Source organism: Anastrepha obliqua, chromosome 1, assembly GCF_027943255.1.
Source record: "Anastrepha obliqua isolate idAnaObli1 chromosome 1, idAnaObli1_1.0, whole genome shotgun sequence".
Taxonomy (NCBI): Eukaryota; Metazoa; Arthropoda; class Insecta; order Diptera; family Tephritidae; genus Anastrepha; species Anastrepha obliqua.
Genome location: NC_072892.1, coordinates 179,883,475 through 180,027,653, shown reverse-complemented (window position 1 = coordinate 180,027,653; position 144,179 = coordinate 179,883,475). Strand labels below are relative to the sequence as shown.

The 144,179-nt window shown below is 37.7% G+C and overlaps 7 protein-coding genes across 13 annotated transcripts; 2 read left to right on the top strand and 5 right to left on the bottom strand.

The window, feature by feature from the left end:
• Positions 1-51,784: 51,784 nt before the first annotated feature.
• On the bottom strand, positions 51,785-54,644 carry LOC129242543 (putative aminopeptidase W07G4.4). Its single transcript, XM_054879240.1, has 7 exons — positions 54,509-54,644; positions 53,669-53,942; positions 53,453-53,551; positions 53,249-53,390; positions 52,716-53,056; positions 52,178-52,660; positions 51,785-52,122 (listed from the first exon to the last, which is right to left on the bottom strand). Exons 1-7 carry the CDS (start codon positions 54,520-54,522, stop codon positions 51,952-51,954), a joined length of 1,524 nt encoding a protein of 507 aa, XP_054735215.1. The 5' UTR covers positions 54,523-54,644; the 3' UTR covers positions 51,785-51,951.
• Positions 54,645-63,748: 9,104 nt separating this feature from the next.
• On the bottom strand, positions 63,749-75,339 carry LOC129242528 (putative aminopeptidase W07G4.4). 2 transcript variants are annotated; one of them, XM_054879227.1, is made up of 8 exons: positions 75,322-75,339; positions 74,825-75,039; positions 66,171-66,444; positions 65,987-66,085; positions 65,783-65,924; positions 64,697-65,037; positions 64,162-64,644; positions 63,749-64,086 (listed from the first exon to the last, which is right to left on the bottom strand). In XM_054879227.1, exons 2-8 carry the CDS (start codon positions 74,836-74,838, stop codon positions 63,916-63,918), a joined length of 1,524 nt encoding a protein of 507 aa, XP_054735202.1. In that variant the 5' UTR covers positions 74,839-75,039; positions 75,322-75,339; the 3' UTR covers positions 63,749-63,915. The 2 variants fall into 2 exon arrangements, with proteins under 2 accessions (XP_054735202.1, XP_054735193.1); XM_054879218.1 differs by lacking the exons at positions 74,825-75,039; positions 75,322-75,339 and adding an exon at positions 74,448-74,579.
• A 917-nt stretch (positions 75,340-76,256) lies between these two features.
• LOC129242551 (protein BCCIP homolog) lies at positions 76,257-77,472 on the bottom strand. The gene is made up of 3 exons (XM_054879251.1): positions 77,221-77,472; positions 77,027-77,153; positions 76,257-76,962 (listed from the first exon to the last, which is right to left on the bottom strand). Exons 1-3 carry the CDS (start codon positions 77,341-77,343, stop codon positions 76,322-76,324), a joined length of 891 nt encoding a protein of 296 aa, XP_054735226.1. The 5' UTR covers positions 77,344-77,472; the 3' UTR covers positions 76,257-76,321.
• A 2,355-nt stretch (positions 77,473-79,827) lies between these two features.
• On the top strand, positions 79,828-80,263 carry LOC129242564 (COX assembly mitochondrial protein 2 homolog). The gene is made up of 2 exons (XM_054879278.1): positions 79,828-80,047; positions 80,111-80,263. Exons 1-2 carry the CDS (start codon positions 79,967-79,969, stop codon positions 80,261-80,263), a joined length of 234 nt encoding a protein of 77 aa, XP_054735253.1. The 5' UTR covers positions 79,828-79,966.
• Positions 80,264-80,291: 28 nt separating this feature from the next.
• Positions 80,292-81,068, top strand: LOC129242558 (protein Abitram). Its single transcript, XM_054879264.1, has one exon. It carries the CDS (start codon positions 80,292-80,294, stop codon positions 80,916-80,918), a length of 627 nt encoding a protein of 208 aa, XP_054735239.1. The 3' UTR covers positions 80,919-81,068.
• Positions 81,069-88,319: 7,251 nt separating this feature from the next.
• On the bottom strand, positions 88,320-116,254 carry LOC129242495 (serine-aspartate repeat-containing protein F). 6 transcript variants are annotated; one of them, XM_054879208.1, is made up of 8 exons: positions 116,189-116,254; positions 115,427-115,678; positions 106,239-106,352; positions 98,327-100,020; positions 97,879-98,200; positions 96,120-96,292; positions 90,348-90,803; positions 88,320-90,109 (listed from the first exon to the last, which is right to left on the bottom strand). In XM_054879208.1, the coding sequence occupies exons 2-8, from the start codon at positions 115,485-115,487 to the stop codon at positions 89,684-89,686; spliced, it is 3,246 nt and encodes a 1,081-aa protein (XP_054735183.1). In that variant the 5' UTR covers positions 115,488-115,678; positions 116,189-116,254; the 3' UTR covers positions 88,320-89,683. The 6 variants fall into 6 exon arrangements, with proteins under 6 accessions (XP_054735183.1, XP_054735166.1, XP_054735174.1 ...); XM_054879191.1 differs by having other exon boundaries at positions 116,183-116,247; XM_054879199.1 differs by having other exon boundaries at positions 115,427-115,705; positions 116,189-116,233.
• Positions 116,255-123,406: 7,152 nt separating this feature from the next.
• LOC129235523 (endochitinase-like) lies at positions 123,407-143,299 on the bottom strand. The gene is made up of 7 exons (XM_054869410.1): positions 143,282-143,299; positions 132,378-133,002; positions 132,193-132,316; positions 131,636-132,127; positions 131,295-131,441; positions 124,019-124,237; positions 123,407-123,656 (listed from the first exon to the last, which is right to left on the bottom strand). The coding sequence occupies exons 1-7, from the start codon at positions 143,283-143,285 to the stop codon at positions 123,501-123,503; spliced, it is 1,767 nt and encodes a 588-aa protein (XP_054725385.1). The 5' UTR covers positions 143,286-143,299; the 3' UTR covers positions 123,407-123,500.
• Positions 143,300-144,179: the final 880 nt, after the last annotated feature.

The window sequence follows — 144,179 nt, the reverse complement described above, 5'->3', positions numbered from 1 at the left end:
CCGAAAATTGAAGAAGCAGCGAAAAAGTAGCGATGGCTTAACTCCTCCTACCCAACCACCCCGTCGTTGGTCCAATCTGCAGTGAGCGCGGCTTGAGCATTCTATGTACATTCATGCGTAGCTACGCATGCGCTTCGACGTTGTAACGCGCATGAAATTTCGGTATTCTTTTGTCTGTTCTTTACCGCAATGTTTGCCGTTGTTTGTTGCTCTTAGCAGCCTTAGTCACATAATCGTATACGATTCGTATTCATGAATTTATATACTTGGATGTTATCAGCGAAAACCTGGTGATGATAGCTCTTATGGCCCTTCGACGATTTATATTTTCGAATTTTTATTTTTAATTTTTTTCAATGCTTCTGCACCAAAGTGAGTCGCAGGTATTCTGAAGCGCCCGTTATTATTTCAAATGCGTGCATACATAAAATACAAACATAAATAAGTGTCATGAATTATTAAAATTTCTTCAAAGTTCTGTTTTAAATGAAGCTTTTGATCGGTGCTCATTCGATTAGCCATTACCTCAAATGTTTGGCTATCGAACTTATCATCTTAAATTAATGGGCATACGTGAGCTACTTCTTTTCTCATTTTCTTAGAGTGAGCACTTCCATCTTCACCTACTTCACTTCTATCTGCACCTAACTTGAGGGAATAGAATATTTCGAAAAAAATGAGGTATGACTAACATCGTCACACCGACGCACGCACGCGAACAAAAATGCAAGAATAAAAAGGTGACACACTAACAACACACGAATAAATTGCATAATAGTGACGTCGCACGCAAAGCGATTCTGTCAAATTAACTGAGCGCGGAATAGTATTACCTCTAATCGATAAGTTTCTGTAACCATAAAATTAATAAATGAAATTAAATTTTTAATGGCAATCGTACTCGACCTATTTTGCCAAACGAGCGCTATTTGTGTTATCTACAGCCACTCGAGGCATTTATTTTAGGGGTTAGGTAGTCAGAGGCCCAAAAAAATTATGATTTTCAATAATTTTTCTTGCTAGCCAATTGCTTTATTTTACAAAAATAAAAACATAGCATTAATGTTTCGACTTGACTTTAGCAAAATTTCAACAAAAAAAATTTATAATTGTAAAAGTTATCCCGTTTCTCTAGAAGTCTCTTGGTGATCATCACAAGTCCTAAAATCAAGCAGACAAGAGAAATTAGTTTTATTAATAGATAATCTTGTGCCTGATCGAAGACTTTTTTCAAATTTAATAATATGGTGACCTCAGGAAATATTTTTAAGATTTTCAAGAAAAAAACCGACAATTAATTGCTAAAAAAATCAAAATTTTTGAAAGAAAGGCACACGTTTTTTATGCTTTTCAAAAGCAGTATAAATTTTATTGAAATCTACCAAGCGGTTTTTAAGTTACAGTGATCACGAGTTCAAAAAACATAGTTTTGAGAAAAACGCATTGTAAGTTTTGCTAAACATTTTTAATTTTTTTTTTTCATTTTTTTATTTTTATTTATTGAATTGGTAGTCTAAAAAATACAGTATTTCTTACAAACTATGAAAACAGATTAATGCTAAATAAATTAATCAAAGTAAAATTAAACTTATAATTAACTACTTTCAATTGTAATGAGTGAAAGAAAAAGATAACATTACTTATAATTTACAGAGGAAAATTATTAGATAATACTAAGAATTTAGTGCAACAATTCATTTAGTGCCAATTTGAAGTGGTTCTTTGTTGGAGAAAAATCCAGGCCAAAATGATATGAAAGCGAATTAAAATCTCCCAGATACTTAGTTCTTACCATCCCTAACGAGGAAAAATCATGATTCCGTGAACTTCGCTGAGGAATATTGAAATTGACTTTCTCGAGTGGCGATGGGGAGTCAATAACCCCATTTATTAAATCGAAAAGGAAAGCAATGGAGAGAATAGTCCTTCTAATATCTAGTGATTTTTAGAGATACGAGCAAGCACCGACTTTTATAGGATGGAATTGGGTCAGTGACTATCATTCAGAATTCAGAGAGAACATAGGTTCGAATCTCGGGGAAAGACCAAAATGAAGAAAAAGCAGCAGGCAATGGCAAACCTCCGAGTGTATTTCTGCCTCATAAAAAAATATCTGACGTTCGGAGTCGGCTTGAAACTGTAGTTCCCTCAAGACACAAGCCACGAATAGGAGGAGGAGCTCAACCAAACACCCAAAACGCGCCAATTATATATGTATTGTAAATATATAAATAACCATTTCTCCTACTAATTCCCTACAAATCTAAGACCGATTATAAAATGTGTCGAGCTCATTTCTCCATGTAAAGATTAAGGGGGGGAGGGGGTCACAAAATCGAAATTTTTTTTCTTCACTCATCTTATAGTAAATCATTTCAAGAATGTTGTGTCAAAATTTTAAGTGGATCGGAGCAGAACTCTCAAAGTTGAGTTCGGAGTTGTGATTGGCACCGACTTTTAAGAAGTCGTTTCGGGAAAAACGCGTTTGAAAAAATGACTCTGAAAAATTATCGATGCTCCGCATTCGAGGTAGAGTGCCTACAAAGGCTATAACTTTGAGAGTTCTGCTCCGATCCACTTAAAATTTTGACACAACATTCTTGAAATGATTTACTATAAGATGAGTGAAGAAAAAAATTTCGATTTTGTGACCCTACCCCCCCCCCCACCCCCCCTTAAGCAAAATAAGATAGACATTTTATGTAAATATGTATGAATGTATACGCCTGCCAGTTGAGCTACACATGTGCACTTGTGTGTGTATGAATAGTTTTGCACTCTACACCAACAAATGTTGTTGGAAGAAAGATTGCTGGAAATGCTTGTAGTTTGGCACTATAGTCAAGAAGAAAGAAGGGAAACGAAACAAAGTAGAAGAGTTAAGAAGAAAAATTGCATAATTCATTAACGAAAGGTATTTTGGTGTGACGAAGCGCTAACACAAACGAATACTTTTTTTGTTGTATCTCTGATTCTAATTATATTCCACGCCTTTTTGTTGCTTTTTTGCAACATAACCTAATACGAATTCGTTAATAAGCTGAAATGAGTGTGGATAAGTCGAGGGCGAGCGGTTGTGTGTATATGCATGCATACATACATATGTATTTATGCTCTCTAGCAGCACATAAAGTGTTCTTGTATGGCACTCATGGAGAAGCGACACATTTACTAACGCCATACAAATGGACGCATACACACAACTACACACATATCTAGTGGTTTGGAGGCACGTACACGCGATCGAGTGCTTAATCGGTTAAAATCTCATTCATCACACCGCTGCTGTCATTCCTATCTCATGGCACGGTAACAATACTCATCAAAGAGTGAATTGGTGTAAGCTGCACAATCGGTTATGCACTGCAGCAAAAATGTGGGTTGCCTAAAGTAATGAGTACTTTCATATTAAATATTTTGTGTAAGCATTCGAAGTGGTGTAAAAGGTTTCAGAACAGACTAGTTGTGTTTCGACTACTGTGGCATATTGAGATTTTAAGTAGAGAATGACTGAACTTTGGTTTCGGCTCCAGCCATGTTCGACCACAAAAGTTTTTGTTCGGTATTGGTTTGGCATTGACAAAAAAAAAAAGACGAACATTTTTTTTAGATTGTTAACCTTTACTCAAAAATTTTATAAACTTTTAGTTTTTGTGGCATTTTTTAAGTACTTCTCCTGTTGAAATAAATTGCTTTCAAATATCTGTCTGCTCCTTCTTGGAAGATGGCAGGTTAGCAGCTACATTCCAATATAAAATTATTCAATAAAGAATATTAAATGAATAATAAAATAAGTTTTGTCATGATATTTTTACAAAGTAAGTATAGATTAAGAGCTGAAATAAAAGTGAAGATTTTTTATTAATAAATTTTAAAAGTCATTGCTTGTTTATTACTTGGGTCACTGCAACTGGGATTGGAAAATAGCAACCCTACATACAAGCTGCAATATTCTGAATAAATACCGCTTTTGTTTTGAACATTTCAATAGTAATAAGAAATAATTGATACATTTTCAAAATGCTGAAGGATAGTAAAAATTTCAAAGTTTTGTAAAAAAAAAAACAGTACCCCAATCGATTGTGTAATTTTTTAGATATTTGGGGTCTGACTCTAGAGAAAAACCTTACTGGGGAGGTTAGCTTCAAAATTCATAAAACCTTGTGTAGACCAGAGCATTCTGTGGATTCTTATTGGGGTACATACCTACATACATATTTTGTTACTTTCTTTCTTAGTACTTAGAGGTAGATATCATTTGAATTTAGTCGCTTTATATATGTATTGATTATTATTGGGTGGGTTTTAAGAGTTTGTGATCTTCAAATAATAATACAAAACAATAATAATAAAACAAAATATTGTTGGAATGCAACTTTTTTTTAAGGGGTTATATACCTTGTGAGCCCGAAAAAATGGACGACTGTCATAAGTTTTTTTAAATATGTTTTAGAATTTTTATTCAAATGAGGCGTATATCATACTAAAGGATAACTCTCGAAGAATACATTTTGGTGTTTTTATTTTAAAAAATTGTATTATTTATTGTTGGGCGATATCCCCCGAAACGTCGTTTTTTAGAACAGGCTTGCGGTGATTACGGTAGCGCATGAGCATGATTATTGTAGAAAAAAAGATTTTTAGTGAATCTGAACGGTTTATTAACCCGAAATTAAAACCGCTTTGCGCCAAAAAAAAATTAATTCCAGCGAACTATGCAAATATTTATCATATAAAAAGTGAACCGTTCAGATTCACGAGGATGTAACTTCGAACAATTAAAAAAAAAAGTTTATGCAAATCGGTCAAATAGTTTTTGATAAATAATGATCACCGCGATGGTAATTTTCAAAAAACACGACTTCGAGATAACCGCGTGCACTTCATTTATGGATAAGGTCGCGCGCTTCCGCGGTCTGTAACTTTCGTTCTAGTGCTCCGATCTTTATGATTTTTCAAAATTTTAATTTTTTTATTTCTTTTATTTATACTTTTAGAATATGCCATAAAAAAATTTTCGATTTTTAGTCCAACACGGCATATGTTGCATGATTCATTCAATCAGTTCAGTGTTTGACTACTTTATCCAAAAATCTGGACGTATGTATGGCGTCAATGGTGCCTTGAATATTGTAATAAATCGATTCTTAAGCATATTTAAGATTCTTCCTCATTGTAAGAAATAAGGACCGATGATGCCGCCAGTGCTCTATGAACATCTATAATTTTATTTTATTTTTTCAAAGTAAATTTTAAGCGTTGTTCCAGCGTTAAACGATTCATGATGACTTGCCAAGCCTTACTGAGAAGAGACGTCAAAATAGTTTGTCATTCCCAGCTGTCAAACCGTATTTATCGATATCGATAGTTCTCGTGCAGCTAAAAAAAGAATTTTTTTTTCTTGTTCACTCCTCTCGGGAGCATAGGACCTCGACAAGACTTGTCTTGCGTTGGTTTCGTTAATCTATTTGATTTTTGGCAGGGTAGGTGATTAGCCTGCCGCTACCAGCGAAATAATTATGATAGAATTTGTAGATTTTCTACGGCTACCATTGATTCCCCTTCGGAACCAAGAACCAGAAAATTGTCTGATTAACTGAAGTTCTAACCCTACAAAATACAAATATTTTTTAACACACTTTTATTAGCTCGGGTTGTATGTATGTATGTAACGGAATCTTTGAGCTTAATTTTCACTGGCTTCTAAAACTCTGATCGACTTGGAATTTTGCACACCTATCAAGGACCGATGACAATGCAATAATTTGATAAAAGTTATACTTTTAACTCTAATTTGAATTATTCTATTTGTATCTTACTTTTTGTTATAATTCTGTTCTGAGGTAGTTGACTATGACTGATCGTTCGATTTGCTATTACTTCATTATAGGTCTCTTTGTCATTAAAATTTATTTTCTACTTTTTAGTTTGATTAGCAATAATTAGTTTTTTTAAACTATTTTTTATTTAACAATATTCTTAACAAAAAAATTCTAATAATTGAAAAATTTTAAACTGATTTATTAAAGACATTTTTAATCAAAAAAAAAAAAACACGAAAACAGTTTTGTTATCATCAAATTTCAAACACTGGACCAACTTTGGTATTAATAAATAAATTTGCGCAAGAACCAGAAATCTTATAACTCATACATACACACATAAGCGCATAGACGAGTATGCACACGAATGTGCCTACAGCTTTAGTGTACCAACAAAATTTCTTCCAACGCCAGTCCCAAAATAAAAGCACGTGCATACACACATACATACATACGTGTGTCAATTTGGATAAACTTTTGGTTAGCAACCAAATGGTGATAATTTCTCCAAATTTCTCTCAATCTGCTTTTCGATCTATTTCCGCATGAAAATTCACATAAACGCTACCATTTCTTTATATAGGACTGCTTCTGATGTGTGCGTCTGTGTGGGTTTGTGACTTGTTGTTTTTTTTTTGGCTATTCATGCGATGTTCGTGTCAAATACAGCGCTTAATGCATTCTTAAGTAGCAATGGCAACTACTACAACTACAACAACGCCAAAAACACCGAAAACAATGCGAACATTAGAAATAGCAGCAACGACAGCAAATGTCAATGATCTCTGGTTGGTGTACATGTGTATGTACATATGTATGCGTGTATGTTTGTATGTATGTATTCTATGTAACCATATGGACATTGTAGAGCGATAGCGACAAAGCAGGCAACATTGCCAGCAACACTACGGCGGTAAAGTTCAGTGCCCTGCTCTAATAGATCTCTAAAAATGCGCGCATTAAAGCCAAATCACGCTTAAAATTGCAAAAAGAAGATAAATTAATATGGTCAGCATGTCATGGATCTGCTTTCTATTCTATGTATTCGACAATTTATTCTTCTAATTTCTCTCTCGCTGTTATATTTGTGTTGTAGGTATTGTTGGTGTTGTTGCTGTTGTAGTTGGTTGTTACTGCATTTGGACAATCAGCTGCGCTGTGATTTTCTTCACAATCACTTTCAAACAATGCGTACATTCAACCCAAGTGAATGAATTGTTGCTAAGCTTCTATTCTACATACAGGTAAAGCTCATTCAGCCCGCGCAGCCAACCGCCCGGCCGAACCCCACCCCCCAACTAACCCAACCACTGGTTTCACTGCGAATAGTCAACCGACGCTGTTAGGAATATAGGAATAATTTCACATGCAGATACACACCACATGATTCTATGGATATACAGATGTATGTATGTGTGGATATATGTATGTATGGATGTATGAATGTGTGTATGTACTTGTAGGTATGTAGGTAAAATTTGTATAAATCAGCTGTGTTTAAAGGGTCATATACCTTGGCAAAACAGCGTAGGGAAGCAGAGACGCCAAAGAACTATTTTTAGAAGTAAATTTTAAAAATCTTACATTTGTTAGTATGCACATACATACATACATACGTACATACATACATACATATATACATACATATGTATCATTTGCATTGGTTGTATCTCTCAAAATTAATAAATTTCCGATTTAAAGGTAATTTAGAGGTTAATTAATTAAAGCAGCAATGGACGTTGAAGCTCTTATTGGTTAGCTAGTAGACGCTCATTGAAAACAGTGGCTATGGAACTAAATAAATGGGCCGTATTTTTGGCCAAAACTTTGACAAGCAACGAATGTAGTGAAAGAAATGATTTTGGTTTTCCTTGTTCACTCCTCTCGGAAGCATAGCGTCTCGACAAGACTCAGTCTTGCGTTGGTTGCTTTAATCTGTTTTTTTTTTTCTGACAGGATAGGTGATCAGCCTGTCCTAGCCTGAAACGAATTATCGTAAAATAAAAACTAAGAGCTCTTTCTCAAATCTGACCTTCTTTTACGAAGTTGAATACCAAAAATAATTGTCAAAATACCCTCGCAAATTGGGTGCTTAGATATCGGGTGTTTTTTTAGCTGCATGAGAACTAACGATATCGATAACTATGGTTTGATAGCGGAGAATGGGAAACTGTGTTGACATTTCTATTCAGTAATATTTGAAAAGTCAAGCCAGAATAACGTTTTCAAATCTTGTCGTCGTCACCGTCCTTATTCCTTTCGCAATGAGGTAGGAGCTACTGATATGGTGATTGGTGAGCGCTACCGAGCCATACTGATTGAATATATGTTTCAAAAATAAATTAGCTGAACATCGACGAAATTCGATTCCAACAAGCAGCCTACATAATATTCAATCCACTATTGACGCCATACGGCCAGATATATTGGATAAAATAGTAAAAATTGGACTGATTGAGTGCAACTGTAACTCATAGCGGCAGATACATATATGCGGGATATCAAATTCAAAAAATAAATGCCACGAAATTAGCTACCCGATTACAGCAAAAAAATGCATTCTAACAAAATTTATTTTTCGTATTATCATTTTAAGTTCTTAAGCTCTTAAAAAACACCCCATAGATATAGACATTTATGTATCAAAATATCTAGAATGATAAGAGAAATAAGTCTACAATGTCTTTTCCTCCATGTGTCTGTCCGTATGCACGCTAGCTCAAGCAAAAGTTAGTATACACCGCGTTAATTTACCATAGCACAAGATTTTCCAAAAAGTTGTAACAATTTATTTGGTTCTTATTTAATTTTAACTATTTTCGTATGAAAATATAGTTCATTTTCCTACAAAACTTTCTACTTTCAAACTGTATACCAATTACAAAAAAAATTCAGCAAATGTTCAACAAAATTTCACATATTTTAATCAAAATCCTGGTACAACGGATTTCTGTAAGACCAAGGATATCAATTTAGATAAATCCCTCGTCACAGCATTTCCTTCCAAAGAGGAATGGGATAATGGGATTATTGTTAGGGAAAATGATATAAACATCTATACAGATGGCTCAAAACTAGATGACAGAGTAGGTGGAGGGGTTTACTCCGATAAACTTGGAGTTAGCCAATCATTTCGCCTACCTGATCACTGCAGTGTATTTCAGGCGAAAGGCACTGCCATAAAAGAGGGACTTACTGTAATAAAAACGAGAGTATTATCCACAAATGAAGTCTTCATATACTCAGACAGTCAAGCAATAACAAAAGCGCTAGAATCTAAAACACACTCGTCAAAAACGGTCATAGAATGATTTCAATTTCTAAAGGACGTATCAAAATATGATACTACAAAATACGCGACCTCCAAGCGAATAAGACGCTGATACCCATGCCTTTAGCCCTCCTACTGATAGATACGGAAACCATCAATACGGTAAATACAAGTTGGCAAAACCTCTTAGCATGCGAACTAAGCACACAGACATGGCCGAAATGGAACAGCGGTCGATCAAAAACCTTGTTACGATTTAACAGAGAAACTATAAGAAAAGTGATAGGGGTATTAGCTAGTCATTGTCTGATGGGCAGCCACGCTAGAAGGACTCCCGTACTTTGATTTCTGTAGAAGCTGTCTAAATACAGAAGAAGAGGAAACAGTCAGGCACCTTTTATATGAGTGTGAAAGCCTAGCGTCAAAAAGGCTCCGCACTCTTGACATGGCATTTTTAATTGATGTAGCGGACATAGCCCATCTAGAACTAACGAAGCTTTCCTCGTTTATTAAAGCTACAGGATGGTTTGAAAAGGAACCCATAGGGTAAGAATAAGTTCCAATGGGTATCACAATGGACCTATGAAAGGTTTAAGTGCGTCATTGAGACAGCCACCCCACCTTCCTAATCAAAATTTTTACAAAAATTTGAAGTACAGTCCAATCGTGATAGTCCGACACATACGGGACCGACTCGTTGTCGGATTATCAAATATTCCGGACTACCGAGGGTTCCACTCCGTAGATCCCACTTAGGTAAAGAGGTGTTTCACCACGCTCGTATCGCTGAATTATGGCCCATTCAGCGTAGGTGTTGTATGTTTACGTTTATTTGACGTCGATGCCATCACTAAGTAAAACCAAATCAGAAAATAACGACACGAAAAGACAGAAAAAAATCACATCAACACCGTCAGAAACCGCGAGAGAACTGGCGTCGTTCAAATTTAATGACACATACGTTGTGACCGGGAAACATAACACAATCCCCCTCTGCTGCTCTGCTACGACTGATCAAAATAAAATAATGCCAATTGCATCCATAGACGTTATGAGGTTGTCGGATTACCGAACGTGTCGGATTAAGAAATGTCGGACTATCACGATTGTACTGTATGTAGTTTTATAGCTAACTAAATTTTGGGTGCAATAAAGTGCAAGCTTTAAGCTGTTCCAAAATCGTGTTGATTTTTTAGATTTTTTTTTACTGACGTCGAACATTGACCACGCCCACCTCCTATATAAAGGTAATTTTCAAAGAAACCTCATAAAAGAAGCAAAATTGCTGAAATTTGCTACAAATGATGAATCTAAGAAAAGAAGTAAATTTTGAAAAATCGGCGGTGCCTCGTGTATCTCGAGAACGCTTGAATAAACTCGTCCAAGCTTTATATACTTATTGCTCCCCACTTCATTTAGATTTGACCCTAAAATATTATTGACCCAAAAATTTAAACGAACATATTTTGTTAAACTTATTTTGTGTAATCACTCCATATCTCCCCTAATGCCACGTCAAATTTAATGATTAATTGTGTTAAAGCCCAGCTTCACCGCTTTGGGTAAAGAGTTTAAATTTTTGGATAGGGTTGACAACTGTCTAAAAATTTGGTAATTCACTATTCACTACAATGAGAAATCAATAGATAACACAGACTATTCTCTGGAAGCCTTCCTAGATATAGAAGGCGCTTTCAACAACATCCTACCGGAGGCCATAACAAGCGCGATAACTGATTTGGGTGTCGCCGAGGGCATTGTGAAATTTACGGAACAGTTGCTACTGGGCAGGTTCTTAATTTCGACTTTGGGCCCCTCGACGATACGCAGATCCGTCATGAGGGGCACTCCTCAGTGCGGTGTACTTTCTCCTCTGCTGTGGATTTTGGCAATGAATCAATTGTTGAAGAATCTAGAGGAAAGGATGATACACGTAGTGGCCTACGCAGATTAATAAGAGGCAAATTCCCAGATACCCTCTGTAACATAATGCAAAATGCCTTAAACGATGTAAGCCGGTGGGCTGTATCGAGTGGTCTTGGCGTAAATTCCAACAAAACAGAACTAATCATGTTCACCAGAAAATACAGGATACCTGTTCTAAACCCTCCTACCCTTGAGGGAGTCACACTGTCAATTGGTGAGGAAGCGAGGTACCTAGGACTAGTATTAGATAGGAAGCTCTCGTGGAAACAAACGATTAATGATAGAGTAAAAAAAGCAGTCACAGCACTCTATATATGCAAAAGAATTGTGAGGGCAAAATGGGGCCCAACCCCAAAAATAGTACATAGGCTATTTACAGCAGTGGTAAGGCCTTTCATGACATTCGGTGTCTTAGTCTGGTGACCAACACTTGAGAAAAGAACAACAGTAAAATGCCTAGAAAGTATTCAAAGGGGTGCTGAATAACTTGACAGAATAGCCAATATAAAAAAAACAAGGCTTGTTAGATATATTAAAGCCACAGGTTGGTTCAATGAGGACAATGTAGAGTGAGGAGAGGGGACAGCCCTACATTCACTACAATTCATTGGGGTAAAATAAAGTATTGCAGTACGTTTAGCGAATGAAAGGCGTTGAAATGCACTTTTATCCACACATAATAATTTTGAGGAGGGTTGCTACCGACTTAAAAATATTAAACTAAGTATTTGAGTAAATTTTCTCTTAACGAGTATCCGATTACGGGTATTTGGGAAAACAGCCAGACAAATTTTTGAACCCCTTTTCTACCTACCTATAAAATTTAACTGACTTAACCCTTTGCGGCCGTATTAAATTTGGACATGGGTGTCGTACTGGTCGGAATTAACTTCCGCTAAAGGAACTGTGTTATTTAACATGTAAGATTATAAAGGATAAACAGAATTTATTGATTCGATAAATAAATAGAGTAAAAAATAAGGATCGTTCGAAGATGTGGTAGCTGAGATTAGACATACGACCACAAAGGGTTAAATATCGTAGTTACGATAACCACTGAAAGTTCGTTTCCAAGATGTCTGAGTAATATTACTAAATCATATATTATTTTTTAGAAAAAATTTCTTCTGATTCAATTCTAAAAAAACAATTCTTTTTTTTTAGAAAAAATTTGTAAAAAAAATATTTTTTTTTTTTTTTAATTTTTCTAAAGAATTTTTAGAAAAAATATTATTTTTTAGAAAAAAAATCTTCTGATTCAATTCTAAAGCAACAATTCTTTTTTATTAAATAGTTGAGAGTTTTAAGTTTTAATCTATTTTATTTGTATCTATTATTATTAATATTATCCTAGATCTCAAAATGTAGGGGCAGATGATGATCACATTTTCGCCGAATGGTTACTTAAATTGGCAACACTGATCTAGAAGCACAGACACACTACTCTAATGAAGCGTTCAAATTTCCAAGCATTACTCATGTAATTGCGATAGGTCTATTATTTCAGTATTAAACGTCACTCTAAAATAAATAATACAAATATTTCAAATATTCTATTCAACGGCGATTTGAAAAATTACAACCATTGACTGTTGAATGCACATTTGGGCTTAAATTTGTTCGCTAAATTTTGGTACCTCCGTTCCTATGCCACCCAACAAGAAAAGAGCAAGCAATTCTATCCTACCGAAGAAAAACAATTATTATGTTAATAAAAAATTCACCTGCTAATCAGTGGGTAATTAATTAATGGTGCTGGCTTCTCTGTAACCCACTTAGATCATTAGGTCAGATTAGGTTGAAGCGGTTGTTCTGTGGGACACACTCAGGCTCATAGCCCATTGTGATTCCGCGTGGGGAGCTTGTCCCTATCTCTCCTAAAACCAGTGTGTGTTTTTCAAAAATTTTAGAATATATCTGATTTCTGCAGAACTGTGATCTTCCAATTCATTACAAAATTTTTTGCCTAGAGTAGTAAACCAACGTCTGGATAGAGCAGGACAGTGGCACAGTAGGTGCGAGATTGTCTCTTCCTCGTCCTCATCTAGGCAACTTCTACAGAAGTCATGTGTTTGCATATCCATCCTTTGGGCGTGTCTACTTATTAGGTGGTGCCCCGTTATGACTGAAATCAGTGTTTATTTTGACTTAGCAGAGAATCTGTGCGTTTAGCATTGAGAGTCGGCCACCGTTCGGCCATCTTTCGTTTACTTTCCCTACGATTTCTTCAAGGATGGATAGCTTACATGTTTGTAAGGGTATCCCTATGTCATTGTCTATGTATTCATTGGTCAATTTGGTGCCGAGTCTCGCTAGTTCAACATCTATACAGTTACCCTCAATGACGCGGTGGCCAGGAACCCATGTTAGCTTTAGGCGAAATAACTCAGCCATATCGTTAAGAGATGTGCGGCATTTCATGGCTACCTTGGAGGTTGATGATTGCTTCATCACAAACAGTCACCTCATCACCATCCACTCATGGGTCCACTCATGCCCTTTAAAGTAAAATCCGGTAATTTTTTCCTTTGTTATGACTATAAAGCGCAAGGCCAGACGGTGCAGAGGGTGGGGCTGTACGAATTTTAATTAAGCCTGGAGTTTCAGCAAGAACAGCGATATTTATGGCAATTATAACCAAAAAGAAAACGATGAGTCCCTTGATTACGTCAACAATTATTTTAAATACATTTAATTAAATTTAAAAATTTATTTTAATTAAATTTAAAATAATGTATAATGAAACATTTTTGAATTCGACTTATCTATTATTTCTTCAAAAAAAAATTTTTGTTACTTCTGTTGATACAATCAGCAAAACTAAATAAAGGGATTTTCAATAAGGGCGGGTGGATGTTGAAATGGAATAAAATGGCGTTTGCTGTGTGGCACGTAGCGCCGTCCTGCTATAACCACATGTCGTCTAGGTACATATGGTTCAATATGGGCCATAAGAAATTGGAAGGGCCACCACGTCTACCGAAAAATGGGCGCAATGCCTCGCAACGTTTGCGTTAATGAACACTCATTTTGATAATAAAGTTTTATCATTTGAACGTGCTGTTCAATCGTGTAAATTGCCATGATGATTTGGCATAAACAACTGAATAATAAACAAAAGATTTGACAGATGTCACCAAAACAAAATGGCTGCCACAGGGCGCCACAATCGACCCGCGCAAATTGAAAAACCCTTTACATGGTTGTTAGCAGAAGACATACGTACAACAACAACACTCATTTAACAATCAACGATGCTCCTGTAGAAAGAGTAAATAAACGAAAACTGGGATGCCTCAACAGAAATAAGATGCCTCACGAAATGGCAAGATCCGCATTTCTTCAATATGGCAAAACCTTCAAATAAAATGTCGCGCCTTCAATTTTCAACTAAAAATGCGCTTCATAAAATGCTATGTATGGTCTGTTCTGCTATACAGGTATGGCATGGAAATATAGACCATAAAACTCTCCGACATGAATAGACTCTGCAAGCATTTGGAACGTTTCTAATGAATAAGTGTTGCGAAGAGTTCCCGGTGATAGACAACTACTCAAGAGCATTAAACGAAGAAAAACTTCATATTTGAGGCATATTCTGCAGAACCCGGCTATGAATATGAACTGTTGCAACTCATATTGCAGGGCGTGATTGAAGGAAGAAGAGGTATCGGGCGTAAGCAGTTTTCTTGGTAGAGGAACAAAAGGCAGTGGGCCGGTATATAACGTGTGAGTCCCCTCTTGGAAGCAGAAAGACATCCCGATTTATTTTCAAATAGTTCAAAATTTGCATTAAAAAAACAGCAAACAAATTTTTTTTTTTAAATTGTAAAAAAATTGTATTACTTTCAAATTATATAATTGCTTACATTCGATTACGAATAGCAAATAAAGAAGAAGAATTATTTATTTATTACAAATTTGGTAATTGCGAATAATTCCCATGGGTCAGTTGGTATTGTTTATTATGTCAGGTTCATTTATATCATATCTTCAACAGCCTTAATTTTTTTCGAGTAGTATAGGCACCTTTTTTTAAACCTAACGAAATGAAAATAGAACTAAAAAATTGTATGAAAAGTGTTTTAAAGTGTCGTCTTTTTCAAAAATGTATTTATTTTTGTTTATGTTTAAAAGTTGGCTCAATACCGCAAAACAATCAAAGAACTTAAGTAGAAAAATTTTTAAGTACTAATACGGACTAAGCGGACACCTAAGGAACTGAAAAATGTGTCCACTTATGGGAGGTGTCCGCTTATGAAAAATATGTAAAAAAAAGCTAATAATATGTTATGGGAGGTATGTCCGCTCAAAAGAAAAAAATTTAAAAAAATGCTTAAGGATTTGTGTATTGAAAGAGTGCCGCTTATGGAAGGTGTCCGCTTAAGAGAGATGACCGTTAGGAGAGAGTACAGTGATTTCATCCTTTAACGGCCGAAAGGCCCCGCTACGGGGCATAGTATTTATGTGATAGAAAACGAAAGGTCCCAATATGAAGACATGAATAGAATTCAGTTTACATTTCATTTATTTATCATCGCTATAGTTTTCTTTGACAAATATTACAACTTTTTACATCCCTGGTTTGTTGATAATATAAAATTATAAATGAAGTAAATATATTGAATTCATATCTAAATAAATCAGTTTAAATGTTTAGTTTAAGTTTTCATCCTTACAAACGTTTTAGAATTTCACCTAATTTTCCCTCGCCTTATGGGCGAGTATTACAAAACAAGCTCTCGGCCGTTAAGAGTTAAATTCTTAGTGCAAATCTAATTTGTAATGAAAACTAGAAACACGTTTTCCTGAAAAATACATTTTTGAAGTCGGCCAGGAAAAATATTTTTCATTCATATTTTGATCAATTATATTCCTAGTAGAAGTACAAATGGATTCACTGCATTGCGGACAATTATATTTTTTTCGACAAATTTTCGGGCAATTACACTGTGGTACAAAAAAAAAAGTTGCAAAAAAACTTTGGATCGGACATGGTGAGGGTTGTAGCTTATGAAAAACTGAAAATAATGGTATAGTTGAAATTTCCAATACACCCCCAAAATCTCATTTTATGGCCATAAAACCGTTTTTCAGTAGGTTGATATGAACAATCACTCCTAACTTCGCCAATTTCCATCCGATTTCGAATTTGCTTTTTTAGTTCGAAAGAACAAAAACAAGCCTTTTTGACAGTGTGTTAACATTTTTTCTGAAATGACAACTGACGAGACTGTAGACGGAAGTATTTGGAATTTTTTTATTTTTTCTCTATTTTTTCGACTTTGACATAATTTTTACGATATTATCCGATATTGAGGATTTTTTTTAGTACACTACTGTTATAGTAAATTTAATTTTGCGTCGAATGAGCTATATTTGACTGTAATTGAATTAAAATTAATAGAGTTGTGTGGGTTTTAAGATTTTTTCTTTTTTTACTACGAGATTTGGTATGCGTTTCGAAGCATGAAAATAATAACAAGTGTCATTATAAACGCATAATATTTATTGGAGTATTGTGCAGTGCAGCACTGTACGGTATGGTACGGTGCAGTACACAACGGCACTGGTTCCAAACTTAAAAATGCATTGGAAACGGCCCTTTGGAGTTTAGTATGGTACGGTACATTTGTCATTTCTTCATCAGTTTTGAATACTTCTCTGTAAGAAATTCGATCATCATCATTCATCTGAAGTCGTCATCAACTAAATTCCATTGTTTAAATCGAGAAGCGAGCGTTTCAGATTGTCTTCCCGATAGAAGTATGTAAATCACGAGAAAGATCCTGAAAATCTGAATTTGATACAATGTCTCGTTCTGAAAACTTAGAACCAGACGGAAAGTACTCTTCATCATCAGGTTTATTGTTATCAGTTTGATCATCATCAGCAATGAGTTGAACTTTCTTCAGTTCATGACCTGCAGTTGAGTCAATCATATCGTCCAAGACTACGGGGTTCTTAACAGTTGCAACATCAGCATACTTTATGTGCTTTCGAGTTTTATAATGATGACCGTTTACGTCCGTTTTACAAAAATAACAATCATCTGGTTTATGATAAGGCTGATGATGCCATATCATCGGAGAATATTGAGAAATTTGACTTTTCTGGCAACGTTTTGATTTATATCTTTTGAATTTCAATGAAACAAACAATAAAACTTTGACATTTTAATAAGGTTAAATTATAATAACAAACTTCTTTTGTTAATCAATGTACAGTGTGAACTAAGGTACAGCTTTTTCATATTTCCATTGAAAAAAAAGTGCTATAATATGTCAGATATTTTCGTAAGTTCTAACCAGTTCTGTTATATGCAGTACAGTGTACTCTTATGTATACATATATACTCCAATAAATATTACGTATCTATAATAACGCATCAAAACACGTCCTTATTCCCATTTAGCGTAAGCTATACCAACATTCCAAATTAGTAAAAAAAAAAAACAAAAAATCTTAAAACTCGCACAACTCTACTAATTTTAATTCAATTACAGTCAAATATAGCTCATTCGACGCAAAATTAAATTTACTAAAACAGTAGTGTACTAAAAAAAATCCTCAATATCGGATAATATCGTAAAAATTATGTCAAAGTCGAAAAAATAGAGAAAAAATAAAAAAATTCCAAATACTTCCGTCTACAGTCTCGTCAGTTGTCATTTCAGAAAAAATGTTAACACACTGTCAAAAAGGCTTGTTTTTGTTCTTTCGAACTAAAAAAGCAAATTCGAAATCGGATGGAAATTGGCGAAGTGGGGAGTGATTCTTCATATCAACCTACTGAAAAACGGTTTTATGGCCATAAAATGAGATTTTGGGGGTGTATTGGAAATTTCAACTATACCATTATTTTCAGTTTTTCATAAGCTACAACCCTCACCATGTCCGATCCAAAGTTTTTTTGCAACTTTTTTTTTTGTACCACAGTGTTATTTGTTTTTTGTAATGAAATATTGAATAATTTTTAACGCGCATTTTTTGCGAAAATCGATATTTTAGAAACGTATGCTATACTTCTGGCCGCCGGCGGAATTTGTTGCTGTGTGACTACCCTTCGCTATTCCATTCAGGTTCGAATCTGCATGCATGAAGCATCAAATGGTAGAAAAAGTTTTTTCTCATTGCGGTCGCCCCTCCGCAGTCAATGGCAAACCTCCAAAATTTATAAAAGCTCGGCGATTTTTGAACGAAATTTAAAAATTTGAACCCGAATTTCTGGAAAAAATTCGAGTATTTAATATAGTTTTATAATTGAATTTTGTTACAAAGTGCAAGTTTCAAGTGGCTCAAAAAATCCGTAGATTTTTGGCTATTTTTTATGCTGACGGTGTTTGGTGGTAACTCCTTATAAAAAAAGATATTGAGGGCTTCGCCGATTTTTTATAAATTTTGTGCAAAATATTTATTTTAAAACTGCGGAAAATTTATGAAATTTGAATAGAATTTTTTTCCCTTTTTTAAAGCATCTCTGCTATTTGCTGCCGAAGGCAAACCATAGTTAACTTAAATTTTTTGCGGTGTGATGTGACAGACTATAAGGACGCCTTAACTGGGAAACTCGTTCTTAGAAGCAATTAGAAGTCAAATTCGTGCTACTAATATAAATCTTATGGCCAAATGTGTTAAAAACTCAACTATTTTTTGTAATAATGAACTCTTCAATTCAAAATTTTGATATTTTTGTAAATGTTCGAATGATTAAAGTTGAGCATCCACTTTAGTTACTCGCACTATTCCCCTCAAAATATATGAAAAGAGTTCATTGTGAGCAATAATAAGTATGTTTCTATGTATGTAAGTTTTGTCTATACTCTATACAAACAGAAGTCCAAAATTTGTTTAAATATCGCACATGAGAACAATTAGCATCTTTGTTCTCTCACTAAAAAGATGATCATATAACCGTACATGTGCATACTCATCATACCCATGTTACCTCTACGCAAGTCAGCCCCCTCCTTCAGCCGTAAATACGCTTAATGATCGCACATAAATTCTGAAATTTGTATATCAGTGACACATAACGATAATTACATAATATCGCGTAATATAACTACTTACTTGGATTTCAATAAACGACACTCAAAAAATTCACGACAAAATAAGTCAACAACAACCCATTAAGACTGGTATTTAAGCATGTGTGTGTATATGTGTGTGACGAGCATATGCATGAATGTGCAGCAATTTATGTGGTAGCAACAGGAAAAGCTTAACAAAAATAGACACAAATATGTATGTGAAATAGACCAAAGTGCTCAGTAAATATGCACACAAGCACATGCATACATGCATACATACATACATACATATGAACATATACGAGTACGTATAGGTACATAAATTTAAGCTAAATGCAACGCCACCAAATGAAAAACCGAAACTCACAGTCGCACTCAAAGTCAAAGCAGACACAAATGCAAGCGCATACATGCGCACACACATACATATAAACAAGCATACATAGTTACTAATGCTTAAATGCTTTACGAGTAAAAAATGCGGAAATAGATTTTCAAAGCTGGCAATGCAATTCAACAGCGGTGGCGGCCGTCTGTTGCTGTTTTCAGCAAAAGGCAACACTGCGCATGCGTGATCACCTCGGCAACACCATGGCACCGACCGCCACGAATGGAGGCGAATGAAAAATGTAGAAGTTAAATTGTTTTCTCAGCGATGGATCATGCAGCTTGGCGTATGCACTGCCGCCGAAACATTGTGTACGATGGACAAGTGCAAGTCAATTGGAGGCACAAATTACCACCAGTCGATCTGAGCTCCCCGTTCGAGGAATTCCAGGGAAAGAGCTCAATAGCCGGCCTCCATGCTGTGCGACCTGCACGTCGGATGGGTAAACATTTGCTGGAAGGAATCAAAGTCTGATTTGGATATTACTTTATATAAGCAAGTACAAATATATTCACTGGTATTGTAGCTATTATAGCTTCCGATAATAGTTAAAATATATATATATATGTACATATATATATACATACATGCACATATATGTATATGTGCGTGTATGTGTGTATATCTAATAGTTAGAAATGTAATTAAAGTTCATTTTCCATGACATCTTTTGCAATAATTGAGTGCGAAAACTGAATATGTGATATATAATAAGGCTAACTTAGCTATAGGTGTATGTGTGCATATGTGTGCGCATCCATTTACATATACATATATCCATATTATATTAAAGTTCGCCGCCTTGCTTGCAACTTTCGGTAGGGTCAGTGAAAACAAAGTGCATACATTTTTATTCATAGCCTCACACATACATACATACATACATTCGTACATTCATACATACAATGCATACATATGTAAATGTTTATTCAAAGCTGAAGATCATCAACGATCACTGTCATAAGATCAACTCGTTCCCGATATTCCTCATTCCCGGTGAACACAACATTGGCGTGCAATGTTTCTTCATGCGGCCCAGCGTGGTGCTGCATGCCTTGCCAGTTGGTTGGATTTCGTATTGGCAGTTGCACACCCACCCACCCGCCAGCCCTTCTGCGTCGAGCACGTCGACCACGTTGGTCACACGAGCCCATTCGCTGCAGTAAGTCAACTTTACACTTACAGCGTTAAAGCGCCAAAGCGCCAAAGCGAAGTAAGCAGTGGAAGACATTTTTTTACAGATGCATGAAAGCTACGAGTACCACAACAAAAACAACAATACACCAGCAACAGCAGCAGCAGCAGCAGCTAATAAAGAAGCAATACGTACACTACCAACAGTCCAATAGCAACAGTCGAAGCATTGGCACTAGCAACAGCACTCACCAAAGTAGCAGAAATCAAGGAAAATAAAATATCAGAAAGTAGCCAAAGCATGGATGAGATGGCGACAGCAGCGGTATGCAGCGTGCGGTTCGGGCACACTGAGTACGACCGATTCGTCGCATTTCGTGTATTTACAAACGGCCAAAGGTTCGTTGACCGTACAAATAGTGACCCACTAACATCCGCGAGTGCGTTCACCTCATGTGACGTATTACTCGACACAGCAAACGAAAAGCACCAAGGCTACCACAACCACAATGGCAGCTACGAGAACATCGACGGACTCCCCAATCGAGTCGATACGTACGACTCGACACGGCGCAGCAACAACACAACATTATTCTCAGAGTAGATGTGTGATATTAGCACGGTGGCTGGAAACGAGTCGCAGCTACCACTCAGTTAGCAAGCGAACCAGCCGGCTAGTAGTGAGCTTACTCACTCACCAACATGCTAACAGCCCCATTGTGAGCAGCCCTAAGAGCCAACCAAAGCCCCAACAACCAGCCAAGCAACCAGTTAACACAACAGCCAAACCAACCAACACCAATGACAGCCAACATCGAACCAAAAATACGATGTGATCTTTTATGATGCGGAAGTGTTTCTCTGCTCTGATATTCTGTTGGTTTTTTGCAGATAGCAGCTTTAGCCCGCTGAGACACAGCAGTGCCTACTTATTCGCCATAATGAGCTGGGGCAGTGTATTGGTTATCGAATGCGAGAGCAATGGAAGGGCAAGCTCGATTGGCTGCTCTTCAAGATCGACACCAACATTTTTGAAGATACGAAAAAGCCGAGGTAAATAAAGCGTACGAAGAGCGCAAAACAGAGATTTGCTGATTGTAAGAGAGTTGCGCCAGATGCGCTGATTTACGGGTGTGAGCTTTTGTAGACACGATAGTGAGAAGAAGGAGGAAAATTGCTTTTTGTGGTTTTCAATATGATTGAATGTTAAAACTTAGTTATTAAGTCATTTCTTTTGGACGATGGGACTAACATAGGATGATCGGATTTTTATTAAATATGCGTCGTTTGGTTCGATATCTTTTTTCTATTTTAAAGGGTATTTAATAATGCCCCGATTGAAGAAGTTGAGGTTCCTGTTAGTAAAATAAAGGCTCCTTCAACATTGGCGCCAAGGTGTCAGTAGTAAATAATTCCTAGACGGTACCCGCAAAATTCGCATTTTTTGGTATTTCCACCAATGAGTCCGAAAGAGTCGACAACTCAAAGGTTGGAGAAAAAATGTCAAGAAACTGATTCTTTCGAGCATAGAAAAGGGATTGGCAGGCTAAAAACTGGATGTTCTGTTAAGAATATTGTTGCTGTAGCGCAAAGTGTTGCTGAACAAACTTCAATACGATATCTCGACCTTCTCAATATATAGGCATTCATGACTCGATTGTTTGGCCGATTTTACCTGTAGACGTGCGCATGGTGGACATTTAAATTTAATTTTTCTCATATAATTTTTAAGAGCCGTGTTTTGAATAAAAATAGCGATTTCTGAAAAAATAAAAATTTCGATGTGCTTTATTTGAAGGTATTTTTGCAAGACCCTTTACTTTACAAGCAGTTTTTTAAATGCCTAAAGAGTTCAGGTATCGCATGTTATCTGATCTGAATGAATCCATATTGTAAATAGTGGAAGTCATATCCAAAAGAGGGTTCGAGAAAGTAGAAATCAAAATACTTTCGGACAGCCAATCGGTTCTCAAAGCCTTGAATAGCTTCACATTCAATTCAAAAGTCTTAATGGAGTGTAACAATGCACTCAACAAACTGTCCACTCATAATCAGGTCTCACTGATTTGGGTACTAGGACATCAGGGGCACGAAGGAAACGAGAAGGCAGACTTTTATGCCAAAATAGGGTTGCCTAGTACAAGTTCATGGAGGATCTGCTGTGATGATGAGGAGTCTATGGAACACTTAATCACCAGCTGTGAGGCATTAGGCCACAGGAGACATAGAATCCTGGGCTCGTACCTTCTAGAGTAGGAAGACCTACAATTGCTCACTCCTAAGGAGTTGGTTCGATTCCTCGGTATACTAAATAATTATACTTAAGTAATTAGGAGCGCGCAATAGATCAATCTGGTCGCAGTGCATAAAAGCCTCAGCCTAACCCGTACAACCATTACCATTAGCATTACCAAGACTTAAAAGAATTTTGCTACCAGGTTAGAAAAAATACAGATCTATTTGTATTTTATTCTATTAATTTTATTACGACAAAATAATTTGATATAACAATTTTAACATGTAACGGAAATGGAAAATGCAATATCCTTCGGGAAATATTAAGGTTTTATTAATGAGATCCCTCCGGAAATACAAAACCAAATAATAAAGGGTGGTTAAGTTTCAAATGCCGGTGTTGATTTTGAATAAAGATCAACTTTTTTATTAAATTATTATCATTTCTCTTTATTATGATAATATTGATAAAGCTCAATTACGTATGAAACAAAATATTAACCAAATGACCGCCACGGCCTCGGCGGTACACCTCCATCCGATGGTCCAAATTTTCGATGACGCTGAGGCATAATTGAGGTTCTATGCCGTTAATGTGCAGAAATATCTCATCCTTTAGCTCTTGAATTGTTGCTCGCTTATCAACGTATACCTTTTCTTTCAAATAACCCCAAAGAAAGAAGTCCAACGGTCTTGGCGGCCAATTGGCATCGCCGCGAAGTGAGATTATTCGGCCATTAAATTTTTCGCGCAAAAGAGCCATTGTTTCGTTAGCTGTGCGACAAGTGGCACCGTCCTGTTGAAACCACATATCGTCCACATCCATATCTTCCAATTCGGGCCATAAAAAGTTCATTATCATCTCACGATAGCGTACACAATTCACAGTAACTGCCTGATCGGCCTCATTTTGGAAAAAAATACGGCCCAATGATGCCGCCGGCCCATAAACCGCACCAAAGAGTCACTCTTTGTGGGTGCATTGGATTTTCGGCAATCACTCTTGGATTATTATTCGCCCAAATGCGACGAATCCACTGAGGTGAAAATGTACCTCATCACTGAAGATGAAGTGCGCGATATGCATTTTTATTTGAACGCCCGTTTTCATAATAAGCCTGAATAATTTTAACGCGTTGCTCGATTGTGTGTGTTTCCATGGTTCAAATTGAGTTAGGTTGAAATTGAAAAATGTTATATGAAATGTAGAAAAAAACTTGACGTTTAGGTGGTATTTACATTCAACATCGGCCCTTAAAATTTAACCACCCTTTAGAAGAAATTACAAAACTAAAGATAAAAAATTGCCAGGTTACGACCTTACTACTGCTGATATACGGAAGCAGCTCCCGAACAAAATAATTTCCTTATTGGAGGAGGTCATCAATACCACATTTAACTAAAATATTTTTCAATATTTCGGAAAACAGCGGAAGTCATTATGCTGAATAACCCAGGCAAAGCCGCTCACGACGTAACATCATGCAGACCTATCTCCAATACTATCGAAAATGGTGGAAAAATTGTTGATCAAAAGGATCCACACGAAACATTCGACTATTGATTAAGTACATAGGACAGTTCGAATAATTGAAAACACTTTTTAAGAAAGCAAATCTTGCTCTGCGGAATTCCTTGATGTCTACTTGATGGGCTACTACCTAAGCAGTACTTCATTATCCTACGTTCGTATTTATCCAACCACATAACAGCTACTTTTGCTGACGATCCAGCTATTCTTTCTATAGGGACCACGGTAAACGCATCGACATCTCAATCATAATTAGCCATAAATGAAATATACGACTAGACCAATAAATGGCATATTAAATTAAACGAAAGCAAGCCTGTGCATATAAACTTCACCCGGAACAAAACCATTTGGTTCCAATGTATATACTCGGTACACAAGTTCCCTTCTCAAATACTGCAAAATACCTGGTTATGACTCTAGACTCCAGGCTGAGATGGCACGCACCTGTAAAGAAAAAGAAGGAAGAAATGTAATTAAAGTCTAGAAATATGTATTGGCATATGGGAAAGAATCAATATCAGGAATCAATGACAAAATATGATCCTACGGCGCTCAATTAAGGGGCCAGCCAAAGTAGCATTCAATGTATACAAAGGTTCCCCGAAGAAAATTATTAAATGTTCAGTCGATGCTCCTTGGTTTATCCGTAGCTCCGATCTCGAGCGCGACCTAAATATTGACTCAATAGCAGACACAATAAAAAACGCAGCAAAGCCCACTTCAACACCAAAGTCTCTATTCTTGTTAATCCAACTAATTGCAGAAGAAGACTTAATGGACTAAATAGAATCACACACCTTAAGTGTTGTATGCACATCGCACACCGCAGCGAACACTTTCATAACCGGAGGGTTTGTATCCATTCGGACGACATGACCCAGCCAGCGTAGCCGCTGGATCTTTATTCGCTGCGCTATGTCTATGTCGTCGTGAAGCTCTTACAGCTCATCGTTCCATCGTCTTTCTCTCAAACACTCCAAGCGTCGCTTCATCGGATGTTGTCATCGCCCACGCTTCTGTGTCATACGTTAGGACGGACATGATGAGAGTCTCGTAGAGTGTTAGTTTTGTTCGTCGAGAGACGACTTTACTACTCAATTAGCTACTTAGTCTAAGTAGCACGTGTTAGTAAGACAGATTTTTCGTTGGATATCAAGACTGACTTCATTATTGGTGTTAATGCTGGTTCCTAAATAAACGAACCCTTTCACAACCTCGAAATATGTGAGGGCGCCGACTGTTTGTTTGATGACAGGAGATACTTCGTGTTGTCCTCAATCACCACCAGACCCATTCGCTTTGCTTCTTTGTCCAGTTTAGAAAAGGCAGAACTAACAGTGAGGTTGTTAAGGCGGTGGTTTGTATCTGGTCGCAAAAAATATACAACGTGAAGTCCAAAATAAACAAGACTGGCGTCATAAAAATGTTTTTGATGGTGCCATATTTTTAACGAGTTAGTGCGTTGGAAGCTACATCTCTAGCTGATTTCCAATGAAAGCTTGGTGACATTCGGTTCAGGGGAAGCGAAGTTATTGCGTCTAAAGTGTCAGTATGTTTGTGTCATCGGTACAAAAATGAGTTTCGAACAAAAAGCTGATATCAAATTTTGTTTTAAAATCGGTAAAACGTTTATCAAAACATTTGAATTGAATCGAAAAAAGTGTATAGTGCTGATTATCCCTCTCGTGCCAGAGTTCATGAGTGGTTTACGCGATTCAGGGATGGTGGTGAGGATATAAATGACAATGAATGTACGGGCCGCCCAAAATCAGCCACCGAAAACTCCATCGAAATTTTTCGTAAATTTATCAAAAATGAACCGAAATCATAGTTGAAATTCATAGAATCCGAGTTGAATATCTCAAAAACATCGATTTATTGCATTTTAACTGATTATTTGGGCTTACGAAAGGTCTGTGCACGTTTCGTTTCGCACAAGTTAACTGAGGTCCAGAAATTGCTCAGAATTCAACATCCGAAAGTACTCATTAAAGAGGCGAGAAAAGACGAAAACCTCCTCTACAACATTGTAACTGGTGATGAAACGTGGTGTTTCCAACATGAACGTGAACCTGAAACTAAGCGTCAAAGTGCCGAATGGAAGGCCCCAGACGAGCCACCACACAAAAAATTGCGTTGGAGAAGTCAAAATCAAGTCGATGCTCATTTGTTTTTATAATTCCAAGGGAATCGTCCACAATAAGTTCGTGTCAATGGGCCAAACCGTCAATGCAATTTTCTATCTTGGCATTTTGAAGCGTTTGTTGCATGGCATTCGTCGAATTCGCCCTGATGACCTGAAACACTCTTTTGAAAACCTTTTAGATCGCGCAAAAATCCAAAAAATATGACTGTCTAGTTAAGTTTTTACATAACAACTACATTTTGAATTATGAAATCAATGCAAAGCCTAATCCGAAAGCTTTTTGGAGTTTCATAAAATCTGAAAAAAAAATGCTCTAGCACGCCATCTGCCGTATTTTTCAACTAGAAAGGTGTGAATTCTTTTTAAATCTTGTTATCTTCGGATGCTGTTGTCAAGGACAGAAGTGACCACAATCTCTTCTTTCCTGCTAAGTAAAAAATTCTTGGCGATACCAGTAAACAGTACCCCAATAAATGGAAATTTTTTTTACTTCTACTTAGAGAGGAATGTTTTTTTCTTCTTTTTTTTCTGTTGGGTTATGACACTCTTACAGCAAATGCACGCAATGTAGGTATGTAGGTGTCATAATATTTATTCATGACAATTTTCCAAAAACAAATAACCATTTATTTATCAACAGATCGAAAAGGCACTTCAGCTATTGTAGGAAAGAAAGAAAGTAAATGGCAAATAAATAGACCACCTTTGAGTGCGCTCGCGGGGGGTGAATTCAAAAGAGATTATTTTAGTGCAAAGGTAGTCATGAAATTACAGGAGGCAATGTCATAAAAATCAATTTTCGCGGAACAAAACAAGAAAAATTGCGAAAGTAATAAATATTTATGAGACCAACAAATGTCGAAAAGTCGTAGGCAAAGAAACAACACACAGGCTCACCGCTCGCATGCCGGTTGTCAAACCTTAAGAGCCCCGTAGCATGTGAGGTAAACCACCAACATAACACGCACACATATACACACTCCTCCCTGCTATACGCATACGTACATAAATAGCGTAAAATGCAAGCCCACAACGCCGGCGGTGAAAGTAAAAAGTCCATAATTTTCAGATTTTAAGATTTTCATTTTGGCAAAACGCCACATAAAAATACCCGAACAGCGTGTGGCGGCACCCAGCAACGACTCGAGCACGACCACAGCCAGCAACACACAGCAGAGAAACGAGGCGGGAAGTGGCAAGGTCAGATGCGCCTAATCGTGCAGCAAACGACTCGGAAAATGCAGTGGTGGCGCGTAAAGGCCAGGGCAAAAATTTTCATTTGCGCTAAAACCTTGACATTTCCACTTAAACCCGCTTTTTATCGCTTCATTAGCAGAAACATTTCTACCAGTACAATACTCGTAAATAACCTAAGGTGTGCTGTACAACAACTAATTGAAACAAAAGCAGAAACAAAAGACTGTCTATGCCACCAACTCCAGAAAAGTCAGGCTGTTGTGTGTTTGCGCGTAAGGGTGTGTGGGTGTGGGTGTGAGCGAAGCATGGTCGTGAGAATGAATAACACAAGTAACAACAAAAATAACAACAACAACATTTACATTAGCAATAACAGATATGTACAGATGTATGCAGTCATAAAGGTGTAAAAAGAATAAAATTTATGAAAATGAAAAAAAAATGAAGTTCATAATTTTAAGTGAATTTATGATGTGTCAAATATTGTGGCATCGCACCACACGTTGCTGGACGTGAGCGGCATGCAACGCTTGTCCGTCACGACGGGATGGTGCAGGACATTCCCGCGCGCCACCTTTACCAATCGCAATTGGCTGATAACTGTCGTCTGATAACTGTATTCGGTGCGATTTTGCTAGTCGTCGTTGCTAGTCGAGTGCGCGCAGCACAAAAGTGAAAGTAGTTTTACTGCCTCTTACGACCACCATTGTTGCAACACAATGCCGCAACATTGTCGCATTGACCGTGCCGCCAATTGTCATGGACGGCGCCTAGCACCGGTGCGGCTGTCATTTTTCTATGAAAATCTGGGTGAGTAAGCGAGTTGGGAATTTGTATTATATTTGAAAGGTGTGAGCGGGGCGCCAGTAAGATTTTTGATATTTATTAGTTTATGCAGAAAATCATCGCACACTCATTTTTATATAAATGTTTTATTGATTCAAGACAATAAGCGGCTGGCGAAAAAAAGTCGTGTGAAACATTTTCATTTTCGTGCAACATCTTTTCTCCTGTTGTTCGCTCCCATGATTTTGTGTGGCCCGGTTTTTGGACGCGCTGGCGTAGGCGTTGGCGATTTGAACGTAGCGTGAAAATGTGAATGAATATCGTCTGTCGTGTAAAACGATATCCTTTTTAAGCGCTATGCGCCTTTCTGTGGGTTTACTAAGCGCGTGAGACATTCGGGGATTTTTATTTACTTCAAGTTTTCTTAAAGGGATCTGGAAGAGGAAAAAACAAAAATTTATTTATTTATTGACTTAGCCTTTTGCGCTAGAAATTAGTTTCCAAAAGCCGGGGACAGTGTCGTGTAAACCAATTTTTAACGAGCTCTTGCTTGGAATAATTCCTTTAAGCTTTTAGATACCTGTAGACGGCCATACCTATTTTCCCTGATTTTCATTAAAATTAATTAAAATGAAGAAGACAATATATATTTTTTTCGAAATTGCTTTCGTCGGGCCAATATTCAGTTATCTGGGCTCTCACTTTTGCGCTACACCTGCGGATATATGTATATGCAATAATGAAATTTAGTTCCGCCATAATTGGACCGAAAAGAACTTCTACTGGTTCGGTTTCGGCCGCGAGCTTAAAAAGAATTCTACCCTAAGAAACTCGGCCATTTTCTCGTTATCCTTGATGCTCCTATGGCCTGGAACGCCTACTAGAGTGCTTTTGACTGATTGACTAAGTCGAGTAGAGTTCCTCTATACACTGCACAACCAGTTTGGAAGTTATATTGTTTGAGTTTACCTTCTTTATAGCACCCTCAATATCTGTGAAGATAACTTTTTTCCAGCGTGTGGCATGTTAACGATGCATTTGCAGACTACCTTAATTGCTAGCAATTCTGCCTGGAATACGAAAGCAAAGCTTTGTCTGGAAGGCATATTGATTTAAGTTGTTGTAGGTACTCAGAGTAGAAACCTTTTCCGACGCTTCAGTACATCTTAGGCCCGTTGGTGTAAATGTGTACATTAAAATCTCTAAAGTCGCTCCACCTCCTCCAATATGCTTTGGATGGAAATACTACAGAGAAATCTTTAATGAAGTGAAGGCTTGGTGAAAGACAGTCGGTGATGATATAAGCAAATGATAGTATTTGCAGAAGGATCGCTAAGGGTTATTGATGAGCTAAGGGCTTAGCCGCGGAATCCAATGTCCTGCTTATCAAGAAATATCACTCAAAAGAATACGCCCCGATTTTCTGACCTTATTGAAATCGCTGGTACTTCTGGATGAAATAAAGGATTCCTGAGAGTGACAGAGAACAAAAAGTACTATATATATGTATATATAATTGGGCGTACACCCGTTTTGAGTGTTTGACCGAGCCCCTCGTCGTATTTGTGGTGTGCGTCTTGATGTTGTTCCACAAATGGGGGACCTACAGTTTCAAGCCGACTCCGAACGGCAGATATTTTTATGAGGAGCTTTTTTCATGGCAGAAATAAACGCGGAGGTTAGCCATTGCCTGCCGAGGGGCGATCGCTATTAGAAAAATGTTTTTCTTAATTTTGGCCTTTCACCGAGATTCGAACCTACGTTCTCTCTGTGAATTCCGAATGGTAGTCACGGACCAACCCATTCGGCTACGGCGGCCGCCCAAAAAGTAATAGTGCCAACCAAATCGGGGTAGAGTGTCGCTAACCTGAGTCTGGAGAATACGAAACAACCGCAGATGAGGTGTAGGCAGTGTATTCATCCTCCAGGCTTGAGGGGCAGACGTTGTAAACTGAAAAACCAAATGTATACCTGCGCCTAGCAAATATTTAATAGCCGGTTAAGATATTCAAAAGTAAGCACTTGCACAATGAATAACCTATCAAGTGGAAATGCTAAATATTTAGGTATTGTCTTTGGCTTTTCTGAGAACCCTCCACCATCGCCATCAATTGCAACCATCCATCACGGGTTAGTTCAATTAATCGATGCTGGCGTGCCAACAGTGATAATGAAATTTTGGCTGAAATTGTCAATACCGGGATTTCGAGTTATTTTAGATTAACCCCGAAATCGCGGGACTAGTCCCGAAATTTAATTATCTTAATTTCAGGAAAAATTCAATATATATACATATTAGGTGTGCAACTAAGTGCTCGCTGTTTTTTTTTTTTGATGAAAATACAACTTTATTCTGAAAAAATGGTTACAAGTGAATCATTCAAAGTATTGCCCATCTCTGGCTACTACTTTCTTCCATCTTTCAGGTAGATCTCGTATACCGTCGCGGTAAAACTGTTCATCTTTTGAGGCTATCCACGGATCAAGCCATTTTTTGATGTGTTCATATGAACGGAACTGCTAGTCAGCTCGACCAAGTAACATCGATTAGAACAGGTGATAATCGGACGCCGCAATATCTGGAGAATATGGCGGGTGGGGTAGGATTTCCCATTGCAGTGTTTCCAGGTAGGTTTTAATGGGTTTGGTAACGTGAGGCCGAGCGTTGTCATGCTGTAGAATCACTTTTTCATGGCTCTCCGCGTATTGCGGCCGCTTCTCGCGCAGTGCTCGGCTCAATCGCATCAATTGAAGTCGATACCGATCCTCAGTGATGGTTTCGCTTGGTTTTAACAGTTCATAACAAATAACACCAACTTGGTCCCATCAAATGCATTCCATAACCTTCGCAGCGTGAATATTCGGCCGAGGCGACGACGTAGAAGCACGACCGGGCAGTCCCCATGACTTCCTTTTCTTTGTATTACTGTATCAAACCATTTTTCATCACCCGTCGTTCAACATCCCTTGATTTTAACTCATAAGGAACCCAAGTCCCCTGTTTCTGAATCAGTCCCAAAGCATGCAATCGCTTGGAAATGGATTGGCGGGTAACTCCTAATACTGAAGCAAGCTCTTCTTGCGTTTGACACGCATCGTCATTGAGCAATGCCTCCAATTCAGCGTCTTCGAAGGTTTTCGGCCTTCCTTCACGCGGACGGTCGTCAACATTAAAATCACCGTCTTTGAAGCGACGGAACCAATCTCGGTACGTTGTTTCACTTAAAGCAGCATCTCCATAAACTTGCTCTCGATGCGTTTCAGCCGAAAATCAGAGGAAAATCAACGCTTCACGCAAATGACGATTATACGGCACAAAATCAGACATTTTCACAAAACCAAAAATATATGATTCCAATATAAAATAACTAATGTGTCGAAGCAGTTTGTTTACCAGATGTCTAAGCTTGGTTTGTGGCGTTTAGGTTATGTTAGCATCGACTAGCACACACTCCCGGCGGCATCTACTGACAAACAGCGGGAACTTAGTTGCGCACATAATATATTTTCCCGTGGTTCCTATGTGTAACATAGGGCCTAATTTCAATAAGTTAAATAATTTTTTTAAGAAACTATGAAAACTATGTTTTGATGTTTAATAAACTTTTCCGCAAATTAAAGGTAAATAGATTTATTTATTCAGTTCAGAGCGACGCAAATAAAAAATTTGTTAAGTAGAAACTATTTTATGGTATTTATTTTTTTATATCGTAGTATTTATTTCAATTTGGGTTTATGAACACAGGTGGGGCATACTTGCAGCGCAAATGTGTCAACACAACGGTACTTCTGAAAGTAATGAAAAACGTTACGTAAGCGTAAGCAAAAGCCTGCAAAAACTAAGCATCAATACAAGCATTTTATGAATAAGCCAATAAATATGTCCATAAAGTCGACTTGCGTGAAAAAATATTAATTTTTTAAATGCCTCTTTTGACTGAAAATACTACTATGAGATACAATTGAAATTAGTTCATAAAAATAGCAAAGCATTTCAAGTTGAGCGTTCTATCCCGCTGACGAAAAACATTGCCTTACTGATCCAAAATAAATTCCGTGTTAATAGACCCCGAAGTTTTCGGTATCTCGGGATTGGCTTCCATATAGCGTAATTTTTTGCTGTGATTAATCAAAAAATAATCAATAATGTTAAAGTTTGGGCACATCACCCATAACAGTTGGTTAGAAACATTCGGCAAAGTGAGACTATCATATAACGGAGTTTTCAATAGGAGCTTTCAATACAGTCGATGTTGTCACACTTGACGGAATATTTAGTTTTGACGTTAACCGTGGAACTCTACACGATTCAAGCAAACGTCGTAGTTGCAAAAATTACCGGAAGAGTCAGCAGGCGTCTCTGCACACGAAAAAGTCACCGCTTGGTATAAATTTTGTTGCGGCAATCCTTATTTCTTTGAAAATGTGCGCGCTTACTATCAGTGGCTGCCATCCAAATGTGAGCCTACAGCGGAGTTGCGGCAGCTATTGGCTTAAAATCATAGTCCACTCCTAATGTCATCGAATGCATTAAACTGTTCTTTACAGTTACTCGTGACAGTTACATAAGAGCTTGGCATGCCAAAATCAAGATCCACATTTCTATAGATTTTATTAAACTCATTAACTACCCCAGTGATGCCCTTAATGCCATTCTGAACTTGCAACCTCTAGATCTTCAAATTTGAAAGAAAGCAATGAAGGCGGCGTACAGGCTCAAGTTAAACGGAGTCTGGAGAAATGAAGTAAGCACTGGCCGCTGTCAGATATACCACCAGTTGTCAGAGCGGGGCACACTGTTTCGATGCCAGTGAACAATCGGGTGCCTGTCGTTAGCTTCGGTAGGAAGTATGATGTTTGGATCCCAGACAGAGATCAATGGTTAAGACCAGAGAACCTATTAACGGGATTTCAGCTCACTTTCTATACCGACGGATCCAGAACTAGTGATGGAAGCGGATCTGGATGGTACTTAGACGAAAAAGCTAAGTACTCCTATGCCACAGGACAGATGGCCACGGTATTCCTTACGGAAGTCTATGCCATCTTGAATGTGGCGTACTGGCTAATTGAGAAAAAGTGGCGGAGCAACAGTATTGGAATTTGTAGTGACAGTCAAGCTGCACTAACAGCCCTTGGGTTAGCCACGTTCCTATTCGAAATTAGTCGGTGAATGTAAGACAAAACTGAACAGTGTTGCAAAACACAACAAAGTTAGTCTTATTTGGGTGTCTGCAAGTATGCCACTAGACCCTGAACCCTTTCTAGGTGTCAATTCCGCATCGATTCAACTATGGATTGACGACTTCATGAGGTCTACCCATAGAGGACGTTGGTCTGGGTTGAACTCGTGCAGAGTAGCCAAGTGTTTTGTAAAAGAACCAAACAGGAAAATAGCGACCTTTCTTCTAAAACTCAGCAAAGAGTACTGGTGAGTGTAATCAAAGGGCACAACGTCTGTGGTGAACATATGGCTTCCATGGGGGTCGTAGACAGCCCGATATCCTGTCGTGAGAATAACGACACTGCAGAGCATTTTCTCAGTAGCTGTCCTGCATTTTCCAGAATCAGACTTAGGATATTGGGTTGCGATACACTGAGTATGGACAAAGTTCATACTCTTCCTCTTCCGGATCTCTTAAAATGCATCAATGAATCCAAGAGATTTGTGGAAGAGTGACCTCAAAATAATTTATGCGTCTTACCACCCACTCTTTACCTCTCCTATCTCTATTATTTGTACTGAAATCTATCCGGATGTAGTACAATGGTCTACAGACTGAGCGCTCGGAGTTATCCAACCACAACCCCACAAATCCAATCTAACTACCCTAGTAATAGGGCTAAATAACAATAATTAGTTATAACTGAGGCCACATGAAAAGGGTAATGGAAACGTAATGTTCTGTATGGTACATGGAAAGGTAGCTGCCCAAGTAATGGTGCGTAAAGAATGAAGCTTTGTCTACTCGCAAGAGATTTCTGGTTTACAGCTATTTCTGGCAACAGAGAAATATCGCACTTCCCCACAGCTTTTCAGAAATCTATTTTTTTATTTCAGTATTATCAAAAAACGCAAAATTAACACCAATAAAATATCTAAAATTATAACAAGCTCGAAAAATCCGAACTCGAGAAATTATAACAAGTCCTCTATAAAGTTTCAAGTCATGAGTAAAGTACGAATTTGAATAAGAAACAAACAACAGTTAGAAAGGAAATTTCATGATACTTAGTTTTTCTTTAACTTTTTTAAACACATTAACAAATTATTGAATACTCGTATATAGGGTTTTCCAAACAGAGGAGTTATTTTGATATTCAAAGAAAAATGCTATTTTAATATAAGGTAGTAGCCCGGTGTGACGGTTTCAAAAAATCGAATTTTTTTTTACATTTTTCGGATGAAAAACATCTTAAAAATATACTATAAAAATTTCAGACAGAAATTTTAATTATTTTTAAAGTTATAGCTAAAATAAGAGAGCGCGCCGTATCGTGTATGAAAGCGTGTGACACGCCAGCAGCAGCTGTTGTCGAAACTCTAATTGCGTTTTTCTCAAAACCATGTTTTCGAAATTCCGGGGAATCACTGACTCAAAACAATTCAACCGATTTGGCTAAAAATTTAACCCGTTATTCTAGACACACATATCTAGTTCCCGGACCTTTAAAAACTTTATTTTTTTAATAATAAACTATTTAATTTAAACAATTTATGAAGAAACCAAATTAGATTTTGAGAACTTTTTTCACAAGTCCACCATTTTCTTTTTGTTTTTTATTTGAATGTATATTTTAGGTTAGCGACCTAAAATAAAATCTACAGAATAATATTCTCTTTGAATTTTTTATTTCAGATGACTTTGGAAGGCTGTGTGTTTCCCCGAACCGGACTACCATAAATGATCGGATGTTTCTTTCATTATAAAGAGGAAGGTATGCCGTTAATAGTGGAAAATAATATCAGGCAAATGACCACCATGACCACGCTTACAGAACAATATCCATTTCATGAAGTGTCCGCAATCGTAAAGTGTCCGCCCTATGTCCTCGATAGCCTCACGAATTCCATCTTTGAGGTCTTCAATCGAAGCAAAACACGATTGTTGTTTGTCGAATCGACTGCATTTATAAGTACTTTGATAGTAAATCACCTCTCAAGTAGCCCATCCTCACCACTGTAGCGCACTTATTCGCATCTTCACACCATCTACGAAAAACACTGAATGGTAGGCGGTAAGTGTAAATTAAATCCTGGTGGCAACAAAAAGCAAAAGACTCGCAAGAGGCCAACAACAGAGTCACCACGTCAACGTCAAGTCCAATGATGACGAAGTCAGCCAACACCTGTTGCAGCTTCCAAAATTTCAACTCCTACGTATCCTAAGCGCCTGTTTCAAGTCGCACCGAGCAACGAGAACGAATTATACATAGGTTAACAAAAATTTTACACTCGATTAGGCACTCGAAAGCTGTGCAGCAGCAGCTTTCGCACCAGCGAATTTATCCTCTTCAAAGCGAGAGTTATGAGAAAATTTTTTAGTTGCACGCAGCAAAAAAATTATTGCCAAAAATCGATGACAACGATATCAAATGTCTGAGGCAGTTAGTACGAATACAAGGCACAGAGCGAGGCCGGCAATAGCAGGTGCATTTTTGGTATTCTAGACAGCGAGCAGCCACCCAGGCATCAGCATCAAACTGTGTTTTGTTATACCCACGGGTATGTATTCAGTTCGCATGTACTCGTATGTGTGTGTGTATGCTTGCATTTTAATTGTAAATGCTTTAATTTAATCTCCTCCGTCGGCTCAAGCCAAGTGGCAAACATTGATTCAGCAAATTCACACGCTCATCACGTTAGCCTCTAAAAGTGGCGCATATCTGGCGGCTGGAGTGCATAAGTGTGCGTGCATACGTGCATATTTGAGCCTGAGGTTGGTCATTAATGGTAGCAAAGTATTTTTTTTTTGTTATTGGATAACATGTCCGAACGCCCTAAGACTCTGGTTTAAAGCACCAGTATAAATGGAAGCGGGAGGATGGTTCCATGTGTAGAAGTCCACGCAAGTGGGGAAAGGAGGATGGTTCCATGTGTAGAAGTCCACGCAAGTGGGGAAAGTTACTGATCGCCATTCACTTGGGAATGGCCAGGACGATTCTTCTGCATATGGTTCAAGCAGCTCACAACGGCCGGGATTAGCCCACGTATCCTCTGGGTAGCTTCCGAACATCCGTTCGGGAGTGAGCTAACGTGAGAAGGCGAAACATTCCAGGATAGCTGGTTGTGCGTTGGGTTTGGGACCCGCCACTTAAAAATCGCCCCCAATGAAAAGTTTTAAAAAGCCTCGGATGAGACCTCCCTATACTGATGACGACCCCTGCAAACGAACTAAGGATTATGATTTGAGGGCATGCACCTGGAATGTCCGGTCCCTTAATGGGGAAGGTGCCTCTGCCCGGCTGGTTGATGTCCTCGTGAGAGTAAAGGCTGACATCACTGCCATCCAAGAGATGCGATGGACGGGGCAAGGAAAGAAAACCATGGGACCTTGCGACGTCTACTACAGCTGCCATGTAAAGGAGCGCAAATTCGGTGTCGGATTTGTTGTGGGAGAGAGACTTCGTCGCCAAGTACTGTCGTTCACTCCGGTGGACGAGCGTCTCGCAACAATCCGCATCAAAGCCCGTTTCTTCAACATATCGCTAATTTGCGCCCACGCCCCGACGGAAGAGAAGGACGATGCGACCAAAGATTCCTTCTATGAGCGCCTGGAACGTTCCTATGAGCGCTGCCCCCGCCACGACATAAAAATCGTGCTTGGCGACTTCAACGCCAGGGTGGGCAAGGAGGGAATTTTTGGTCCCACAGTCGGAAAATTCAGCCTGCACAACGAAACATCCGGTAACGGACAGAGGCTGATCGACTTCGCCGGGGCCCGAAACATGGTAGTCTGCAGCACCAGATTCCAGCATAAGAAGATTCACCAAGCCACCTGGCTGTCTCCTGATCGAAAAACGCGAAACCAGATCGATCATGTTGTGATAGATGGAAGACACGCTTCTAGTGTATTAGATGTACGTACGATCCGAGGACCCAACATCGACTCGGATCATTACCTTGTTGCAGCCAAACTGCGCACCCGCCTCTGTGCAGCAAAAAACGTACATCTACCTACGCAAAGAATGTTCGACATCGAAAAGCTGCAATCACAACAGACAGCCAGAAGATTCGCCACTCGACTCTCACTCCTGCTCTCGGAGAGCACTGCCCAACAACCCGGCATGCGCGAGCAATGGAGCAACATTTCTCGTTCCCTACGTACCGCCGCCGAAGAAGAAATCGGATTCCGGCGAGCCCGAAAAAACAATTGGTACGACGAGGAATGTCATGCTGCCGCAGAAAGAAAGGATGCCGCCTATAGAGCCACGCTGCGATCGGGCGCAACGCGAGCCATGTGGGATCGCTACAGAGAGCTGAAAAAGGAAGAGAGACGTATTATCCGAAAGAAGAAACGAGAGGCCGAAATACGTGAGTGCGAAGAGCTTGAGATGCTGGCCAACAGGAACAACGCCCGAAAATTCTACCAGAAAGTTCGGCGGCTTACAGAAGGTTTCAAGACCGGGGCGTTTTCCTGTAAGAACAAAGACGGCGAACTGGTGACTGACGTACAGAGCAATCTTAGATTATGGAGGGAACACTTATCGAACCTATTAAACAGTGACAGCTGCGCATGTCACCGAGAAAGTGAAGATCCCGATACCCCAATCGTTGACGACGGAATTGTCGTTCCGCTACCCGATCATGACGAGGTGAGAATAGCGATAACGCGGCTAAAGAACAACAAAGCCGCGGGCGCCGACGGACTGCCGGCTGAGCTATTCAAACATGGCGGCGAGGAGCTGGAAAGGTGCATGCATCAGCTCCTATGCAAAATATGGTCGGATGAAAGCATGCCTGCCGATTGGAATTTAAGTGTGCTCTGCCCAATCCATAAGAAGGGCGATCCTGCAATTTGTGCCAATTACCGCGGGATTAGTCTTCTAAATATCGCCTATAAGGTTCTAGCGAGCGTATTGTGTGAAAGGCTGAAGCCCACCGTCAACCAACTGATTGGACCTTATCAGTGTGGCTTCAGACCTGGAAAGTCTACCATCGACCAAATATTCACAATACGCCAAATCTTGGAAAAGACCCATGAAAGAAGAATCGACACGCACCATCTTTTCGTCGACTTCAAAGCTGCATTCGACAGTACGGAAAGGAGTTACCTGTATGCCGCGATGTCTGAATTTGGTATCCCCGCAAAACTAATACGGCTATGTAGGATGACGTTGCTCAACACCAGCAGCGCCGTCAGAATTGGGAAGGACCTCTCCGAGCCGTTTGATACCAAACGAGGTTTCAGACAGGGTGACTCGCTGTCGTGTGACTTCTTTAACCTGATGTTGGAGAGCATCGTACGAGCCGCAGAACTTAATCGCTCAGGCACAATTTTTTATAAGAGCGTACAATTGTTGGCGTATGCCGATGATATTGACATCATCGGCCTTAACAACCGCGCTGTTAGTTCTGCCTTCTCCAAACTGGATAAAGAGGCAAAGCGAATGGGTTTGGTGGTGAACGAGGACAAAACGAAGTACCTCCTGTCTTCAAACAAACAGTCGGCACACTCGCGTATCGGCACCCACGTCACTGTAGACAGTTATAATTTCGAGGTTGTAAAAGACTTCGTCTATTTAGGAACCAGCATTAACACCGATAACAATGTCAGCCTTGAAATCCAACGTAGAATCTCTCTTGCCAACAAGTGCTACTTTGGACTAAGTAGGCAACTGAGCAGTAAAGTCCTCTCTCGTCGAACAAAACTAACACTCTACAAGACTCTCATCATGCCCGTCCTTACGTATGGCGCAGAAGCTTGGACGATGACAACATCCGATGAAGCGACGCTTGGAGTGTTTGAGAGAAAGATTCTGCGCAAGATTTTTGGACCTTTGCACGTTGGCAACGGCGAATATCGCAGACGATGGAACGATGAGCTGTATGAGCTTTACGACGACATAGACATAGCACAGCGAATAAAGATCCAGCGGCTACGTTGGCTGGGTCATGTCGTCCGAATGGATACAAACGCTCCGGCACTGAAAGTATTCGATGCGGTACCAGCTGGTGGTAGTAGAGGAAGAGGAAGGCCTCCTCTGCGTTGGAAAGATCAGGTGGAGAAGGACTTGGCTTCACTTGGTGTGTCCAATTGGCGCCGGTTAGCACGAGAAAGAAACGACTGGCGCGCTTTGTTAAACTCGGCCAAAATCGCGTAAGCGGTTATAGCGCCAATTAAGAAGAAGAGATAAATGGAAGCGTAGGTTCGAATCCCACCGCTACCAATCTACCCCTAAAAATTTATGAATATTTTCTTTGGCCTCCAATTTTTAATTAATTTTTTTTTTAATCTATTATCCCATTATCGTCTGCTCAGCGCGTTTTAGCACAAAGCGTTTTAGCACAATTCCATCGTCATAACGATCGCTGCGTGCTATCTTTCACATCTGAGTAAATAGGCAAGCAATTGATTTGTTTTGATGTAATGACAACCAAAGTTTTATTTAAATTATCAGTGACCGAAGTCGAGTTGAAGTGATTTACCACCGTACGATTGTCTCGAGTTCGAAACCCACACAAACATGAAGCATTAAGTGGTAAAAAAATTATTTGTGAAAGCGAACGAATCGAATCTGAATATATTTGGTAGTCGAAAAAGTCTTTTCGTATTTCTAATCAAACTTCAACTCATTTTTTTATATTTATAATGAACTTTATTAAACCAAATATGTACCATTTGGTCGACCATTTTTCTTCTAGACACATTATTCCATCAGTGTAAAACTTTTGTGGTTTCTCGGCGAAAAACTGCGACAAGTAATTTTCACAGGCTTCTCTTGAAGCAGACTTTGCTCCATTAAGGGAGTTCTGCATTGACCGAAACAAATGGTAGTCCCATGGTGCAAGGTCAGGGCTATATGGTGGATGCATCAAAACTTCCCAACCAAGCTCTCCCAGTTTTTGCCGAGTCATCAAAGATGTGTGTGGCCTAGCGTTGTCCTGATGGAAGAAGACGCCCTTTCTGCTGATCAGTTCTGGCCGTTTTTTTTCGATTGCTTGCTTCAATCTCATCAGTTGTTGACAGTAAAGAGTAGAATGAATCGTTCGAGCAGGCTGGAGCAGCTCATAGTGGATAATTCCTTTCCAATTCCACCAAACACACTGCATAACCTTTCGAGGCGTCAATCCTGGCTTTGCGACCATTTGTTGAGCTTCACCACCCTTGGACCATGATCTTTTTCGCACATTATTGTCGTATTTGATCCACTGTTCGTCTCCTGTTACTATTCGCTTCAGAAATGGTTCGATTTCATTTCGTTTCAGCAAAGAATCGCAGATGTTAATTTGGTCCATTTAATTTTTCACAGACAATTCATGTGGTACCCAAACATCGAGCTTCTTTTTGTAACCAGCCTTTTTTAAATGGTTCAAAACCGTTTGATGATGAATGCTTAGTGCCTTGGCGATGTCATGGCAGCTTATGTGATCTTTCAATCAATCTGCCAATCTTTTCCATAATTTCATCGACTTTTTCAACGATAGGTCGACCGGAGCGAGGAGCATCTTTCACATCGAAATTTCCAGAACAGAAGCGAGCGAACCATTGTTGTGTTGAACCATTCATGACCTTTATTTTTTAAAGATTTCCCTTTCAAATATTGGCCGCAACTGCGCCGTAATTCGACCAACCGTAACCACCAATTTTGAACGACTCGCTGGAGGGCTTCGGTCTGTCTCTCGTGAATACCTTTAGAAATGTTAGCTTTCAATGGCTCAATCGAAGCTGGTTCATCCACAAAGCATTCAGACTTTACATACCCCCACGAATAGAAGCCCAAAGGTGTGATATCACACGATCTTGGTGGCCTAATCCGCTGGGCCGAGACAAGAGATAAATTGTTCATCGAAATGACGATGCAGTAAATCCATTATTTCACGGGCTGTATGACAAGTAGCGCCATCTTGTTGAAAGCAAATGTTATGGAGTCGTATAACACCGCGCGATAGCGTTCACTATTCACTGCTGCATAGGCGCCAGTCTCGTCTTGGCCGATGATTTCTCCAGCCCGTAGACCGCACCAAACGGTTGTTTTAATGGATGTAATGGCTGTTCTTGAATAGCTTCGGGTCGAATCACCTCGTGAAGCGCTGTCTCCGTAGATTTGCCTTTAAGGTATGCAGTTGATATACCAGAGCCCTCCAAAGAGCTTCTCAGGTGTATATCCAAAAGTCTTTCAAAGGTTTTTAACAGGAAAGACGAATGACTGATTGGACTGAAGCCCTTCGCTGATTCATGACACTTCCTACCTACTTGTGGTATGAAGACGACCTTGACTACTTTCCAACTGTCTGGAATATGGCCTAAGTACGAGTATGAACACGCTTAAAAATTTCCTCTAGTCATGGTAAGATACAGTCCAGGGTTTCCTGTAACATCTCTGGAATGTTCCCATCTGGCCTCGGAGATTTAAAAGGTGAAAAAGATTTGGTTGCCCATGCAACTTTCTCTTTGGTAATTATTTCATTTGCAAGATGCTGTGGGTTATATTAAGCCCAAAAGGGGCCTCATCGCCGTGCACCACATGTTGGCCTGAGCGAGCGATGAACACTTTTCATAGAACCTCGATTCTCGTAATACAATTGGACGAGTTCTAAACTGTGTTGAGGCGTAAGTTTTTCCATGATAAAATGTCAGTGAATACTGAAAAAAATTATGTATTTAGTTTGACAGAAGTCACGCATGATCTGTCAAAAAAACCTGTTAGAAAAAGTATGAGACCTCCAATCTGATCACCCTTTACAAGGAAAAGCTGGGATTATTTAGGAGTTTAGCGCCTTCAGCAATACAGGGTGTTTCGATATAACCACTTTTGTACCAACTTTTGATATTAACGAAACTCATTTTTTATCCAGCTCTTTCACCACTTTTCGCTGGCAGGGTATGCGTGTCTGCATGGACACACACACACACACACATATTGTAAATGTGATTGCGCATGCATGTTGCACGTTGCAATCAAATGATTGCTGTTGTATTGCGTTCGGCCGCTGAAATCTCATGCTTCGCCGCTTGCACTCGCCCACCCCCTCTACCCACTCTACACCCCCGCCATCGGCATACTGTCAGCGCTGCCGCCGGTGTCACATCACCAACTCGCTGTGACAGCATTTTAAACATCGCATCGTCTGCCTACTCTCTCCACTAAATCGCCCTACTCCCCCAAAGCCGCTCCATCGTCCATCGTCGATTGTTGTGCGTTTATCATACATAGCTACGTTGCATGTGTGTGAGTGTGTGTGTGTCTGTTTCACATTAGATTTAGTTTAATATTTGTCTCTTGTTTATTTACCACTGCTTTTAAGTGGTCGACGTTGTTGTTGCTGTTGGTGTTGCCGTTGCTGCCGCATATTGCTGCAATCACTGCTGCCTGCACTAGTTGCTGCGCTGCATTGCAACAATTGTAGCAGTTTCGTATGCGGCGGCTGGTTACGAAACTCAAGAAAAACTTCCGCATTCATTTAAGATCTTTCTGTCGTTGCTGTTGTTATTTTTTATTTCACGCTGTTGCACTCAGCTGCTGCTGTTGCCGCTGCGCTACGTTGCTACTCGTATTATTAATGCCGGCTCCGGCTCCGGCTCTGGCTCCAGCTCCGGTTGTTGTTGATTTTCTTTTACTTGCAGTCGTTTTTCTTACTCTTTATGGAGCGCATAGACAGACAGGCAAACAGCATTGACAACTCGACGCCACTGTAAGCAGCAACAACAGCAATCAAGCGCTACTGTAACATAATTTTGAGCCACGACTTCGGTGACACCAGTTGAGGTACCGGCTATGGCTGTGGCTGTGGTAATGGCTCAGACTCATCTGCCACAATCATTAGCAGTTAAACGATTTGAACTAATTGGAGGTACTCGTGGAGGTATTTGCATGATACTCGGATTATTGATATCTTTATTTATTTATTTATTTTTACAATGTTTAGCCTTAAAACTGGATTTGATATGTTGAACTTAAAGCAACAATTGACCCTTAAATTATTAAATAGCAACTATTTGTAGAAGTGGTACAATTAGTATTAGAAAAGAGTGATAAAAGTAGCGGTAGTAGTAGGGGATAAGGAAAAGAAAGATTAGTTATAGATAGAATATACATTAATTTGAAAGAATTAGCGACGAAGCGGCAGCAGGAACAAACAATATTAGACATAACTGGCCGCCTAACCAACCAGCAGAATATTAGTAAACAGCCAATCAGAGATCTGAATGGTGCTTTACTGACTTCCAATGATGACCAGATCCGAAGATGGAAAAACACAATTTGAAGCAATTAGCAACATTGCGCTTAGCAGTGAATGTAGTTTTGAATTTGACAGCATAACAACAACATCTTCCCCTAATCTAGCGGAGATCGGGAATACAATTAAGAAGCTGTAGCTCACCAAAGCCGCGGGCAAAGATGGCATACAACCAGAAGTACTGATCGCCGATCCGCAATTTTCCGCAAAAATTCTTCACCACCATATCACCGCCGTCTGGGACAATGAAAAGCTGCCTCCGTCATGGCAAATGGCAACATCGGGAGGCTGCCCACGAAAGGCGATTTGCGTGACTGCGGCAACTGGCGAGGAGCAACCCTGCTCAACGTCATCTACAAATAATTCCAGCCACGATCATACAAAGCAGACTCCAATGTATCGAGATTTCCTTAAGGGACGAACTAGCTGAATTGACCAAGCCAACATTCTTCGCATCATAGTAGAACAATCAGTTCAGTGGTGTTTCCCTCGCTTTCCATGCTGTTCGTTGACTTTAGCAAGGGAGTTCCCGATAACATAATTCGCCTCCTCAGAGCCTTTTACGAGAACTCCGAACTGGCAGTGCTTCATAATGGAAGCATCAGCGACCCATTATCCACCAACGCAGGCGTAAGGCAAGGTTGTCCCCTGTCGCCCCTTCTCTTCCCCATCGTCCTACGAAAAAGAGGCATCGAATGGAGTTTCGCCAGGCATTTTGTGGACCTGGAATTCGCCGATATCATCTACCTCGCAAACTCACTGGCATGCAAGCGAAGGCGGATAGACTAGTAACGCTGGCACGCACTGTCGATTTGGAGTCAACATCGACAAAACCAAACCTATGCGAATCAACCACAATAAAGCAGGGCATATAACGGTTGATGGGTGCCCAGTGAAATTTGTCGAAAGCTTCTGCTACCTCGGCTGCACTATGACAACAGACGGCGGAGCAGATGAAGGTATTAACTGGAGAAAAAAGAAATTCGTTGAGTACGTCCAGCACTAATCGGCAAAGTAACGAAACAATTTGCACAAAGATACAAAGAAGTCCCTTCTAGGCTTCTGCTTTATAGGAATATAAAGGTTAAGGCTGCAAATAGTTATGCCGTAACACACAGCATGTGTCGATTCATCATGTCTTAACAAAAAATAGCTGAAAAGGCAGTAGAATTAATAACAGCATTTGCATTTTGTCATAAAAATACGGATAATTTTCAACTAAGCCAATTAATTTTTCGTCGTTAATTTCTAATATCCAAATTTGTATCGCAAAAATCAAAACAAATGTCAAGTATTTCACAGCTGCTTAGGGTGGCAACTGCTCAATAGATGCATATGGCTAGGGTTATCGCTATGGCGCTTGGTGCGACACCTATAATCGTTTTCAGTGATGGCCATAAGTATTGCACAGCCTCATTTCTCCACATATCCCAAGCTTTGATCGCATTTGGTATGACGGATTGCTATGAAAAATAAAAGACATTCTAACCCTAAATTATTACACTTTTATCGGGCCCTACCTCAAAGAGCGACATTTCTTTGTTAAACAAAACGAATAACACTCTGAACTCTGTGAAAGTTTAGCTGGTGTACACCAAGGCAGTATAATGGGCCCAGCCCTATAGCGGCTCTACACCCACGATTTACCAGTAACTGAGGAAACTGTTGGAACTTCTGCAGATGACACCGCTGCACTCGCAACTGATGCTTTTTACAGTAGCGTATCTCGTAGCACAAGGTGGCTCAAAATGTATCAATTAATGGATAGTTTTTTTAATAAAAAATAAAAAACAAAAAAAATTACTGATCAAAATCTTTATTTGGGCCTTTACAATGTTAAGTAGAAAAAATAATATCCGTGAAATAGCTGCCGCCAATGTTGATACCCATTCGAGCCCGTTTTATCGCAGTTTCCTTGACTTCTTGCAAGATTTAGGGTGATAACTGTTCGCATTCCTACCGCATATTCTCCTTAAAAGCTGCAATTGTCTATGGCTTGTTGACATAACCCGTGGCTTCAAGTAGCCCCAAAGATAAGAATCTGGCATGGTTAAATCGGGTGATCTAAGAGTTGCTTAAGTATTTCATTTAATAGTAATTTAGAACAAAGTTTGGAAGTTGAAAAATCAAAAGCCAAGGAATTTTAGAATGAGTTAGCTTGCCTTAAAACGCTCTCTGACTTTTTCATAAATAACGTTATTCTAAAACGCACTGTTCAAATTAAGGATCTTGGAGTGATCTTTAACAAAAAACTAACTTTCATAAAACCTGTCGGCTTTATTGTTGCTAAAGTTTTTTCTACGCTGAGATTCATTAGAAGAAATTCTAATGTATTTAAGGATCGGAGAACTTACTTGACATTAATGTTTGTCTACAACTTAATGACTCATCAAAGAATTGACTGCGAAGAATTATGCAGTTTTTGAATTTGACTACTTCATTGTGTGAATTGAGACATGGTCATTTGCTTGTCGAAACGCTGTATAGAACCAATTATGGCTAGAATGGGCCGATTGCTTGAACTGTACGTACATTGTCTAGAGACGTTTGAAAAGTTCGCGCAAAGTCAGAGATATTCAGATTCAGATTCAGATTCCAAGATTCAGCCAGATCGGTATATTTCTTTGTGTTTGGCATTCGTTTGGATCGATGAAGTCAAGTGCTTTTCCTTTTCCCATCACAACAACACACCTGTTCACGCCTCAACAGTTGTGGTCCCCTAATTAATGGAAATAGGGTTCCAACTCGTTTCACATCTCCTCTATTCTCCAGACTTGGCTCCGATGGATCACTCGGACTACTATTTGCTCTCTAATTTGTCTAAATAAATGACTTGGTACTTGTCTTGGGAATTTTGGGAAAAAGATGTTATTCAAACGAGCAGATGATTTCCGAAACGAATGGCTATTTTTCATTTCATTTCATTTACTGGGGCAAATCCTATTATTCGAAAGGGATTATCCAAGTAGAACAGCATTGGACGAACTGCACGGAGACTTTGTCGAAAAATAAAAAAAAGGCACCATATAAATTTTCATTCAACTTCGGCTAGATTTAAATTAAGTTAATCCTCCCTTACGTAGTATGTAAAGATGGCCTCGGTAGTCTAACGTAAGTGCACTAGCCTGCCATCCCAGATGGTTTGGGTGCGAATCCCACGTAAAGCACGGTCCTCGCACTTTTTCCAAATATACCTACTTTCCCTGTTTCTAAAAAAAAAAAAATACTCCAATCCCATTCCCACAAAAATTCACTCCCACACAACAGTCTGCGCATTATTCGCATTGTGGCTGCTAAAACAAGCAAAAAAAAAACAAAGAAAATCACACAGTCACACATTGCATCAGTGGCGCCAGCAAAGAGGAAGCGGGCATTCGCGATAATAGTGCAGACACATCAAATTTTGCAAAGACCTCAACCATCTGTGCGATCCTTCTGCCATAAAAATGTGAGACACAGATGCCGCTCCAAGCAGTAAGAACTACTTAGGACTGGTAGCGGCAGGCTAGTCACCTACCCCGTCAGAAAAAACAAAAACAGATTAAAGAAACCAACGCAAGGTTGAGTCTTGTCGAGGCCCTATGCTCCCGAGTGGATTGAACAAGTTCATGGACTTATTCATCTCAGTTTCGTAAGCCACTAACAACTAACAAAATCGGTTCTGATTCTCAAACAAAGATTGTCGATTTTGGTAGCCATTAGCTGTTTTGAAAGGTCAGGTTGTTAATATTAATCCCTGAGTAACATTATGGGGTTTGTGAGTTTTTACCCCACGCCTCAAAAATCTAAATACAGTTTTTTCTCTGATCAATAGCTGCATCTTGTTGAACCCTTTCGTCTCGAGCTTTACAGAGTTTTATCAGCACTGTATGTAACACCTAGAAAACTTTAAATGAATGAGTGTAAATTTATACCTACATGGTAACCCTTAATGTATGTGTTTCAGGACACTCCGGTGTTCAAATTGCCGATGAATCGGCCAACCGTGTATCAGCGGTTCCCAACAAGGGGCAGAGCCAATAGTCGGAATCAGTTCCGCAGGATTCATGAATTGGATCAGCGATTATGTAGGCAATCTACATGAAGGGCGATGGTCCGGTCTAGAACGCTGCAGAACTGCAAAGTGTTTTGTGACAAGTCCGAACAGGAAACTGTCAAACTTTCTACTAAAACTTGGAAGAAAAGACGTTCGGTTGATGGTCGATATTATTTCAGGACACAACCCATGGGGTCAGCATATGACCACCATTGGAATCATTGAGGACCCAATGTGCCTGTCCTGCTTGGAGGAGGCAAATAGCACAGAGCATTTCTCTGTGAGTGTTCTGCCTTTGCTAGAGCAAGGCTACGAGTTTTGGGTTCCGATGTCGTGAGAATTAGCAATATTCGTTCTCTAAAACTGGAGGATATTTACAGATTTGCCAAAGAATCTGGAAAACTCTCACAGGACTAACTATCTCTATCTCTGTCTCTATTGTTTTATATCTCTTTCTCTGATACTTTTCTCCTTTCCTCCTTGACTATCTACCCTCTTTCCAGAGCATTGAATACAATGGGCTTTTTAGCCGGAGTGTTTTAGGATCCACCAAATCTCCTGGTGCTCCTTGGCTCGACATTTTCAATTTTCAACCCTTAATGTAGTTGAAAGCTTATACACCTACACACAGTTGAGCTTTATCCTCTTTCGAAGAAAATAAAGCTCCTTCGTTCAGCATCTTACATCTTACCGTAGAAGGTACTATAAAAAGACGATGTACTCGTTGAGCGTAAGTGGAATTTCAAATAAAAACAAAAACCATTTTCGAAATTATAAAAAATAGTTGCCCAAAATTTATAAATATCAACAATAAACATTTTAGTAAGCTTTAGCTGCTTTTAATTGTGAGTTCACCATGTCCCCCAAAACTCATTTCCTCAATTCTTTCATCGGAAATAAAAGTGACGCCTGGATGTCAGTAGTCAATAATTCCTGTACTTTTTTAAGTCATATTTCACAATTGTCAAGTAGACAGATATACAATTTTACACGATCAAACAACGGATTAAAGTTGTTGAAACTTATTATGAAGTATCGCGAAATTAGTGATTTTTTTGGTGGAAATAATCGTCCGAATGAGTCGACAACTCAAAGATTGGTGAAAAAATTTCAACAAACTGATTCTTTCGAGTATAGAAAAGGGGCTGGCAGACCAAAAACTGGACGTTCTGTTGAGAATATTACTGCTGTTGCCCAAAGTGTTGCTGAACAACCTTCAACATCGATACCTCGACGTTCTCAACAATTAGGCATTCGTGAATCAACTGTTGGACGAATTTACCTATAGATGTGGGCATGGCAGACATTTAAATTGTGTCATTTTTCGCAAATAATTCTTAAGAGCCGTATTTTGAATAGAAATAGTGATATCTGAAAGAATCTAAGTTTTTACATGTTTTATTTTAAAACAACATTTAGGTGCGTCTGTTGAAGGACCCTTTATTGTATATGCATAACCTGAAAATAGTTATCCTTAAGAGAGCCAAGTTCTCATTCACTTGCATTTCTACTGCGCATAAAAATAATCTGCAGTTCGATAACGCCACCAGCGGTACATGTCAGAACAAACCGTTACCTGAGAGTAATGCTACGTGCACTGGCCGTTGTGAATCGGAACGAATAACACAATTCGTTGTCATTGTCACAAAGTTGCGCCGACAAGCGCATCACCACCATAACTCCACGTTACTCCCCTCGCCATGATGGGCTCATAAAGCATGCAATGACTCGCATATTGGCTCAATGTAAATGCAATGGAGCAGATCGGCACTCTACCGAAAGATGGCTTGAGAGGTGACGAAAATAAGCAAAGAGAACTAAAAACACATAAAAAACGAAGTCAATACAAGAATTACAACAAAAATCACTTTACAAGTGCAAGACACCAATGCCAGAGCCAACTTCTGGTTGAGCACAACAACCAGATAGCAAGGCAATGAGGTGGAGCGAAAGAAAGCCGAAAGAAAACTGGGGAAAACGATCAAAAGAAAGGAAGGTTGGCGACCATTTCAAAAAGTCAGCGGTGAATAACACCCAAGAGGCTGCAGGGATTTAAGCAGAGAAAGCAACGGAGCGCCGCGCAACGGTAGTTTGAGTGTGCAGGCTGGTTAGGTGCAGCGAAAAGTGGACAATGAACAACGGACAACGGAATATTATGCAATCACAGCATGAACAAGACACTCTTGACCGACTTTTCAAAAGCCGGATTAACGGTATATGGACAAGAATGAGTGCTGTGCGTTCGCTTGCGCGTCTAATGGGTGCAAGAATAATGACATCGGCAGTAAAGATAAAAAATATGAAACGAATGTAGATATGTAGAAATGTAAACATAATACAACAACAAAAGAACAACATTAAAAGCTTGCGGACAATGCAATAAATTTAAGGAAAGCAAAGTAAGAAAAAATAACGTAAAGTTAAGTGATAAATTTCTTCAACAGATAAAATTGAATAAAATGAATTGAAATGAAATGAAATGAAATTAGGGAAAAGGTAAGGAGTGAAGCGAAACAAATTTAAATACCATTAAAAATATTTTAAATTAAATAAAGTAAAATAAATTAAAACTAAAAGAAATAATTACACTAAAATAATATTAAACTAAAAAGAAGTATTAGAATAAGTAAAATTAAAATAAATAAACTTAAATTAAATCAAATTAATATATTTTAAATAAATTAAAATTAAATTCAAAAGGATAAATAAATATAATGTAAAAAATTGTGAAAATTAAAATTGAAAAATTTAAATAAAATTTAAAAATTATAAATTAAAATCACGACATTTCAATAAAATTTAATTATATCGAATTAAATAAACTAAAATAAATTAAAACTATAATAAAACAAAATTAATAGAATTAAGAAAAATTAAATTGAATTAAAATAAGCAAAATTAAATTCAAAAAGTTAAATAAATATAAAAACAAAGAAAAAATATGTAAGAATTAAAACTGAAAAATTAAAAAAAACTAAAGAATCATAAATAAAAATCCCTACATTTCAATATAATTTAATTAAATAAATAAAATAAATTAAAACTGAAAAAAAATTATTAGAATTAAGTCAAACTCAATTCAAAGAAATGAATATATTTTACATAAAATTAAATTCCAAACCTTAAATAAATGAAATTAATTAATTAGAATTAAGTAAAATTCAATTAAAACAAATGAATTTATTTTACATAAAATTAAATTCCAAACCTTAAATAAATGAAATTAAAGAAAGAAACATAAAAATTAAAGAAACTTAAATTAAATTATATTAACTTAAATCAAATTGAATAAAATAAAATAATTTAAATGAAAAGGAAAAGAAAAAGAAAAACAACAAATAAATAAAAAATAAGTCTAGCCCAATGGCAAAGATTCTTGGTATGAGTCTTAACGTTTTACAAAAAATCGGTGTATTTTGACCATTTTTTCAGAGCTAGTTTAATTTTTATGAATTTCTGAACTGAGTTAAGTCTGGGTTGGGCGTTTAAACGTAATTTTACTAAGCAGAAACGCTGAAATGGAACTGAAAAACAGACTCTTACGGTTTTGTCGTTTCCGAACAGATGAATGGTTAAGTGAAAACCTTTACCATGACAGAAATACACGCGAGAGGTTAGCAGTGCTTGCCGCAGGCGGAAATATTGGAAACTGTAAAAAGTTCTAGTGTCAGAATAAACGGGCACAGTTCATAGTTAGCTGCGGATATGTCGTACACTTCCTCTGCAGACGTTTACAGCAGGCGAATTTGGTCTGGCGGAGTATGAAGCGCATCTACAACACTGTTCCCTTCGTTTCTTGTTTCCAGCGAGCTTGAAGTGTGGCATTTAATGTATTAGTATTTCAAAAGATCCATATTTTAATAAAACTCAAAATTTGGTAGTACTTGACTTTTAGAATGTGACTGTATTTCGTAGTGGTAAAGTAGAGTAACAAAGTTACATATCTACATATTTGCGGTTATAAGTACAATTTAATATAAAATAAAAAATTAAATATAGAGACATTCAACGCACTATGGATTCAAATGCAAGGCGGACGATTAAGTATCCAAATGGGTTTTTGCCAGTGCTACAATCGGTGCACCAGTTGGCATCTCTGGAAATACACAAGCACTACCAGCGATGTCAATGTGAGTATATTTGATTGGAAACTTCGACCCCAACCCATGTTTATCCAAACCAGTGGCTTGAATGAGAAAAGCTGCTGGACTCTAAGAAATAAAAATGTTTATAAAAAAATTCCTTACAACATAATTCAGTGTTTACCTGATGACCTCTTTTTGTTTGTTTCGAAGGTGTTTTATTGGATTGTACGATGTCTTCGCCAATCGCTTTGCCTTTGTTAAAGTCGAAATCATCTGGACGCAACATGGATACCTCGAATGGTTCACCGAAAGATTGACCGGTCGCTTGCAGCAAACGTGCATGCCCAGCCTTGTGTGCCACACTATTATCGATGGCAATGGAGTAACCATCACCAGCTGAAAGACGAGCGTGGCCAGTCATAGTTGCAATTGTAATGAGATGTGGGTCGGGTAGTTTGCCCTCGACAGCCTTCTCCTTGAAACGGCATAAAGCATCCGCTATACACATGGGTCCTTCGGTATCAGTGCTGCCCACGCGCACGCGTACACCAGCGCGTGAAGTAATAATCTCATCGCAGACATATGATTCCTCACCCAACGAATTTCGTACCATGCATAGAGCGGCCATAACGTGCACATCGGCAGGCTTTTTCTCATTGACAATCTGTGCAGCAGAAGCTTAAGATTCCAACAAAAATGCTCGCAATTTGTAACATTACCTGCATAAATCCAGCGACAGCAGCTGCACCACACTTATCACGTGACTTGCCAGCCATTACACGGCCAACTTGGATATCGGTACCGCCAGTATCGTAGGTGACTCCCTTACCCACCAGCATGAGCGTCTTGCGTGCCGGCTTTGGTGGCACATACTCCAACAATATGATGCAACCGCGATGGCGAGGAACTTGACGTGCAGCGCGATTGATGGCATAAAAAAGTGGAAACCCACGTGCCAGCGCATTCTCATCTTCAATTGGTTTCATATTCATTGAGCAGAGTGCATTGTTAACGTAGCTTTCAACGCGCGGTGGCGACATACGCTCCGGGTCACCAACACCTGCAAGTGCAGACAGCAGTTAATATTTCGCTGCATACTTTTAGGCATGCGCATATAAGTAGCTCTACTTTAAGAAGCAGCATAGCCACTCGATTTGGCATCATCTACTCATTTAGTAAAGCCGAACAATGTTCAATCAGCATAGAAAACCCCCATCAATTTTCTAAAAGATTCTAATTTCTATGCACTCACCAATATCACGCGCTATTCTTCGACCTGATTCCAATAACAAAGCCTCCTTTAAAATATCCTCAGCTTTGGGCGAAGTCATTAAAAGAGATAACTTTTTAACTCGTCTTGCCTCCGCCGGTTTATCCTCGCGCAGTTGAATTGGCTAGAAATTAAATTGTTTATAGATTCAAAATGAGGGAATATTGAAATAAGATCGCCACTCACGACATATAACTGATGCAAAGCACCGAGTACGGTACAAAGTTCGGTATTGGCGAAGCTTTGGCTCGCTGGCACGACCAGCATGGGCGATTCAAAACCAGCCTGTTGAAGTGAAGTAAAGAGGTGACCGATTTTTATTTATACACTCATTAAAGTAAAAGTTAAACTTTAGCAGAAAAGTATGAGATACCGTTACATCGGTTTTGAAAATGGGGTCACCTTAATGGCGCGCTCCAACGCCTTAGCCGCTGCTTGTTGATATGTGCGCACATCGTGGTAATCAGTTAATTCTGGTACGCGCGAATAAACTATAGGCAAGTCCAGTATGAGCGATTTAAAGCATGAGACGGCACTGTCAAACTCCTTATCAAATTTGCTGAGTTGTTCAAATTCATCCACCAATTCAGAGGGCACTTCACTGTCGATAATGCAGACTGCATCGCAGTTGGACTTTTGAATCCGCTTGACGAGCTTGACACTGCAAGGCAGCAGTCTAAGAACAGAAGAAAGAAATACAAGTGGAATTAAATTAGATATACATATGTACATACATGTACACTTAAATTTGTTTTTGGTATTTTTAAAGTTCATTTTGCGTTTGCACGTCCATATGCAAGTATGCACCCTGCCAGCTTTTATTTCAAACCTATCAGCACTTTATTGTGGGAAATATTCTATTTGCGCTATATAGCAATTGAAATTAATTTACTTCTCATGGGGAAGAAAACAAAAAAAAAAACATTTACTGTTCGAACGTATTTTCCTCATCGTGCCGCTATAAATTACAAGAATTGGTTTGCTGCTGACTGCTGTATCGACTCCAAAGCAGATTAATCCTTGAGTTAATGTTTCTAATAATTTCTTGAATATTAGAAAACCGTGTTTGCAAAAATACCTTTTGTTAGAATAAAGAATATTTTACATTTAGTCCTCTTAGCGTTCCATTACATTTACGCTTCTACACAAATAAGCTTTTTCCATACGTTGCACCTTTTACACTCTATTTTAATCTGAATTTTCTAACAATAATTGTGAAATAAACTTAGGGAAAGCACTCACTCATCAATACGCATGTTAATATTTTTAGTAACAAACACAAAAAGAAATATATGCAATATTTAAACAACCGACAACGTCAACGATTCCTGCCGAACTGAACATCCTAATACAACTTTTGCAACAAATTATCACTTATCGGCTGGCATGTACACTATTTTGTTATTGCTATATTTTGCTAATGACAGTTTATCTCCCGCTTAAACCGTTGACTTTTTTGTAAGCACCTCATAAAATGTCAACTTTAGGAGTTCAAAAATGTGGGTGATAACTGCCGTTTCGACTACGGTTATTACTAAGGAAACAACAACACAAATTTTTACATTGCATATTTCACTTACTTTTCGACTCGAATGACACAAACAAGTCACATTGTCACCGATGAACAGGTCCGATGCTTGTCCCAACTTCGGTTTCCTTTCACAGTTTTTCTAATGGTTTTTATGATAGTCGTCGTGGTGCTTTTGATCGGCCAAAATCTGAGTATGATGCAGTTATGGGAATAAAATTATGCTAGCTGGCTGCTGTAATATAACTGTAGATTCAATTGCATTAGAAGAGCTCTGCAATATAAATAATGAACTGTTGAGCGTAAAAGCAAGAGCTTCGCATTTTTAGAACTCAAACTGTGGGCACAACACGAAGCTCTCACGTCAAGATAAAATTATATAAAACAAATAAAAACAAATAATTAAACTAAGTAAAATTAATTAAAATAATATTAAATTAAAATAACGGAAATAAATAATAATAATAAAGTGAAATAAATAATAAAGTTAAATAAATAGAGTTAAAGAAAAAATATAAAGAATTAAAACCAAAAAAATTAAGTGGAACAAAAATATTTAAATAAAACTAAAGTAACCTGAATGAAATTATATTAATTTAAATAAAATTGATTTAATTGAAAAAAATTTAACTGAAAAAAAAATAAAAAATAATAATATTAATAAAAATAAATTAAAATAAAACTAGGAAGTTAATTATTAAAAATAAACTAAATTAAATCAAATAAATATATTTTATATACAATTAAATTCAAAAAGTTAAATAAAAACAATTAAAGAAATTAATGTAAAAATTTTAACTAAAAATTTAAATAAAACTAAAGAAACTCAAATTAAACCAGATTAATTTAAATAAAAATGAACTAAAAATAATTTAAATGGAAAAAATAAAAATTAATAACTGTAGTAAAAATAAAAATGCATTAATAAACAAAAAAATAAGGACACAATGACTTTTCGTGGGAGTCTGACAACAACTCGATACACAATTTATGACCTTTTTGCAGTGCTAGTTGAGTTTTGGTGAATTTCTGAACTGAGTTAAGGGTTTATGGTATTTTTAGGAATTTTTTTTTTACGATAAAAAAATTAAAAACGATATTTAAAATTTTTAGTCTTTTTATTTAACTTATATACAAACATTTAAAAAAAAATTTGATATAAAAGAAGTTAAACAAAGGGCTTAAAAAATTTAAATATCATTTTTCATTTTTTTATTGTAAAAAAAAATTCCTAAAAATACCAATTTTTTTTAATTTGTAAAATTTTTTTTTTTAATTTTAATAATTTAAATAAAGACACTTTTCTATTTATCTAAAACACAAAAACCAAAACAATTATTAATCAGTATGACTGTAGCTAAGTCCCGTACTAGAATAAAAAAAAATTTAACAAAATGCCTGTTTTGAATTTGACACTCTAAAAATCGATTTTTTGAGTTTTTTTAATCAAAAAAATACGAAACAATAGAAATAATAATATGATTCTTGTTCGGGCGATACCCTTTGATGTTGTAAACAACATATACAAATTTCAGACGATTCGGTTGCATAGTTTTTTTTTTATTTTTGACAACACCAGGCCGAAAAAAGTCGTTTCGAGATAAATGAGTTTAAAGTTTGAGACACAGGAGCGCGCGAACCACTACCTAGCTACTTAGTTAATGGGCTGTAGAAGCTATAATATTGGGAATTTTCACATGGAAATTTCACAGTATATTCATAAGATACTATACTTTCCAAATATCGAAAAAACAAAAAATCAATTTTTTTTAATTTCTAGATCATCGGGTCCCCTTAAGCCTATAGTATGTTGGGTGTTTGAACTAAGTTTAATTGGCAGAAAAACTCAAATTGTACTGACAACTGATCCTTGTAGTTTTGTCGCCTCCGAACGATTGGACGGTTTTGTGAAAACCTTTTCCATGACAGAAATACAATAGGACGGTTAACAATGCCTTCCGAACAGACATTAAACAGACGTAATAAAAGATACAAAAGCAAAACATTGTCATATTGAATTCTAGTCGACAATATTTTAATTAAAGTTAACCCTTTACTGCATGAATTAATAAAGCGCTGAAAAAAGGTGTTTCACGATGGAAATGGCTTTACTTAATTATCAATAAAACATATTAAAAGAAAAATAATGAAAAAGTTTTTTTTTTTTTTTCTTTCTTACTGAACCTTATATAAAAACTAAATGTAAAGTATAGAAAATAGTTTAAAAGCGGCAAAATTAGTATCCAACGAGAAATATGAATATATCGACGCCATGATTTTTGTTTTTTTTTTTGTCAAAAAGTATTTATATTTTACTTTGTTATCGTTTTTGGAAAATAAATCACTAGCACTTTTACTCTGATTTTCCACCCACTTCCACAAATGTGAGGTTATTTCGAAATGTCATGAAATCATGGACATATTTGTATTTAATTATTGCTTAGTACATATAATTTGATGGCTTAAAATAGTTTGAATTATTTTATAATACTTAATGTGGAAAGAAAATTTAATCTAAACTGTAATACCATGTATGGGTCCATATGCGATAAAGGGTTAAACCGATAAATAAAGAGTATAGAAAACAGTTGAAGCGGCATTTCATTTGGTTTAAAAAAGAAGCTCGAAAATGAAGAAGGTTATTCTGACTAAAACGATAAAGTAGAACTAAAATGCAAAAAACCCTAAAATAAAATTAAATTTACGGATTTTGAAATCACATTCTTGGGCAAAGAAAAATCAAGCAATATAGAATTCGAAATCTCGTTGAGTTTTCGAAGTGAACCCACCAATTAGCTTTCCGAATGCTGCTAATCATTCCAATTGCTTAAGGGGTAACACCACTGTAGAAATTTCAAAAAATTGATTTTTTTTTTATAAGCTTAAAAAATTCTTTGAACCTTTTAAAATACAGAACAAAAAGTTTTATACGTTACCGAAGTTTATTTCATAAATATTTTAAGCTTTTAACCAAGCGTTAGTGACTGCTACCTAACGATTTCTCCAAATTTCCAAACTTTAAACGCGTTTTTCTCAAAACACGTTTTCTGAAATTGGCACGCAGCATAACTCAAACAATTTTAAATATTTTTAATCAGGTTTTTCACTACGTCTGTATAATAACCTTCTTAAGAGAAGAGCTTAGGGGATTTTCGATAGATGAATTTAAACGATTGTTATAATTATTTAAGTGCCGTTTTTTTAGTCCAAAATAGAGTTTTTTCTTTCAAATGCTTGCTAATTCCACAAAAATAAATATTTTTTAAATCCCCTACGTGTTTCTCTAGCTATTCTTATCTAGATTAAGAAAAAAAATGTTTCTTTGTTCCAGATTAAAATTTGCACCCTCTGTGCTGCGTGCCGCGGAGCTCCTTCAAGAGAAACTACATTACAAAAATGTCTCCAATGCCGCCATTTTGTAAAATTTTTCGAGCAAACTTTGTAGTTTTGTATTTTAGTATATAAGTAATAACTTCCCAAATCAGAGTGATTGTTTTCCCTTTCCTTCTATACAAAAAAATTCTTTAAAAATCGTGTTTATTTTACTCGTGTACAGTGGTGTTACCCCTTAAGAAGAGGTGACAAAAACATTTTCAGCTTTCATAACAAATTCGGCATTAAGGGAGTAATGACCGCCACTAACTGCACACTTGTTAAAATATTTGCTCCGGCAGCTTCAGTAGTAGTTGTCTCTCATAAGTAAATTAAACACAAGAGATGCTCTAGTAATATGCGATTGCTGTATTTTTTCCTTTAAATAAAATTATTAAGCCTGTTTTTATGAGAGCTTTTCAGTAAAGATATTATGATTTAATATGTGACTTCAAATAAACTTTATAAATTTTATCTAAAATACATTTAACTTTCAATCAATTCGCAATTTTTAATTCGCGTTTATTTTTACTTTGCCACCAGTTATTTTTCTCACGTGCAATTCGTACAAGTAAAAATGTCTACAGTAAAAATTTGTAACTTCCCCTCAAAATAAAATGCCAGTTTGCTCTCTCACTTTCCCTTACTTTGCAAGTTATTTGGACACATGACGACCAACACTTGATAATTGGCAATGACGACCAACACTTGATCATTTGCAAAAATTGTTGCAATTGTTAGAAATTATTATATTTGCTTCAAGGCCTTGCAACAGGCCTATTATTTGATCCATTAACCACCAAATTTGTTCAACTTCATTGTGACTGCACTTTTTGAATACGCGATTCGTCTCAAGTCATAAAATAGTCTCTAAAATAAATAATCAAATTGGCTTGATTCTGGTATAAATTACTGAGTACCTGCATAAAGCTACTAGACCAGCAACAAACTCTCTTTCTATACGGGCTTTCTACAAAATTTCCAAATAAAACTACTCACAATAAACTTTTTTACACGAAATTGTCGTTCTTGCACGAATCTCAAAACAAAAAATGGATTTCTAAACAAAAAAATATTTCTAAAATACTGATTTATTATTTCAGTAAAAAATGTTTGTGAAAGATTAAGTGAAGATGCATATATATGTATGTACATACATATTTTCCTTCAAAAAGATTGCAATAGCAACATTTTAGAACTAACCAAGTCCGAATATGCATTAAAATTTCAACATGTGTCGCGGATAACAAATATTGTACAAGGTGGCGCAAAATTAGTCATCCAATTATGTTTTCAATAATTTTTTACTGAACAAAGATAAATATTTTTGAGTGTTGCATTGCTTATTACGCGTCCATTGCTTATTTGTTTGTCAAATATGATTGACGCACGACACCAAATGTAAAAACTATAAGTTTTTTCAGCATCAGAGCTTTTCCCACATCAAATGCAAAAATTGTACTTGCAGAAACTGGCATGCCACATATCCAAGAAACACTCGAATTGAGCACATTACGACTGATACCTACACTTTTTTATACTCATAATCCTACATTACACAACAATGTAAAACAAGCGCTTATGCGAAAGCGGCATATAAAAAAGCAATCAGCTATCCATCGGGTTGTTCAAAAAACAGTGCATCTCGATCTTGATATAAAACCAAGGTGCTTAAAAATTAGCAAACACCCCCCATGGGCTCTACATACCTCTTTTTTGGAAGACGAATTAATGTGCTTTCCAAAGCACAACACCTGTGCAGATACTTTCAAACAAGTTCTTACGAGTCGAAAACGCCAACTTTACTCAAACGGTTGGACTTTCGTATACACCGACGGATCAAAAGATTATACAAATACCGCGAATGCAGTCGTTTCTGACAAATCTTGAATTATAAGCAAAGGGTTGCTATCACCCTTCTGTTCTATTCTCTCAGCTGAAGCCTATGCTGTGAAAGAAGCAACAAAATGGGCGGTAACGTCAAAAGGAAAATATACCATATGCACCGATAGCCTCTCAATAATAATGGCGATACAGAACCCAAATAACGTACGCCCGATGATTGCATGTATTCGAGATACCCTGATTGCATATAAGACTAAAATAAAATTAATGTGGATACCGAGTCACTGCGGTATCCAAGGCAACGAAGTAGCCGATAAGGAAGCTAAAAATTTATCGCATATGCCCTGCCACTACGTAGAGACAAACGAGAAAAATGATATATTACGCTATATTACAAAATGAAAGAAAATCAACAGAAAGAGTTATGGAGCACTTACAATAACCGGTACTGCCTTATTAATCCTAACAAAACTAAAACAACCTACCCTACAACATGTAGTATTCAAGCGTTCAAAGTTTTCTCAAGACGACGCCTCGGACATTGTGCACTTTCACACCAACACCTTGTCAATAGAAGCTACGGCCGAGGTTGCGTTTATTGTAACAGCACATCAACATCTACGCTACACATCCTGGATGCATGCCCAGCACTCAGCCAGATCAGGGGAGAAATATTTCATCGAACACCCCATCAGAGCTTTTAAAAGCCCCTACTGCAGAAAATATTTCAAGAATATGCAAATTTATCAGCAAAGCTAAATTAAGTAACAAAATTTAATGAACTTAAACTACCAACTTTAATTTAGGATATACAAATTATAATTATTTATACCAATTCCAATATAGTAGCATGTATTATATACCTACACTAAGCAGCTGAAGGCATTGTTGCTAGTGCTGCCACAAATATGTAATATATTTATTTATAAGTATATTTCATTATGTTAAATAAATAAATAAATACGTTTTTTAGTGGATTTTTTTTTTTTTTTTTGCACGCTTTTCTGAGAAACGGATCTACCGTTTAAAAAAAGTTGGCTGCAAATTTCGCTTCAATGAAAGACGGCCAGTAGATGACATTCCCATGCACTAAAAAAATTCGTCTTATTGTAGAAAGAGCAAAAATATATTTGAAAACTCAGTTAGTGTAGACTTAAATTACCTTAACCCTTTACCGCATATGAGACCCTTATGGTATTGCAGTTGTAACTCAATTTTATTTCCAAAGTAAGTATTATAAAATAGTTCAAACTATTTTAGTCCACCAAATTATATTTAGCAATAATAAAATGCAAAAAAATTGTTATGATTTTATGAGACTTCGAAATAACCTCACTTTTGTGCAAGTGGGGGAAAAAGCAGAATTGAAGAGCGAGTGGTTTTCAAAAAAACGGTAACAGAGTAAAACGTATGTAAGTTCTTTTTAACAAAACAAAAACATATTTTGATTTCCCCTTTTCAACTGTTTTCGATGCTTTACAATCAGTTTTTATATATGGTTCCCAGGCAACTGAGTAGTAAAGTCCTCTCTCGACGAACAAAACTAACACTCTACAATGCTCTCATCATGCCCGTCCTAACGTATGTCGCAGAAGCGTGGACGATGACAACATCCGATGAAGCGACGCTTGGAGTGTTTGAGAAAAAGATTCTGTGCAAGATTTTTGGACCTTTGCACGTTGGTAAAGGCAATATTGCAGGCGATGGACCAATGAGCTGTATGAACATTACGACGACATAGACATAGCGCAGCGATCCAGCGGCTACGCTGGCTGGGTCATGTCCGAGTGGATACAAACGCTCCGGCTCTGAAAGTATTCGATGCGGTACCAGCTGGTGGTAGCAGAGGAAGAGGAAGGCCTCCTCTGCGTTGGAAGGATCAGGTGGAGAAGGAAGGTGGCTTCACTTGGTGTGTCTAACTGGCGCCGGTTAGCACGAGAAAGAAACGCGCACTTTGTTAAACTCGGCCAAAATCGCGTAAGCGGTTATGGCGCCAATTAAGAAGAATAAGAAGAAAGAAGTATATATTACAAGGTGAAGTCCAAAATAAACGAGACTGGCATCATAAAAATGTTTTTGATAGGGCCAATTTTTTAATGAGTTAGTGAGTTGGAAGTCACATCCCTAGCTGACTTCCAGCGAAAGCTTGGTGACATTCGGTTCAGTGGAAGCGAAGTTTTTGCGTCTGAAGTGTCAGTATGCTTGTGCCATCGGTACAAAAATGAGTTTCGAACAAAGAGCTAATATCAAATTTTATTTTAAAATCAGTAAAACGTTTACCGAAACGTTTGAATTGATGAAAAAAGTTTATGGCGCTGATTGTCTATCTCGCGCCAGAGTTCATGAGATGGTTGTGAGGACATAAATGACAATGAACGTCCCAAAATCAGTAATCACCGAAAATTCCATCGAAATTATTCGTAAATTTAAAAAATGAACAGAAATCATCGTTGAAATTCATAGAATCCGAGTTGAATATCTCAAAAACATCGATTTATTGCATTTTAACTGATTATTTGGGCTTACGAACGGTCTGTGCACGTTTAAATCCGCACAAGTTAACTGAGGACCCGAAATTGCTCAGAATTCAACATTCGAAAGACCTCATTAAAGAAGCGAGAAAAGACGAGAACTTCCTTGGCAGCCTTGTAACTGGTGATAAAACGTGGTGTTTCCAATATGAACCTGAAACTAAGCGTCAAAGTGCCGAATGGAAGGCCCCAGACGAGCCACCACACAAAAAATTGCGTTTGGAAAAGTCAAAAATCGAGTCGATGCTCATTTGTTTTTACGATTCCAATGGAATTGCCCACAAGGTGTTCATGTAAACGGGCCAAGCCGTCAATGCAATTTTATATCTTAGCGTTTTGAAGCGTTTCGCCCTGAATACCGCGAAGGAGGAAGGTGGCGCTTGTTGCATGATAATGCGCCATCTCATCGATCCACTCTTGTGACTGATTTTTTGACTAGAAATCGCATTTTACCCATCAATCACTCACCGTATTTGTCTGATATGGCTCCCTGTGACTTTTACCTATTCGGAAAATTGCATTTGGCTATGAAAGGAAAACGTTTTGCGTCCGTAGAGGCCATCCAAAGGCTTTTACCGACATCCTGAAAAACAGTCCGGTCAATGACCTGAAATACTCTTTCGAAAAGCTTTTAGATCGCGCAAACAGTGTATCGACTATTTTGATTAAATAAACTCGAAGTTATCAGAATAAAGCTCCTGTCGTTTCTATTTTAGCACCGTCTTGTTTATGTTGGACTTCGCCTTGTATATATGATATTAAAATTTTTCATTATTTTTCTTTTCATATGTCTTATTGATGATTAAAGATATTTTCACCGTGAAACAATTTGTTCATTTGTAAGGGGTTAAGACCTACTAAAAGTTCGCTGGCAAAATATAGATCGTTTTTTGATAATTAAGACAAAATACTGTTTTCTGATTAGCAATTTGTCTAAAAATGAGATTTCACCGCTGAAAATCTCTATTTGTGACCAGAGCCTGTTTACCGAGTATCGGCTTTAGTGTGATGAATCGGATATAGTTCATAGTGGGAAGCGAGATATGACGTGCACTCCCTCTGTAGATGTTTACTGCAGGCGAATTTGGTCTGGCGGAGTATGAAGCGCATCTACAACACTGTTCCCTTCGTTTCTTGTTTCTAGCGACCTTCAAGTGACTCTCTCAAGCGACCTTTAGAAGATCCATATTTTAATAAAACTCTCAATTTGGCAGTACTTGACTTTTAGAATGTGACTGTATTTCGTAGTGGTAAAGTAGAGTAACAAAGTTACATATCTACATATTTGCGGTTATAAGTACAATTTAATATAAAATAAAAAATTAAATATAGAGACATTCAACGCACTATGGATTCAAATACACGGCGGACGATTAAGTATCCAAATGGGTTTTTGCCAGTGCTACAATCGGTGCACCAGTTGGCATCTCTGGAAATACACAAGCACTACCAGCGATGTCAATGTGAGTATATTTGATTGGAAACTTCGAATCGACGCCATGTTTGTCCAAACCAGTGGCTTGAATGAGAAAAGCGGCTGGAATCTAAAATAAAAAAAAAATTCAGTTTATAAAAAATATGTACATAAATATTTACAACATATTTCAGAAATAATTTACCTGATGACCTCTTGGCGTGCGTGTCGAAGGTGCATTATTGGCCTGTACGATGTCTTCGCCAATAACTTTACCTTTGTTAAAGTCGAAATCATCTGGACGCAACACGGACACCTCGAATGGTTCACCGAAAGATTGGCCGGTCTCTTGCAGCAAACGTGCATGTCCAGCCTTATGTGCCACACTATTATCGATGGCAATGGAGTAACCATCACCAGCTGAAATACAAGCGTGGCCAGTCAAAGTTGCAATAGTGAAGAGATGTGGGTCCGGCAGTTTGCCTACGACAGCCTTCTCCTTGAAGAGACACAAAGCGTCCGCCATGCACATGCGTCCCTCGGCATCAGTATTACCAACGCGTATGCGCACGCCAGCGCGTGAAGTAATAATTTCATCGGAGACATATGATTCCTCACCTACCGAATTTCGTACCATGCATAGAGCAGCCATAACGTGCACATCATCGGGCTTTTTCTCATTGACAATCTGTGCAACAAATCCATGAGATTCCACTTAACATATTTTGAGTTGATATTACCTGCATAAATCCAGCGACAGCAGCTGCACCACACTTATCACGTGACATGCCAGCCATTACACCACCAGCTTTGATATCGGCACCGCCGGTATCGTAGGTGACTCCCTTACCCACCAGCATGAGCGTCTTGCGTGCCGGCTTCGGTGGCACATACTCCAAAAAGATGATACAACCGCGATGACGGAGAACTTGATTTGCAGCGCGATTGACAGCAGCGAAAAGTGGGTACTCCTCTTGCAGCTCATAAACATCTTGGACTATTTGCATGTTCATTGAAGAGAGTACATTGTTAACGTAGACTTCCACGCGCAATGGCGACATACGCTCCGGATCACCCACACCTGCAAGTGCAGACAGGCAGTTAACATTTCGCTGCATACTTTTAGGCATGCGCATATAAGTATTGTTAATATTTAATTAAGGTCTCTTCTTTTCGCGTTAGCAAGTGGCCTTTATTAAGGCCTCTTCTATTCACCACTTCTCTACTCGCTATCTCCCTGCTCGATTAACTCGACGAAAAATTTGCATGCGATAGCAACAACAAAGTTATCCAGAAAAGTTCGGCGCTAGGGAGTACGTTATACCTCATTAAACTGCTATAACTAACTATCTTACAAACCCGTCTATATATATATATATAATTGGCGCGTACACCCTTTTTGGGTGTTTGGCCGAGCTGCTCCTCCTATTTGTGGCGTGCGTCTTGATGTTGTTCCACAAATGGAGGGATCTACAGTTTCAAGCCGACTCCGAACGGCAGATATTTTTATGAAGAACTTTTTCATAGCAGATATACACTCGGAGGTTTGCCATTGACTGCCGAGGGGGCGACCGCTATTACAAAAATGTTTTTTTTTTTCTTAATTTTGGTGTTTCACCGAAATTCGAACCTACGTTTTCTCTGTGAATTCCGAATGGTAGTCACGCACCAACCCATTCGGCTACGGCGGCCGCCTATAAACCCATCTAAGGCAGCTCTATTCCAGCGTTGCATATATCATTTATACCAGTAAATCCGAGCAATGCTCAACCAGCATAAAAAACCCCCATCAATTTTCTACAAAATTCAAATTTCAGTGCACTCACCAATATCACGTGCTATTCTTCGACCTGATTCCAAGACTAAAGCCTCCTTTAAAATAGACTCAGCTTTAGGCGTATCAATTAAAACAGAAAGCTCCTTAATTCGTCTTGCCTCCGCCGGTTTATCCTCGCGCAGTTGAATTGGCTGCAAATTGAATTGTTTATAGATTGAAAATGAGGGAATATTGAAAAAATATAGCCACTTACGACGTATAACTGATCCAAAGCACCGAGTACGGTACAAAGTTCGCTATTGGAGAAGCGTTGACTCGTCGGCACGACCAGCATGGGCGATTCAAAACCAGCCTGTGGAAGTGAAATAAAGAGGTGATGGATTTTTATTTATTTATTTTATTTATTAAGCTTTAATTGATTTTAAAATTGAGCTCACCTTAATGGCGCGCTCCATGGACTTGGCCGCTGCTTTTTGATATGTGCGCACATCGTGGTAATCAGTTAATTCTTGTACGGGTGAATAAACTATGGGCAAGTCCAGTTTATGCGATTTGAAGCACGAGACTACACTGTCAAAAGCCTGATCAAATGTACGAAATTCGTTAAATAACTCGGCCAATTCAGTGGGCACTTGACGATCGATAATGCAGACCACATCGCACTTGGTCTTTTGAATCTGCTTGGCGATCTTGACACTGCAAGGCAGCAGTCTGAGAGCAGAAAAAAGAAAAACAAATAGAAATCAATTAGTTATGTATACTTATACATATATACACACACACATTTGTCTTGGTATTTTTAAAGTTCAAGAAGAACATAATTCAGGAGCGCAAATAATAATATTTATACGCATACATACATACATACATAATGTACATACAGTGATGGCCAAATCATATGCAACTATTCCATTAGTTAAATTTTATGGAATGCTGATTGAGAATAAAATTATTTTAGTTTGGTATGCGTACTTTTATATAATTTTTCCAATTTAAACAAACTCCATCCTTAAAAAAAATTGTATAACAACTTGAAACATGCGTGGACAAAAAAATGCAAATGGTTTGTTCTGACACAAAAAAACATTTTTACAAAAGTACGGTTTCGAGCATAATTTATAAAACAAAGGAAGTGCCTGTCGTGTCAAAGCACTCACACCTGAAACCGTCGCAGATCATAAAGATTGAAATTTGCAAATATTGATTGGAAGTGCCCATAGACGCCTTCTATAAAACTTCATTACGAGGTTGCCGTTCGCCACCAAAACCATGATACTCGTATCTGTGATAAACAAATCAAAATATTTAAAATTTGCTCAACCGCATCTGGATTGGTCAGTTAACAAATGGAAAACTGTTGTGTTCAGTGATGAGTCCAAATTTAATTTAATAGACAGCGATGGAATATTTTGAAAGTGTTGCCAATATTAGACCGTTAACGGGCCGTCAGCTCGGCCATCGCTCAGGTTACTTCGTTGCCGTCTGAACAACAACTTCTGCTGTCAAATCCGCGATGACATGGCAGCCGAAGTTAATCTCACAATTTCGCTTCGAATGGTCAAACCTTATAATATAGTACATCGTTGTTTTAAGACATCTGTAAAGTGAAGTATAGTAGTAGTATAGGGTTTTTCAATAACAGGTGTTATTGGAGAATGGATTGCGCTATTGAGAGATGATTAACGATTTTTTTTGGCCTGAATTGGATGGTATTGGTCTGGACAGCGTTTGTTTTCAACAAGACGGCGCTACGTGCCACATAAGCAACAAAACCATTGATCTTTTACGGGAAAAGTTTCCGGACCGTGTTATCTCTCGAAGAGGTGATCACAAGTCACCACCGAGATCTAGTGATTAACACCTTGTGACTTTTTTCTTTGGGGCCACGTGAAAGAGAAGGTCTACGCCCACAGCCTAGGGCCGATTCAAGACCTCAAAAATGGAATTCGTGAGGCTATCGAGGACATAGGGCAGCCACTTTGCAATTCGGTTATGGAAAATTTCATGAAAAGGATATCGTCCTGTAAGCGTGGCCGTGGTGGTCATTTGGGGATATTATTTTCCACTATTAACGGCATACCTTCCTCTTTATAACACCGCGTTACACACATTCTGTCCTATGAACCAAATATACTTTTTCGGAAAGGAGATAAAAAATAAAAATAACGTGTATCGGCGATTTTCATGTACACGTCACAATTTTGTTTTTTTGTATTTTATAACTTTAAACGAGCAATTCTTGTATGCATATCTGCCACACGATCTCAGGATTAGCTTAACGGATTTGAATGAAATTGGGCACACAGATAGTGTATCACATTTCTAGACTTTTCACCTAGGTGTTACCACTGACAATGTTTCACAGGGTTACCACATGTTCGAAATTAAAAAAAAAAATGCATGAGATATGCCGATGTGGGTATCAAAAGAAAGGTATTTCACTCCGCATTACAATAGAGATATAAAACCCCGATTTTTTTATTAATTTTATTAAATTACAAAAAATTCAAGAAAATCTAAGAATTGATAATTTTTTTTTTAATTTTACATAATAAAAACATTTCCACGAGTCTGCCTGCAGAAATTCAGCGCGATTGGATCACGGAAAAAGAGTTAAAAATTGATCCAAAGTTTTTCACACAGGCGGACTACGAGCTCTATATTTTATACATAAAAAAAAATTCTGACGTGCACATGAAAATCGCCGATACACGTGTATTTTTATTTTTTCTCCCCTTTCCGAAAAAGTATATTTGGTTCATAGGACAGAAAAAAAGTTCGTTTTTGTAACGCAGTGTAATAAAATAAACATCCGATCATTTATATTAAAAAATAACATTCTTCTTTGAATATCAAAATAACACCTCCGTTTGGAAACCTCGATATTTGACTAATGGATTTTTTAGGAAACAGGGTTGAGCCATTGTGTAAAATTAATGGGATTAGGAGCCAATATCAGTGCAAAAATATTTTAGGGACTCTTATGTGGCCTTAGGCAGGGTGAGAATTGCAGTTGCATTGACTCTGCCAATAGGACAATGACCCAAAGCACGCGACTAAATCTGTTATTCTGTCGTTTCCACGACAGTCGGTTCTACGTTACGAAACGACCCGGATTTATATCCGGCCAAGGACTGTCACTCCAGCAGCATTCCCCGTATGTAAATATGGGGAATGTTTATGCTGCTACAAAAACAACAACAGCAACTAAATCTGTTACGTGCCTACGACAGTGGGTTCCGGAATGACCTGGATTTATATCCGACCAAAAACTGTCACTTCAGTAGCATTTCCCGTGTATGTATGGGGAATGTTCATGCTGCTACAACAACAACTAAATCTGTTAAATCAGGTTTTAGCGCCAAAAATTGTAATGGATCTCAATCGAAACATAGGAATAGCGTAAGAAATTACGAAGATCTTTTCAGTAGACTCCAAGACTCCTGACGAATCAAGTCCGATGAAAATCGTCGATAATTCATTATCATCAATTCCAAGACGTTGGGAAGTAGAGGATTTGCTTAACATATGTTTAAAATAATTTTCATTTCCTTTTCAAAAAGTTGAAGTTAATTATATTATATAAAAGAGCGCATACCAAAATGAAATAATTTTACTTTCAATCAACATTCTATAGACTTTAACTAAAAAATATATGTAATTATTCTTTAATAGGGCAGCAGTTGCATTTGATTTGCCCTCCACTGTATATGTGTTTGCATTGGACAGTGCAATACTCGTCTATACATGTATGTGTAGACAGACATATGTATGTATGTATGCAATGTGTGAGCGTTTTTATCAAACCAATCAACACTTTATTGTGGGAAATATTTTCTATTTGCGTTATGCAGCAATTGAGATGAAACGCTTTGTTGAACTCATTCACTTCCTCCCTATATATAATATATGTATAAAAAGAAACGCATTTATAGTCTGACCGTATTTTCCTTATCGTGCCGCTGTAACTTACAATTGATTTGCTGCTGATTACCTTATCGGTTCAGAAAGGAGGCGTAGTAATGACAATTAAGCTCAAATACGATCGGCAAATATCATTGGGAATTATATACAAATATTTTAAGCGCTCCTCCAAAGCTGGCCAGTTTACTTAGTGCGTTATTCTCGCATGTACAGGTATGCGTATGCAAATTTTCAGTTATTTTAAGTTCTACGCTGTTTCATGGCAATTCAAACCAGCCCGCCACGCCAAGGTAAAGAAGAGACTTAAAATAATTATTAACAAAAACAAAGTCGGCTTAAGGTGCAACAACATGTAGGTACATAAATATATATGTATGTATGTAAGTTGCTACATAGTACCTGAAATTATATTAAACCAAATTTATTTTAATAAAACTCACTTAAGAGAATTTTGTTGGAAGGATGGTATTGTTTAAAAATAAATAATTGCTTAGTGCACTTAGCAAACCTCAAACTTTTGAAAATGTGAATTAGTTTACACCTTATCAAATCTAATCTAATCTGCAATCAGTTTTTAATTGTATTTACTTAGTAACAGAATTTTTATAACTAATATTAACACGTACGTAAAATACGAGTGCTATTAAAGTAGATTTCTTAATATTTATGTTAAGGGGACAGATACCTGTAAAATTTAGAAATTTTCTGTTTTTTATAAAATGTTAATATAATCCTTTAAGGGGTTAGGGGTAGTCAGAATTTTCAAAAAATCGATTTTTTGTTTTTTGCATTTTCTTAAAGTATAATGTTTTAAAAATATTGTGTAAAAATTTGAAGTGAATCCGACAAATACTTTTCAAGTTATTCAACAATTAACAAAGGGCGCTCGGCCGCTCCGGAGCCGATAGCAAAACTTTAAATGCGTTTTTCTCAAAACTATGTTTTTCAAACTGGTGAACACTGTAACTTAAAAACCGCTACGTAGATTTCAATAAAATTTATACAGCTTTTGAAAAACATAAAAAACTTGTGCCTGATCGAAGGATTTTTTTTTTCAAAAATTTAGATTTTTTTTAACAATTAACTGTTGGTTTTTTTTCTAAAATCTGGAAAAAATTTTCTGAGGCCGCCATTTTGTTCATTTTGAAAAAAAAAAAGCTTCGATCCGGCTCGAGATTATCTATCAATAAAAATAATTTTTCTCATCCGATTGGTTTTAGATGAATCTGCAAGGATTTGTGATGTTCACCGCAAGGGACTTCTGGAGAAACGGGCTTCACACAAACAGCGATAACTTTTGCAATTATTAATTTTTTTTTTTTTTTGAAATTTTGGTGAAGTCAAGTTAAAACATGATGTTTTTATGCTATGTTTTTATTTTTGTTAAATAAATTAATTAAGTAGCAAAAAAAAATTCGTGAAAATCATCATTTTTTCGGGCCTCTGACTACCCCTAACCCCTTATGATTATGTCAAACAATTTTTAGAGCGTAAATTTAAGTATTTCTTATATTATAGATCGTCAACCTGCCGACTCTATTCTTTGCGTTCGAGCGCTGGGAGAGGTCTAGTTACGTTGCCGGCTTTAGACGCGTTTTTCTCAAAACTATATTTTTCGAATTGGCGTACACGATAACTCGGAAAGTTATTGACCGATCTGCCTGAAATTTTGCATACATCTTTTTTATGATATTACTTTCTATGCGGATTTACAAGTTTTCGAAAATTTTTCGAAAACATAATTTTTTCGAAGCAAAAACAGTAGGCAAATTCGCCCCAAAATTCATTTTTTTTTAAGCATATTATTCCGGAATTTTTCCCCCCCTTTTTGTTTAATTCATATAGAAATTATGACATTAATAACCAAAAAAATGTTTGGTTTTTTGTATTCAGGTCACTGACGCCGATGCTACAATGCCCGCCGCTTGAGAAGCCACCCTGCGACCTTCCTGGAAGAATTGAGTATGCATCCACCATTTTAAATGATTAAAATAAACAAAATTTTTGAATGTATTAATAAACTGCATGCCAATTTTGAAAAAAATATATTGACTTCTTCATTTTAAATAATTTTAATGAAAATCAGGGAAAATATGGCCGTTTACAGGTATGCATCTGTCCCCTTAACCAAGAATTGTCTGTAACGAAATATATGAATTATCATAGTTATTCACTTTCCGAATTTATGTAAGGAGGTGGCACTAGATCAACAAACATATTTAATTTCAATCAATAAAATGATTTTGGGCAATAAATGAAATGAATAAATGAAATAATTTCAATCAGAATGCAAACAAACAAATAAAGCAACAACAAAGAAGCAGATTACTTCGAGCTTCCTACGACAGTCGATTCTATATTACCCAAACGACCCGGACTTTTATTCGGCCAAGGGCTCTCACTCCAGTAGCATTCCCCGCATATAAATGGGGAATGTTTATGCTGCTACAATAACAACAATAACCTTCAAAATACCAAATCGTATGAAAAAAAAAACCAATCTGCTGCCTTAATAATAACACCTTGCATGAATTCGAATTGGAGTTTAAGCCCAACAATTGCCAAATTTATTTTAAGAGTTCAAGTGAAAATTAGGAGCACTTACTCAAGCTCATAACTCTACTAATAAAAAGGCAGGGCACAGAATTAAGAGAGGCCGTAATGTAAGTAACCGACGACAGTCGGTTCTACGTTACCGAAACACCCTGGACTATCACTCCAGCAGCATTCCCCGTATGTAATTATGGGGAATGTTTATGCTGCTACAACAACCACAACAAGGCCGTAGTGTACTCTGAGCGTTCCGTCCCAGAGGGAATGTAGCAATTTGCAAGTGTCAATTAGCCAACCTTTTAAAAATCGTTATATTTAAGGGGTTATATACCTTGTGTTTTTCAAAAAAATCAAAATAAATTTTATTTCTTTATCGTAAAGTACAATCCCTTGAGAACATTTTCCAAAAATTTCATAGAGATCTGAGCAATAGATCGAAAGTTACAGCGTTTTAAATTGTGCGTCGTCACGTCCTGAGCGTACGGCCTCATGCGGCGCTTGAAACTTTAAACGCGATTATCTCAAAAATGTGTTTTTCCAAAAATGCTTTTGCGGTGGACGCGATTGCAAAAAAAGTATTCAACCGATTTTTATAATTTTTTTTTAAATTGTTCGTAATTGATGTCGCCTCTTAGTGAACGATCAACTTTTTATGTATAAATTTTTATTTTGCAGATATGAATTTTTTAATGCCAATTTTAGGACTGTAGAAGTGGAGTTTTTTAAAAACATGTTCCTATTTTCACAAAAATCAAAATATTTAATATATTGATCGTTCACTAAGAAGATATAACCCTATACTAATGAAATCTTTTCGATTTTTTGATTTCAGTTGACTTGGTGGACTTGAATCGCGTCCACCGCAAGCCTCTTCCAAAAAAAGGGTCTTGGGGGAAAACGCCATAACTCCGCCATTTTTAAATATTTTTACACAAACAAAGCCTTTTTTTTCTTTAAACATTGTAATATCCAATAATAAAAACTTTTATACAATAAAATTATTGCTACATATCTTTAAAAAAAACCCAACTTCCGCTAATTTCACCGGACCACAAGGGATATAACCCCTTAAATTAGATTAGATTTCCTACGAGGTTTACACTTCGACCTCATTGCTTTTTGAGCACTCTACTCATCACAGTTGCCTTATCAAAATCAGAATAGAGCTGGGTAGGATTGAGCGTATGTGCCTCTCTTCTGGCTGCAGTTGGCCGAGATGTCTCAACCTTCTCCGCGCTTGAGCGCTACTTTCAAGCTCAAAATCGTTATATGCTCTCGTCTGCACCGATAACTTGCGCAATATCAAGGATATTATAAAATTTTGTTGATTATACACGTGAACGCTTCAAATTTTCTGCATGAATGTTGCCTTTCGGTTTACATTAACAGTCAAAAAAGCGATTTTTTCGCTGGCTGAATTTTTGCAGTTCACTGTTGACTAACGAAACTGAAACTGAGCGTTCACACTCTCAAGCAAGAGTAACTTGTGCAAAACTATCGAACTGGATGGATGATGCATTCTGCACTTTTCTTTCACATCAATATGTATTTGTCTTATTACTTACAAATGGTTCGATATTAATACTACGGTTGATTGACTCTCCCTGCGTTTTCTTGGCCGAGAGCTACTTCTTCTATGATAAGCGGATCTTTTGTTTGACATTCAAGAGCAGATTTATTCAGATATGCAGTTTATTTTTTGTTTCCTTTTTCAAATTGTGTCAAATATTTTATTACACTGTTTTTTCCGGTATTTACTGGGTATTATTCTATTCTATAGTACAAAAAATCATGCAAAATTTTAAAAATATTCTCGTTATTCCATATTTCCTCTTGCTGTAGAGACTAGAAACTATAAACAATTGAGCATACTTGGTTAAGTGCGCAAACGCTTGCAGCTGACTGCAATAAATATTTAATACACGTAGTTAAAACAAATCTCTTGAATATTAATAGGAAACTGCCTATGCAAATGTCTATCAACAGTGAAAACACAATAGAATGTAAATATGTTTGTGCGCGCTTGCTTATGTACACACATACTTATGTATATGTAACTCCCATGATTTTACTATATGTGTTATAAGAAAAATACCTTTTGTTAAAATAAAAAGCAAATTTTACATTAAGTATTTTCTACACAAATAAACTTTTTCCATGCGTTGCACCTCTTACACTCTATTTTAATCTTAATTTTCTAACAATAATTGTGAAATAAACGCAGGGAAAGCACTCACTCATCTAAAGTTGTGTTCATGTTTTCAGTAACAAACACAAAAAAGAAATATATGTAAAATTTAACCAACCGACAACGTCAACGACTGCTACCGAACTGAATATTTTAATACAACATTTCCAACCAATTATTACTTATCTAACACAACTACAAAAAAACCGGCTGCCGCGTACATTACTTTGGCACTTTGTTATTGCTACATTTTACAGATGACGGTTTATCTCCCGCTTAAACCGTTGATTTTTGTAAGCAACTAAAGAAATATAAACATTTTGGCAACTTTAGGAGTTCAAAAATGTGGGTGATAACTGCCGTTTCGACTACGGTTATTACTAAGGAAACAACAACACAAATTTTTACAGTGCATATTTTACTTACTTTTCGATGCCCATGGCGCACAAACAAGTTACACTGTGACCAATGAACGGTCCCGATGCTTCACTCAACTTCGGTTCACTTTTACAGTTTTCTAATGGCTTTTATGATAGGCGTTGTGATGCTTTTGACACGCCAGAAATCTTGAGTATGATGCAGTTATGGGAATACAATTATTTTAGCTGGCCTCTGTAATATAACTGTAGCTTCGATTCGCTCTGCAATAAATATTACGATATAATAATGAGTATAAAGACAAGAGATTCACTTTTGTAGAATTCAAGCTGTATGCAAAACATGTATAAACATGTGTAATACAAAGAAACAAAGAGAGGCACGCGATAATGTTGTGCTTATCAGTTGCACTCAAGGTGGATTTACTACACTTATTCATCCAAGTCGCAGAAAAACACATGGTAGATGAGTGTTGATCCAAAGTCTGCTCTCTAGTCTCAAGTAAACTTCTGAGCTGTAACAATTGCGCACCTGTAATTATTCACATTCGGAACTAAGCTTGCGATTAGTAAGCCATAATTCTCAGAATAAGTGGACACTGTAAACGATTAAAATTTGTTCCACATCTCTTTATTCACAAATTTTTGCCGGTTTTGTGTGCTCATAACCCTTTGTAATAAATTCATATGGTTCAATCAGCTGTTCGCTAGTGTTGCAAACACTTGCAACGTTTGCTAAGAAAATCCGTTCACCTCCTCAGGAGCGGTTTTGGTACAATTTTTTCGGTATACCCGCCTGCTAGGAAGAAAAATAAACTTTTTAATACCTGTTTTCTGAAATATATGGTTTCATTTAGGACTAGTGCGAGTGTCTAAATTTTGTTACTTCAATAGAGGAAAAGCCAAAACATTGTATCCAAGTGTCGGTAATGCAGTGTAAATGATGCATTTGAAATATTTGTAATTCAATTTAACTACCGAAAAGTGAAGCAGTTTTTATAATATTCTCAGAACAGTGACACAAAATTTATTATATTGCTAAACAGCGTGAAAGCCACCATCAGCAAACCAATTCAGATTTGAAAAAAAAATTTATGTAGCAAACGCGCGCTGAAAACCTCCAGTTTAGGTATTCAAATTTTGACGAACCTACGCACAGTCTTAGTATCGGCAGCTTATTTCCCGTGTTCCAATGGTCAATAATCGGGATTCGGATATTTTGCATGCATATCCAAATCTGTAAACGTTCTCTGAGCAAACCGTGTAGTCTATCATTCTTGATCTGAAAAACTGATTGTACGAGTGTGAATGTTTGTGAAATGAGGCGGCAGAAATTTCCTGCTCTCTCAACAATTTTACTTCGCATAGCCAGACCTTACAATTTATCCTTGGAACAAGCCCCAAATATCACACGCATCATTCGCCGATGATCATAAAAGGGGTAAATAAACAAATAATACGATACTTTTTATTTAAAGTAATTTAAAAGTAGCTCACATATAAATACATTTAATTAGATATCAAAAAGTGAATACAATTATCTTTTTTAAACTCCGTTGATAAAATTACGTATGTCGTCTATCAATTGCTGCAGCTGTTTCGCATCGAACAAAATAATCTTTCTATAAGGTATTAGCGTCGCGTCACCTTCCAGCCAATCCCCACTCATACCCACATCGCACTCATTTACGACAGAATATTCGAAAGAGTTTACAGCTTTAGAACAAATCACTTCCTCTTCAAGGTTAGTGAATGTATCCTCAGCTGCTTTTCCCTTGCGCGCTTCTTTTCGATAAAATTTGATAATCATCAAATAGTAACTAAAATTGAATTTCATGCCCTTCTGTTTGGCTGTCAATACTTCCTTATACAAGCTTTCTAGCAATGGTATGGAAATCTGTGCCGGTATGTTGATGAAACGCTCATTGATTAGAAAACCCACTGGTCGGCCATCGTTGCCAAGCACATCGCGGAAGTGCGTCAACACAGAGTCTGTTGCATGCTTTTCTGCTCGTTGTACTATGTATCCACGTAGTTGCTCTATACAAGCAACATCCTTCTTCGCGGTCATGTTAATAACGGTAGTAATGCCAAATATTGTTCCATCTTCAACCATGTCATCGTCCATGTCACTCTCTGCGCCATCCTGCTCGCATTGATAAATTACACTGCCCACGTAATTTTGTCCTAAAACAAAGCATATCCGCGTTAAAAGTCGTCTCAAATTCAATAGAAAGTTGTAATAGTATACCAATTATCAATCCAGCCATTTGCATGGTGTTAATCGGTGCTTGTAAAAAGATCCGTTGTAATAGCTGAGAAATTCCATGACAATCGGGATCGGTAGGCGCGCGCCCTTCGAAATCGACTTCCACTTCCTAATAAAATACAGTAGTATTTAAGGATGTATATTTGTTCCAAAATCTTCTTGTATTCTTTACAAACCTCATTGCCGGTGTAGGCATCAGGATGTGCTCCATCTTCGTCTGATTCACTTGAGCTGTCCGAATCATCATTCGCTGGGTCTTCTTCCATCGCATTCAGATTTTTCTTTTTATTTGCTGACATGACTTTGTTTGGTGTTTATAACTTCTTACTAAGTAAAATATCGGCATTAATTTAAGCAACTGGTTAAGCTGTTTTTATTTTGATTTTAAAAACCAATAAACAGCTGATTAATAAGCACGTGTTTCTTTGCTCTGGTAGCAATGAACACAGCCGCAAGCTACAGTGATGCATTGACAAACAAATCTGTGTTCTAATGGCCAATGGTCGGAATCAGAATAAAAATTGTGCACGCAAATAACAAATAATAACAATATTATTTTGATAGGCGCCTACTATACGTTGAACATTTATTGTGATATTTGGATCACTGTCCATATTGATAAATTTCAAAATATTTCGATAGTTTGTGATATGGGTCTTGATCCATTCAATAAATGATATGATTCAGAATTGGGATCCTAACATCGCGATCTTTATTAATCGTATACGTGTCGTGTCGAGGTCTTGTTTAATTTGTGATCCGTTCTATTCGTCCATTAGTTCTATTTCATCATTTGTTTGTCAGCAAAGTCTTTTGTTGGTGATTTGGTTGCGCTGTGAATTAAATTAAACTTAGCACGTAGAACTTAAATAAAATATTAGTGTAAATAAATACAGTTTATACGAGAGTTATTTCGACAATGTTTCATTTAGGAACGACGGAAAAATATTTCTTTAATTGAATCTTAATCAAATAGATAACTTTTTATAGCGACAGACGGATTTATACCATATAATAGAAGAGTACATTTTTAAGTTAAGGTAAGTTAGTTATTTTACACTTTTCTCCAAATAAAATGTTTCACTATAAAGCTAAATAAAAGTCACAAACTAATGGCAACATAATTTGCTTGTTTTACTTAATTTTAATGGTTCATAACTTTACTTTTTGTTTTACGTTCACACGTTCAATTTAAGATCAAATACTTTGTACCCATGCACCTCTACTTATATTCTGTCTTTAATAACTATCATAATTTCTTGATGGGCAACTCGTATTTTCTGGCAACATCTGCTTGTCATCTGGCATTCATGTTTCTGTTCATGTTCGGTATTGCCAGTAGTTTTGCCAATATTCGCGATGTGTCACAATATTGTGTGAGGAATGGTAATCCCTATCTTTAAGGGGGGAAGCTGGTCTAGAATTTTGAAAAAAAGCGAAACATTTTTTTTTGTCTTAAAAGGTGCTTTAGGGTCTTAGAAATAATATACCAAATGAGGGATGCCAGCAAAAATGTCTAAATGCCCAAATTTTTCATTCGACGGCAGTGCCTCTCAGGTATGCCCCGAACGCTACTTACAACTTTAAACGCGTTCTTCTCGAAATCACTTTTTTTAAACTGGCCGAAGACATAACTCGAACAAATCTTTACCGATTCTTACGAAATTTTGACAATACATTCGAAATACCTTTCTCCGGAGACGTACGTAGGATTTTTTATTTATATTACATAGTTTTTTTTTTAATCAACAATTTTATGTCGTTCTTTATAGTGAAAATTGTAACTTTTTGTTCAAACGTGCACCATTTCGCGAAAAACAAAATATCGAAAAAATCCTACGTACGTCTCTTTCTGTTGTTATATAGAAACTAAAAAAATGTTATTTTTTGATCCAGGACAAAAATTAAGGAGTTTACGTCTTCGGCAATGGACCCACTAGAAAAAAAGGCGCCTTAGGAGAACTGCTGGACAGCGGCCATTTTGAAATTAATTCAGACGAAAAATTTTGTATTTGTACCATGAAAGCTATATTATTAAACCTATTTCACAGATTTTCGATTGATTCCTTTGTTGAGTCAAAATAAATTCATAAAATATGCCCATTTTTTGCGCTCTAGACCAGCTTCCCCCCTTAAGCTAGAAAACAGCAATTTTTCACGAATGCATAAATTATATATACTGTATTTATGGTAAAAAGTGGTATACATTGGAAAAGGAGGAGGCAGTTCCCATGCACACTGAAACCTTCATATTGCTTCTCTCTGTAACCACTTTTTAAATATTATTATATACTTACATTGTATAATTTAAAATTGGATAAAACCTGTTACTTACTTATTGTTATTAGTCGAATTTACAACCACATATTTTTATCATATTTTTCATAATTTTTTTTTTCGTTCCCACGACTGTCGGTTCTACGTAACCGGAACGACCCGGATTTATATCTGGCCATGGACTGTCAGTTGAGCAGCATTCCCAGTATATGTATGGGGATTGTTTATGCTGCTACAACAACAAGAACAACAACATCATTTTTTTTCTGAATTGAATTTTATGTTGTTTTCACTAATGTAGTAGGTGAATTGAAAAGTGACAAATAAAGCGTGAAGTTTTTATTATTAGTACGAGTATTTATAGGAAAATACGTGAAGTTATTAGTATTTCATTTTTTTTTTTTAATTGTTACTATCATTAATTTTACAAATAAACTTAATTTGAATAAATATTTAATAACTACTCTTCCAAATATTTCTGATCATATAAGCATAGAGTTCATAACATTTGAATCGCTGATTTTACTGTCTACTGCCTGGCAGCCTTAAACTAGAACTGACATTTCGCCGTGACTGAATGCGGTAAAAAAGTGCAAACAAGGCAAATTCGTAGAAATTTATTATTTTTGATTCCAATCAGAAATCATGCATACGGATTTATCTCCTCATCTGCATACGTCCGAGTGCAATCAACTAATCGAACAACTCGCCACTTGTCATACAGAGGTAAACAACTAATACATAACAATTTTATAAATTCCTATAATTAGTCTTTTAATATGCTTTCAGAACAAATTTATCAAATTTTTAGGTGTCTGCAACGAGTTTGACTCTCAGTTAGTGAAGTGTTTGAAGCGCGAACGCCAAGCGCGTGCTGCTGCTAATCGTGTTAAAGCGGCTGAGCGACAAAAGCTCGTAAGGGAGCGCATGCTTTCTTCATAAACGTCTTCCCATTTACTCTACCAAAACAATGTTCACAAGTCCGGTAGATTCAGCAGATCCACTGCTGCCCTACTACTATACGCATGTACCAGAAATCATTGGCGGCATTGAGGTGCCACCCATAACCGACGACTGGGTTGAGAATTACCCCAGTGTTGTTGACCGCTTTTACACGCGCTACTATTACATCAAGGAAAGCCCAGACCCAGCTCCTTACCAAGTACTTTTCCACTCAAATCGCGTATGCTTGATTTGCTTGGCCCCAGAGCATCCAGCATTAAAAGCAGGCATCAAATCATTCACCTTCGACATTGGCAATACAGACCGTAGCAAAAATACGGTGAAAGGAAAAGGTAAAAAGGGTGGTATGGTACTTCAGCACGACTCGACATTAGCCATACTGACCACAGAGCAAGATAAAGCCTACAAGATACCCAGTTGTGTGCAAAGCAAACTAGTCGAAGTTAATACGGCATGGGTTGACGAACCAAAATTATTGGAGAGCGCCGCCGAGGGTGAAGGTTATGTGGCCATTGTACTGCCAAAACCTGAGGATTGTGCGAATATTAAGCGACGTCTATTAACACAAGAACAATACGTAGAGAAATGGGCTGAACTACAAGAAAATATGACTTCAACGTTAGAAATTGGGTAAGCAGCTGTGTTGGCTGTAAATAACAGTGTACATATGTAATTGTAGAAGAACAGTTTTGGTGGTTATAAGGGAAGCGTATTGAATTTGATACATCTTAATTGTATTACGTTGATAGCTTTTAAATAAAATTGTTTTATTGTTCCCACACAACTGCTTTTAGTCGAAATGTGTTATAGTATCGGATGTTGTTGTAAGAGCATAAAATATTCACCTCGAATTTTTATCCCAATAAACACTCCCCAAAAGCCTTGGTTGTATGTCGCTGTACTGGTTATTGCCGCTGGAGTATGCCCGATTGTAATGCAAGGGCCAATTTAAATAGTATTAGAATTAATTATTGCAAGTGTATTTCTGCCATGAAATTAGCTCCTCATAAAATCTGTCGTTCGGGGGTGGTATACAACTGTAGGTCCTTCCATTTGTGGAACAACATCAAGACGCACACTACAAATAGGGGGAGGAGCTCGGCTAAACATCCAGAAAAGAGTGCAAGCGCCAATTATATACGTACAGGGTCCGGCACTCGAAGTGTAACCAATTAAAAATGCCATAAATTTAGTTTGAGAAATTTCTTTTATTCAATGCAAAGTAAAAAATGTGTGAAAATAATACAAAATTAAGAATCAATTTACCTTTGCTTGATATGACCAACTTTTGCCTTGACTATGGCCTTGAGACGGTCCAGAAACGAATCGCATGCTGTCCGAATGTGACTTGCAGGTAATTTCGCCTACTCGCAAGCAATGGCTTCTTTCTGCGCCTCGAGACTGGTGAATCTTTTAGTTCGGGCCTTGCTCCTCAAAATGGCCCATTACCATAACCTGTGGCGGGTGCTGGCTCCTGGTGGCCAATCGATGACTCAAATTCTCGTATGAACGGTCGCTCAAATAAACCCTATGGTTTTGGGAGTGTACGAATTGTTCAATTTGAAAAATTGTCTCGTCAGAAAAGACAAGGTTCGGAAATTGACCGCTTGCGGCCAAGAGAAACAACTCCATCGGTCTCTCAAGTCTGACTTGTTGCTGCTTTGGTAAAGATCAAGCGCCTTTGGGATGCGGCGGAAGCTACGGTAAGATATTTTCAGTTCTTTCGCCATTTGATTGGCAAATCGTCGGGGATTTCGCTTGAGTCGCTTCACTTCACTTTTTGGACCATTTCGCGTGACGTTCAGTCTTTTGATGACCACCTCCATGACGTTTCGCGATGCTACCAGGATCATTGTAACGAGTAATGGTGCGATAAACAAAAACTTTATTTACTTTAAGGTGCTCGAGCTCACGAACAATCGCTGGTTGTGACTTTCCAGCCAAATATAATATAATCACACTATTGCGTTTGAAATCTATTACTCATTTTCTTTTTTCGGGTTTACTCCCGGCAAAATACTTTCGCGCGCTTGTAAACAATTCTCTGCACTGTCAAACTGCGCGAGCGGTCTGAAGTTGGTTACATTTCTAGTGCCGGACCCTGTATATAATTATGGAAATAGCCCCGAAGCTACGAAAATTCTGCACCAAACACTGCTAATGGAAGTTTTCTGATTTCACCTTCAGTGAGTAAGATTCCCAGTTAAGTAACGTATTGAAATAGGTTTTCTGTTTTCAGGGCAGCTATAGGGTAGGCCATGTAAAATTTGCTTTTTGAATCGGCTATAAAAAAAAACTAATCAATATTTTTTCAAACTTTTTTTTTATTTTGAAGACTGAACATTGTCATTTATGAATGAAAAATAATATCGTTGAAATGACTGCCACGACTGGCTTTACAGTAGGCCATTCGATCAACCCAATTTTTAAGCACATTTTCGATTGTTTGGGCTCCAATTTCATGAATGGCAAATTCGATTTCGTGTTTCAAAGCATCAATCGTCTTTGGAATGTTCGCATAGCATTTGTCCTTAACGGCTCCCCACAAAAAATAGTCCAACGGGCTTAAATCACAGCTCTGAGGCGGCCAATTGATATCGGAATTCAAAAACGCTAGCCAAAAGTTCGAGTGTAACTTTGGCAGTGTGACAAATTGCACCGTCCTGTTGAAACCAAATGTTGTCCATGTCACCTTCTTCAATTTCAAACAACTCGTTGAGCATGTCACGGTAAGGCTCGCCATTTACTGTAACCGCTACTCCTCGCTCATTTTCGAAAAAAAATGGCCCGATGATGCCGCCAGACCAAAAACCGCACCAAACAGTGACTCGTTGTGAATGCATTTGTTTCTCTACAGTAACGTATGGATTTTCTGAGCCCCAAATCCGACAATTTTGCTTATTGATGTAGCCACCGATGTGAAAATCAGAAAAGAAGAAGAAGACTCACCACTTTGGAAATAGGTTTTCAATATTTCCCAATTTTGTTCAAGCGTATAGCGTCTCATTTCGTAAATGTCAAACATTTAAGTAAATTATGAACACATTTGACATGCCATTTGTGTTACCATTCCCAAAAAAATAGGTGGTTTCCGAGGTTCCATACCCCACGAACTATCAATAAGTCTTAAATGCCATTCACCGAGGCACTGAGGTATTCACTACTTATGGCGATCTCTGAGCTCGAGTTTTGTGACTCGCATGCGAGAGGCAATTTATTCAGTTACTGTAGTAAGTTAAACTCTTACTTATGCATTTTGCATATGCACCATCAGCTTGAAACTCCCGACTCTCTGAAGGACAACCAAACATCCATTTGGAAGAAGCGAATCTTGGTGAGATCACACCTACGTATGGAACTTTAAAGCTTAACAGGGTTTATGCAGGAGCAGTGTCTTGATCGAATCCAGATCAAAGCGTCTCCGTTATTATTGTTTATGCAAGCTACGTTGGCTGCATCATCACGGCAGATGGTGGAGCAGATGAAGATGCCAACTGCAGGCTAAACAATGCATACAGTATGGGGGAGTTCGCAAATCTCCACTCGCACTAAATTACGAATACTCGGCCGGAAGCGAAACATGGTTGGTCTCTAACACCATCACACAGAGGCTACAATCCTTCATCAACAAATGCCTCTTCATCATCTGCAGAATATTGTGGCCAACACCATCAGCAACGACGCACTGTGGAGATTAACGAACGAGGAACCCATCCTTAGGCAAATCAAACGCAGAAAGTGGCGATGGATAGGTCACACATTGAGAAAACCACCAGATAGCATCACGAGGACGGCATTGGACTGGAACCCGCAAGGGAGCAGAGGTCGCGATCGACCAAAAAAGACTTGGAGAAGGTCGATGCTGCGCGAACTAGCAGATGCCGACATCTCATGGGACGATGCAAAAAAAACAGCACAGCACCGTGTACGATGGAAGAGTCTTGTCGAGGTCCTATGCTCCCGAGAGAAGTGAACAAGGAAAAAAAGCCAATTTCGTGTCTGCACTGTAGTTACCGGATGATAGGTTCACACGAGGGCTCTACGTAACACGAACGACCTGTATCTATACTAATATTATAAAGAGGAAAACTTTGTTTGTTTGTTTGTTACGAATAGGCTCAAAAACTACTGGACCGATTTTAAAAATTCTTTCACCATTCGAAAGCTACATTATCCACGAGTAACATGGATTATATTTTATTTTGGAAATAGGGCTCGAGATATAGGTCAAAACGTGGACCCGGGTAACCTTCGGACGTGTATGTACAATATGGGTATCAAATGAAAGCTGTTGGGGAATGCTTTAGTACAGAGTATTTTTCATGCCGCTCCGTGACTGGGGTCTCGAGATATAGGTCAAAACGTGGACCCGGGTAACCTTTGGTTGTGTATGTACAATATGGGTATCAAATGAAAGCTGTTGATAAGTGCTTTAATACGGGGTAATTTTCATACCTATTGATGACTAGGGTCTCGAAATATATGCCAAAACGTGGACCCGCCGTGTCTTTGCACCGAATTAAACCAAACTTACGCACATTGTTAAGTAAGTATTGAAAATGGGTTTCGTAAAGTTTGGTTGTAATTCGGAGCACTGGCAACGGGTACAGCGTTCTTTTGAACCATCCATAGTGTCGCTTACTTTTTTAAGGCTTGGGGCGGAACTGAACTGTCAAATTGACAGTGTGAGTTACAATGGGTCTATATTTCTTTCTGATTTGGATGCCATAAGGAAAAAACGTAAGTGCAGCATGTAAAAATTGTTTGTGAATTTTTTTGGAGTGGATTTTGGAACAGTGAATAATTTCTTACGAAATTTGAGAATTTAATGTGAAATCCGAATGAAATTATGTGTTCGTGAAAAAAAAATTTTTTTCGTTTTTTTTTTTGAAAAATATAAATGGATAATGGTTAAAAAAGCTCCAATGGATCAGGAAAAAAGACGATTGTTTATTCATATGCGTTGATTTGACATTTAAAAACAATCTTCTTTTTTCCTGATTTTCAATTTATATTTTATATTTACTCAAAAACAAATAGAAAAACAAAAAATATTGTTTATGCCAAAGCGCTTGAATAAAGAATAAAGAAATAAATAATATGAAAATCATATATTTTCTGTTCTAAACCATATCTATTCTATTTTAGTGTGCCCAGCGAAGGGGGCCGGGTTTGCTAGTTTACTTATATACACGACCGAGGACTATTACTGCAGCAGCATTCCCCGAATATGGTATGGGGAGTGTTTATGCTGCCACAACTACAACAACATCTGTCTTGTGGCAATCGGTTCGCTGTAGGGTTTGGAAACTGAAGAAATCTTGATAATAGTTTAGAGTTTAACAAACCATTGCCGTCCTTATGCTAAAATTTTAATTCTCATTTCAGCGCTTTTGATATATCGAATTCGGTTTTCTTCTTTTTGATTGGCACAATAACCGCTTACGTAGTTTGGGACGAGTTTAACAAAGCGCGCCAGTCGTTCCTTTCTCGTGCTAACCGGCGCCAATTGGACACACCAAGTGAAGCCAAGTCGTTCTCCCTCTGATATTTCCAACGTAGAGGAGGCCTTCCTCTTCCTCTGCTACTACCAGCTGGTACAATATCGACCCTTAAGTCCACATGACCCAGCTAACGAAGACGCTGGATCTTTAATCGCTGCACTGTGTCTATGTCGTCGTAAAGATTATACAAAAGTCCGAAAATCTTCCGCAGAATCTTTCTACCAAATATTTCAAGGGACGCCTCATCGCATGTTGTCATCGTCCAAGCTTCTGCACCATACCATAGGACGGGCATGATGATAGCTTTATAAAGTCATAGTTTTGTTCATCGAGAGGACTTTACTATACAATTGTCTAGTTAGCCCAAAGTAGCACGTTCTCACGATTGACATTGGTGAAATGGTTGCGGATCAGACTGATACTGGCACTCCCTAAGAAGCACTAGAGCGTCGTTTTGACATTGGTATACCTCTAAATTTGTTGGTTGGTTATTCTTCCAGAATCCAACTAGCGCTTCCGCACCTTTTTGTTGCCACATCCTCGTTATCAACTTGTTTACCAATTATTTACGGCATGACTATATCCAGTCTGCGTGGTTTAAGAACCTTATTAGGTTGTTGACATCTGAGCCCGACAGTTGTTCGAGACTCTCGAACAGCGGTTTGCCCAGGGTTAACATTCTGTCCTTCCATAGGGCAAGGCATTCACAGAGGAAGTGGAAGATTGTTTCCTTTATTTCCGGTTGTTTACAACTGTGAGAGTGGGTGGTGTGAGGGATTGGCTGATTGTTCTCCGACAGACTAAAAGCCAGTTATGACTGCCGTTAGTCTGTAGGCGTGCCGTCGTTTCATGTTTAACAATACTGACGATTGTTTGAGGTTGTAGGTGGGCCAGAACGTTCTGCTGATTTTGCATTTTGTCTGGTCTCTCCATTTACATTCCGCGATTCGAAGGTATTTTAGGCAAATTGTGCTCTTGACTGCACCTAAGGGTGTGAATACCGATTCTGCAAGAGCGATACTCATGGCAGATCCCCCTCTTGCCAGTACATCTGCTTTTTCGTTACCTTCAATGTTCCGATATCCCGGGACACAGATTAAGGTAACTTTATGGTTTTCACTCAAGGTGGTGAGGCTATTCCTACTTTGTTCCACCACTTTAGAGGTTGTTTCGGCCGAACCCAGAAATGTGCGAATAGTAGCCTACAAGCTTCCCCAATTGCCAGTACTTACGCCTGGAAGACACTGCAGGCATTGGGGAAACGCACAGAAAGAGAGTGGCAAAATTCCTATTGAACGTTACCATCGGGACGATGTAGTCAGTCCTCACCGAGGTTAACTGAGTTTGTCGCAGTAATAGACTAGCGTGACCATAAGTTTTTCCTTTCCAGCGACCCGCTTCGTTTAACCTAAATGCACTCATGGTTGCCATCTTCTTGATATGTAGATCTACCGGAATAACGTGTGCCAGTGCATTGAGAGCCTCTCTAGGACATGATCTGACTGCACCCACCGTTTTACAGAATCTAATCTTTGTATTTTGCCGAGTAATTTGGTATTGTACTCTCTCCCTAGAGCTTTCCACCAAATTACGGAACCATACAATAGAATAGGTTGCACAACCGCATTATACAGTCATAATGTATGCTTAGGTTGAAGACCCCATCTTTTTCCAAGCATACGTTTACAGGCATATAAAGCAATTTCAGCTCATAAAGCTTTCCTTACCCGTTCTTCGACGTTTAACTTCCAGCTAAGTTGGGAGTCCAAAATAACCCGTAAGTACTTTGCACTGGGTGAAAGTGAGAGGGTTTGTCCGTTAATATTTGGAAAGGTAAAGATTGGTACCTTATATCTGGTGGTAAAGAGCATGAGTTCTGTTTTACGCGGGTTTAAACCTAGGCCACAGCCTGTTGCCCAAGAATTATGCTCGCCTAATACCCTTTGAATCGTAATTGGGACACAGTCCTGACGCCATTAGCACCACATCATCAGCGTACGCCACCGCTTTTACCCCACCTCTATTAAGTTTTATTAAGATTTTGCTAATCACACATAACCAAAGAAGTGCAGATAATACTCCCCCCTGTGGAGTAACCCTATGGACTCTCTTAGTTATGTTGACATTACCCATGTTTGCTTTGATGATGCAATAGCTGATACAATTTTCCACCTCGAAGTCTATTAACGCCCTTTGAATAGCATCAGTGCTAACGTTATAAAATGCGCCTTCTAAATTTGCATTCAGCTGATGTTTTTTTTTTCAGTAGCTAAAAAGTTTTAAATCTTGACGCTTAACAAACGTTTGCCTTTCTTGGCCTAGTGTCAAAAACACAAAAAAACAAATAACGCCATTTGGAGCGTGAAATGAATTCATATTTATAATGCCCCATTTGCTTCCATACTTCCGGGCTTACCGTTAGATGACCTTGACGCTTTTAGAGTAACACCAGCCATATTGCGCTGGAAATTATGCTTCAAAGTGAACTTATTGACTAGCCGATTTTCCGTCCAGTCAATAAAACAACCGCGTTGGTGTTTTCTAAGTTGTTTTTTATTTGTTGTTACAATTCTGAGTCTATCTTATGTCCAACATTACATTTAAATGTAAGCTCACAGCTTCTCAGCTTCTATAAATTTGCAAAATCATTTCACAATAATTCATCGACGCAATGCTTACGAGTTGATTTAAGAGTATTTATAAAAATCATGCAACGTCTTCACTGTTTGTTTCACTCTTTTATTTTTTTTTTTTGTAAAAATTTCTAATTTTTTCTCATTCAAATAAAAAAAAGAAAACTTATTAACTATGACAGGGTCTAAATTCACAATGCATTTGGTGCAGTGCAGTGATAGTAGTTAATATTATATTTAAGTTTTTAATTTATTACTGTTTTATTATTATTTCAACACGCAAACTTATCATAAAGTTCTCTCATTTGAAGCAGAAGAAAACGGAAAACATATAATATTTATTACACAGGGGTGCCAGGGGTATAGGTATATGCGGGGTACAACAACTGTTTGGACACTTACAAAATCGTGTTCGAGGACAATTATTACAGAACAAATTTACAATTAATTAAAAAAATAAATGCCTGCAATGGTTGTGCAAAGGTCTTAATTTCTTTTTGCTTGTGGGAAATTAATGTTTCGTTAAATTTAAATTTTCGAATTTTTATTAGCTCGAATTTGGTTAGAAGATTTTTGGTTAGAAGATTTTGTGTTAGTGCTAGCGGTTTAATTTTGTTTTGTGGTAGTGTAGTCATCTCCCTCTATACTTATATGCATATTTAAACCCAATGCATAAATGCAAATGGGTCTTGAAGATTTTGTTGTTTGTTTTTTATTTTTATTATCGCTTTTGTCTCTGTCCCTCCCACTCGTTACAAAAATTACAAATTAATTGTGTGTGTCTCTCTCTCTCTCTTTTCCTTAAAAATGTCTCTGTCTAAACATGTTTTTTCGGTGTTCATTGCACTACGGTTGTTTGCATTTAAGGAATTTCGATTGACAGTGTTTTTTATTTTTACTTTTTTTTAGTTTGTCTCGTTAAGTTGTCTAGTTTCAGCAAATGTGATTGTTTCGCTGTTAGGTCGCTCACTCTCTCTCTCTTACTTTTTTATGTTATATCTAATGTAATGCCTCTCTCTCTTAGTCTGTAATTTTGTAAAATTTCGGCAATTTTTATTTTCAACTCATTTTATTTAAATTTTTTTATTTGAACGTTCCTATTTCGTTCCGAAAACCAATTTCGTTTGCGTAAGCACGCAGCTGTTTTTTGTTTTTGTTACTTGTTTGTGTTTTCCGCGTTTGTCCAGTGCTTCTAGATTTTCCTTCCTTTTTTAAGAGCATTTTCGGACAAATTTCACTGCGTTGTTTTGAGGTTAAGCAACTCAACTTTTGGTGCTCTTGCCAACTCCCTTTCCGCCTGGTGCGGTTGCGTCAGCTCCTTTGCCCTCGATGTTGGCCAACGCTGTTTCGGACATTTTCTTGTACTTGCCAGCCAATTCGGGTAAATCGTAGGCGATCGCCACATCTAATTTAGTGATGGGACAGCCGCGGAAGTAGGTGCACGTCTCTGAAAGCTTTTTGAACTCGTACAGCGGATTAAGGCGGAAGAAGTCACGATAGACTTCAGGATCTGGCAAATCGTACCGTGAAATGTTCGTCAGCGTCGATAGACCCTCGTAAATGTGGTAGTTCTGAGGGTGATTAATAATTTCGTCAGCGATCCGTTTCTTATTGCCGAAGAGGGTCTTGTGGTTGTAGTAGGTGTTGAGATAGCAATCCACCATTTTGGCGTGATTGCGGACGCGCACCTAAAAGAAGGGTGTGATGAGTATTGAGAAATACATGAAGGCAAAACTATATATTAGTTTTCGTTAATGCTTAGCATACTTTTAGGAGGGCATATCTTGAGTCAAATAATCATTTTACATTAATCGCAAAAGTATACTTCGAGAAAACAGTATTTCCTTTTCATGACAACTAAGCCTACTTTTAGGAGCGCATGTCTTGGGTCCAGTAATATTTTTGTCTTAGCCAACTACTACTTACAGCGAAACGACGCGCACTAGCGATTTTATGTTCAATCCTCTTGTCGACAGCGGTGCGTAAATCACGCAGGAATGCGCGTTCCTGCGCCAAGAGCAGACGTGCCGGTGCTCCCTCTTGGTAGGGATGCGACCACAATGATGTTGTATACACAAGCGGTGGCTGTGCTGAGGACATCAATGGGGAGATGTTCCAAATGAGAGCGCTCTGTACGCGTAAAAGCTCCTCTGGCTTGACGGTGTCGGCTTTGTTCAAAACGATGCGCGTTTGATATTCACGTCCCTTAAGTTGATCTAGTATAGCCTCGGTCTCGGGGCCAACATCAAGTTTGGCAGGGTCGTAGACGAGGAAAATTATATCAGCACGATCGATAAACCACTGGCAGGCGTCATTGAAGGGGAAGAGACGAGATACCTGTTTACGTACCTCCAAAATGCCAGGAATCTCAACGATGTTGACCTGTAACGATCATTTTTACAATGCAATGAAAAGATTGTGGAAAAAGTGTGTAAAAAGCTAGCAGCAGACGGCCTAAATACTCGCATAGTAAAGTTAAATTCTTTATAGAATATATTTCATATTTCTAAAATATTGATTTTACATGGGGCTAAATTCATTATTCCTTTCAGCTCAGCGTGCGCTAGAGGACAAATAATGAGGTATTGCCTGTCCTCAGGTCCGCCTGTCGGAGGACGAGGTGGTTCAATAGGAATGCGTTCGGGCTCCTTTTTGTGTTAGCTGTCTAGGCTTTAGAGACTAAAATGGCCAGATCGGATCTTAAAATATCTTTTCCTTACTCTATCAAAACTGCTGTATTCGTACAGTATTCGTGGGTGGATACGAGGGGTGCCTTTTACATGTCGGGATTTAGCAACCCTGGTGTTGCAATCTGGCAACTGACAGCTGTATCGCAAAGTTTGACATGTTTTGGCTTTTACGTACTCAGAACGTTTTGAAATACCAGCGCTATTTGAGTTGTTTACAGTAACTTAAAAGATTCATCTCGGTCCAAAAATGGAATTAAATCGTGAACATTTTCGTGCGATTATTTTTTACAACTTTCGACGTCGATTAACTCAGCAACATTGCATGGATGAACTTAATTCATTTTTTGGCGATGAAGCTCCATCAAGGACCAGTGTTTATCGATGGTATGGTGAATTCAATCGTGGTCATAGTTCACTCCAAGACGAATTTCGTGAAGGTCGTCCAAAATCAGTTGTTGTTCCGAAAACCATTGATGCTGTGCGCGAACTGATATTGCAAGATCGTCATGTGACCTATCGTGAGATTGAGACAATCTTAGGCATTAGCGGGACCAGCATACATTCAATATTGCATAAACATTTGACTGTCAAAAAAATTTGTTCGCGTTGGATCCCACACAATTTGTCAATCGCTCAAAAAAGGCTCGTGGCGATTGGTCGAAGGAAATGCTCAAAAAATACGATCGCGAGGCTTCGAAACACGTTTATGACATCGTGACAGGTGATGAATCATGGATTTACGCGTATGAGCCCGAAAGTAAACAGCAGTCGACTGTATGGCTGTTTCAAGATGAGCCAAATCCAACAAAAGTTGTTCGCGCACGAAGCACTTCCCAGCAAATGGTCGCCTGTTGCAACGCAGAACAGTAAATTCTGAGTGGTACACAACCATTTGTTTGCCAGTTGTCTTCCAAGAAATTAGGAAAACCAATCGCCAATCGCCAAAGACGGATCGCTCTTCACCAGGACAATGCGAGCTCTCACATATCGGCTCAATCAACTGCATTTTTGAGCACCCAAAACTTCGAATTAATGGGTCATCCGCCGTATAGTCCTGACTTGGCACCGAATGACTTCTTTTTATTCCCGTACGTAAAAAACAAACTAAGAGGTCAACGTTTTTCGACACCTGAAGAAGCGGTTGCGGCATTCAGAATGCATGTTTTGGAGGTACCTCATTCAGAGTGGCAAAAGTGCTTCGACAATTGGTTCAAACACATGCAAAAGTGTATTGATCTTCATGGAGAATATTTGAAAAACAATAAAGTGATTTTCGATGATTAAAATCTGTTTTTGTTCTCTAATCCCGACATATAAAAGGCACCCCAATATCGCCTCACCCTTAATTGTTAATAGATATTATGTCAACTAGTGACTGCTGTCTGCACTCGTATTCAGTGACTCAATAAAGAACTCGGACACACATGGCAAACAGCTTCAAATTCAAAACTTTTGTAAGAAATGCAAAATAAATATTTTTATTTCTACATTTTTCAATTGGGTATCCAAATAAGATTTTTAAAATAGTAATAATAATTTACAAATCCATAAGCTCCTTGTATTAAAAAATTTAACATGCAGCATTCGCAAAATTGGCGTCAAAAAAGAAGTCGGACATCTGGCATTATTGCGATTGTTTGACACTTTAAAAGGAGAATGCCACAATTAATTTGCTCTCGGAAGAACAGTGCAAGAAAAGAACCGTAATAAATTAAAATAAAATTTCAGTGTCGTTTTATGGATTAAAAGTTCAAATTATAAACATGGGTAGACAGCGTGGACAAAGTTCAATTGATGTCAGAAATTAGTCATCATGAAAAGGGTAAAACCATTCGGGAAATCGCAGAAATAGTGGATAGATCCCGTTCGACTGTATACGACGTGATAAAACGTTTCAAAGAAACAAAATGGATGGAAAACAAAAAGAAATAGGGACGACCAAAACCATTTTCGGATGCAGATGAACGGTGGAAAGTGCAAGGAATTAAGAAAAATCCAAATTTGAGCGCTCCTAAGGTCGCAATAGAAGTCGCCCAACACCTTAATATTAACTGCAACCCCGAAAGTATACGTATACGAATAATTATAATGGAAGAGTTGCACGAAAACAACCTTTCATCAACGAGATTAACCGACAAAGCATCATAGGGATATGAATTTCGAGTTCTGGAAGCACTTTTTATGTGCAGATGAAAGCAAGTTTAACATATTTAGGTCAGATGGACAATCACATGTGTGGAGAAGACCTAATGAAGAGTTGCTGGAAAAAAACTTACGTCCGACAGTTAAACATGGGGGTGGTGGTATGAGTTTGTATGCCGCTGCTGGTACTGGAAATTTGTGCCTCATTAAGGGCAATATGGACCACAAACAATACCTAACAATTATGAAAGAAAATTTGGTCCAAAGTGCTGAAAAGTTGGGAATTAAGGACAATTTCCAGTACTATGAAGACAACGATCCCAAGCATAAGGCACTTGGTGTCCGTCTATGGCTTATGTACAACTGCGCTAAAGTACTTGAAACACCTCCACAATCTCCAGAAATCAATGTAATTGAACATCTGTGGGTTCATTTGGAAAACCAACTGAAAAAGCTGGTTATTAGAAACAAGAAACACCTAGAAGATGCTATTAAAGAACAGTGGGGGAAAATAGACCCTTTAACATGCAAGAAGCTGGTCTAATCCATGCCGAGAAGACTGAATGCTGTGAGAAGGAATAAAGGCTTGCCGACTAAATATTAATTATATTGTTTTTTTCTTAAATATGATTTGATTCACTCTACTTTATATAAATGTCCGAGTTTTTTTGTCATGTATTTTGCTATGTATAGGGTGATCAATTAAGAGGAGTTTTTTTCATTTGCGTTTTTTTACAGATCGCGCGCGAATTGTAACAAACTGCCATCGTGGATTTGTTGAACAGCGTTTGGCATTTCATCATGGAAAGACTCACACCGCAACAACGTCTACAAATTGTTCAACTGTATTATGAAAATCAGCGTTCTGTGACAAGCCACTTGCCATACAGCTCGTGAAAGAATGACTTTATTGAGAAGTCATTTCGGAGAGCAGCTGATTTCACGTTTAGGACCTGTGAGTTGGCCACCAAGATCTTGTGATATCACACCTTTGGACTTTTTTCTTTGGGGATTCGTGAAGTCCAAGGTCTATGCTGATAAACCAGCTACGATTGAAGCTCTGGAAGCCAACATTACGACATACCAGTCGAAATGCTGGAACGAGTGATTGAAAATTGGACCTTCAGAATGGACCACCTTATGCGTAGTTGCGGCCAACATTTGAATGAAGTCATATTCAAAAAGTAAATGTCAAAGAATGTCCTTTCAAATGATAAATAAAGGTTTTGAACATAATTTACATTTTTGTTTTTTTTTTAACTATTGAAAAAAGCACCTCATGATTGATCACCCTATATTTGTATTTTGTATTTTCTATGTACGAATGAGTTGAATTTTGTTTATGTTTTTTGTTGTTTTGAAAAATACGCTTGAAGAACGAAAAAAATGTGACACATAAACGCATTAGATTTGCATTTTAAAACTTATTTTTTTATTTAAAACCATAGCACTTGGGTTTCCGAGTTCTTTATTGAGCCACCGTAAATATTTTAACATTAATATTTGTGTAGAAGATACACATTAATAATAAATATTTAGCATGCCTTTGCATACATTTTGTTGGTTTATGAATAGGTATTTTCACCGACATTTAAACGGCGATCAGCAGATTCGCAGTGACAGCTTCTAGAATTTCGACATTAATCTTAAACAAATTCTGAACCAAATGCTATTTACTTAAACAGTGAGACCGAGTAAATAAAGTTCTACTACGACGTGCTTATTTAGAGCTCATTTCCTTTAATATCGAATTCATCTAAAAGCAATAAATTTAGCCAAGAGCTTTGAAATTTCGAAATCATCTATGCATCTCATCACATGCAGGCCGCGTCGTCAAGTTAATGCACTTTTGCATTTATTTATGCCAAATATTTGAAAGTGTATCTATCTAAGCGACGTTGGCGTTAGGTGCAGCGTAAATTAATTTGATTTGTTTACTTTCTCAAAATAGACTTCTCCCATGCTGCAACGTCTATAAACGGCATACATACAAACGTATGTATGGGTGTATGAGCAAATGCATGCAACTGCATACAGACTCATCCTCAGAGAAGTATGAATGCTCCTTGAGCGAGACACAACATTTTTTAGTAATTTTAGTTAGCTGCTAGAGTTTTTACGCTCTGTTGTTGAGTTTTGAGTCGGTCGGACCGGTCGAGTGAAATTTGTGATGAGTTAATGTACTTACATATGCATGTATTACTCAAAGATTAACGGATTTTCAAAGATGTTCTCCTACAATTTCCTACACTCATCATTTTGTGAATAAACTGGGTGAATTGAGCAAGGCAAAATCACCGAGCGACTGTAGAGCCAACAACAGTAGGCGGTTCTGTCCCTCATTATTTAACATATCCACGTACATACATACATACCAACTTGTTCACCTATATACTATAGATACATGTGTATATGCACATTGAACGTGACGTGCAATGACATTTACATTAATATACATACATATATATATGTATGTATGTATGTGCGTGTATAGGCGTTACATTAAATTTAGCTTGTATTTTTCACTGTGAAAATGATTCTAAAAATATTTATATTTATTAAACAAAAAGAAGTAGCATATCTCCCTCTCTCATTCTCGCTCTCTCAACAGACACTGTTACAACGTAAACAAATTACGCTCGCATCTTTGACTCTTTAAAAATATTTGCGTTATTAATATAATTTTGTTGCCAATAAATTGGTAGTTAAGACCATTCCGAGGTCGTCACAATGCAACTTATTAATATATGCGTATGTATGTATATATTTTCGTTGACATTAACGTCACTGTCGCACTTATTTTTATACACACTGCGTGTTTAGTGCCATTTTCCCCTCTCTGAATTTCATCCTTTCCCCCACTTACCTTTTCTAACAATTTGTTCGGCATTTTCAGCCCTCTCAGTCGATCTTCCAAGCCTTGACCGAATTTCTGCAAGCCGGAAAATGTGTAGTCAGCGGCAAGTTGCGTACCATCCAGTACCTCCGTCTCATTGCCCCAGGTAAGGATGTTGAAGTAGGCTGGTGATGGTTCTGCGCCTGCAAAGAAATAATGAATTATTTAAGAATAAGTAAGGAAGGGTAAATTTGATCCGGATCAATTTCTAAACACCTGCGCACTTTTTAGGAGCCTTTAAATTGGGCTGGCTGTTTTTTTGGAATCAAACAAGCCAACAGACAATGATAGTTATAACTTGTACCATCAGGCGGACGGTTTTTTTTATTGAAAATTGAGAATTATATGGTGGATGGGCGTGGTTATTGCCCAAATTTGCTCCTTTTCAATACCAAGCTACCTTGGACAAAGAGTAAAATATGTACTGAGTTTCATTGCTCGAGTTTTCGTTTTATACGGTAATCCTATGCTGTGGTGAGCTTAACTTCCAGCTAACACACAGAAGTACCTGCAACGCTTCAGGCTGCGTGAGTCGTCTTTATGCCCAGAATGCCATGGAGGGGAAGACGCAAGGCATGTCTTTATCGTATGCCAACGATTTGCGACTAGCAGACGTGATTTAGCCGCATTATCAGAACACCCGATAATACCAGAAAACATAGTCAACGTCATGATGACGTCGAAGTGTGCTTGGGAGAAGATTTCGTCAGCACCCTACAAGATAGCTGACTATCATACAATCACTCATATTATCATCACTATCCTCATCCAACTACACATTTTTGTTCTAGCCATGGGAAAGTTCTGATAGTTTCCCCTTGTCGGTGTGATATTCTATCTCTCTTTTACCAATAGCAATTTCTTATAACTGAAAAATATATCTACTATGCTCTAAACTACTAATTTTCGTCATCAAAAAGTAATCAGCACAAACTCCTCAATAACTTCTCATTTTCGTTAAAAGCACGCAGGTTAGCGGCAGCTAAACAGACAATATATACATATATATATATTATATATATAATTGGCGCGTACACCCTTTTTGGGGTTATGGCCGAGCTCCTCCTCTTATTTGTGGCGTGCGTCTTGATGTTGTTCCACAAACGGAGGGACCTACAGTTTCAAGCCGACTCCAGATATTTTTATGAGGAGCTTTTTCATGGGAGAAATACACTCGGAGGTTTGCCATTGCCAGCCTAGGGGCGACTGCTATTAAAAAAATGTTTTTCTTAATTTTGGTGTTTCACCGAGATTCGAACCTACATACGTTCGCTCTGTGAATTTCGTATGGTAGTCACGCACCAACCCATTCGGCTACGGCGGCCGCCGCTTGAAAAGAAGCAGACTTCTAAGTTGAAGTGAGGCAAGTACGGTGGGCAGGTCCAATTGTGGTGATTTCCTTGTGAAATAGACAAAACTGTGGAAGATTAAAGTACATGCAACTTTTGGCGGACTGCTTGAGAATAGTAATTGAAATATAGCCTTAAACTCAACCGCCTCCCGACGAATTACTTAATAGTAGTACCGGGAGGGGATCGGTACATACACGCCTCCTACCGTCCTACCGTAAGTTCGAGTTATAGTCCCACACTGAGAGGGAGAGGCTTTCGATGCTTCCTCCTCGTTAAAAAAAAAATCTATATCGGTTCCCGGCGCAAAACAAATATATACTCACAAATATACGTATTTTGAAGCTGATCTGTGCTTGTGAACATACGAGTTTACATACCTGATCTCAGCGAGTTGGGCGTATATTCATTGCCGGTTAGGTAGTTGATGATAGTTGATTTGCCACCCGACCATGGGCCCATGAACAATACCAAAGGCTTTGAGAAAATTTCTGGATCACTAAAGTGGCGATTACTCAAGTCGCGATATTTGTATAGGGTCTCCAGTGGTTTAATGGCGCTCTCGTAGATGCGCTTAATGTCGCGCAAGATAATCTCGGCCACATTGTCCACAGCCTTCTCGCGTGCATTGAATTCGTCGTTCAGCTGCAGCAGCTCGGTAATGTGGTCGCGATTGCGCAAATGGGCGGGTATTACGCCCTCCTACAAAGTACAAAATAAACATAGTATAAATAACATTAGTCAACTGGATTTAATAGTATTTTCATCTTCACTAAAAAGCTCTCGGCGTGCTACCTGCAATTATCTTAAATAACTTTCCTCACTTACCCACAACAACTCATCTTCGGGCTTGGTATCTTCTTCCTTGTCACTGTCTTCACCATCATCGTCATCGTGCTCGTTTGGTATACCATCGCCATCTCTGTCTGTGTCACGTTCGTTTGGTATACCATCACCATCGATATCGTCGTCTTGATGATCCGGCACGCCATCACCATCTTTATCAGTATCCTGATGATCTGGTATACCATCACCATCAATATCGCCAGCTCTTTCCTTGCTGGTTTCGTCTTGCTCTTCGCCAGCTTCCACGGTGGCAGGTTCTGCACCAACATCACGTTTTTGCCGTTTCGCCGCCTCTTCTGCCTCCAGACTATCTTCGTCATGAACGTTGGGCACGCCGTCACCATCGACATCACGGTCGTGTACGTTCGGTATGCCATCTCCGTCCATATCTTCGTCTACCTCGTTTGGCTTAAGGTCACCGTCAATGTCGCTATCATCATCATTGGGAATACCATCGCCATCAATATCCAAACTCTTGGGTTCCTCGTCATTGGGCATGCCATCTCCATCAACATCGTGATCTCGCTCATTGGGAATACCATCACCGTCAATATCAACATCGTCCTTGTTAAGTACGCCATCACCGTCAATGTCTTTATCCGCCTCGTTGGGCTCACCATCGCCGTCAATGTCATTATCCTGTTCATTGGCCACGCCATCACCATCAATATCGTCGTCGCTTTCATTTTTAATGCCATCACCATCAATGTCTTCGTCACTTTCATTTGGTACGCCATCGCCATCAATGTCTGTGTCATCTTCGTTGGATACACCATCGCCGTCGATATCATCGTCATCCTTGTTTGGTACGCCATCACCGTCCAAGTCGTCATCCTCATCATTAGGTATGCCATCACCGTCGATATCATTATCTTCATCATTTGGTATACCATCACCATCGATATCATCATCTTTTTCATTGGGAATACCATCGCCATCGATATCATTGTCTTGGTCATTCGGTATGCCATCACCATCAATATCATTGTCTTGATCATTCGGTATGCCATCGCCATCTATATCGTCATCTTCGCTATTGGGTATACCATCACCATCGATATCATTATCTTGATCGTTGGGTATGCCGTCACCATCGATATCATCGTCCTGATCATTCGGTATGCCATCACCGTCAATGTCATCATCTTCTTCATTGGGTATGCCATCACCATCTAGATCATTATCGTTGGCATTACTGACGCCATCGCCATCAATATCCTTATCGACAACATTCGGCACACCATCACCGTCAAGATCATGATCGATCACATTTGGTACTCCATCACCGTCGATGTCGCGATCATCAATATTCAACACACCATCACCGTCCATATCGGGATCGCGAACGTTTGGTATAACATCACCATCGATATCATCGTCCTCTTCATTCAAAAGACCATCCCCATCCATGTCTTCATCTTGTTCATTGGGTTTATTATCACCATCAATATCGGTATCATCTTCATTCGGTATACCATCACCATCAGTATCGGTTGGCTTCTCATCATCTTCATCAGAATCGGCATCGGTTACCTCGACAGTCTCTTTTTCGTCGCCAGCCGGTTGATCGGATTGCATTTCGCCAGAATCTGTGCCGTTGTCGTCAGGCTGATCGTGTTCATTGTTCGTTGTGGCTTCGATAGAAATCGTGTCGGTACTAAGGATATCACCTGCCTCTGGTAGAATGGAAATTGAGTAGAAAATATACATTAATAACGGCATTCCTTCTATGAATATTCTTAGCAATACTGGCTGTAACTGTTTTATTTATGCGACCATTTCAGTGAAATCTTATAAATAAGTGGCGCGTATATCCACTGTTGGTAATTCGCAGAGTTTCTTGATGTCGTTCCACAAATGGAGGGATATACAATTTTATGCGAACTCCGAACGGCAAATGGTTTTTTATGAGGAGCTTTTTCATGTCAGAAATACACTCGGATGTTAGCCATTTCTTGCCGAGGGACGACTGCTATTAGAAAAAAACGTTTCTATCATTGGGTGTTTCATGCTCTCTGTGGGTTTTGAACCTGAGCTCTAACGAATGGTAGTCACGCACAAAGCCGTTTGACTACTGTTTGGCCTCCGTTTAACTAATTGATGGTAAATTTCATCCCTTCGCGGATTTACGTCGGCCTTTCGTCTCGGATTTGAGTTGCCTTCTGTTCAAGCTTTTTTGCGGTTAAGAGGTTTCTAAGAAAGCCTATTCATAGGTATTCCCTAAGGCCGCAGAAGTTTGAGCGTGGCTACGATTTGGTAGGTGCATGATTCCATGGACATACCACATCAAATGAACGAAAAGTTATTTTCTACTCAGCCTTCTAAGGGGACATCGAGAAAATCTGCGCCTTACGAAATTCTATATTACGAATCTATCTTTGTATGTTTAGATTCATTTTCAGCAATGCCTTTTCTGTCTTGTAAAATAGACATTTAATATATTTCTAGCATGGAATATCTGCTGGATAGACCTCTGACGGTAATGGGCGTAAGTGGGTTTTGTAAGATCTTAAATAACTGGTCGAAATTTGTCATATATGCCTAAGGTGAGGATGAAAGACCTCTTTTTCCAAACGGTGCTCCAAAGCGAGATATACAAAAGTAATTCTTAAAGCCATAAACTACTTGAGTGCGATAGGGAAGGTGTTAATAGGCAGCAGTTTACATGCTTGAAGCGAGAGCAAGGCAGGCTTGTATTTGTTTGGCATCGCATATTAACTAAGTGCCATTATGACTTCTTAGCTTAGGATAGGTTATACTGGCTAGCTGAAGCCACGCAGAGACCATTTTGGTTCACAGCGATACCAAATCAGAGCCCTTGTTTTTTTTAGCGCAAATATGCATCACTCAAGATGCGCTTTCTGTTCGCGAATTATAGGAGCCGCTCAAGCTCCAGTTCAAGGATAGATTCTAGTCTTTCAAGACTGAGAGCTCCCAGGTAGCATAGTCTAGTTTTCGAGAGAGCCGGACAAATGCTCCAGGGCTTCTCTTGTACCCAGCTCATTACTTTTCCTGCAATCATCGTGAAGAGTTAGTTACAGCTACTTAGGGAGTATGTTCTTTTGGGTTCATAACCAGTCATAGCTCACTTCTACGGGTATCGAAACCAGCATCAGTTGTAAATCTCGGCTATCAGAGGATCTAGCCAGGTATCTGCTCTCATTGAACAGATGCAAGTGGGGCAAACTTGATAATTTTTTATGGTTTGAATATCTATACAATAATTCTTTCCATAGTAAATAATTCTTAGTAATCGAGCCGATAAACTTTTCATAACTTTATATTGCCCTTTGAGTCTCCTTATTTTCTCAACTAACTGAGAACAATCACTTTCCTAGTTCGGAAACTAGGACAGGCCTGACTTTTACCTGATAACTGACTAGCATCTCAGCTGTATGAGTACTGCGCATTTTACATCAGAGTTACATATGGAAAAGTGGCTCGGTAAAACAGTGTCGCATGCGTGAATAATTCAACAAAAAGCTGTCAAATAGTATTTTGTAGAGTATGTGGAAAATCATTACAGTAATGCAATAAAATTATTGGAAGATCATTGAAATAGGTACATTGAAGTTGAGCGAGATTATATGGAATAAAAAAAATTAACTTTAATTTGCTTGTTTTTCTTACGTTTCGGTTCTTTAATTTAACAAGTGGTTGTGAAAATATTGTTAATGTTTTTACCGGTGTGATAAAGCGTGCGTAATGTAAGAAGTGAGGCTGACCCTTTACCTACCCATATCCACATATGGCACTCGATTAATGGCGTATACCAACCCCATCAACAAAATTGGTTTTTGCCACCTTTATGGCTTTTGGCATTTGGATGTACGGTGTGGAACCACCCAACATTTTGACAAAGTTTCGAATGAATGGCTGACAATTAAAGATTCGGCGCCTTGAAGCCTTCATTGTGATTGTTGATTTGCGTTGGCACGCACTTTTCACATGAAAAGTTGAAAAGTTAAAACTTTTCACTTAGTTATCCTAAATTATTACCCAATACATGACATATTTGACAAGTTTTATGGCCACGAAATAGCAAATCGGAAAATGAAAAGTAACTTAGTCGCTTGGGTCGTATGAGTACATTTAATACACAAACAAACATACATACACATGTACATATATACATATATGAACAGACAAAAGTACTTACGTACATGCAAACGAAAATTATGGTAATTTGTATTTTTTATGTATTTTTAAACGTATTACTGAGGAGCTTAAGTGTACTTTTGGTTGAATGCCAAAAAGGAGAGGGTACAAAAACAGGTGCTCGCATTAGTTTAAAATGGAAATGGAAAAAGTCAAATACTAATATTTGTGAATGTAAAATCTTGCATGGAGGCCAAAATGAATGAGAAATGAATGCATATTCACAGAATTTCTGAGGGTCATTTGAGTCTCACCGGACACGAGTTTCATATACATACATATATAATATATTTTGTATTTATGTACTTATGCATATATGTATGTTTGTATGTTGCACGCTCAAGTATAGTGCGCTGCTCTTCTCACATTTCTATGCGTCAATAGTTGTTGTCACAGTGTCAATATTGAGCGACAATTCATGGAGACTTACCCTGTAGAACCGGAAGTGAGATCTCCAAATGCGAGTAATACAAACAAATATATACCTACAACTCCCTTTGACATGATTGCGGGGCAAATTTGTTGGTTTTCTACTCACTTATTACTCGTTACGGAACAAAGGAGAGATTTTACAAAATGGAAAATAAGAGAGTGCTTGTTTAGACATGATTTTAGGGGAGAGCCTGCTTTAAAGGCTTCAAAAAATCGATTTTTTTTTTTTTGCATAAATGTCTACCCAAACTATCCAAGAATGTGTCCTCAAAATTTCAGAAGCAAATTCAAAATATTTTCGGAGTTACAGAAGAAATTGTGAGCAAATGTCGAGCAGGTATACGAGTGGCTGGATCGCTCGAAGTGCGATTTCTCGGTTTTTTATTTTTACGATTTTTCCTAATTGGCGGGAAAGATAGGGAAAAAGTTAAACGTCCTATCGAAACGAGATAGCAGTGATTGTACTCGGACTTAAATTCATTTCTAGTTGAACCTAAAAAACCTTAAGAAAGTTATGGTTAACCCACTTTTTAAACAATCTAAATTGAATTTGTTTTTCCAAAAAATTGATTTCTTTTTTTAATTAGCGAAAAATTGTTGAATTTCTCACTTTTTGTTTAATTTTCTTGGTTTAACTAGCTATACTATACTAAAATAAAAAATTTTTTGGGTTTTTGGTTTCAGATGGAAATTGCGACCTGCATCTTTCCCGCCGCACGACACATGCACACTCGAGGCGCCTCGGGAAAATGCTTGTACCAGGCATAATATGACATATATTTTAATAAAAAAATTTGAGAGGACTGTTGAAATATATAAGAATAAAACCTGAAAGTTTCGTTTCAATCGAATATTTCTTTCCTTCCCAAAAAAATCCACGAAAAAATCGATTTTTTTAAGCCTCTAAAGCAGGATCGCCCCTTCACTATTACTCGTTACGGAACAAAGGAGAGATCTTACAAAATGAATAATAAAAGAACGGTTGTTTAGACGGGAGTTTAAATCAATAAACGGAGTTTTTTGGTTTTATACTCTATTATTTCTCATTTTGGAACAGGAAAGGGGATCGCATTAAATATTAAATATTTTTCATTTGGTGATAAAAAAACAATTTTTCTCAGTTGCTTTGAAAGATGACAATACTTTTGAAACCTACGAAAAATGCTTCAGCCAGCTAGCTTTGTACAAACAAATAGCCCTGTTTCATTGCAAAAATCGTATATCGAAAGCTTAGATTGGTTGATTTAACAAATACAATTAAGGCAGTAGTCTTTGAACAGTAAAAACAGTGATTCAAAAGTTTTTTTTTATTTTTACTTTAAGAGATTTTCAATGAGATTCGCTATGTGATCTTCTCCTTACAATAGTTGTCTAAAGCGCATCTCGGAAGACCGATTGCCAATCATAGAAAAATGCTACTCTTAGCTTATTTATACCACCTTGATCAAAAAGTTCGCGGTATAAGATCCAGTTGGGCAGACCAACTAATTTTAGGTCTGTTTTTTTTTTTGCTAGATAGCCACATCTGTGATTAACATCCTCCGAAATAGGCATTTCATAGCCATTGCTTGACATTTGTAAAATGTACACCGTCTTGAGTAAATCTACCTCTGCACGTGTTTTCGATTTTTTTTAAGTTTTAAAAAGGCATTTGAATTTGCAACAACGAGTAAACAACAACGGTGTACAAATTTTAGAAATGTTGGCAAACTCTTTCGGTAATGATACTCTAAAGAAAAGAGCCGTTTACGAGTGGCATGGACGCTGGGTGACTGAAGAGATTGGAAGACGGCAGGGCGTCGACATCGGAAACAGATGAAAACATCAAAAAAGTAATCAATAACCGCATATTAAGCATCAGATAGCTGGCAGAAGACTTCAACATTGCTTATGGATCCGTTCAGGACATTGCAGTTAATGATTCGGGTATGTCATGCGAAAAAGGGACCGTGTTGATATCGCCAAGGACTTAATTTCCAAGGCTGAACATCCATCATTACTGGAGACGAGACGTAGGTTTATGAGTAAAACACGCAATACAGATATCAGACAATTGAATGAGAGTTCCATATGAACCTATAAAAAAAAAACGTCGTTTTCAGTCAAAACAGAAAGTGATGCTCACGGTTTTTATGGACTACGACGCTATTGCATGCCCCGAAGTTTTGACGGAAGGTCAGACTCTAAGTCAGAGGTAAATAAGGAAATAGTCCTTTGGGCGTTATGAGATGTTTACCTTACTGATCAAGGTGGTATTTGAGCTGCTTTAAGGTTCGCGTTGTGACGAAAATTTACCCTACCTCTGGAATGTCAAAGCACTTAAAGCCAACTTTCTTTAAAATCCTGTAAAACAAACAACGATCTTATTGAGCCATTTCGATTGTTGTGCCAAGGTTATAACGCCCATTGCAGCACTTTTTATATATTGGACCCGCTTTTCATCATTAAGAAAACGATAGCCTGAGCCTGGCGTCATGCGCGCTTTGTGTCAGTAAGAGAAGAGCCATCGGTACTAAAATTACTAGAAATTTGTAGTCGCTTATTACTTGTTTAGGATGTGGGCGGTATAATTCTTGCTCCATCTGGAGGTAACGTGGATTTCTTTTTTACTCATTTTTTAATATTCCTTTAAGAGTTAAAACGGATTTCTTCATTATTCCCCCATACATAGAAAATGGCATACTAACAAAAGTTCGATAATTTTATTTTTTATTAATTTTTTAATTTGGTATTTTTTTATTTATTAGAATTTTTTTTTAAATTTTACTCAAAACACAAATTAATGGTGATTATTTGGAGAAGGTAAAAAATAAAGAAGATAAAAAATAAAAAAAAATATTTCCTTTTTTCAATTCAATTTACCGAACTTTTGTTAGTCCCCGCGTACATACAAATATAGGAAGCAAGGGAGTACTCCATGGATACTACAGAGATGTTACTAAATTCTACTGGGTCTGGGTAAATTTAACCCTAGACGACACTTTTTCGACATCGAACGGATGACGCGCTTTTTTAAGTTTAAGCTGGCCGAAGAAAGGGTTTATTTATTCATTTAATTTCTAAGCTAAAAAATTAATATAAAAGCTGAAAAATAACAGCTAAATGTAAAAAGGTATTTATTTAAAGGTTAAAAAACCAAGTTTATTTTACTTCGGAAGCACTGCACTTCAAATTAAAAGAGGCGTCATCGGACCGCCGGCGCATCTTCGCATTAAAAAAATGTCATCTAGGGTTAAGAACACATAAAAAAATACATACATATATACATATGCACGCACATACGCGCACGCATAATCGCACTTACCTACTTCGTCGCTTGGTTCACCTGTTTTCAGTTCGTTTATCGCCTTTTCAATATAGGGACGGCATTGGGCTTCGCTAGGTCCAACATTGGAGTCATCGCCACTGACTAACGCACCTAAAAGTTAAAAAATTATTTAAAAAAACATAAATTATTATTTAATACATTTTTTTATTTGAAAATTAGCCTTGCATTTTTATTTTTGTATGCATTTGTTTGCTTGTTTGTTTTTGTCTGCATTTGGTTCAATTCATTAATTAACGCCAACAAATGCAATTTGTGTTTGCTTGCTGAATATTGTTATCGTTGTTGTTGCATATTATTTTATTACAGTTTGTGCTGGTTGCGCTGAAATTTTCCTCGTTGACATTTGCGTTGCTTTTCGCATTTCGCTTGTTGCTTGTTGCTTGTCGCTGTGCTGCGTTTTTGTTACGCAAACTTGACATTAATTTATTTAATTACCGATTAATATAAAGAAATGTATTTTTAAAAATTTCTACACTCGTGGCCGAAGCACCGTAGCACTGCTGCCTTGCAGCAATTCTCCCTTGGCCTTTTTCTTTCGTTTTAGCATTTCGTTTTGAGTCTATTGCTGGCTTAGTGCCCAGATGTTTTTCGCAATGCTCGCACACGCAAACGCACCGCCATACACACATTCACACCAAGCAGCCGTACTGATACGTACATACATACATACATATGAATATGCTTTTTCTAATTCTTCATACTTTTCCACACACCTCAAATGTATTTTCGCTGTCGCACACTTTTCATTAATCTCAATTTGCTTTTAGTTTTGGTTCGCCACTCGGCACTGCGGTGCCAAAGCCATCGCCTCGCCTCGCCTCCATTTTGTTCATACTCGCCCACTCATATCCAGCATCAAAGCGCTACTTTCACGGTCACCAAGGGATAAACACATTTGCTCTGTGAATGTTCTTAGCAAATTATCAGATGAATTGATGTTTATGATCGTTTTATGAGTTCATGAATTCACAGCTTCCTTCTACAATTAGAAACTGATTTTATTGGGGCAAAATGATAAACACATCTCTCTCGTAAACATATGTGTGTATGTGTGTATGCGTGTATGTGTATGCATATGGAATATTTATATTCATCAGTTACTTATCGTCCGGTCAAGGCCTCCATACACCCCATGTGGGCGTTTCATACAATATCATACACGTGCCCCGCTGTTCCGCTATTCCGCCCCAAAGGCCCCGAAATGAGCTTTTCGTTCATTGCTTTCGAAATGTGAGAGGTGCGGACAAATGTGAGAAAAATTGTTTCGTGCTAAAGCTAATGGGACTTTCTTTGTTGCTTTTAAAAATAAAATAATTTCAGCTTGCCATAGGTCAATAAGAAAAATTTTTGGGGACAAAGTAAATCATGCAATGGGACTTTCAGTTTTTGCGGATTAAGTAGGTGAGTTGGAGTGGTTGCCATGGTGTGAAAAGACAATTCTAATTTGTTTCAAGTATGAGATTGGAGTGAGAGGCTTGAGACTTCCACATTGAAACGACCATTAAGTTTCGAGAAATTGAAAATTATAATAGGACAATTCACAAATAAGTGCAAATGACCTTGCATCAGTACATTTGCAAATTATAGCGTATAAATATTGGGTATGGGAATAAGTTTCCGTTCTTTCTTAGCCAAAGTTACGAATTATTTAAACAATTAAATAATATATGACATTATGTGATGTATGTGCCACTGGAAGCTACAACTGTATTCCATGTTTCGGGCAACATACGGATTCCTCTGACGAAAAATTCGAGTTCTTTTGATTTGATCCATTTATTGAGGCAGTTTGCGATGCTCTCGTAAGAAGTGAACCGCTCTCCAATAAGGGCTGACTGCATTGATCGGAACAGATGGTAACCGCAGGTGCAGTGTCTGGGGGATACGGCGGGTGGGGCAAGATTTCCCAATTGAGTCCCTCTAAATTTTTATGGACCGATTTAGCAACGTGTGACCTGGCGTTGTCATACAGCAAAATCAGTTTGCAACAGTTTGTCATGTTTACCCTCCCATTCCGGCCGCTTGTTTTTGAGAGTTCGATTCAAACGCATTAGCTGTAGTCGGTAACGATCGCCAGTGATGGTGATAAAAAGGGATCTTTACGCTTCAAACGAATGTCAACTACTCCGATCGAGACCTCACATATAAACCTTCATATCAGCAAATTACCAGTATATTACTAGGTCGAACACAAAAATAGTGTCAGCAGCGACACTTCGTTTACGAGGGCGGAAATTTATTCCCATACCCAATATACCAATGGTATACGAGGGTTGTTTGGAAAAAAAATGTGTAGTAAAAATTATTTAATTGTTTGGGTTACATTTCTTCATTTACATAGTTTCCTTTAAGTTAGGTTAGGTATAACTGGCTGATCTGAAGAGAGCTCACATAGACCACAAGGGTCCGCAGTGTTACCGTTGTTGTCGGAGTCGCGTTAAACATAGTTCGTTAGTTGTCTTGTCGAGTTTTAATAACAGTTTCAACTTTTTTTCCAAGGTGAAAAGTGTACCGATCACAGACAGTTGTAACGAGTTCTGGTTAAAGCAGGACAGTGGCAAAGGAGGTGTTCTAAAGTACCGCTTTCTTCTTCGCATAAGTTGCACACGTCGTTCTGGACCAATCCCATTTTAGCTGTGTGATATGGAGTGAGGTGATAAGAACAGACTCATAAAGCCGAGAAGCATTTCCTTTAGGCTTATACACTTGGTCCAACGCTGTTCTTGTTTGAATTATTGAAAAATATCCCTGAAAACCTATCTGCATTAATTTTGCGAAGACAACTGCTGGGTCATGAGCTGGTGCGTTGTCGCAATGGAATATCAAAATCACTCGACTTATTCGATTCAATCGACTACCAAGCACAAAGAAATATACCGATCTGGCTGAATCTTGCTATATATTCGTCGAAGCGGCGCTACTAACTAAACATAACCTCGATACCCACCGGTAGTGATATCTCTTCTACTTTGCATGGACTTTTCAAATGTACTCTCGCGCATTTAGTTGTTGTCAGGCTTAGGTCTCATTCGTCATCATGCAGTCATTAAATGAAAGAAATAAAAAATATCGAAAAGTTAGGTTAGGTTATGTTGTAGCGCTTGTCTTCTATGGGACACACTCAGATTCATAACGCCGCATGGGTGAACTTGTCCTTATATTTCCTTAAACCCAAGTGTACTTTTCAAAAATTTTATAAAATTCCTGATTTCCACAGTAGTGAAATCTTCAATGCATTAAAAATTGCCTACCTAAAGTGGCCTACCTACCTATTAGGCAGTGCTTCATTATAACTGAAATCAGTGTACGAAGATTGTGCTTATTTTGACTTGGCAGAGATTCTATGCGTTTAGCATTGAAAGCCGGCCCCAATTGTCGGACGATTCTGCAGGGAGTTCGTTACGCCAATATTCATAGCTTACAAGTCTGTAAGGGTAAAATTCTGCCATTGGCTGTGCACTTATCAGTCAATTTGGTGCTAAGTATCGCTAGTTTAATGGCCAGGAACTCTTGTTATCTTATGTGAAGGGACTCAGCCGCCTCGTTAAGAGATGTGCGGCGTTTCGTGGCTATTAAAAATGTTAGAAATTTTAAGCGTTTTCGTCACATTCTGCTTTTCTTTCTTAAACAAAAATAAAGATGAATACAATACAGGCTACTAGGACTACTCAAGAACATAATTTAGTTTCTGCAATAGAAAGAGTAGAAAAAGGGTGCTCTTCTTTTACTTCCGAAAATATTGGTATTGAAGATAAACATAGCGCCGGTTGAGCAATCACTAAAACGAGTCAAATGAAATCAAGCCAAATTTAAGAAAAATGACACGACCTTACTACTGATAACCAACTGAATATATCAAATCAGAAAAGAGTTTTTAAGCAATAAGAAAAGAAAGTATCCCCTTCCAATACTTGATTTGCGGGTGGCACATACATTAGCAGTGATAAATTTATTGAATCGAGTTTCCCTCTGAAAACTACAGAGGGGGATATTTGAGCACAAGCAAGTGGTATCTGAAAATATCCTCCAGTTTGGGAGAACGAATATTTCTTATTCTCAGGACATCGGAGCCTAAAATTCGTAGGGTAGGAAAATGATCAGTGCTATTCGCCTCCTCTAAGCAGGGCAGTCAAATCACCTCCTCAATGATTCCAATGGTGGTTATATGCCGACCCTAGATTAGGTTGAGTTCTGTAATAATACCGACCACCAACCGAACATCTTTTCTGCAAAGCTTTAGAAGAAAGTTCGAAGAATACAATTACTGGTGATAGAAAACGGATCAGGTTTGAAAATAACGTACGAAAAAGAGATCGAGCGATTTGAAACTTCTCGAAAGGTAGCAAAGCCAGATTGACGTACAGAAAGCAAGGAACATATAAATATATAAAGCAGAAATTTCAGTCGATTTCTGTAGCAAATCTCACAAAAAAATTTCACCAGATCAAAAACCAATCAAAACGAGATGTGTGGAGAAATTTATTACCACAAATGAGTTAAGGTGACACAGCTGCTTCTCGTCTTCATACTTTCTTTGAAGGACGGCAATATGTGGAATGGGAAGGAGCTCTTACCGCCTGACCAAACGAAATACCCGAAATTATATCCACAGGAAGGGCGAAATTGTATCACCAGTGTTTAAATGTCAGGCCACTTACATCTTAGATGAGCAGCGGAAAATGCTTGTAGAGAGTGCCGTCTAGTCTTATGTTTGGCGAAATACGAGCAAAGAAGCTTACACAAATTGAGACATCGCTGCTCGGCCGTCAGAGAAATTTGACTTAATTAGCAGTGGAGCGGACGGAATTATAGAGCTTTTTTATATTTTTTACTTACTAACAACTTTTCTATTTTCTTTCTATTATTTTTTCTGCTAGCGTCCTTGTTCACATTAACCTCAAATAACCAAATTTTTCCTGTTGTTTTTGTTTTGTTTTGTTTTTTAATCTTTGCTATTTTAACATTTTCTTCTTAGTTCTCACACGCACTTAATCTAACTACAACCACGTCACGACAAAATTGTGCTACTTTTCAAACTTCAGCCTGTGCAATCATGAATTCTATCATTTTTGTTATAGACTTGACTTTAAAACCTCCGAGCAAGAAGTAAATTTGAATGCAATCCAACAAAACCAATACCTACGACTAATTGGAAGAGCGTGGGAATGATTGTGATGAGCGCACTGCTGGTACGTTCCGTTCCATAGTATCGTAGATGGCTCTTTCATCGTGTCAGATGATACGGGCGTACGTTTACTTTGGTGAGTGAGAGCACCATAAAATTTGTTTATCTACCGCAAAAACAGTAAAATATCAGCTATCAAACTGAGACTATGTTGCTTATATGTATATGAGAAAAGCAGCGCAACCCTTCTCATGACTGAACAACAACTGATTGGAAGAGCGTAACAATAAATGTGAAATGAGCGGACACAATTCCGCTGTTAAGCTCTCTACGACGTACCAGCCTCTCACAATTTTGCTTCGGATAGCCAAATCTTGTATTCTATCATTCTTGGGTGGACCAAAGCACATTGCACGGATAGCAACAACACGAGAAATGTATTTTGTTTTTGCCTTTCGCCTCTAGAATGTGAAAATCTATAAACAGAGTAGCCTAAAGAAGTTTTAGAAACTAAAATAAATAGAAGAACATCAAAATTGTGAACCCTGCTGCTGCTACTTGCTTAATGAGGCTTAAAGTTTTGCAAGTTTTGCGTTTATGTGCTTTTTAAAGAGAAAAATTCTCTCTGAGAGTGGGTACTGAAAAATACTCAGAAATTCAGTTATTCAATTCAATAAGAAGAATCAGATTGAAAAACCAGTGGACAGAACTATGATCGAAACCACATACATTGAAAATATGGGAAGATATCAATACTTTTAGTTTTTTCAAATTAGTAAAGCAATTCTTAAGCGGTTATCGCAGGAATCAAGAATAAGAAGAATATATGGCTTAGCACATAAAACCGTAGCATGCCTGTAATTCACAAGCACATTTTAAATTAAGAAGAGGATTTTGGTGTTCGAAATTTGAATTGCTGCTTAACTTAATAGTATTCAGACTAAAAGTTACTTATACGCAATGTCAGCCGTCCTACGTCAATCATAATCATATTTGACACTTGTGAGCTAGACAGTTCCAATATTTAAACAGACAAGCAATGCAGCGCGTAAAATTGAAAATATAGATTTTCACAATTTAAGATCTTTTTTGTTTTTGTTTTATTTAGTAACCAAGTTATTCAACAGCAAAATTCGTTGGTTAATGTCTGCTTATGTTTGTCACGATGCGAGTTTTGTAATATAGAAAAACATCAGAACTTACTACCCATACAACTTAGTTGGTTATTTACCTTCCCTATTTTTAAAACGAAAAAATCCGCACTGTGTTTTGCAACTGACTATAGAGAGACTCGATAAAGAAGCAAATCGAATGGGTCTGGCCTTGAACTAGGGCAAGACGAAGTACCGCCTGTCATCAAATAAATATTCAGTGCACTCGGGCACTCACGCCACGTTGACTGGTATGATTTTCAAATAGTAATAGGCTTTGTGTTTTTAGAAACCGGAGTTAACACCGATTATGAATCTTAGCCTTAAAGTCCAACGGGAATCTCTCTTGCCAACAAGTGCTACTTTGGACTAAGTAAGCAATTGAGAAGTAAAGTAAACTCTCGATGAACAGAACTAACACTTTATAAGGCTCTTATCATTCCAAGACAATATCCGATGAGGCGTCCCTTGCAGTGTTTGAGGGAAAGATTTTGTGGAAGATTTGTGTACTTTCGCATTTTGGTGACGGCGAATAAAGATCCAGCGATTCTGTTGGCTAGTGCATGTGGTCCGGCTGATAGTAACAGAGGAAGAGGAAGCCTTCTCTGCGAGATCAGGTGGAGAAGGACTTGGATTTACTTTGTGTTTTCAACTGGCGCCGATTAGCGCGAGAAAGAAATGACTGGTGGCTTTATTAAACTCGGCCAAAATCGCTTAAGAGTTATCGCGTCGATCAAGAAGAATAGCAGGAAAATAGTTTAACATGTATCCAAACAGAAGAAACGTTGACCAAAAGTTGTTTTTTAAATAATTTCTCAGATAGTCGGAAATGTAAATTTGCCTCTCCTTTGTCAAACTGTTTTCGTTTAAATAGTAATTCATAAAAATTATGAGGTTGAGATGACCGACTAACCAAATAGTGGATTTATAGAAGATACAAAAGCAACTTTTTTAGGTAATTTGCAGGAAATCGGACTTAATGATTATGATTATTGGCCACTGTAGCCAGAAGGGTTTGTGTGTGAGTACCATTTTGTACGGCACAGATTCGGGAACCCAATGTGAGAATAAAACAGCAAATGATATAAATGGTTCCTTCTAATAGCGGTTGCCCCTCGACAGGAAATGGCGAATCTCCGAGTGCATTTCTGCTATGAAAAAGCTCCTCATTTGCCATTCGGAGTCGGCTTAAACTTTCGGTCTCTCCATTTGTGGAACAACATCTGGAGGCACACCACAAATAGCAGGAGGAGCTAGGCCAAACACCTAACAGAAGTGTTCACGCCAATTATTTTTTTATTTTATATATCGTATATTTTTTTCAGGAGTAACCTTACCCCCTTTTAAAGTTTTGACTAAAGAACTAGCGGCCAATTCTGCATGTAGACTTATCTACAAAAACGTGTTGCGACACTCTTCCTCTTTTTATGATGACCTTTTCTTTTTATTCTAATTGTTTTTGATTCAATAAAAAAGAAAACGGAAAAATGTTGATAATAAAGGAGTTAGGAAAAAACAAAGGTTAAAGGAAAAACAAATTGTTTGTACCCAATTTTTTGTGCGCAATGTAATTTACTTCTTCAATTACCCGAGCTGCCTATCCTATCTGTGTTGAGTGTCCTACCGATTTATGCAGCCTCTGGGGGCAAATGATTTTTATAAGAAGCTTTTCGAAGCAGAAATGCACTCGGAGGTTTGCCACTAGCTGCTGTATCTTAGCTGTGTAGTTACACTTGAAAGTGTACAACAAAAATGAACAGTAGTAGTTCCATAGCTAAAATGAAGTGATTACAAAAAACGAACGGTGTGTGCTGGAAGCTTTTATCGACGACTTCTGCATTGTAAACGCATCGCTCTGCTGCAGGCTGGCCTGGCCCACATCGCTGCCAACCACTGTCGCTATGCTGATTTATTATTTTTCATTTAAGGTCCCTCTTTACATTTCATCTTCTGTTATTTTACATGTACGCGAGTTATTATCTCAGCTTCCTGTTGGGTTTTCGAAAATTATCTTTCGCTACACGCCGCCGCTTTTTGCTGTAGGCTTTTCACCAAATACATACATACATATGTACGTATGGCTGTGTGGCTTTGTGAATGTGAGTAACTCAACTCGACAAGTAGCAGCCTTTACGGTAGTATATCCCTCAGTCACACTCGAAACAGTCGACAGATATGAGTACACTCAGAAACCGCGAGCACATCACCCAACGAAGCACACGAACAGCAGAGTTGAATGCGAGCGCGAATCGCGACACAGAAGCCCGAACACCGAAAATATTTTTAAAATATTATATTTTCAACTAATTTTCAAAACAACAGCAACACTAGCAAAAATAATTTAAAAAAATTGCATAATAAATCGCGACGACTACTTTCACTCGGCGTTGTTGTTGGTCTTATGTTATTATAATTGCTATTTTTGCTGTTTATTCTTTGTTTTTGTTGGTGCTCAGCCTTCGTTTTATACGCGCTGACGGTGGTAACGGCAGCGTTGATGGACGAGGGCGACGCTGTTTCGGCGGTTAGCAGCACAACGTACACGGCCAATTTCATTGTTGTTATTGTTTTTGCTGTTGCTGTTGCTTTTAGCTAGGGTATTGCGAGTTAAAGGCGTTCAATTTCAGCGACAGCGACAAAATCTTGTGTGTTGGCCTTTGCCTATATAAAATATTATATAATTTTTTCTGTTGGACTTTTGCGATATTTCGTAAAATTTTCACTACACTTTCGATGTGAGAAAATATTTTTATTTTTAACTCAGCACGAAAATTCCTTTTGCGTCAATAATATTTTTATTAGAAGAGTCCTTAATGTCTTTTGTATATGCAACAACAATTATAACCACATGCGAGCAATTTAAAATATGTTTGAGGCCAATCACCTACCATTAAATGAGACGGCCGACAGGATTAGTCCGATAAGGACCAAAAATGTAAACCGCCCCATGATAAACCGAAAATTCCTTTTTGTTCAATATTCCTCTCCAGGTGTTGTGAATTTCGTTAGTACTTAAGCCACTTCATAAATTTAGATTTTTTTACTATTCAAATTTGTTATGTTGAAAAAATTATTATGTACTGCGCCCTCGTATTCTGCATCAATATAAAACTTTAATTTATATTTCGTCGTGAAATGCACTGCAATAAAAAATTCATTGGACCAAACTGTAATTCATTAATAACTGCTGAGCTTTTAAAAATTACAAAGACAAAAACCAAAAAAAAAAAACTGGATAAAATTTAGCACACAAAGCACAAATTTAAAAATCGTTCATCCGTTGCCGTGTCAGGTCGTTCGCTAGTATTCGTTTAAAAAATTCGTTTCGTAAAAATATTTCTGCGCCCGAGTGACACTTGAATATTTTATTTTTAATTTTTATTGAATTTTCTGTGTTTTCCTCTTAGCAGGACATCCGTTGCTTGGGTAATCCTTTGTGTCCCTTTCAACGAATGCCAACTAATTAATTCTATTTGTTTGTTTTATGTGTATTTAAATGCTTTTTTTTTAATAATTTTTTTCGCGTATCGTAAAGTTAAAAATATGCACCAAAAATATTTAATATAGATATATATATATAATATATATAAGTATGAAATTTGTTACAAAAAAATCTTATTTCAGAAAAATATATATTTTAATACGAGTACGAGTATACGAGTCGGTCGATCTCTCCCGGTCTAAAACCAATTCGTAACATAGCAATGAGATCTCACACTTTTACCTTGTGACCGCGAAAATTTTTGATATTTTCATATCGAAAGTCCAAATAATTTTTCACTGACAAAATTTTAGTGAAATTTTGAGTAGAAACTCATTTCGTTTTTGCTTGATGCCAAAGCACTGCCATCACGACGGCGGCGGCAATGAAATGCACTCAAGTGATGAAGATCCACTGAAGATGTTCTGTGTACTCATGGGAGAATAGACGGCAGTGATGCCTGTGCGTGCATATAAGTGAAGAAATAAGAAAACTTGAAAAATAAAACGAAAAACTAGAAGGGGGTAGTCAAGGAAATCTTTAATTAATTATTTATTTATTTATTTATTCTGAAATCAATAGACAATTGTTCCTACTGACTCTGATGACTACGAATAAATAAATATTTAAGGGTAAACGACCATATTTTCCCTGATTTTCATTAAAATTATTTAAAATGAAGAAGTCAATATATTTTTTTTAAAATTGACATACAGTTTATTTATACATTAAAATAATATAATTTTTTTTTTTTTTAATAATTTAAAATGGCGGATCAATTCTTCCAGGAAGGTCGCAGCAGGGCTTCTTAAACTGACGCCGATACTACAATGACCTGAATAGAAAGAACCAAAAATTGTTTAATAACAATGTTTAACAACAATTTTTTCTTAAACAAAAATGGAAAAAAAATTCGCGGAATAAAATGCTTCAAAAAAATGAGTTTTGGGTCAAATTTTCCTACTATTGTTGTTTCGAAACAATTATTTTTCGAAAAATTTTCGAAAACTTGAAACACATAGCAAGTAAAATCATAAAAAAGATGTGTGCAAAATTTCAGGGAGATCGGTCAATAACTTTTCGAGTTATCGTGTACGCCAATTCGAAAAATATAGTTTTGAGAAAAACGCATCTAAAGCCGGCAACGTAACTAGACCTCTCCCAGCGCTCAAACGCTAAGAATAGAGTCGTCAGGTTGACGATCTATAATATAAGAAATACTTAAATTTACGTTCTAAAAATTGTTTGACATATTCCTATAGGATTATACAGGGTGGGCCATATAGCGTTTGCTTTTTGAACCACCTATTTTTTTGAGAATGGTAACAAAAATGACATGTCAAATGTGTTCATAATTTACTGAAAGGTTTGACATTTACGAAATGGGACGCTATACGCTTGAACAAAATTGGGAAATATTGAAAACCTATTTCCAAAGTGATTTGATTTTCACACCAGTGGCTACGTCAATAAGCAGAATTGTCGGATTTGGGGCTCAGAAAATCCACACGTTACTGTAGAGAAGCATATGCATCCACAATGAGTCACTGTTTGGTGCGGTTTTTGGTCTGGCGGTATCATCGGGCCTTTTTTTTCGAAAATGAGCGAGGAGCCGCGGTTACAGTAAATGGCGAGCGTTACCGTGACATGCTCAACGAGTTGTTTCCAAAAATTGAAGAGGATGACATGGACGACATTTGGTTTCAACTTGACGGTGCAACTTGTCACACTACCAAAGTTACACTCGAACTTATGGCTACCGTTTTTGAAAACCGAATAATCAGCCGAAATTCCGATATCAATTGGATGCCTCGGAGCTGTGATTTAAGCCCGTTGGACTATCTTTTGTGGGGAGCCGTTAAGGACAAATGCTATGCGAACCATCCAGAGACGATTGATGCTTTAAAACACGAAATCGAAGTTGCCACTCATAAAATTGGAGCCCAAACAATCGAAAATATGCCTAAAAATTGGGTTGATCGAATGGCCTACTGTAAAGCCAGTCGTGGCAGTCATTTGAACGATATTATGTTTCATTCATAAATCACAATGTTCAATCTTCAAAATAAAAAAAAAGTTTGAAAAAATATGAATTAGTTTTTGAAGTGAAAACTTCTTTAGAATCGTTGGGAGTGATTTGAGAAAAAGTGAAACGAAAAAAGCGACACTCTTGGCTACGAATATTACATATAAACGTAGCGACGAACTAAATAACTTTTAGGCCAGCACCGACAGCATGGCGCGATAGCCGAGCGGCTAGCAATGTGAGCTTGCGATCCAAAATCCTTGGTTCGAATCACAAGAAAAAAATTTTTTTTATACAGTTATTTTATTTTATTTTATGATATGTTATGAGGAGCTTTTTTTCATGGCAGAAATACACTCGGTGTTTTGCCATTGCCTGCTGAGGGGTGAGCGCTATTAGAAAAATAGTTTTCCTTAATTTCGTTCTCTCTGTGAATTCTGAATATTAGTCACGCACCAACCCATTCGGCTACGGCGTTTGTTTAATTTTACTGATGCAAAAATGAGGAAAAATATATGAATAAAGTTTGCTTACTGTTTACACATTTTCCAAAGGTGACGGAGAACCAAAAAAAATGTCGATTTTCAAACAAATACGAGTGAATATGTGTAATTGTGTTAGAGTTTCGGTCACGCCCCAGCAAAACCTGCGTGCATATGTGTTTGTAACATTTAAAAAAATGTAATTGTGTTAGAGTTTCGGTCACGCAGGTTTTGCTGGGGACACTCATAATAGCAACCGCGTGTGTATTTTTATATTCGTAAATATTTTCATTTTTAAATATTTACCGCAATTATGCCGAAAAATAATGCAGAAAAGTGTCGTGAATATCGACAGAAAAAAAATTAATAAATAGCATCACGGAATTCATTCACGAAAATTTAATAAAGTATACACCAGAAGTATCGCGGATACTTAGAAAAGATTACAATAAAGTTCCAATGATTTTAAGTGGCGATTTTAACGTAAATTTTGCATTGGACACAGCGGTTCCTTTAATTGACGTTCTCAATACAACATTCAATTTAAAAATGTGTAACAATCGCACTGAATCGACAACACGACCAAAAACAACCATTGACGCGGTATTTCAAAGATATGTTGACAACATCGAAACCAAAGCATTTGTATCATATTTTAGCTATCATAAGCCACTCGTATCATTTGTTGAAATTGAAAACATTGAGGATGAATAATAATTAAATGAAGAAAATAAAATATGAACTTTATAGCAATATTATAATGAACCTATAATTATCCCGCTCCTAATGCTGCTTTCGTCTTATTCTCTCTCAGTTTGTTTTACGGAAGGTTTCACTTCTATCGCGTCTAACCGTTAGACTGGTATTTTGAAATATGAAATGTTACAGGTATCTGCCCCCTTTATCACTATTTTACAATAAGCCGACGTATTTTTTAAGGTAATTCATAATTTATAATTGAAGAAGAAAAATTTATCATCTATGACTTACGAATTATGATTTATGAGTTATAATTTATAACTACTTCTATTTATGATTTATGGTTTGTAGTTAATAATTAATAATTTGTGATATATAATTTATGATTTGTAACTTGTGATTTATGATTTATGAGTACGAGTTACGACTAAGGACCTTTAATTAATGATTACTGATTTCTGATCTATGATTTATGAATACGATTTATGATTTATAGTTTACGATTTGTGACTTATAATTTATAATTATTTTCGTTTTATGATTTGTGGTTTATGATTAATAGTTGAGGATTAGTGGTTTATAATTTATGATTCGATATTTGTGATTTATGATTTATAAGTTACGACTAACGACTTTTGATTAATGATTTATCATCTATGACTTATGAATTATGATTGATGATTTATGACTTACGACTAACGTCCTATGTTTAATGATTCATAATTCAAGATCCATGATTTATGATTTAAAATTTGTCGATACGTCGATGTATGATTTATGACTTATCATCAATGATTTGTAAATTACGATTTATGATTTATGACTTAGAATTTATATTTATTTGCGGCTTATGATTTATTTTTATTGATTAATAACTAATGATATCTGATTCCTAATTTATTATTAGATATTTGTGATTTGTGATTTATGAGTTACGATTAATGGCCTATGGTTAATGATTAATGATTTATAATCTATAATTTATGCTTAATGATTTATAATTTGTGGATTACAATTTAGGAGTTATTTTATGGTTTATGATTTATGATTACGGTTTTTGAATTAAGATTTGCGATTTATGATTGATTTGAAATTGATTGATTGGTTGGTTGATTGGTTGATTGATTCTTGTTTTATAGTCTATGATTTATGATTTATTACTTATGTATTAAGATTTATAATTTACAATTAAGGAATTAAGATTTATGATTGGTGACTTATGACTTATATTTTATAATTATTTGGTATTTATGATTTATGGTTTACAATTTATAAATTATGATTAATGATTAGCGATTCATAATTTGTGACGTATGAGTTACAATTAAGGACCTATGATTAATGATTTATTATTTAAGATTTATCATTTATGATCCATGAGTTTTGATTTATGAATACGCTTTGTGATTCAAAAGATACAATTTATAAGTTATGATTTATAATTTAGGTTTTATGACTTATGATTTATATTTATTTGCGATTTATGATTTACGATGATTACGATTTTTGAATTAAGATTTTCGATGTGTGATTTATGGTTTATGATTTATGATTAAAGAATCATAATTTATGATTTGTAATTGGTAATTTATGAGTTGCGACTAACGGCCTACGGGTGATTCATTCTTGTTTTATAGTCTATGATTTATGATTGATTACTTATGGTTTAGAATTTGTGATCTATGGTTTATGTATTAAGATTTATAATTTGTGATTTATGACTTCTCGTTTATGATTTATGGTTACGATTAATAATTTAAGATTTGTGATTTGTGATGTATGACTTATAATTTGTATTTATTGGTGATTTATGATTTTTTATTTAAGATTTATAATTAAGGACTTATGATTTATGATTAACGTTCTATGATTTTTTAGTTACGGATTATACATTTTAATTTAACGGGGTATTCTGGTCTCGAAATTTGAAAAAATCGATTTTTTTGCATATTTTCAAAGTTTAGACCTTCAAAAATATGCCCTTCAACGGATTTTTCAAAATTCGAATTATTTTCGGAGATACAGCGGATTTTGTGACGTGGTGTCTAAGCCGGCCGAGTGGAGCGAATCGTACAATGAACGGCAGATGTTACCGGACGACTTGAGGACTCGTTCTTTCCAGAAAATCTTTTGTATCCCACACAACCTTTATTTATTCTATACATATAAATATACTTTATACTTCTATTGTTGCTCAAACTTCAAACGCAATTTTCTCAAAACTACTTTTTTGAGACGGTCGTCATGATATCTCATGTTCTTGTTGACCGATCGCTTTGAAGTTTGATAAGAATTTTTTATTATACATCTGTCTATCGCGCCTGCCGCGGATTTTGAAAAATTAGAGTTTGAGGTATTTTTAAAAAATTTGAAAAGGTAAAAAAAGAGGGTAAACATTTTCTTTTTCAAGTTGACGCCTAATGAAGAATTTTTTTAAATTTAGATCACTACAAGGGTTGGAATCATGTGAACCATGGAGCACCGCTTTTTATGTTTTATGTAGCCCCCACTCCGCCGGCCTGTAATTCCACGATTTTTTTATTTTTTTTTATACTTTTCCAATATTAATAAAAACCATAAAAAATGGATAGCAAACATGTTTTTCATTTTTTTTTATCTTAGTTGTAAAAATACCTAAAATTAAGGCGTCTAGACCAGAATACCCCCTTAAGACTTTTTATTTATGATTTAGAACTTACGACTGATGATTTACGATCGATTAGTGATTTATGATTCACGACTTATGGACAATGATTTCTAATTTATAATTCATGATTTAACTGAAAAACTTACACTTTTTTTATAATTTTTCCATTGCCCATCTCCATGCCAAAATTTCCTCTGCGGCTATCTATTCATATCACAGAGAACAATTTCGAGTGTTTGCGCCGAGCGATTTCTGCTCATTTTTTAAATTTAGAAACCTTTACGCACCCACTTGCAAATATTATCGAAAATTGCTCATTTTTCTGCTACTCAACCACTTTGAATGATTTGACGTGCGGCTGTGAAATGAATCAAACTCAAAAGCAAAAATATAATAGATGCAAAAAACTTAAAAACGGAACTTTCCTTGGCGCAAGATAAACGCACAGCAAGGCAAAAGCGAAAAGAATTCTCCTATGCTTTCTTTCGACCGAAAATATGCAGATGCGACAGAATAACGGTGGAGAAAAAGTGTGCAAACATTCGGATGCTAAGCGAAATATAAATTAAAGTACTACTTCAAATGCATGCATGCTTGTATGTATGTATGTATGAATGCGTGTGTGTGTGTTTGAAAGTTGCGCCAAGCGATATGGCCTATGCCACATTTTATTTAATTTTATGCCGCACACACGCCAAATGCATTTATGAGAAATTTTCTTCGTGCAACGGCAAGTTTGCAGATTTGTGCATGAAGCTGCCATTCGATTTGAAAGAGGAGGGATGACAACGTGCGGCTTGTAATGTCTTGCGCGCCTCGGCACTTGTGTTGCCATGCTACGGAAATATGTATAAATTGGATAAGATAAATTTTTTTAAATAAAATTTAACTTAAATATATTTTTAATATTTTATTACCACTCCATTTTGGGCTGTTCCAGTCTAGTGAAATATTCTAATCTCTTGAGCTATCGCGTAATTTTTTCTTTTCGAAATTTCTTTATTATTTTATTTATTTTTTGTTGGAAATTTTTAATATTTTAGAATAAGCACAAAAAGCAAGCGTAAATTTAGCCAATAAATTGCATTGCCTAGACGTGGCGGCTTTGCGGTGGCTGTTGCTGCTGCGGGTAACGCATGAATGAAAATTCAATGAAATCGTGTAGGTTGTGGAGAATGTTCGTAGTTTGTCTATTTGCATTGACTCACAAGCGAATGAGTAAGAGAAATAAATAAAAGAAAATGGACTATGTTAAAGGCTTATAGACTCATTTGTAAAAATAAAAATTTGTTTAAGTGATTATCCAAGGTTTTTTTTTGTACGAAAAAATTGGAGAAGTAAAAAATGGAAAGTCTTGAAATTGTACAAAAATCTATTATTGCACTTTTTTCAACTTATTTTTCGAGAGTTATAACTATTTCAACAAAATATTTTTTGTTTTTAATTTTCATCCAGTTTTTATTATTTATGGTAAAAACTTACAAAAAATCATACACTCTTTCAACTTAAATAAAAAAGAAACATATTCGCATTCTTACATTCTAACCTTTATTAACGTGCTATGTATGTAAATACTTATTTAGATGTGTTGAATTATTTTCGATTAAATAAAAAATTTAATAAAAAGTCACTTCGTCTCATTAGCCAAGGCCTTTTTCTTCGTTTTGGTGCAGTAGTAACGGTCACTGTTCTCAACCCAATCGCAGACGTTCAAAATCGTGTGGAAAGCTGTGCCCTCCTTGCACTCGAACTCCACCGGCTCGCCATGCACGCAGCGATAATACTTGATAATTAAATAGAGAATAAAATTAGTGAAATATTTACAAAATTGCATGGAACAGAATTTTTAAACAAGATGAAAAATTGCAAAAATTAAAATCCCCGTCATTCGGGGCACATAGAGAGCCGACTGTAGTAGAATATTTACTTTAGCGTTACTGATTTTAACATGGCAACATCAGAAAGAGAGAGGGAGAGAGGGAGAAAGAGAGCTGTTTTCAAACTTATAAGCCGGCTTCTTAGTAATTAACCAATTTGTGCTTTCATTACACAGTGAAGGCTACATTTTTTTTCAAATTTTAAGCAAATTTGCCAGAGTTTTAGCTTCTTTTAATTCTTTTTCATTTGTGAGTCTCGAATACTCACCTTTTGGCAATTCGCATGCGGTATAAAGTCCTTGTTTACGCAGTCGATATCGGGCTTATTAGCTTCGCCTGTTAGCTCTACCAGCTCAGGGTGAGGTTCCAAAATTTCCAATCCTCCAGGTTCCTGGTTCATTGTTGGTGCTTCGGTTGTCGTTGTAGTTGAAGTTGTCGGTCTTGGTTTTGGTCTCGGTTTGGGTTTCTTGGAGCCCTTAGAAGGTTTCTGCAATACAAAAATTGTGGAGTAATTATTCATGAAATTAATTTTAATTATTGTTAGTTAAAAATTAAAAACAAAAAAAGAAGAAATGCAATAAGGGAATGTTATAGATAGAAGCTTGCAATTAAGCGATTGCTTTAGTCTATTGGACCTGTGCATAACCTTCTTTATGCTTCAGAAAAACTTATAGAAACAAAATTTCTAAACGCGTTAGGTCTCAGCCGTCAATGGAATCTCAGAATGCAAAGAGTACCCATCGCACCCATCGCAGACTTCTCAATATCGTTATTCTTTCGGATAGCAAAGCTGCAATCCAAGCACTGGATTCGGCTACAACAACCTCTAAACTGGTGGAACAAAGCAAGAATATACACCTTGAGTTAAAACCATAACGTTACCTTAATCCGGATCTCGGGTCTTGGAACATTGAAGGGAATGAAAAAGCAGATGAACTGGCATTAGGGGGATCTGCCATGAATAACGTTTTTGCAGAATCGGTACTCACACCGGTGGGTGTAACTATGAATGCAATCTCTTCAAAATACCGACGAATCGCGGATTGTAGATGGAGGGATCTGACGACATGCAAAGTTAGCCCACCTACAAACAAACGTCTATTTTAATAAATATGAAACGAAGGGATGCCTGCAGACTCACGGCAGTGATAACTGGCAGCTGGTCCATTGGTGAGCAAGCAGCCTAATGAGCAGCCATAGTTGTAATCAACTGGAGAAAAAGGAAACTTCTTCCACGTCCTCTGTGAAAGACGAGATTGTTAACTCTTGGCATACCGCTTTTTGAGAACCTCGAGGAGCTAGCTGGCACAGGCATAAGCAGCCTTATTAGGTTTCTCAATCGCACAGACTTTTTTGTTTGAGCTAAAATTGAAGGCATGACCTTAGACGATCTTCTGATTTAGCAGGAGTCCATCAAACAAACAATGTTTTGCCAACTAAACTCAATGATCGTGCTATATGGTAAGTCGCCTTGTTCATATGAAGTGCCAGCCTAGGAGGTACAGTTTGAATCTGTTAAATATTTTTGTGAGATGCCCTTAAATACTGCTTCTGATACTTTGCGGATATTCTAAACACGATCCCGAACAAGAAAAGCGAATATTATCCGAATCGTTTGTGGTATATGCAAAGGGTGATCAGATTGGAGGTACTTTTCCCAATAGAGTTTTTTTGACAGATCACACATGACTATTGTCAAACTTAATATATTCTTTTTTTCAGTATTCATTGACATTTCGTCGTGGAAACACTTATGCTTCAACAACGTTTACGAATTGTGCAAATATATTACGGAAGTCGACGCTCTGTGAAAAGTGTTCATCGCGCGCTCAGACCAGCTTATGGCGATCATCGATGAGGCCCATTTTTGTATATTCATTCATCATTCATTCATCCATTCAATAATATCTATTATAGATATATAATTGGCGCGTACACCCTTTTTGGCTGTGTGGCCAAACTCCTCCTCCTATTTGTGGCGTGCGTCTTGATGTTGTTCCACAAATTGAGGGCCTTATAGTTTGAAGTCCATTTCGAACGGTAGATGTTTTTTTTATGAGGAGCTTTTTCATTTTTCATGGCAGAAATACACTTGGAGGTTTGTCATTGCCTGCCGAGGGGCGATCGCTATTAGAAAAAACTTTTTCTTCATTTTGGCGTTTCACCGAGATTCAAACCTACGTTCTCTCTGAATTTCGAATGGAAGTCACGCACCAAACCATTGTCTACGGCGGCCACAACGATTACATTCACTAAAAACAACCGTTTGCTGCGGGATATGGGCTGGAGGAATCATCAGCCCATATTTTTTCAAAGACGAGTCTTGTGCCAATGTACCAATGAATGGCAAACGCAATCGCGACATGATAAACGACTTTTTGATGATGGACGTCGGAAATTGAAGCCCGTGATCTTCACAACATTTGGTTCCAGCAAGACGACCATTGCCGCTACTTGTCGGTGAAATTATGGACTTACTGCGACGTCATTTCGGTGAGCAATTTATCTTTCGCCTCGGCCCAGTGGATTGGCCACCAAGATCGAATGATATCACATCTTTAGATTTTTATTTGTGGGGTAGGTAAAATCAAAATGACTAGTGGATAAACTAGTTTCGGTTGAGTCATTGGAGGCCAACATTACTAAAGTGATTCACGAGTTACCGACCGAAGTCCTCCAGCGAGTCGCTCAAAGTTGGTGATTACGCATGACCGAATTACAGCGCAGTTGCGGCCAACATTTGAAAGGGATTATCTTTAAAAAAAAAATCGTGAATGGTTCTACACAAAAATAATAAAAATCGCCCAACCAACATGAATTTTCGTTGTTTTATTTGGATTTAAAATACAACACCTCTAAATTGCTCACCCTTGGTGTACACTTTAAAAATCGAATACCTTTCTAATCGGCAAATTTACAATGTGGATAACATTTTTTTATCAGCTTTATGTTAAAAAAATCGAGGTAGATATTTGGGGAAGTCTTTTTTTGAAAAAAAGTAGTGAATTACCTAATTTTTGGCTTGAAAACTCATTCACAAAAATCCATAACTCCGCTTCTATTGAGGCAAAAAACATTTTTAGTTTCAGTTTGAAGACAGAAGAGGGAGTTAAAAAAATGGTAAAAACGTTAATAAAAATTATTTACAATTCTATTTTTATAAACAAATGAAATATTTAAATCGAGTTTTAACAGCTGCCACCACCTGGCAGCAAGTCTTTAATATAGCCATCGCATACCTCGAAAAAACGTTTATGAAAATTGTATTTTTAATTAAAGTATAAATTATGTTTACTATTGGAATAAAATAAATTTATTCAGCGCTTCAATTCAGCCGTTTATGCAATTTTTTATTTCAATAAAAATAAAAATGTTTTCTTAAATACGCACTGTAATTTGTGCACTGTAGAGTGTCCAATACTTAAAAACATAATTTTTGTCTTTGTCCAACTCTTATCCCTCAAATAGTTTGGCCCTGAAAGCTTTTCATGCTGTACCTGTGATGCCAGCAAAATAATGAGGCATCTATTAGAAATGTCAAATTGCAACCTCAGGTATTTCTTAAATTTTATTCCACTCTCTTTTTTATTATTATTAAATATATATGTATGTGGCCACTCATCAGTCTTTTAGCGCTGGTGCCAGCTTAGCGCACTTTAGCTATGTAATTTTGTGCCTTAATTTTCTATTTTTGCGGAAGCTAATTCCGCAAAGACAAGCAGGCCAACTAAAAATAGGGAATTCTATTTGGCTTAGCATGGCCCAGTGGAACAATGCTATGCGCACGTACATACGTGCATAGAAAGACACATACATATAGACATATATGTGTGTATGTGTGTGCATGTGCGAATTCCCAAACAATTTGGCAATTAGCTGCGATAGAAGAATTCTTTTTACTTTTCTCGTATTAATCTTAATTATTTTACTGCATTGGCATATCTACACCAGCAAATATATCTATTTGAGTACATATATGCATACATACATACTGCAGAGGGGAAACCTGAACTAGTGAACAAATTTCGAGTTCAAAAGCGAAAAAAATTCGCCAATGCCGAAGTATCTGCCGGTAGAGCGCAGAAACCGAAAGAGCAATGCACTCGTGAGTTATCCTCGCCTTCTGGTTTAGCAAATGAGAAAGCGATTAATAATTCATAATTTTACATGTAACAATGGCCATCATAAGGTCAATTCTATCGTGAGACGGGAATAGTGAGAATCGAAGAATATCCAATTTGAAGATTGTGTCATATTCCACGGGTATAGCAAAACTGCCGCTGGGCGTACCCCAAACATATAGGGTTTGATTGAAAAGTAATGAGCCTTATTTTTTAAGCAGTTTTATTAAACCTTTTGGCTTATACAACAAATATTCTTCAAAATAGGACCCTGGAGCGTCAATACACCGCTGGTAGTGTTCCTTCCACTGCAGGAAATATTTTTTAAACTCATCCGCTGAAATCGCGTTCAATTCGGCTGTCACAGTTTTTTGGATCGCCTCGATGGAGTCGAAACGCCCCCCTTCAGCTTTCTTTTCAGGCGCGGAAACAAGAAGAAGTCCGGAGGGGACAGGTCTGGGCTGTAGGGAGGGTGGTGAAGCACCGGAACCCCCATCTTGGTCAATGCAGAGGTGCAGAGGAAGGCGGTGTGCGCCGGCGCATTGTCGTGATGAAGGGTTCAATTGTTGACGAGCTCGGACCGAACCTGGGCGACGCGGTTTTTCAGCCGAAGGAGCACTTCTTTGTAAAATGCCGCGTTTACAGTGCTTCCTGGAGGTCCAAACTCCTTGTGGACGATGCCTCGGGAGTCAAAAAAGATGATCAGCATGGTTCTGACCTTGGATTTCGACGTGCGGGCCTTCTTGGGTCCTGACGACTGGCTCGTGGGCACTGTACAGAGATTGGTTCCCGTAAGCCTCCTTGAGTAGCCCAATGGTTTTGGTACTCGTTTTGTTTAGATTTACGCAAAATTTGATCGAGTCACGTTGCTCCAACGATCGCTGCATTTCGCCACTGCAGAATCCTAACACACTTTTAAAACAGCTTTCACGCGCGGAGCGATGTTGACTGCACCGCTGTTGCCAGCGAACCGGGATCGGTTTCTAGTGGAAGGGGAAGGTCCAACGATAATTTTCCCCCACCAGCCGATTCGGTTGATCGCTTGGCAGACGCTCCGCGCGGGAAGGCTCATTACTTTTCAATCAAACCCTGTATGCAACTATTGGAGGTACAAGCTAGTCTTCAGCTACGGACACTTCAGTACCCCCGTGGATAGTTTGAGTACCATCCCCATGGTGGAGAGGCAAATCTGTATACCTGTATGTCTGCAGCGACAGCAAAGCTGCACTCATGGCTTTAGACAGCCCTTCACTCACTTCAAGGGTAGTGGAGTCCTGTAAATCCAGGCTCGTCTATGTCGGTATACACAATATCCTGATTTTAACATAGGTCCCGAGAAACGTGGGTATCCCAGGTAACGAGACCTCTAACTCTTTAGCTGGGATAGGCTCTGAGGCCCGGAGCCTGTGTTGCCACTCTCTTCTGCATCCATCAAAGCCTCGGTTAGCAAACGGATTACTTCAACTCACAAGCGATCTTGGCAGGCTGAGAGAGGCTGTAGATGGACAATGTCCCATCTACTGACCTGTCATTAAGCACAAAGGACTGTAGGTTGCTGGCCGCACTGATGACGGACCACTTTCTATGGGCGAAGCACGGACCATTTTCTTTGCGTCTACGCGGCCTTCGCTCGAATCAGGCTCGAGATCTTGATCTGCTGTGTCAAAAAGCGTCCATCTTGGCTCCTTGGCACCATAAGAGTATGACATGGTCCAGCCAACGAAGTCGCTGGATCTTTATTCGCTGCATTATGTCCATGTCGTCGTAAAGCTCATACAGCTCATTGGTCTAACGCCTGCGATACTCGCCATTGCTAACGGGCAGCGGTCCAAAAATCTTCCGTACAATCTTTCTAACTTTCAAACTCTAAAAGGGATCCCTCATCGGATATTGTCATCATCAATGCCATCACTAGGGAAGAAAATTTCATCTAGCGTATTGGGAAACAACTCATCGGAGCAGCTGCATCTTTGGCACTAATTTCGAGTACGACAAATATCCGATAAGTCAAGAATTTCAAGTCGATGTTGAGCTTGATGGCCGGACCAGTAGGTATTTCCCCTGCCTGGGATTATGGCCATAAGAATATACACGGAAACTAGAGTGTGCAATTGATATTCAGGTCGAAGTGAATACTTCATACCAATATCCATCAATAAGATGGCTAATAAGCTAATCAGCGGCGGAGACCATCTTAATGACCATCAGAATTGACCCCGACATACTTAAAACATGTTCGCACGGCACTAACCACCTTTTCACATGCCCCATCAAACCCTCTCATCTAACACCCCTTTCCCTTTGGACCCAACCTGTCGAAACAGCAAGTTTCCTGGGTCTACCGTTAGATGAGCTAGACGAGGACGACCGGTGATTTATACTACACTGACAGGGTAAAGTTAATGCTACAACAACAGCAACAACCATCTGAATGAATTCCAAAAAGCGGCCTACACTTAGAACATACACCACTACGACAACTCAAACACACATAAATTTCTAAGACGATCAAAAATGCTTATTTGAATACCACCGTTGCGGAATATTGAGCCGGCTATTAGTGAAACGGTTTTTCTTTCAAGGGAGTGTCCAGTCTTGACGCACAAGAGACTTCAGATGCTAGGCAACTTCTCAAAACCAAATCTCCTTTACTAATTTAATAGAAATTTGACAGCAAGCTGTCGCACAAAAGAGTCAAGTTTGGAATTTAAAGAGCCGTTAGGACTTTGCCTTCGAAATTAATACGGTTGGCACTTATTGGCAAGGGAGATTCTCCGTTTACTTCTTGGACCTTTGCACGTTGGCAACGGCGAATATCGTAGGCATTGGAGCGCTGAGCTGTATGAGCTTTACGTCGACATAGATATAGTTCAGCGAATAAAGATCCAGCGGCATCGTTGGCTGGGCCATGCCATCCGAATGAATACAATCGCTCCGATTCTGAAAGTATTCGCTGTGGTTGCTGCTGGTGGTAGCAGAGGAAGAGGAAGGCCTCCTCTGCGTTGGAAGGATCTGGCAGAGAAGAACTCGGCTTTACTTGGACTTTCCAGCTGGCGCCGGTTAGCACGAGAAAGGAACGACCGGCGCGCTTTGTTAAACTCGGCCAAAATCGCTTGAGCGATTATCGCACCAATGCAGAAGAAGAAGAACTGTTGGCATAAAATTGTTTATAATTTTTTCGGATTTTTTTTCAATTCTATCTTTCATCCTCATTCAGTAAGTCATTTAGAACCAATGTATCAAATACGTCAAAGTGTATGCCTGTCCAAATTCATCGCCATGTACTTAGAAAAGAGAAGGAATGCGAACTAGCCACGTTTTGGATTCACTAGCAGTGTGCCAGTGGCTTTTCCTGCAGGGTCACTTCTATCTACTCACACATATGCATATATATGTAGAGGTATAATCTGTACATTCACTCACCTTGGTCGTTGTTGTTTGATCTAGTGGCCGCTTAGTTGTTGTTGTTGTTGTTGTACTCGGTTTCGGCCTCTTTGTGGTGACATCTTGTGACACGAAACTGGCCTCATCGGGATTCGGCGGCGTCGCTGGTGGTTTTGCCCATTCGGGCTGCAAGAAATAAACAAGAAACATAATAAATTACAGATGATTCTCAAATTAATAATAAAATAAAATAGTGCAAAAATTCTGGCATTTGTTCTTGGCAACACTTCTATAGCTAAAAGCTTGCTAACGCTTGCAAAAATAAAAACAAAGCTTCCAACGCGCGAATGATTTATATTCGCTAAACTTGGCACACCTACCCGTGGTGTTGTTTCACGCGTAGGCTCGGGTACCATGTAATCGTGCATGTTGTCATAGAGTGTTTGCATCAATGCGTTCTCTCGTCCACACAATCCATGGAAGTCGTCCATGTCAATAGCCCAAGTCATAGCCCCCGCATAACCCTTTTGCTTGATGAAGTCCATTTTAATTTGCACCGATTGCTCGTTCTCATAGCCCACCCACTGCGTATCTTTGTAGGTGAAGGGCACCATGCCTTGATCGTCCCATTGAACGGTCCATCCCTTGGATGCATCCTGTACCTCGGTACAGATTTCATAATAGGCGAGGAAGCCACTGGCATTCGTATAAGGACCTGGTGCGCCACCACCTGCCTCCTTGTTGATGTAGGTGCCCATGTTGTAGTTCTTGTTGGAGTTGCTGAGTGTGAAAGTACGTCCGTAGAATGGCACACCTACAACTAACTTATTTGCGGGGCATCCCATTTCCTCCCAAAGTGCAAGACCGTCATTCTGTAATGCAAAAGAAAAAAATTATCTAAGTACCTTAACTGAGGTGAAATTCCCACATCACATACCACATTCAATTTCTCATACGCCCACTGATCGTGCTTGCGCTTATAGAGTGGACTATGCACATCCGCAAAACCGGCCCAGTTACCGCGCAGATCATAGGTCATTGCGTGTATGGCATCCAGTAACCTATAATCGAATTCGTATTATAGATGACCATAATTGGGGTTTCTTAACATGTGTTACTTACTCGCACAACTCGGGTACATGGTAGCCCTCCTGAAGTCTGAACTTTGCGACAGGTACAGCCATCGTTATTTCCCAGCCGCGTCCCTCTCGATCAAAAGCGCGTCGCAACTCCTGCACGAAATACAAAAACTTGTCCTTATCGCCAAAAGTGCCGCCACGATCTGTAGCGCCCGGGTACTCCCAATCCAAGTCGAAACCATCAAAATTGTAATCCTTCATGAACTGCACAACACTGCGTATGAAACTCAGTCGTCGTTCACGTACCGCTACCATTTGAGAGTACTTCGAACCACCTTCAGCCCAGCCACCTACAGCCACTTGCAGCTTAAGGTTCGGATGCTTCTGCCGCATCTGGGTGAATTTTTGGAATCCATTTTGTTCTACATCCAATTCGGGATCGATTACCAACACATCCCAACTCTTATCGTTCAGGCCAATAAATGAGTAGACGAGATGTGTGCACAAGTCTGCTGGCACATCCTCGAGTCCATAACGCCCTAATCCGGGGCGATACACAGCCCAGTTACTGAAGTAGCAAACAATGCGCGCCGGTTGCTCGTTGGCCGATGTGCATGTGGCAGCCACGGAAAGCGTCAAGCAGAGTAGTAAAAGTTTTAAGGGAATATCTGCGGAAGAGATGAAAAATAAAATAAAAAATGGTGTGACTGGGACAAATATATTTATGCTAGTTTATACACGGCAAGGCCTTGAAGCCTAAGCCGAGCGTATTTCTGCCCTGAAAAGGCTTCTCATAAAAAAGTCCTTTATGCCGCCTCCGAACGCAACTTTGCGCCCACCGCAACGATTTCATTTCAATTAAAACCAATTCTAACTTAAAATCAGTATTTAAATTTTAAAACATTACACAGGCCGACAGCATCTCAGACCCAGAAACCGGACTATATATTTTCGAAAGATTTTGATGCGCTGAATCCAAATGTGGCCTCAGAATTGCTCTATCAGGTCAGGTTTTCTAGATATCCTAACCTAAAAGTGCAAAAAACACCGTTTTGCCCATATTTGAGGTTATGTAGCCTTGCAGATGCCAGATTTGAACTCAGCGCATCATAAACCTTCGGAAATATATAGTCTGGTTTCTGGGTCTGAATGTAGGTTAAATTTTGTCGGCCTGTGTTATCAATCATAGATATGTATGTTAAAACTATTGAGTTGGGGAATAAGTTCATAGCGTTTTTATAGTTTCTTTAATTTTACAACGATTTGTTTGCTGTTTGGCAAAGGGTAAGTATTTATTCGATAGAACTCTTTCTTCTCTACAAAACTATTTTAATTGTATTTTTGAGTTATTTAATTTTTATTAGTTTTGAGGCTTAGAAATGGAATACCCAAGAGGCAAAAATCAACATTTTCGGCATCTGATTTTCTTTGCTTTTCATCGAGGTCAAAAAGCTGTCAAACCAGCACGGGACAATTGCGACGTGTATGGAGAAGGTTTCATAGACGAGTCTACAACACGTAAATGGTTTGCTAAGTTCAAAAATGGTGACTCTAACGTCGATGGCACGCCCCGCAATGGAAGACCTGCTGAATCCGATGAAGAAAGTCTCAAATCACTTTTGAAGGAGAACGGTGGCCAAACCAGTCGTAAATTTGTGAAAAAATGAACTGTAATCATAAAAACATTCCTAATCAACTTAATTTTACCGAAAAATTGGGAACCTGGGTATCTCGCGAGCTCAACGAAAAAAGCAAAGAAAGTCACCTTCAAAATGCTTCTCAGCATCTCATCCGCATCGAAAAACACGCGGACGTAAACAACGTACCGAATCGTCACGGGAGATGAGAAATGGTGCCTATACGAGGTGTGTTCAAAAACTATTCCGAATTTTATGTTTTTTCAAAAAATATTTATTTATTCATTAATATCTATTTTGTCCCCTTCAAAGTAATCCCCCGCACTTGTGCCAACGTTCTTTCCAATCTTCGAAGCACTTTAAAAAATCATTTTTTTATCTTGTCCAGCTTCTCCTTCGATGCCGTCTTTATCTCGTCAATCGTAGCATAGCGTCGTCCTTTAATGGGCCACTTCAGTTTCCGGAACAAGAAAAAGTCACAGGGGGCCAGATCTGGGGAATACGGTGGCTGTGGCATCATTAGTGTGTTGTTTTTGGCCAAAAAGTCGCGCACAAGCAACGATGTGTGAGCAGGGACGTTATCGTGATGCAAAGGTCAATTTTTGTTCTTCCACAAATCCGGACGTTTCTGGCGGGTTGCTTCACGCAAATTACACATAACTTGCAGGTAATATTCCTTAATTACCGTTTTACCCTGTGGCAAGAACTCATGATGCACAACGCCCCTGCAATCGAAGAAAACGGTAAGCAAAACTTTTAGATTCAATCGAACTTGGAGCACTTTCTCGGTCTTGGTTCGTGTGGCAGCTTCCATTGAGATGATTGAGGTTTGGTTTCCACGTCATAACCATAAACCCATGATTCCTCACCAGTTGACCCTCTGGAGCAAATTTGGGTCGTCGTGGACAGAGTCAAACATCTCATTAGCAATGTTCATGCGATGCTGCTTTTGGTCGAAATTAAAAAGTTTTGGTAAAAATTTTGCGTCTCATGCCCAAATCATTGGAAAAAAACGAATGGCACGAGTCAATCGATATATCTAGATTTCTCTAACGGTGATTTGGTCATCAATTTTTTGGTCTGTTGTTGAAGTGCTCGGGCGTCCGGCGTCCGGCACGCTTTTCGTCGTTCACATCTTCTCGGCCTTCAGAGAACATTTTGTACCACCGATAAACGTTGCTTTGGTCCAAAGTAGCTTCTCCGTATGACACAGTCAACATTCGGAATGCCACCGCGCACTTAATTTTGTTTTTCACACAAAATTTGATACAGGTTCTTTGATCCATCTTTTTGAATAGGTAAAAATCGAAGACGAACTGAACGTTCAAAATGGCCGAACTCGTCGGCATAAATGCAAGACATAAGTACCAACATATCGCCACAAAAAAATCGAAATTCAAATATACGTAACCTGCGAAAATTCAAAATTCGCGATACTTTTTGAACACACCTCGTACATCAATATGAAGCAAAGAAAGGAGTGGGTGGCTCCAGGAGATACGCCAAAGCTGAGTGTCAAGCCGGATCTTCATCCAAAGAAGATCATGATAAGTGTTTGGTGGGACTGGGAAAGCATGGTATACTGGGAAATGCTTGAAAAGAATGCCACGCTCAGAAAAGAGCTCTACATTGTCCATCTACACCGCGTGAATGAGGCTATTCGACTGAAAAGACCTACTCGACATGGTCAAACCATACTCCTTCACGACAACGCCACACCCTGTGTTGCACAAGCCGTCAAAGCCGCACTCCAAGATCTCGAATGGAAGGCCCTTCAGCATCCTTGCACGGACCGATTACCATCCTTTCCACTGCCTGTCAACCATATAAAGAGTGTTACCTTCGGTAACAAGAAGGTGTTTAAAAACTGGCTCACCAACTTCTTTGACCCCAACCGGGCGATTTTTGGCACCGTTTCGCCAACAAATTAGTCGAGAGGTGGGAAGAGGCTGTAAACAGCAACAGCGAATATATAATTGATTAAGTTATTGATGTAATTATTGTTTTTTGTTGAAATATTTCGGTAAAAACGCTACGAACTTATTCCCCAACCCAATATTATCGTTTCTAGCAATAATAGGAGAGAACATGGTTATCCATGTGAAAATAAAAAAAGAGGTTGTCTGACGATAGTTTAACGTGACAACGTCATAAGAAAATATTGATGGAATGGTTGCAATTTTCAAAACAAAATTTTAATTTTACTTGTTTGATAGATATTTTGTATGGATATAGAAGAGGAGGTAAATGGAATTGCAATGGAATAGATTAAGTTACAAGATGTCGAACGTTGCCGTTCGTTTGCTTTGTTTGCTTTGTCGTTCGTTCCGCGCTTTCGCTTGCAGTTCATTCAAGGTAACGGCAATGAGCAAGGTAACGACAAATGAGCAAGGTAACGACAAATGTAACGTCAAGGTAACGTCAAAAATTGCACACCTATTATTATTAATTATTTTACCCTGTGTGAGCTGATTTTTAGTTGCATTGAGAAATGGTGAGTAGAAAAGCAACAAAGAAGTAACGTAGCACCTCATTTTAACATTTTCAGGTCACCCTCTGTTCATTTCAAAGTTAACACTGAGTTTTTGTGATAAAAAGCAGTTTCAGTGCATTTATAATTTATAATTTTATACAATAACACTGTTTTTTAACTTCTTTCTGACTACGGGCCGGAGAATTTATTTAATAGTTTGATATCATTTCACTGCCGATGGCTGACCAGCAACACCTTTCCCATACATTCTCATAATTTAAATTAAATTGAGTAGATACTCTGCTGCCTTCAAGTGTAAGAATATCAGTAAAGAATAATAAAATATTAGAAGTTCTCAGGCCGCAGCTGCGGTACTTAATTAAAATTCTGCAAGCGCACAAGATTTCAAGTACACAAATGCTTCCTTTTGCACGCTTTTGCTCAACATTTCACAATCAATTACAACATAAGAATAAAACAGAAAAAAGAAATGAATATCAAATCAAAATATCAGCACAGGCGCTACCGCAATTAACGCATAATTATTGTAAACGCAAGTTTTGTCTAACAATGTCATCGCAAATACAACAAACACACATACACATACATATGTGGTACATGCATACATGTGTTCGCATGTAAATATCTACAACATAATAAATTTGTAGGGATCTTGCTCGAATATTTTATTACCGTGACGTGTTGACTTTGGCGCTGCCAAAATGAGAGAAAATTACCAACAGTTGTGTGCATAATTTCAAAAATAAAATAAGTAAATAAATGCGAGAAAGAAGTGTCATTAAGAAAATTTCAATTCAAACCATTTGAAATGAAGGAATGCTCGCGCTATTGTTACATTACGTTTGAGTATCGCCGAGTTTGCCGACCGCCGCACCGCTTTGCATGGCATTTCAAACAAAGCAGACACACACACGCTCGGACATCACAAATACACGCACCGAAGTATGTAAATGGATTTGTGTTGTTTGTGTTTTTCTTTTATTATGCGTCGCAAACGTTGGTTGAATTTTAAATCAATCATTTGTGTTATCAGCTGCCAGCAGGCGTGCATCACACACACACTTATGCAAATTTAGTGCGATTGCTTGGTGTTACTTAATAAATATGCAATGCGGCGTGTCAATAGTTTGTTGACGTACCTGCACAATACTTTATAGCCAATTATACGTCGTTGGCCCGTTTCAGTTATAGTAGGCAGATTTGATATGGCTACATGTGTGTGTGTGTGTGTGTGCCTGTGTGGCACTTTAAGTGTTTGTGTGTGTGTGTACATTTTTGGCAACTTAAGGCTATGCGAGTTCATAATTCACATTAGAAACAGTCGCGATAATAGCAGGAACAATAACAATAACAACAACAACAATAACAACTGCTGTTACAAACAAATTTCCACAAAAACGGCAGAAACAAATGATTTTCCATTTGTGCTATGAAGGTTTAATTGAATTATTTACAAAATTTTCTTCTTCCAATTGGAACGACAATGAGTTCATTTGCCGGCGGGTGTTTGCTAATTTAAATTTATGTATATGGAAAGTTTTCGAATTATGTAATGGATTTTCGAACAAAAGAAATATGTGTGTGTTTTATTTACGTAGATGTGTATTAACCGAATGAATAATCTAGAGGAGATGGAGCGGGAAACAGATTGGAGTTTTCAGTGACAGCCAGGCTGCACTGAAGGCCCTGGAGAACGTGAAGCAAACCTCTAAGATTGTTCAAGAATGTAAGAAGAAGCTTAATTCTGTCGCAAGACCAAACAGGCTGGTACATATATGGGCTCCAGGACACTCCGGTGTTCGAGGAAACGAAATTGTCGATGAATTGGCCAACCGTAGATCAGCGGTTCCCCCACAAGGGCTAGAGCCAATAGTCGGAATCAGTTCCGCAGGAATCATGAATTGGATCAGCGATTATGTAATCAATCTATTTTGTGACAAGTCCGAACAGAAAACTGTCAAACTTTCTAGTAAAACTTGGAAGGAAAGACGTTCAGTTGATAGTCGGTTTCATTACAGGACACAACCCATGGGGTTAGCAAATGACCCCTATTGGATTTATTGAGGACCCAGTGTGCCTGTCGGAGGTGGATAGTGAGTGAGTGTGAGTGTCCTGCCTTTGCTGGAGCACGGCTACAAGTTCTGGGTTCCGATGTCGTGGGAATGAGTAATATTTGTTCTCTCAAACCGGAGGATATTTTCAGATTTACCAAAGAATCTGGAAAATTCTCACAGAACTAGGTATCTCTGTCTCTGTCTCTATTCTTTCCTACCTCTTTCTCTGATGCTTTTCTTCTTCCCTCCTTGACTATCTACCCTCTTTCCAGAGCTTTAAATACAATGGGCTTTTTGGCCTAAGTGTTTAGGGGCCACCAAATCTCCTGGTGCTCCTTGGCTCGACCTTTTCAAATTTCAATTTCAATGTTCATGTATGTGCTTCTATATAAAAGGTGGCGCAAAATTAATCATCCTTGTTTTTAACTTTTTTTACAAAATAAAAAAAAATATTTTGATCGATGGAAGTCTTTATTTTAACCATTACTTGTTTGTTTTTACGCTGCAGCTGTCTAGTTCACAAGTGCCAAATATGATTAACGTACGAAGCCATTTGTAAAAATCCTAAATCTTCCGATAGAGGGATTCATTTTGCTCCACCTTGTATTTCTGCTATAGATATTCGTAACCAAGCATCTTCCCCGCGGAGGCGTATGCCATCTGTCTATGTGCAGAAATCAAGTTAGGCAGGAATCGCCGGAATGAGCGATTTGCCATTCTGAGTGATAGTCAAGCGGTAATCAAGGATGACAAAGCCCTCACTGGTCCTTGAGTGTATCGAGAAACTGAATCTGTTAAGGAAGCACAATTGCATCCATCTCGTTTGGGTGGGAGTACACAGGGGTATAACTGGGAACGAGGTAGCGAACGTATTGGCAAGAGAGGCTGCGGCCTCGTCATTAATAGGACCCGACCCCTTCCTTGCTATGTGACAACACACCGTCAAGGAAAAGCTTAGGAGTGAAAACCTAAAGCTAAGGGAGGATACCTAGCACCAAACCATGGGTCTACACCAGGCGAAATCCTCACTGCTCACGAGCATTCTTAAAGGCCATTGTAGACTGCGTAGTCATCTGCACATGATCGGGATATGAACCACTCACTTTTGACGTTTGTGCAACTAATTCCACTTCCTCCTTGCGTGCCGCGTTATAGCGCGAATCTAAATCTAAATCTAGCATTGTTTTTTTCACTTTGATGAGGTTGGTTGGTTTCAGTAGAATTAGTACACCGAATTCGAATCCGGTCTAAGAAATTATCACCCTAGCAGAATGCAAAGAAAATTTTCGTCAAAAAATATAATTTTGGCAGTTTTCAGAATTTAAATGTGGGGTTGTTTTTCAATTTAAATTTTGTTTGCGCTGTTGCTTTCATTGAAATTTGTTCAAAAGTGCTATTAAAGCGCCAAAGGGACAAAAATGTTAAAAAATTTTTCAACTTGGATCCAAAAGATTTTGGTCTTGGGAACCCATATTACATATAAATAGAGGTCAAAGTCCACTTTTGTTAGAAATATTAGTGTCAATGTTCGATTGAGTATCACTTTCCTGGAACATTTTACTCCCTAGCTATTGTTATTACGGGTCAAATTGAGCGCTTTTTGCCGAAAGTACAAAAAGTTTATTTTAGTTAAGACTTTTGAGGTTGCAAATTGACATTCATTGACAGAAGTTGGGGGTTTTCCACAAAAATGATCCTCGCGAAACTCTTATAATGACTGGAATTCCGTTCGTGCACGTGGGCGTTAAAGTGTTAAAATTTAGATTATTATTATTAATAATAAAATTGTTTGAAACATATAACAAATTTACAGATTTACAGATTTTAGAAAGCAGCTTTTCAATTCTTCGGACTTTTCACACAAATCTTTCAGAAGACTAAATTTTTTTAGTTTATTTGTGCAGCCACTGATCGTTTTAAGGAATTATTGCACTTTACTACGCACACAAAGAATTATCAAGAATATTAAATAAAAAAAATAAAATCAAATATAATCAAGAATGTTTAAAATCAATAATATTAATATATAAAAATAAATTCAAGAATAAATAAAATAAATTATAAAAAAATAATATTTAATAAATCAATTCTGTTTTAATAGGTAAGCTATTTGTGTATACAAACACATGTACAAGGCGCCACAAAATTAATGACCCTATCGGAAGATTTTGTTTATTTATTTATTTACATGAGAATTAATTAAGAATAACTAATCCACAAAAGGTTAAGGAAGATTTATGGCGTGGCACATCACTCTTATTTGACACGCTGGAATATACAAACAGAGAAGCAATGGAGCACTTAAAGATCAAAATGAAGATTTCCATCACTCAAAAAAATTTTTTTGTTTAGTAAAAAGTTATTTAAAAACATAATTAGACGACTAATTTTGTGCCACCTTGTACTATGTATATATGTAAAATGTCAAAATAAAAATTTCCATCAATGAACATATTTTTTTTAGTAAAACAGTTATTCAAAAACCGTTATTTAAAAACAAAATCGGATGATTAATTTTGCGCCACCTTGTACTGTATATGTAAAATATCAAAATAAGGTTTGCCAGCATCTAATTTTATGTTTTTCATTCAGTAAAAAAGTTATTCGAAAACATGATTGAATGATTAATTTGGTGCCACCTTGTATTATTTATTAAAATGTCAAAATAAAGATTTCCATCAACCAAAATACTTTTTTTTCATTCAGTAAAAAAGTTATTCAGAAACAAAATCGGATGTTTAATTTTGTGCCACCTTGTATTATTTAAGTAAAATGTCAAAATAAAGATTTCCATCAACCAAAATATTTTTTTTTATTTAATAAAAAAGTTATTCAAAAATTAATTAGGATGATTAATATTGCGCCACCTTGTGCTATATACATATGTATATAGTTTCCAAAAATATTCTCGGAATTGATTTTTTAAATAAAATGTACATAAATTGCTAATAGAAAATAAAAAAATATAAGATTTAAAAAAGCAAAATAACCGAAACGTTTTAAAATCCAATTTTCGTGAAAAATGCTGTGCATATTCGAGAGATTTTCATTGCTTGAAAGCTGGCGTTCAGATCAAGTTTTAAGCCGCTCATATTTTTCTTTTTTGATCTTAAAAACATTAGAAAAAAATGTTGAAGAATGGAAAAAATATTATTCAAAAAGTTAAAATTTAAATTGATTAAAAGATTCTGATTATGAAATGCTGGAAAAATGATTCGGATCAAAAAACGGTCGAAGGGCTGATGAAAGTAGTATTCTATCACCTCAGTACAGGACGACGTACATTTGAAGAATTACGGTTATACGGTCAGAATCTTACTGGTCTCGATCCGGATGAGCTTTACAGCCCTGCTGCTAGAGGTTTTCGGGGTGTGTGAAGCCTTTTAAGCCGAGCTCATTACTCCCCTGCCGGATTTTAGTCACCTCTAATGACAACAGGCATACCTTACCGCGGGTGTGTTCATTTCTCCTACCTGTTGGGGCAAATCTCGGGCTATGAAACATTAATTTTCAGTTATCGTTTTATCTTTTTGTATAAGTTTTTCAATAAAAATTAGAAAAATGAACTATTTTTTTAAAACGGTTTGTTTTCAAATAGTAATATTATCGGGTGCTTTTTGAGAGCTTGAGAACTTAAAATGATGCAAAACAGAAATATTTTAAGAATAAATTTTTTAATTTAATCTGGTAGATAATTTCATAGCATTTAAGTTCCGGCACATGTCCGCCAGGGCTATGAGTTAGATGGCCCATTCCATGAGTCCAATTTTTGACTATTTTTTTCAATAAATCCGAATAATAAATTTATATGAACCCATCAGCAAAAATGCGACGCAAACTATGGTCATTTGGTTTCAATTCTTGCGCCTGCTGTATTTTATGGGCACGTAAGCCAAGATGTTTGCGTAAAATTGCCCACGTAGTCGAAGGGCAAACCAAATTTGAGACAATGAATCGACATTTCGGCGTCTCGATCAACACTTTGCTCTATGAACTTCGCTAACAAATTTTGTTTTCAAAGTAAATTTCCTCAATTTAGCAGCGTTGTTTTGTCTTGACTTGCCAAATCTTACTGAACAGAAATGGCAACATTAATTTTTCAAGTAAAATTTAAATCACTGATAATATTGTAGAAAATAAAGAAGTTCTTAAGAAACATTTTAGTCAAACTTTTAAATGTAATTTTTGTTAAAAAATGTGCGTATTTTTCCTTAGGTTTGTGTTTCTTGTAAAGCAGCGTTCGGCTGAAGTTTAAAGTTGCTTAGATTTTCCTTTTGTAATTTAAAAACAAGTAATTAGATGAACATTTTTTTACTCAATTCGTACTAAGAGCAGCTAAGCGCACAATTCTACTTGGCACTGCGTTCAGAAAATTTAAATTTAAAATATAAAAAAAAATTTAATTTGTGTCAAAAAATATGGATTTCTTTTACTGCGCAATACAAAATATGGGGTAGAAATATACATTGCATTTGTAGGTTCAAATGTAAATTTTTTATTCAAACACACAGCTTTCACTTTGCAAACTTTCATTTTCAATAACTTTATTCACATTTTGTGCTATTTCTGTACTAAATTTGTCAACATTCTTAACACTATTCACTCATCACTTTGCTCTGTTTTCCTTTATTTATTCAAAATATTTCTATATCGAACACAAGCACAATTTTAGAAGACTTTAAAGAATTTCTCTCCTGAAAAGCTCAACTTTTCAATTTATGTCAACCACTTCAATTTCTTATCACTACTCCAGCGCTCTTACCCATGTTGTGCGTACGAGTCTTGGGCGTCGAATGACAGTCGGTGCGCGCATGCGTTACGTTTTTATTTGCAATTTGGCGCACAAATGTCGCTCGTAAGTGTCGGGCTTGTTAGCGGTAGTAACTTCTACCACTTCCCATTGAGTTCTCACCCGCGCACGATAAGTAACAGAAACAAAGCAAAACAAAAGAAAAGAGAAAAAGCGGGAAAAAAAATCAACTCAAGCCAAGCTGTTTAAGTCTTGCCTTCGTTATGCAGTGCGATGCGTTACGCGCCACAATATTTCCTACTTTGACGTAGTGGCATAGAAAGCACCAACCCCCGTGCTTAATATTACACACACACTGATGTATGTATGTTTGGGTGAAAGAATAGTAGCTGATAGATGCAGTGGTAAAATTGTTGTGTAACTAAAGCTGTAATTTGGCCACTTTTGCACGCCAATTCACCCTGCCTCGGCTTTGGAAACTGCTCAAAAAAAGTCTTTCTCTTAGCACAGGTTAGTCCCTAGTGGAATTTGAAATAACAATTTTGACTATTCAGCTAAAATAACAACCTTGATTTCAATTTAACTGTTTTGGATCATTTTTATGTGGTGTTGTGAAGGGTAAATAAATTATTACACCAACCATACAGAGACGACGTAAGAGTTGAAACATAGAAGTTGCCATTGACGAGATTAGTATAGAAACTCGCAAAAAAGTACTGAAAAATTGGGTTGACAGGTGGGCTGCTGTACAGCCAGCCGTGGATGTCGGTAGGTGGGTAGGTTAGATGGCAAGAATGCCATAATGTGGACAACTACCAGCGAAAAAAAAATGTAGAGAAGAGAAAACCGTCTACAGCCATCAGTGCTACAGTGCTGTTGATATAGTGGAGGAGAGAAAAGGGATCTGAGC

Bases quoted from the DNA above. Each gene is read 5' to 3' on its own strand.
- LOC129242543 (XM_054879240.1), bottom strand. The intron at 53,391-53,452 runs GTGAGTGGCGAT...TTTAATTTCTAG, and splicing joins CTTTGCATCAGTTATATGTC to CCAATTCAACTGCGCGAGGA. The intron at 52,661-52,715 runs GTAATGTTACAA...TCTGCTGCACAG, and splicing joins CTGTCGCTGGATTTATGCAG to ATTGTCAATGAGAAAAAGCC.
- LOC129242528 (XM_054879218.1), bottom strand. From the start codon at position 74,467: ATGAACACAACTTTAGATGA. The intron at 66,086-66,170 runs GTGAGCTCAATT...TCACTTCCACAG, and splicing joins CCATGGAGCGCGCCATTAAG to GCTGGTTTTGAATCGCCCAT. The intron at 65,925-65,986 runs GTAAGTGGCTAT...TTCAATTTGCAG, and splicing joins CTTTGGATCAGTTATACGTC to CCAATTCAACTGCGCGAGGA.
- LOC129242551 (XM_054879251.1), bottom strand. From the start codon at position 77,343: ATGTCAGCAAATAAAAAGAAAAATCTGAATGCGATGGAAGAAGACCCA. The intron at 77,154-77,220 runs GTTTGTAAAGAA...GTATTTTATTAG, and splicing joins ATGCCTACACCGGCAATGAG to GAAGTGGAAGTCGATTTCGA. The intron at 76,963-77,026 runs GTATACTATTAC...GCTTTGTTTTAG, and splicing joins AATGGCTGGATTGATAATTG to GACAAAATTACGTGGGCAGT.
- LOC129242564 (XM_054879278.1), top strand. From the start codon at position 79,967: ATGCATACGGATTTATCTCCTCATCTGCATACGTCCGAGTGCAATCAA. The intron at 80,048-80,110 runs GTAAACAACTAA...ATATGCTTTCAG, and splicing joins TCGCCACTTGTCATACAGAG to AACAAATTTATCAAATTTTT.
- LOC129242558 (XM_054879264.1), top strand. From the start codon at position 80,292: ATGTTCACAAGTCCGGTAGATTCAGCAGATCCACTGCTGCCCTACTAC.
- LOC129242495 (XM_054879208.1), bottom strand. From the start codon at position 115,487: ATGGGGCGGTTTACATTTTTGGTCCTTATCGGACTAATCCTGTCGGCC. The intron at 100,021-106,238 runs GTAAGTGCGATT...CCATTCTACCAG, and splicing joins TGAACCAAGCGACGAAGTAG to AGGCAGGTGATATCCTTAGT. The intron at 90,804-96,119 runs GTAAGTGGGGGA...TGATCGTTACAG, and splicing joins CGAACAAATTGTTAGAAAAG to GTCAACATCGTTGAGATTCC.
- LOC129235523 (XM_054869410.1), bottom strand. The intron at 132,317-132,377 runs GTAAGTAACACA...ATTCGATTATAG, and splicing joins CATGTACCCGAGTTGTGCGA to GTTACTGGATGCCATACACG. The intron at 123,657-124,018 runs GTGAGTATTCGA...TTAATTATCAAG, and splicing joins CGCATGCGAATTGCCAAAAG to TATTATCGCTGCGTGCATGG.